This window comes from Lonchura striata, chromosome 5, assembly GCF_046129695.1.
Source record: "Lonchura striata isolate bLonStr1 chromosome 5, bLonStr1.mat, whole genome shotgun sequence".
NCBI classification, from domain to species: domain Eukaryota; kingdom Metazoa; phylum Chordata; class Aves; order Passeriformes; family Estrildidae; genus Lonchura; species Lonchura striata.
In genome coordinates, this window is record NC_134607.1 from 16,541,891 (window position 1) to 16,686,069 (window position 144,179).

The following is a 144,179-nucleotide window of genomic DNA, read 5'->3' on the forward strand; positions in this document are numbered from 1 at the left end:
GAAAATTATATTCTAATCCTTTAAATACTGTGCTTTGTAATGTAAAACTGTGAATTCAGATGGTGTTTCACTATGTCTTCAATGACAAACAGTCATTGACATTCAAACAGACTTGCTTTAGAGATAAATTCAAGGAAAGAAAATAAGAGAAGAATAATCCCATATGGTTTTTCTTCCAAAGTCAGTCCTAAACACATCATCATAAGAAAAAATGGGAAAAGGTACTGCATTGTATAACACTTTGTGGCAGTTACTCTTCAAGGAATGCAGGTCTGTTTTCTTACATGTTCTAATGTAAAAATCTCAAACCCCTGAGCCATTTACCAGTACTATACAGTCCTCATACCTATTAAAATAATTTTGTCTTCTTACATTTAACTTCACAACTTCTATATGACTTACTGCTTACCAAAGAATAGGATTATCTATTTGGATGTTTTCTCTCATTTCTTAGCATGTTAAATTCTTGTTCCAGTCTTTGATTCTGAATAGTTGTTTAGTTATTCCAGAGAGATATTTTGCTTTCTTCCAAAGTTATTTTAAATATAACTTCACTCTCCAAAGGAAATCAGTGTCATATATTGCATTTTATTTCTGTATGAATACAGCAAAAATTAAGCAACCAGCATTGTCCTACTCAATATATTGGATCCCTCTGCAGTTCTTTGAATTTCATTTGGGTTTTTTTTAGTGATAACTGCAATGATGATTTTACTACTGTTATCATTGCAGAGCCAACACAGCCACAGAAGGCTGAGCTGGATTCACTTTTGCTTCACACATCATTAATAAACCTGACAGCCCAGATCTGATTGCAAGACTTCTATTTCTGATGATATAAAAAGAATGCAGTTCAATTTTCCACTGTGGTTTGGATTTTCAACACCAGCATTTAGAAACATTAGGATTGGATATATAAGATATAGAAGACTTTGAAAAAAGAAACACTTATGAAGAACAACACTTTTCAATTTCTTTTGTCCTTCTTAATCAATTTAGACAGTTTTTTAAGAAAGGCTTTGTATAGGTTGGATCACTATTTTTTAGGTAAGAAATGTGACAGAACCGATTGGATGTATCAAACGCAGGAAGATGTAGAGACTACAGCTGACAATTTATGTAATTTCTGGTTTGTGTGGAATCCATGGGAAGCACAGAGTGGCATTACAAGCCACTCTCTTAGATCTCAGATACATTACATTACATATATGGTCTCTTAGAGTCATTACTCTTGCTCTTTCCTTACTAGGTCTGTGAAAGGGTACTGTGAATCAGATAAAAAGGCTCACATTGTATCTTGTTTTAGCTAAGGGACAGAAGGGGCATGGCAGGCAAAAATGAAGAGCAAACTACTGCAGAAGGTAGAAGAATTTACAAAATGTAGATTTGTGATCACAGTGGAGGATACAAAGGGATGAGGAATCAGCACATCAGTAACCCTCTTCATTTAACATGAATTCTTACACAGATGAAAGAGCATTCCCACAGCAGTCTCCTGACACTAAGCAGCACCACATGACATAATAAAGATCCTTACATACAGAGCTCCCAAATATTTCAAAGAAAGGGAGTTTTTCAGCTACGCTTTGAATCTTTCAGGCAGTAAACACTCTTTGGAGAGACCCCCTTTGAGACACCATTCACATTCCCTGATGCCTCTAATGAAATAAGTGTCCAAACAATGAGCTAGGCTTAAGGCAAAGGACAGAGTAAGGACACACTGTCTTGGCAGAGTTGAGTTTTGCTGGGATACACCTCTACCCTAAAGGAGAAATCCATGTCTCTCAACTAAGATTGCAATGAAGTCATAAACAATATGTTTTATGGTTTTATCCCTTCATAATCCATTAATTGCTGTAAATAGGTGCTTAAATCTCAGCTGAACTAATGATCTTATTTATACCCTCTCAGGTAATAATATTGAACTAGTTAAGAACCTGGCTTAAACAAACCTGACTCTGTGGACAGCGTGTCTGCCAAGGCCAGACTGATGTCCTGGGAATTTGGGCTTCAGGTGCCTCAGGGAGGGAGAGCAAACAGGAGATTCCAGACCTTTGCCTTGCTGGAGCCAGGGAAGATACAGCAGTGCTACAGATCATCCTGCACACTACTCACCCTGGCAGGCAACACTCAGTCCCTCTTTGGCAAGCAGTGTGTGGAGCTGGGGATGGTTGATGGTGTGGGCAGAACATGAGCTATAATAAGCACAAGATAGAGAGAGATTATGGGAGGAATTTTCCTGGGGAATTAACCATCCATATTCCAAGCCACCTCACTAATTAATTACTCCCATAACTACAAAATGCTTTAATCCTTTCTCTTCTACCCCCAGACTCCATTTCATTCTGTCAGTCATTTTCCCAAAGCAACCTTGGCAATGCAATTAATTGGTAACAAATTAAAGCAGCTACAGCACAGGGAAAACCTGAGGACCATACAAAGTACATTCAGCTGAATTTTAAACCAGGCAGCAGGACAACTGTTGTACTTCTCTATGCTGTACAACAGACAGCAGTGCAAACTTCAAATGAAAAGTTTAAAAGAAGCTGCTGCAGAATTTGCAATTTGTGGCACTATAAAGACAACTCGGATTTCAGCTGAGGAACTGATGTTGTGCTTGTCACAGAAGGAATTAATTTCTGAAATAAGTAGATACAAATATTTGAATAAACTGAAGATAAACCAGAATTCAGCCACTCCTGCTTAGTATGTGTTTCAGTGCAATGAAACTCACAAATCTCAAATTATCATATGAAAGAAAGTTAGGAATGTACTGGTGGATACAGCTGCATTTCAAGCTCTAGTGTGATGAGCAGAGTTAAACCACAATATTCCAGGTCAATTTTTTGGGTTACTGTTGTAATTCTCAGTAGTCTGGGTCTTAATGAAGCAAAACAATGTGAACAGAAAATCATTGGCCTGCAGCATGGAAAATTCTGGGTATAGCACTACAATTTCACAGAAATAGGTGTGCTTAGTTTCTGAATTGGCTGCTTTAGTGAGTCAAGCTCGTCTGTTTTCACCTTGACTTCAATAATATCTGCAGTTATTGTTGGTATTTCTAAAAGACAAGCTTATTTGTCTCCAGCCCTTAGGGGCTGAGGAAGTGCAGAATCACCAATTAAAGGCTTTTAACAGCTGGATGCTTCCTAACTGCTTAGCAGAAACATTAACTATTTAAAAAGAAAAAAATCCTCACCAGTCTGAAAAGGGCTACATCTCTGCAAAGCAAAGGATGAGAGACCTGTTGAAAGCAAAGGAAAAGAAACAATTTAGATTACACATTGTTCTTCCTTCAGACAGCCCGAGCAATTAACCTTTTCTGGCAAAAATGCATGGCCCTACTTTTCCCAGTGCTGAATACTCCCAGGTGGAGATGGTGAGACTCTGTGCTCATGGCCCATCTCCTTACACTGCTCCACTGCAGCAGATGCTCTCCAGCACACAGAAGGCCTTGGCTGGTGCTCACCTTGATGTCACTGGCTGCTGTGTGACAGAGGTGCCCATCCTGACAAGGGCAGCTCATGGATGGCACCTGCTCTGTTCCTACTGCTCCCCGCAGATGTTCCTGTAACAATCCCCAGCCAGCTGAGATCGTGGCACCTTGCAATCTGCCTGAAACTCTGTTCTTCACATGTTCTTTATAGCTGATTTCTACCCAGAGCTACTACAGGGCAGTCCCACCACAGTGCCTGGCACAACTATGGAGCAGATCTTCCTGGAAACTATCCTAAGGCACATGAAAAATAAAGACACAATTTGTGATAGCCAGTATGGCTTCACTAAGGGCAAGTCATGCCTGAAAAATTTGGTGGCTTTCTTTGATGAGGTTACAACACTGATGGATAAGGGAAGAGCAGCTGACACACTATCTGGGCTGGGACAAATACATCTGACACGTCTGGGTCTCTCAGTTGGCGAGACAAAGATTGGATGGATAAGGAATTGATGGACACACTACAAGACTTGTGTTCAAGGGTTCCATCTCTGGGTGGAGAGCAGTGGTGAGCAGTGTTCCCCTTGGTAGCAGAATAGGTACCAGAAATAATAGTTAGCAGAGAAACAGATGAATTTGCAGCCTGATTTACACTGGGAAACATATTCTAGCTAATCTCTGCTTGACTATTCTGCCTGCATCATTTCTGGTCTGATAATAATGATAAACTCTTTTCTGATTAATATTCTAACATCTTAAATATGTAAAAGCTACCTAATTTTTTGACTGCTGCATACCTAAGCCAATTACCATATGTTAATTAAAGGATTTGTCATCAACTAGCATTTCTAATGTTTCCCCCATAACATGATTGCAAGTACATGTCATAGGAGGGCTTTTTTCCTCTTCTCCATTTTAAATAAATATTTTAAATTATTCCCTGTTTGCTTTTTGAGTAGAACACTCTGATCTCTGTGATCAAAGTTAAATCATTATATGAAAACTCCATGGTTCCTCTTCAGTTGACTTTTTTTTCCAGTCTGCTCTGATCTCCAAAGAGTATTTCCATTTTGCTGTAAGCATAAACATCATCATAGGATCAGGTTGTATGAATGTGAATAAATGTCTGAAGTTGTGCTCCACTGCCTCTAATAAAGTGAATTATGCACAGAGAATGCAACTCACTTTTTTATCTGATGTTATCAGCACTTAATGTTCATTACACAAAACAGAATAAAGTTGTCCGTAGTTTGTATCTGTCTGTTGCCAAATTATCTTGCAATAGACTTAATGTTAGAGAATATGGACTATTTAGACCTTATTTCACTATTGATCCTTAATTTCAAAAGCATAAGACTAATAATAAAGACCAAACAAACCTACAATAACCTTTGCAGAAGGTTCTGTTACATATAAAAGTAATAAAAGTACTGAAAAGACATTGGTGTAGGGTCCAAGTAACTATGTGCAAGAGGTGTGTCCAATTTCAGCTGCATATGCTGAATGAATGCTGTGCTCTCTGGTTTCTGGGCTCCACTAAAGGGCTCATAAGCTCCAAGAAGGACAAAGCATGCTCTGCACCTTGGCTCTGTAGTTGGTTTCATACCTGCAGGGAAGGACAGAGGGAAAAGGTACATGTGGGCTGTAATTAAGGATTTTGGTTAGAGAATTTTGGTAGCCACTGCCACAAGGAGAACACTCAGACTGCCCTCTGTGCCAGCACTGGTACAGGAAGGAGAGTAACTCTTGCTGAAACTGCAGTGTAGAAAGGATTTTTCCATGCTCTTGAACACATCTCACAGGCATTTCCTTATTCTGATTTATATTACTTAAGGTGGGATATCAAGATGCTTCTTACTAAATATTTCATATTCAATTGAAGAGTAAAATATGGCCTATGCAAGATCAAACATATAAAACATCTGAAATGAGTTTTTCTCTTTTCAGACCATGCACTGTGCACCAAGATAATTGGCTTTTTAACCTCTACCTTTCATATGATAGTCTTCTTGGTCATTTTGTTAAGAGCAAACTTTCTGGAATCAGCTCAAGAATTAACGTGTTTTCACTGGAAAGATCAGTATTTGATGAGCAATTGCTATCCAGAGAGGCTGGATTTTTATTTGAATTCAGAAATCTAAATAGATTTTTGAATTCAAATGGCTATAAACCATTGCAACAAGTGCTTAAAAAGGACTTAATAGTCTACACACTCTCTGTATAAAAGGGAAGTTCTGTTCATTAAAAAACAAATTACAGAGATAAATAAATCTCAGAAATAACACTGCTGAGTCAAGACGTAAAAGTAAACCATGACATGGCACTTGAAAACTTTGACTGTTGGTGCCATGGAACACATCACTGTGTCCAAGAGCTACAGCAGCAGAGGAAGCAGACTCTGTGCTGACAACAGAGTAACCACCTCAGAGTTGTGCTGTCTTGACAAATATTTCTTCCTTCCTTCTAAATTTGAATAAATTAATATTTCACTACTTTTTGTATTTAGTCTAAGTTCCCAACCACCTATGTTCATTAAAGAAAATGACAAGAATAATCATACATGACCTTTCTGAAAGGCAGTAAAAATAACTTTTTTAAACAACCAAATAGCTGTGTGACAATAAATTACAGCATAACAAGAACCATATGTTAAGGGGAAAATATTCTCCTAGCAACAGAATGGGAAAGGTGCCTATTAGGGGATCACTCAACTAGAAAAGGGGTCTGGATCTTAATGCCATGGATATAAATGGGAGGTGGAAATATTTTGTGGGCTTCACTTCAAATGAGGAAGAGGAATGGAAAAATAAAGGATAGCAAAAAAAGAGCCACTGAATTTTAAATTTTACTTCCACTCATTCCCCTAAATAGGAAAGTTTATGACTTTCCTTCCAGTTTCCCTCTGCTTCAGACACTTTCAGGACACTTGGGTCCCCTGAGGTCACGGAAATCCTAGAGATGCCCACATCTATCTGGTGGGTAAAGCAATCTCTAGGGACTGACATTGTGGTGAGCAAAAGAGGAGCAACTCAGGAAACAGGGTGATTTAGGGAATTGAGCATAACCTAGGAGATTTTTACTACTTTTTTTTTTTTTATGTTTTGGTTTTGTGTGGTGTTCAAATGTACCTCTTTTAAAAGAAAAGAAATATTACCAACTCAAGTTTCACTTTTTTTCTCTTCTTGTAACTCTCATAGCAATTTGGCCAGCTGGAGGTAAAAATAAAGAGATTTTTCTAACTGTCAGCTCTACAAACAACCTGGGGTTTAAAAGCCCAGCTGCTTTTTGTCTAGTTTGTTCATTATCACAAGTAATAGTCTGTGCGCCATAAAACTTGTATAATCTCAAACTGTCAGTTTGTTATTAAAGGCAGACTCTACCCTCATCACTCAAAATTAGTTAAAAATTTTCTTGAAGGCAGATTTGTTAGGAGAAAATTCAGGTCCTTTCCCCATATTTGGACTGTGTTTGCTGTGTTAACTTTTGGCTCTAAAACACAGCTTAGAATTAACAAAAAGGAATATATTTGTACATTAGCTGTAATTTTGCAGAGCTGAACCATGGCCTTAAGCTAAGTGTAAAGATATATTGCACTGAGATGATCTTCTCTGTTGTACTAACATTACACTGCTTTCATTTTCCTTAGAAAATGAAGTAACGTGTCCTGTCAAGCTGTTTTCTAACACAAATCCATTATTTTTCTATTCATAACTAATGACAGATGCCAGCAATAGAAGCCTGGTTCATTCATCATGTGTATTTTCTTTCTGGCTGTGCACCTGCACATGGGTTATTGTCAGGGCACTCAAGAAGTCCTACTGTGCTTTTGATGCTAAATTATATGTCTCAGCAATGATTCCAGTTTTCAGGGTTCATGGATGTAAAATATCTCTTAATCCAAAAGGAAAATAGATGGCTGAGAATTGCTTCTCTGCTGCACATGGCATAGAACACTCAACAAGGTAGGCATCACAAACAAGGGACTTAAGCTCTGCAGCCCATGGGGTAAAAATTATGCCAAAAAAGTGCATAAAGAGGTTCATAGGAGCAATAGTAACACTGCACACAAGTGTTAATTAAGAAGAAATTGTAATTAAAAAAAAAAACAAAAAAAAAAACCAAACAACAAACCAATCCCCAGAATCTTCAAAATAAAACTCAATGCATCTCTGTTAAAGTTTTCCCTTCAGTATACCATGTCTACCACTCCAGACTAACTACATTTTAAAGAAGAAGCAGGGAATGAGTTTCTATAGCAGATTAGGATTTTAGGACATCTGCAGCAGTTAAAGGTCTCTAGCAGTTATATGTATTAAGTGCTTGAAGCAAAACGCCAGGAATTCTAGAGCTAGTCATGTTAAGATGGAAAAGTTCATGTTAAGCCTTTATAGCAAGGACAAGAGTTTTGATTCTGGTTCATCTGCAAATGTGTATGATTTTTAGTACTTAAGAAGAACAGAGAGAAAATCAAGCCAAAGGCCTATTTAGCCCCTAAAATGTCTCCAGCTATATCTAGCCATGGATGGTGAAGGAAAATCCTAAGAGCAGAGCAAACATATCATATTTCTTTTTTATCTGCTGGCCAGAACCAGTAACATGTACTTCAAAACTATCCTAAGGCAGAATTACTACCTCTGGGTTTAATGACACTTTGTGAACTGAAAGGTGAGAAAAAAAATCTTATCATTTAGGTGGAACTTGCCTTGTGATAATTTCAACTGATGGCCTCTCATCTGTATGTTAACAAAACCCAGTGATAATGGTTCCCCATGTATCATCTCCTCACCACTGATAATTTCACAGCCCCATATTCTGCTCTTGTTAACTATCTCTTCTTTTTATGCAGATGAGCCCTGGTTTATTTCATATCCCTCAAGTGGAAAGCATTAATAACTTTGATCATTCTTATCACTACTCTCTGCACCTTTTTGAATCTTCATCAATTCTTCAAGAGGCTAAAACCAGAAATTCTTTGGCTCTTCTTGATTTGGTTTCACTGTGGATTAATACTGTGACACAAAAGTTTTCTGATATGCTTTCCTGGGTTTTTTGGTAATGACTTATCTTTACTCATGACCGAGTAAAGAAGAAGTGAAGAGCTGACATTTTAGTAGAATTATCAGCTATGGCATTGGGAAGATTTTTTTTTTTATATATAGACATATTTGTATAAATCAGCACATAGTATTTAGAACAGACTTTCTGTGTCTGCATTATCCTACATCCACCTGCACCAATTTTTTTCCTGCCATTTCTTTGCCCAATCATTTAGTACTCTCTGGTGATTCTGCTACTCCACATGGCACATTTATCACCCCACTTAATTTTATGTTATCAGAATTTGCCACCTCATTCTGTACTTGCTTTACCACATAGCTGCAAGTGAGGAGCAGCACTCATTGCTGAGGTAACTTTGCTCCCCCTGTTACCACAGAGCTCAAGAGAGAATTAGACTGTCACAGGATTTTTCCAGTTCATCTGAAATGCAGGTGAGCTTTTTCTCTTTAGAAAGTGAAGGATGGGAGGGATACACCTAATCTACAGATCTCCTCCATTAGCTAACTGGAACTACTAGCTGCATCTGATTATAGTGTTTCATATTTGCATCATAATTTTTACAGTGTTAATTTGCTGCTGATGATGATGTGAGGTTCAGTGCATTTGTTTCCTTCCTATTTGTGAGTTTTGAAAGTGTGCTGCTGGTGTTAAATGTAGTAGTGATCAGAGGGAACTGAGTGGTTACAGCCATTAATTTCTGCAGACAATTTTAGAACAATTTTGATGTGCCCCATAACCATTCCTGGCATGTGTTCAGTACTGCAATACTAATGGAGTGATGCCATTTTGCTCTAAGTACTGGGCATAAATATTATTTGTGTCACACTCAGAATCTGACAGAGCAACCTGACTAGCTGAGGCTGGCTTTCCAAGTGATTCTCACTTGTCCACATTGTTTGTTTTCACTGTGAACCCTCAGCCTGCAGGGCTGCATTCAGAGGAGTGTTCAAGGAACTTGATTCCATCAGCTGATCCATTGTACTCAGAGGAGACACTGCAGACCCTGGCAGAGTCAAGAGTAGCTTGAAGACAGCAGGACCACAGCTGGTACCTGGTTTCCAATTTAGGAATCACCATCTGTCAATACCCTTAAAGTGAAAAAGTAGTTTTTTTGTAGAAGCAGCAGCTCACAAAAAAATATCTTCATTTTATTGCTTTGGTCTTGATAGAAAAAAGGTAATTATTTTCATTTAGCAGGTGAAATGTCCTGTCATTTCTAGCTCTAACACCAAAGATGCATAGCTACTTTGCAGGAATTGTGAGAATTTTTGGATAATTTCAAATATTTAGTATATATTTATTCTTTAGGTCAAAAAATCTTGAATTTTTGGAAGAAAGTTTGACTATGCATTCCATTTCTATTTGTTATAGTCATATGAAATATCACTGTATTATGCTGAGCTGTAAGGCAGTGACCATCAAGGACTTATTTATATTGTTTGACTGCTTTTGTATTCTATCAAATATCAACTTAATACTGCAAAAACCAAGTATACAAACATATTTGGGCCTCCTCTGCACTGCTGTGAGGACTACAACACAATACTGTATGCAAATGCAGTTATTCCATCTACCTCAAAACCTCTATTCAGCTACAATTGGATTAAATACTATTTTTCAGGCTAAGTAATCTCCTGACTTGTTGTATCCAGTGACAGAGGCTGGGGACAGTTGCAGAGAATTAAATAATCTTATTATTTGTTCTTGGCAGGATTTTACTGTCAGAAAACAATGTTGATGTTTCTAATAATTACCTCTATTGTGCTCACACCTAATTGGCTTAAGTTCTGTAGGGTCAAATTAGAAAATTCAACTTCTGAAGAATTTACAATTAAAAAAAAAAGAAAAAAAGAAAAACCAAGGACAGGGCAAGATGAAAAGATTTACAACATATACTTACTACTGCTTCTTATTACACACCTATGTATTTATAAACAGATAGTAGATTATTTAACAGAGATAGAATGGGGCCATATTTCCTGAACGTTTCAGTTTGGTTGTCCAGTTTGAAACTACTCCCAATCAAAACCAAATAAAAACTAAACCAACCAGTGTGATTCCTGGACTGAGAGTGAGGTTACATGGGGATCGACTCTATCCTGAACAGAAGGCTTAGGGAAGATGTAAAAGCAATCTTCTGCCTAGGATTAAATTACCAAGAAGAGGGATTTGTGTCCTCCACTCTCTAAGGTGTATAGATAAAAAGGAAAAACAGGGCTCCTAAATTGAACCAGGACAGATTGACACAATCTGTAGCCAAGGTTTTCATTAAGCAGATAATTAACTATTCTAAAAGCCTGAACACAGTTTGCAGAATTTTCATCCTTGAAAGCTTAAGATCTAACTTAATCAAGCCTTGAAAAAGTTGCTCTGATGACTAAGATCAACTAGAAGCAACGCCACATCCCCTCCCATCTGAATTGTCCTGTGGAAAACTACACAAGACATTTATGAGTTGCAGTTGCACAGATTTGCCATCTGACTTAAGAACTCACGATCAAAATTTGTAGAAACATTTTGAGTCTTTCCTGCTCTGCATGGTTAAGAGTCCCAACTTTAAGACACTAAAAACCCCAACAAATAAACCCTTACTAAAACCCAAACAAAATATCAAGTGTTAAACTCCTATTTAAAGGTCAGGCCTAGAAATCTTGAGTCCTCTTTATCATCTACAAATATTTAGCCTAATGAAATGATAAATAGTTGTAGTTGCACATTAAAGACTTTTTCTAATTGTATCACAGAGATTACAACAGAAAATTATACAGCAATAAGCAGATATCAGTTACTACTGTTGGAAATGTTCCCTTTTTTTTATACCAACATTAAAATATTTCCAGACTGATGAAGAGAGAAGAATTTATTTGTTTTACGTGAAAGTCTTCTGTGAAAATAAGCCCCACTTTTGCATTGTCTAAAAACATAGCAATCCTTTCAGCTTCTTGAAGGAAAAATAACAACAATATTTGGCTTCTTCTCTTACATTAGATCTTTCTCACATACGTTATCATCCCCAAAACTTATCCCTGTTTAATTAAACAATAGCTTGAAGCTTTGCTAAATTGCTACATGGGAAATATCCCTACTTTTTGGGGAGTAGTAAAAAAAGATTGACATCACTAGTAACTCCTTAAAATTATCTCCTCCCAAATTTACTGATGCAAACCTTTTGAGGTAATAGCCTTGGCAAAAATTCTGTCCAACAAAACCAGCTGACATTGCTACCTTCTCTCTCTAAAGCATAAGTCATTTATAAGCCATTTTAAGTAGGAAATAGCAAGAAGAAATCCACCAGACATGAAAAGCAGCAGCCCAAATCTTCAGAGGGTATCCACCACACTCAGTTAAAGATATTGATTTTTTTTTTTTCCCTGATTTATATCAGTTGCAAATCTGGTTCAGCCCCTGTGAACAGCTGCTTCTAATCTGCTTTAATACCATCCACATTGAACTGCTTATTGTTATTGGTTTTAGGGCAATACAAAGAAAGAGAGGGTTTGCATATAGCCATGGCTGTTGTTTATTGCCTGGTTATTAAATTGTGCTGATTTTGGCTGGGGATATTTAGTTACTAGCTGGGGTTAGACCACAACATAAGTTTACAGGGTTTTTCATAGGATTTTTGAGAAGTGGGAGTAGATAAGCTAGAAATGATTTTTTAACTAGCAAGGTGAACCAAATGGTAAACCAAAGTATATAGTGTTTTTAAATCTCAGGGACCAATTAAGAATAGCAGCTGTTGTTCTGATAGGACATAAAAATTTTATTAGGGCTACCAAACTATCAGTAAAGCTACCCACTGGCAGAAACCTAGGTGTATTACACATGCACTCACACATATCCCTCTGGGATAGAGGGCAAGGGTATGAAGTTTTTCTCAAGTTTCATGAGAACATTCCTGGGTTTACAATACCTAATGTTATGATGTCACTGTAGACAGAAGACACAAAAATTGCCATATGATCAACTTCTCTGCACAGGAAGGAGTCTCAAGACTGCTTTCTGAGAAACTTGGATGAGTTATCTTTTGAAAGCTGTCAGGGAAAGTGAGAGGGAAATAAATGACTGTGTGGCCAAAAATTCAGGTAGTAGTATCTTTTCTTCTACCATGCTTAAAAAAATATAGTCCAAAAGTTCAAGTGTCTGATCAAGCTCTTTGACATGTTTTTCAGATGAAGGTAGAGGTAAGCAGGTAGACTCAGTAGCAAACATTTTAAAAGTGTTTAGCTTTGCTTAGAAACTGGCTACAAATCCCAGCACAACTCACAATAAGCACAGACTTCCCTCTTTTCAGTCATGTATAAATATGTATATGAAGTTCCATCCCTCTCTACCTTAACCCTGTGTCAAATTTTCCTTGTAAATACGGCTTGTTCTGGGAGTGCTTACTTATTACAGATTATAAACTGCTGGCTTTGCCTGTGTGTTTTTGCCCACATTATTGAATGACAATTAGAATTTTCTTTCTCTTTGCAAATCAAAAAAACAAAAAAGCCTGGGGTTTATGTGGAAGAACTGCTGCTCTTTCAGCACATTTGTAGAGGAAAGTACTTCTAGAGGCCCAGAGGATGGAAATCTGCTGACTTCACAGCCCATCAGACAGGACTCACTGCAGTAACTCCACCACCACACCTCGGTGTTTCTCCCACGCAGCTCCGCAGCAGCAGTTGCTGCAGACTCAGCCAGATAACACAGGGAGAGTTACACACAGCTCAGTGAGCAGGAGCTCCAAAAAGTTAAAGACTACAGATTGGGTTTGGATTTTTAAGCTGAGGTCTTGTTGTCATTGCATGGCACCACAACCTGCAAGTCAAAACAAAAGACCAGATCTGCTTGCATAAAGCCTGAGAAGGGAACAAGATTTGCATGAAATGATATGAAATAGTAGGGAGTGGATTCTTTTTCTGCTGATGGCAGGTGTCTTTCAGAATTGTGAATTGCCAGTATAAAGGGAGGCATAACTTTATTACTGCTTCTCTTTTGCAAACAAATGTCATCTGCAGAGGAGAAGCTGGACTGAAGGGGCAGACAAGGCATATATGAATAATATCACAGCGCGGGGAGATCTAAACAGTTCAGAGTCATCCTGTGAAGTACATTCCCAAGTGTAAGAACTTTTCACTAATAAAGAGTACATTTTAAGATTAAATATGATTTTTCCATTTATGGCGTTAAGACATTTCATTTCTTTATCCATTGCTCTGAACCATTATCACACCAAAGATGCAAAACCCTTGGATTTCAATTACTGCATATGCTGAAAAATTTTAAAAAATAGTTTGCATATCTAGTTTCCATAAATTTAGGGAGACAGCTAAAAAAGCAGTTAAGTGGTCTGAGTCAGTAGAAATTGCTACAATCTAAATAAAACAGACTCATTCACTTGGGTCCACAGCCAGGAAACATTACCCATATTTTTTTGCTGTTCATATCCAAGCAATGTCTTTTTGTTTTGTTGTTCAAGCACCTTTGATCATCTCTTTTCCACCACAGAAAAAGGAGAGGTTCCTGTGTGCTGGTAGCAATGCCTAGAGAGACACAGACAGAGAAGAATTCACCCAGAAGTTATATTTATCCAGGTTCCACCTGCAGCTAAGCTAGGAGTGTAGGTATATCCTGAAGACAGTGGGTTGTCAGCCCATGATTTTTATCTCCCTCCATTGGTTATATGTGAGGAATTTTGAAGGAATTTGAGACGGGATCTCTGAGTTGCTTTAGATAATGTGATTTGTTTTTCTTATCTTCTACATAGGCAGGAAGGGTCAGTTTGGCTCACATCTTTACTGGATGGCTTATAAGGTCACTAGACCTTTAGTTACAAGGCCTTTTAAGGATTTATTGACCAATAAAACACTGATAACAAGGATATTTATGCTTTTGACACAATCCTTAAATACTTAGTCTTATAGACTCATGCTACAGCGTAAGCTTTCTTAGCCAATCATGTTATGACACACAAACTTCCAGTACTGCATTCTAAACTCCTTGTTTACTTTTGTAACTACTACTATTTTTATGTCTTAAACTCTAGAACTTTTAACTTTCCTCTACTTAGCTTAATGTGTCTCTGCTTTAGACTATAAAACCATATTCTGGCTTCCAGAAATTAAGTTGTCCAAGGTCTCAGATCAAATCCTGTGTTAAATTCTAAGCTTTGACTTACAGGCCCAAAGTTCTGGAAGTTCACTTCATTTCAGATTCCAACTGTTATAGAATGAATTAAACCATCTCAGAAAACTTTCAAATGTCTGAAAGCAGCTGAGGTGAATCCTCATCTCAGATATGCCTTGGATCCATTAGTTCATTTATGATATTAAGGTGTTTCCTGATATGCACAAAAGACTCTTTTTAATTTCTTTTTCACTCTTCCTGTTATCCTGAAAAAATACTTTTCCTCATAGAAGAGCCATTCTTTATGCAAGGAACAAGTGGAATAGCCCTTAGCTTAAAATACAAGTTGAATTTTCTGGAGAAAGCTTGAGGAAACCATTAAAATAGTTTCATTTGCCTACTCACACACACAAAAGCTTTCAGGAAGAATAATTGCTCTCTTTTGAAAAGTTTAGGGCAATTTTTCATTCCATCAGGTTTTTTTTTAATAACCTTTACTCAGGTTTTTTTTTAATAACCTTTACCTGCAGATTTTCTCAGAGAACATTATTAAGAAATCAAGTATAATGGTTATGGATATTTTCCCTCCTGCTAATCACTTTCAATAATAATTTTAAGAATCTTAATTTTTAATGGAGTAACACTTTTCATAAGTCTTGAAAAACAATAGGAATATATTCAACTTTTTTGCTAAATATTTAATTGGAAAAATCAGTGCGCCTTTCAAGATAAAAATGTTTTGTTCAAAAGATCCAGCCAACTCTAGTAAATTATTTTTCTTAAGTTTCATGCCTGCAACACTCAGAATAAATGAGATGTCTTACAGCTTTTTTAATAAAGGAGATGGAATTATTATTGTTAATTTACTGATTTTATTAAGAAGCAGATAAACTTTTATAACTGGAGACAAAATGGTTTTGCAGGAAAACTGAGAGATAAATACACTCCTGGGTATGTAGTGATACTTTTGCTCCATCACTCCCCACTTCACCATACCAACTGAATTACATCACAGTTGCTCCTGCAGCCATTTTATGCATTAAAAATACAGTTGATCAGCAAATGCCATTTCTTCTGAACACACTTTGGATTCTAAGAACACTTTAAAAACTGTAGAGTTAGATTAAGTGTTACCTTTTGGCTTCTTCAGTGGAAGGACTAAGTGACATCTCTTTCACACTTCTTTTTCTCAATTGTTTAAGTAGACTAAATGCTTTGAGGCAAGTTTATGAAGGTTTTGTTGGTTTGGCTTTTGTTCAGTTAGTTGCTTTTATTTGTTTTGTTTTGTTTTGTTTTGTTTTTTTTATATCTAAGGGTAGTAGTTCTAAACCTGCCATTTAGACTTGCATATGAATACCAGTGTGTATTTATTAGGTCTATGGTCCTGAGAGGTGTTTCTTGAGTTTGCAGTATGATTGTTCTGTCACCATTTTATTAAAAAATCTGTAGAATTTTGGGATAATATTTTCTATTCCATCTATATGCTACAGCCTGCCTGGAACAGGAATGGTCTCCTCCAGCAGAGGATGAGATGCAGTGGCCATGGACCCTCTTCTACTGTCACCAGCAATAATAGCAGCTAAAATTAACAGCAACAATAACAATAACATATCACTGCTGTGTAAAAAGTGCAGGCAGGCTGGGTTTTCTTGTACTGCTGTTAATATAAAAATATTTAGATAGATTTGTTTTAGAAACATGGATTTAAATTTCTCAGTCCAAACAAAGTTGTTTGGAACTTGTGTGGGAAGAACACGATGTACAGTCCCTCTTTAGAAGCAAGCAAACAATAAGCCTCTTGCTGTGCTGCCACAAGACATATTTATTATTTATTCGATTTCTTTGCCCAGTTTATTTTTCAACACAAATTAAAAGCTTATTCCTGCATCCGAGTCCAAAATACCTTGGGCTTCAGCCATTCTGGGTATTCATCGTGTTTTGTCTACCTCTTTGTTCTGCAAAAAGTACTATCAGCCCAGGCTGTTCACTGCAAATACTGAATCAAGACATCATCAGGTTATTTATTTCTTTCAATTGTTTCCTTTTTCTGAGAAGGTGAATAAAAGCATTATAAACAGGGAGGCCTTTTTCCCTAATAAAATAAGTCTCTATATATTAAGAAAAAATGAAATGAGGACAGAAGGTTGTAAATTCTCTGATTCACTAGGTTGCTCCAACAATTTTTTGTCAATATACTGTCCTATAATTGCATTTCAGATGCTGGAAATTTGTGACTGGCTTTCTCCAGACACTGTTAATTCTGCTTGGCACTGATGGTTTTATCTTCATCCGGGTATCAGTCTGTCACTAGAAAACACATATTGAGACCTGCACTAGGCATTTCAGTAGTCCACAAAATGTTCATCTCCCTCCAAGTCATGGCTAAACGTGTCAATGAGTCAGAAACCAGAGAGTCAACAGGGCACTGAGTTCAACACTGTTCTCATAAGCCATGAAGGTGCCACTGCAGGGACACCACATGGCACCAGGTGCAAAATGGTGTGCTCTGTCTGGGACACCTGGAGAAAACCACCAAAGCTCCCAAACTGCCTAATTCTGACACATCTCCCATGAGGGCAACCTTCAGGGAGCAGGCTAAAATGGCTGCAGGGACATTCCTGTAGAGCTCTGCAGACCTGTTTTGCCACACCTGTGAAGAGCTTGCTATATTTCTTAGGGAGGGGACCCATCTGGAAATGAGCAAACACTGACCTCCGTGTGTACTTTCAGCGCTCATCCTCTTGCAGCTGGCAATAACTCAGAGATTTGGGAGAAACGAGTTCAAATGTCTTCCTTGCAATGAACTTTCTTTAGCCAGCAGGGACTCACTGCCACAGGGGAGCAGCTGCACTGGTCCCAGCTCCCCATGCTGTTGTGCAAGCCCTGGACATTGCAGACTGTCTGTCCCACTGGCTCCTTCCTCCTGCATGTCACATTCCCTGGAAAAACCTGCTGAGCTCTGCAGGACTTTTGAGGCAATACAGTGGGTACTTCTGTGAGGCTGTGGGTTAGGGACACTGTCCTGTGACCTCAGGTGAATTGACCCTGGCAGAAGTCCGGAGAAAAGGGATACAGGATGGAAGAAAGGCCATCAAGAGGTCCATCAAAAGGTCCATTAATATGTCATGTCACTTAATGTGGGCAGTGTTCCCACCTGACATGACATGACCACCACTAGGCTCTCTTTTACAGCAAATTCTACAACTTTGTCTTTGAGCTCACAAGAATACTGTGATGATCACTAGTCAAGATTGAAACACTTCTCTGCAGAAACAGCAGGAACTATTGACATATTTTAATACAGATACAAAGACAAAAAAAAAAAACAAAACAAAAAAAAACACCCCAAAACACACACACACACAAAAAAAAAGCAACAAAAAAAAAAACAAAAAAACAACAACAACAAAAAAAAACCAAACTGGATCAAAACAGACTGATTATCTTCCTAAGGGGCAAAACTCAGCCCACAGACCCACAGACTAGATTGTGAAGGATAGAGTGCCACAGCTGAATTGTCAGGGAGCTAAAATCTTGGCACAATGTCCTGCAGAAGCATAAAAGCTCTCATATTCATTATATAATTACAATTACTGATTAATACTCATCTAAGGCCCAGCTGCTTCTTCCACAACTGCTATAGGAGTGCTCTCTCTGGAGAGAAAGCTCTCGTGATGCCAAGGTGAGTTCCTTGTATAAATAAAGCAGAAAGCAAAGATTGATGCTGAGAGTGGAACAAGGAAACCTGACAGAGGATTTTCTTTCCATTAAATACAGCATGCAAAAAGCTATTTTTTTTTTCTGTGGCTCCAACTGACTGACAATGCTGGCAGGATGAACCTTGGCAAGAACAGAAAGGGATTTACTTGTGCCACTGGGAGGCTTTCTGTGCTTTTCTAGGGGAGCTATTCTGGATCTGAGCTATGACATCAGAATCTCTCTCTCTAGGGGCAAGAAGAAACTTGCTTTTGGCCATTAACCTCAACAGCTCCCTTGAAGCTGCCCAGCTTGCAAGGCCCTGGCTACTCCAGCATATAATCATGGGTCTGCCCACATCCTCCTGCAAGAGAGCACAGCCTCTTCTGTAGGGAAAGGCAAGGCAGGGGTAGCTGACACAGAGTAAGAGGTATGTAGCCCAAATCTCTTTCCTTTGCTGAATTCTTGTTCTCACTTTTAACTTCCAGTTAATACTTGAAGCCCATCACTTATATGGCATTTCTCTATGACACTTTAACTTGGGGGCAATGGAGTGGAATTGACTATGAAAAGTAGTAAAGGATTTTGAGAATGCAAACGTTTACCAACTCTGCTGAGGAAGAACAAGGCAAGAAAAAAAAAAAGAAGGAAGGTCTACATATAGACATGATTGTAAAATTAAGATTCTATTTGATTTCCTAGCATTTCTAGAAGAAAGGGCACATTGATTACCACTTGGTTTAACTCCTGGTCTATGAGAGCACACAGAATGGAGAACGATTTGTCATGCATTCTTCAAGCTCTTCATTTTCTGCCTAGCAAATATATAGCACACATCTGGATGTAGCCTTTTCTGAATCTCCTTTACTTTGAAACTGAGTATCTATGACATTAGAAGGAGACCAGTACAGTGAAAAGGGCAAGAGGACACAGCAAATGGGAAATGGAACTTTGCAGTTAGAATTGTGCTTTGTGAGCCATTACCTTTTGGTACCTCCTCTGATTTCAGGATAGATTTTTGTTAATAAGTTCTTCTTAATGAGGGTTGCAGACACAGATTTGCAAACTAGCTGCCATGGAAATAATTCATTAAGCTCCCTAGCAAGATTCTGTCCCCTTTTACACTGTTGGTGCTGAGGATGACAGATTCTACATCATGACTTGTTGTTTTCTTCAGTCAGGTTTGTGTGTCTCTCAGGGTCTCAGGACTGTTTACCATTGGAGTTTACAAAGAACCATCTCCTCCTTCCTCACTCCCTTTCAGTCAACATTTGGGCAGCACAAATAAGGTTCCTAGGAGCCCCTGGAATACTGAGAACACAGGGCACCAGGAAAATTGTAAACTGGTGTGACAAGACCCTAGGTAAAATCTCAAACAAATTAAAGAGACATGAAGGCTTTTGAAGGAAAAAAATACAGCAAGCAAACCCAAACACTGTGATTACTTACACTTGCCTGTAAAAAACTGTAACATTATCATTTCTAAGACTGCAAAAATTCATTTGTTTGTGTATTTTCAGAAAGAAGCTAATTTTTTCCTCATACAGAGAAGTGGTAGGGGAAAGATTATTTATGAAATCTTGTGACCCTTAAAGAAACTTTCCCTCAGTCACAGTAGGGGTGCTGTCAACACTTAGACTATCTTTGAGAATCTCTAGGCAAACAGGATACCCAGAGGCTCTTGTCACACTCTTTAATTTGCTGCTCTGTGTAGCCTGGGCTTGCCTGCCCCCATCCCCAGCACAGTCCTACTGTAGGCACATGGACACAAAGCCAACCCAGCAGCACTGATAGCCACGATGAGACCCCATTGTTGTACTCAGGAAGAACAGGAATTCTTATTTCACCACAAAATCCAAATTCTCTTACAGGTGTGCTGGCATAGAAGAGCTGGCATTGCAGCAGTAGGCTCCACTCTTCCTTTCTGCTGAAGGAATTACTCAGCCAATGTCAGCATGCCTGGCAGTGTCTCCTGTTAAAATGCTCTGCTCTGTAATTTCTGTGAAACCTTGTATGGCACTAGGGTCACACAGAGCAACTGGAATCCATAAGACAGGAAAGACACCAGACACAGGTCAGGATCTCAGTTTGCCTCTTGGGAGTTTCTTCATAGATTTTTGTTTGCTACTGTCTTAAGATAAATCTCTCTGAAAGCTCTTCAGTGTCAAAGCAAACTGGGAAAAATGTCAAGAGGAGCTTTGATTCTACTATTCTTTCCATTCAAGTTTGCTTTCCTCACAGCCCTGATTAGTCTGTCATTTTCATTCTCCATATCCTTCTTTCCTGTGAAAAAGCCCTTCTTAAGTGTCCCCAGACAAGTGTTTGACTCATCTATGAGCTCTGCATTAGTCACACACTATTTGCAAGCAGGCTGGTGCATTCACACAGAGGACAAAGCTCAGTTCCAGACATTGCTTTGCTGGTTTGGTGCACTTCACCATTTCAAAGGTTTCTTCCAAACACAGACCTTTCTTAAGCTCATGAAGGACTGTCAAGCTTTTGGCATCACTTGCTCTACTATTCCTGCCATCTTCCCCATACACGTGAAATCCAGTAATTCTGGTTCATGGAAGAAATTAGGAATTGGATGCTAGCTGTTTGTGGTTCAGTGCCTGAGCAATGTCTATAATATCCTCCACAAAATTTCTGGGAAGTGAGAGTGTTAACTTGTGATAAATCTGTAAGTGTTTCAGCAAATTAAAATCTCAGTCATGTGATAATTAAAAAAATTTCTTTGCCCATATGACAGAGAAGGACACCAAGAACGATGATCTATCAGTCCTAAGATATTAGTTGCCACTGTCAGTCCTCCAGACTCCAACAAATAAATGGGAAGAAATCACCTAAAATACTTGACTAGGACTCCTTGCGATCTGCTGTTAATGGTCTGTACCTTTAATTCACTCTCCAACATTGCTTAGGTTTCAGGAATTTTGCAGGAACTTATTTGCCTTGTCCACTGCATCTATCGTCTCTTCCCCAGCTAAAGTGGGGCCACCCTTTCCCATGCAGATACCGTGGTAAAAATAAAGGTGCCTGGACTCTCCACAGCTTTGTGTTAGCATTGTCCCATAGATTTCAGGAATGCTTAAATAATTTTTATGGGCCCAAGTAATTTAAATCATTAAAGAGTGATAGCTGCCACCTAATACCCAGATTTAATACCAAAACCTGCTTTTGCTGGCATTATTAGTTACTGGAGGAAACAATTTTAATTTAAAGCCAAAAAAAGATAATGGAGGAGTATGGCAACAAGAGGAACCTAGAAATAGTAACAAAAAGAGACCATTGATGCAGTTAATGTCATCAGGGCAAGTCAAGTATCAGCTGTCTATGCATGAAGATAACCAGGGTTTATAGTGCAGAAGTGAGTCTGTGTGGGATTAGGTTTGGACTATTTCATCAATTACATAGCCGTAAGCTATAATAAAAAATAATAATACTTTGCACTTGCACAGTGCTTTCATCATCAGATCTCATCTAGAAGTACTTCATAAACAATCATTAAGCTACCTTCCCCTGTGAAGTACATATTAGATTATTATTGTTACTATTATTATTATATCAGTTTTTTAAACAAAAAAAGAAGATAAGTTACTCACTCAAGGTCACCTCCATCATCATGTTTACGAGGTCTGTCAGCTGACAGTCAACTGAGATGCTGCCTCCAGGATGAAATAAGGGATGGGGTGATCTGGGGAGGATAAAGTGATACTGCTTGTCTCATGTTTGTACTATGACTCCATAATTGTAAGAATGGTGTATCCATATCATGATGTAGATTCATTAATGCCTAATTTAAGGTGTCTCCAATATTTTTTTTTCATTCACAAAACCTACAGAAACTGAGTATCTGTGAATTCTTTACGCTCTTGTTAAATTTATTTTGAAACTGGCCAATGGACTCAAATGTCCTAGGAAGGAAGAAGAAGAAACATAATGTTACCACAGGTTTGATTTCCTCTGTCTTTCACTTTTGTGCATATCACCTGAAGTTGATTGGACTATAAAAAATTTACATTTTAGGTGAAACATAAGGGTTTTTTTCTTAAGTGGACTTTCAAGGACTAAGGTTACACAGCAAAGTGATTGTTGTTTGACAAACTATGAATTCCCTGACTCACTCTTTCCTTTCAAGGCAGGCCATGTCATTACAAGCTTTCCTTAGAGGTTAAAAATACTTGCTTTTGTAGAAGTCAGAACACCTAAGGGACATAGGTTACAAAGATATCACTGACACAGAGAATAACAGAGAATGGCATTGTGTCACAGCAGGGTGACCCCTGACATCCTTGGCAAACCCAGTTATTTTAAAGCAGGAGATCTCAAAGTGACCTGAAAAAGGAGTAAGTTTGGTTCTTTTGTCCATGTGGGGAGAGTGGGAAAGCCAAGACACAGAGCAGTGAGGTGAGCTGCCTTTCACTGCTCAGAAGTGGGGTTCCCAGACATCAAGGTGCATTGCAAAAGGTATAAATTCCAGTGTACTTCCCTGTAAAAATGAGTCTCCGTCACTATGCTTCTGAACTTGCTAGAACATGTCAATGTGCCTTTCAAAAGACAGATTTGGAGGAGCTCTTGTATTGTGACAGAATTAAAGAGAATGAAAGTGATATGACACTTGTAAAACCCATATCCTATCTTATTTATCTGTTGTCCCTGTATGCCTAAATCTGTAGCGAGCTGTGCTTCTCCAGGACGGTGTGGGTGAATGAAGACAAGAGATCTCTCAAGGCTGCTCTTGGGGAATGAGGTTCATTGGGGATGCAGGAAGGTCCTGCCTCGTGCTGCCAGACGCAGCACGTGGCGAGGCCTGAGAGGATGGGAGAGGGGAGAGACAAAAGGATGCTCAAGGAGAGGGGAGGAAGTTCCAAGAAGTCATCCAGCCCCTCAGAGCCCCCTTTTCAGGGGGCTTCAAGGTGGGCTGGAACAAGTCTCAGGCCAATGGGGTTACAGGCACTTGATGTTTTAGGGGAGGGACAGGGTGAACCATGCATCTTTTGGGGGTGAGATGGAACAGTCCACCTGACCCCAGGACCCATCTGTAGGCAGGGGCATTGTCCGGCTAGCTGGGAGTGCTGTTCTCATCCTGGCTGTATTATTTATGGATAATCATATTTATCTATCTTCTGCAACATAAATCCAAGAACATCATGTTCAGCTCCCCATTTTGGGGATAAAATGCTCTGTAATGTAAGGCTCTCTCTCTTCTGGAGAGTTCCTCTATGGATTACTCCTGGAGGAGATTTAAAAGCCCACAGAACCTTTAGGGCTTATGGTCTCTCTGCTGGGTCTTTGAAGGAGGGATGGATTCAATATGTTTTCAAAGGAGCTAAGTGGCTATGGCATACATAGCAGTATTGGATATAGGTAAAATGATACTCTGCATCTCTCCACCTCTTTGAGTTGTGTCCAATAAAGCTGCTTGCAATCGGTCTGTACATAGTTCCTTCTTGTCACTGTGAATTTGGAAATTGAAGATAAGGCCTAGCATAAGTAAGAACAGATCTAAATATTTTATGGGTCCTGATGGGTTCTTAAGTATGCATGACACCTGCTCCACAGCACAAAGTGACCTAATGTCTGCAGACAGTGATGAAGAACAAAGACACCTTCTCTCACTGCTTCAGGAGAATGGCAGATATAGTTAAGATGGGCAAAAGCAGAGAAATACTGCCTTGACCACTGCAGCCAACCTGGACTTTGGGCCTGGGCTGACTCCAGACTAAGAGTACTGCTCTTTCCTTATCATCTGGCCTGGTTTAGAGCTCATTTGCTCAAGATTCACTATACTGACCTTTGAAACTATTTTCTCCTTTTCCCCTCTCCCTTGCAACAAATGGATTGCAGCAAAGAGTGAGGAAAAATCTCACAACACTTTGGTCTTTGCAGGAGCCATCAACTCCAAGCAATCTCTGTCCATTTCCTCTGGCCACAGACCTGTTCACTCTCAGTTTCCAGTCCTGCTGCTGGGGAAAGAGTGATTGTAAAATTAGTTTCCTCTGTAGCAAGGGATAAACAAGCTCACAGTCACAAACTGATTGATGGGAGACTTTTAGTGGCCCACACTGAAGAGATTTAAGGCCTCATTTAAAGTTTGAATGCCATTTAAAGTTTTCCATCAATGACACTGAGGGGTTTGTATTAGTTCTCTGACAAGTAAGATATGTGTAGGGTTTTACAGGAAAACTATTGGGTTTTCCCCTCAAATTGAGGAAGTTCCTGTTTTCTTCTTTGCCATACAAAATATCTGTTAGCTGCTTGTTTGTGTGTGGCCAGCCAGCTTTTTACTTGACCTCTGTGATTGTTGCTCGCCCAGATCTGCCTGACACAAAGCACAGATTTATTTTTTAAAATTTTTTCTTCAAATTTCATTAACTTATAACTGCAGTGAGTATCTGCTTAAATAAAAGAAAGATTAAATATATTTGTTAAGTGTGGTTAGTACCCTTGGATGTCAGAATTAATTATGTGCTGAAAATGTAGCTATCTGTTTGAAATTGCACGAATAATAGATATGAGACATTCCTAATAAACTAAAACCCCTTGGGCTTTGAACTCTTCACCTCTACAATAAAAGACAGAGAATTTAGCTGCAAACTTACACAGCCAAAAACCTATTCAGAAGGACCACTTTAGATTAAATAGAGACAGACTTTTCTGATTCCTTGGGTGTAATGAAAAATACTATACATGCATGTGTTTTTACAGATGTTTGAAATGCAGGATAGAGTCCAGGGGAGTTGGATTAGACCTCTCTGACAGGCACATCACAACTACTCAGTATCCCTTGCCTCTGTCTCTGACTCCCCACTGTTCTGCAACTGGGTCAATCCATTTCAGTGATGAAGTAACTCCTGAGTATAAAGCACTTGGAATCCAGAGGATGAAATAGCCTCTGATATATATATATATTTTTTTTTAAATTGTCCTCTTACTACACAAAGCCACTTTCATTTTAATTGAAAATAGCTAAGACACAACAGAACAAAATAGCACAAAATTGTCTATAAAATAGCAGGAACAGTTATTTACTTTCAGGAAATTCTATCTTCACTTAATGATTCACTAAATGCTACAAATATACTCTGGTTAGTATTAAAAAGATATAAAGAAGAAACTGTTTCATAAACAATTTTTTTTCTCGCTCTTAAGCTATTAGATTAATATATATCATTTAAGGAAATCTAACCACTAAATTATATTAGGTAAGATACACTGTCTTGCTTTGCTCCCTTTCTATTCCTTCACATGTTATCCCAGAAAGCAGAAATTTGACTTGTTTCACTTTCCACGTAAATTTAAACAATTCACATGAGATTCAACCAGCATGGCCCCTGCAAGGCAGTATTCTGCTTAGGAAATGCCTCTGCCACGATTATTTGCAGTAGGAAAGGGGATGAAAAGGAACCTGTGTGGGGGCAAAATAAATGTTTTGACCCTCCTGTGCCTGTGGGGTGGGTTGCATTTTATAGACTGAAGGAGGAACTTCTGGATGTGGTCCATTCAAACCAGGCAGCTTGCTTCAAACCCACTCCACTACTCCAAAGAACAATAATAGATGAAGCTATGGTGGATTATCTGAAAATGAGGAGAGAGAACTACTTCTGGATACAGCAACTTTAATCTCCCTATCTCCGTGGATATCACACTTCCATGCAGTTAAATGTCCTTTTGGTGTTAAAGAGCATCTTCCCATCTGGTACTTTTAGCTCAACACCCAAACTGTTGTACTTCCCTTCTCTATCCCTCTTGGATAAAAATCTGGGGTGAATTTTCCTGAGGGGCTTAAATAAAACCCTGAAAGTAGCTGCTGAATAGCTGTGTGATGTAAAAGCCAGGTCTTTTTAGAAATTCCAGGTAGGACTGAAAGCATTTTGGTGAAGGAATTTATTTCTCATTATGTGTTTGCACGGTGCCTGACATGCAGAGAACAGCCCCCCACAAACCTTGTATTAAAAGTTTTTAAAGTACAGTTGAAGAAAATTTCTGCAAAAACAGGAAAAAAAAATCCCTCAAATCAATATTACAGATTATTCAAAAATAGCTTTTTTACAATCTAGTACTTCAAATTCAGCACTGTTTTTCTATCCCAAATTACCTGCTTGCTTTTTTAGTAAAAAAAAAAGACATTTTCAGCTGCAGAGGAATGAGTTCCGAGGAGTTTCAATTCTATGGTTTCCTATAAATTAAAACAGTGTTAGAATAATTTACAGAGAATAAAGTCTGTCTGCAGGTTGTTGTTATTCTGTAGTCTTCCTTAGACAGGCAAGCTGTCAGTTGTTAAACAGTTGTTAAACAGTGACCTAATATTTTGCTCTCACTTTTGCGGCAAAACTGGAATTCTCTGTGCTATTTTACTAGGAAGTAACAACAACACCACCAACAATAATAATAATAATAATAACATGCCTCACAATTTAAACCATTATTAATTCTTGCTCTCTTTTTGAAATAGCAAGAGAAATTGAAGTATTTTCAATTTTTCCTGCAGAACTTAGACCATTCATTAAGTGTTTATCTGTCATAGAGCACTTGCATACACTGTTCCTAGTGAGTGCATGAGTTGGTGAGTGTTTGAATATGCACATGTGCTTGCATACACATTGTTCACATCCATCTGCCCTGTCATGCATGCATAGGTAAATATGTGTATCAGAGCTCTGTACATGAATTTATAATTTCTGTACAGTTATGATTATTGAAAAGGAAAAATTAGGGATTCCTGCAAAAAGTTTTCACATCTCATTGTGGTGGGAGAACTGTCTCTAAATACTAAATCCAAAAAGGTCCTGCAAAGTCAGGCAATGTTATAAAACCCTCAAGTGATTTGAAAAGAAAGATGACTGATAATTCTTACTACTAAAAATTCTTACTACTGGGTTACTTCTTCCAGTCTCACTAATTACTATGAAAGTCACATGTGCATACCAAATTCTTATTGATAGGTATTAAATGCTTTTGTGCTAAGACAAAACTAATCTGAATTTCCTTAAACATATCTTATTATCTAGGTCTCAGATAAAATTGACGTGAAATTCACAGATTCTGAACCTTCCTCATGAGCTTATACCTTCAATACCTTCAGCTTTCATGTAGTTGTTTCAAAATCCTCAAAGCAGTTCCCTCCTCTCTATCAAAAAAGCTGTTATCCTTGGAATTAATCTCACTGCCTGTATAGAATTAATCCTATCTAGTTTCAGTAAGCCTTTGTGTATGTATTTATATGATCATACCTGCTTTTTTCAGGCATCAGAGGATTGCTTGTGGAATCAATTCCCTGGCAGACTTTACAGCAGTGTATAATGTAAAATTGTTTACTAAGCTACAGCGTGATATTCATTTACTGGAGGCTCAAACACAGTGATGCTATGTTACAGAAATGCAACACTGCTATGCTAGAAAAATGACATTGCTCTTACACATATTCTGCATTCTGCTTCCAATTCTTGCAAGCTCCCAAATAAGCTAGTAAGAGAAAATGGTGGCTTGAAGGTATTATGGAAAATTAAATTGAAAAAAGAAAAACCAAAATGAAGCCTCTCTCAGATAAAATAGGACAACATTTTTATGACATTCATTGGTAGTTCTTGAGCCAAAATATATTCAAGCATACTGGGTTGCTTGCCCAGAATCTAGTTGTTAACAAACACATTTGGGAGATAATGACTACAAATCTACCATTGTGCATATGCTGTGTGATTGTCTCATACCTTTTGGGAGAAAAGTTATTAGAGGAATTATACTTACTCTGGGCACTCAATTTTAGAAGGTTTTGTCATGCACAATATTTGCCATTTACATCTATAAGAGCAAATAGAAATAGCTCCAGAGGGTAAAAATTGCAGCCAAAAATATATATACATATAAACAGGAAAAATAAACCAACCACTGAATTGTACATGAACTCAGTGCTTTGTTGGGTATCATCGAATGTTAAAAACCAAACTAAATCAAAAGACACTGACAAACAAAAGTATCCTCTTTTATTAGGAAAGTGGTTTTATAGGCCTTATTTCTACTTCCTTGTTGTGATTCATTATCTCTGGTGGAGGACAGGGACTGCAGTAGCTTTGTTAACCATTTGTCATTTAGACAGTCCTGTGTATTATATAGGAGAGAACCAAAGTCAGACAGTTATATTAATCTTGTGGGGTTGTCTATCTTTAGACAAGTTTTGTTTGTGCTTTGTAGCCTCTTTGTGATGTGTCACCTGACCTCTCATTCTGAAATAACTTTTCATGGGTTTTTATTCAACAGAGTAATTTTACCACTGCCATTTCTTTTCCACTGAGCTACAACTTAAGTGCCACACAGTCAATAATGTCCACTGGGAAAGATCCAAAACAGGAGGCTGGAGCACATCACCAGGCAGGACTGAGCTGCTACTTTGTGTTGAACTTGGAAGAGTAATTACTGCAGTATTTAATTCTACTTGAAGTCAATGTCATGCAGGTGAGGACTTAAGACTCTCTGGGTGCTAAAGCTTTTAGAGTCAGACTTCACATAAGTGTCTGTATTTCTGACCCTTGGGCAAGTTCTTTCCTAGTCCTTTTCCTCTTGCAAGAATATGTAGAATGTATCTCTCACTCAATTTTTCTGTCTTTCAAAAATGCCTCATCCTCATCACTCTTTTTTTTAGTTCTGGAGTATACTACTGAAATCTCTCAAGGAATTACATAGACCAGGGCAGAATCATCAGCTGAGGATGAAGCATGATGTATTTAGAACAGAAATTGCACTTTACATGTACCTTCTTACTCTGTTGTAAAGTCTTGAACTACAGTTGATTGTAAACTTTTGTGACTCTCTATAGAGAGAAGATGGAAGATAGTGCCTTCTGTATAATTAAATAAAAATCCCAAATGTATCACTCTGGTCTATAAAGCCTGACCTGAAATCTCACCAATCTGCTTGAAGCTGCCTGGCATTTCTGGTTTTGATCTGAGCTGGGAATACGAAGAAAATTCATTTTGTCTTGTGAGACTACAAGGCTGTGAGTGTACATTTATAAAGGAGTATGCATATTTATGTATTCATGTAAAAAATAGGATTAAAAGGGGAAAAAAAGTCAGTTACATGTTGCAGTAGCAGTGTGTAAAGGTTTTAGGACAGAGTCCAAGTTTATCCAAAGAAATCCAGTAGTGCTGCATTCAAACCCATTTTAAAGTTGAACTTTTCTGCTCTTTACCATGAAGACATGCATGGATAATAGCTTCTCAGATAATCAAATTCAAACTATCATTATAAATTAACTAAAAATTAATAACGAGAAGGCCCCAGAAGTGAATTATAAGGAGCAACATGTTAAGAACACTGAAATAAAGGGGAGACAGCAGAATTAAGGAATAAAGAGGAGTAAAGGAAATAACAATTTGATGTTTTTTATGCAAAGCTCACAGCAATCTCTATGTTGTGGTTTAAGGCTGAAATCGATTTACCTATATTTGGACATGCCTCACAGTGCCAAGGGGAGCCAGAAGCACAGGGAATCTATAAACACTTGCACAATAATTAACACCAGCCTTGCTAGCACAGCCCAGGCAGCCCTGGTTCAGCATCAGCCCTGGGAAAGATTTGAGACATTAAGGAGAGCACACTGTGATGTGTGAGTCTGCTTGGCAGAGCTGCATCTTTTTCCTTCTGGGATGTGTAGTGTCCCAAGCAAAGTTGGTGTGCTGCTGCAGAAACTTAAAGGAGGTTCCACCAAAGCACCTGGCAGAGGCCAAATACAGACTGGGGAATGAGAAAATAAAGAAGTTGTGTGCTTAAATCCATGCATTTTTAAAGCAGCATTGCTGCCATGAGCTGAATAACCAAGAGGTTTGAAATGGCAAAGTTATGTGGGTTTCTGGCTCCATGATTTAATGGTCTGCCAAGCATTACTAAGGCTCACTGAAAGCCAACAAACCATTAACTGAGTCTTGGGTGGGATATATTCCCAGGTTCCCAGCAGGACTAGAGAAGTGGTAATTCCTCAGTTCTTGGCACTGGTGAGGCCACACCCCTGTGTAAAGTTTTGGGGCCCTAACTACAAGAAAGAAATTGAGGTGCTGGAGCATGTCTAGAGAATGACAACAGAGCAGGTGATGGGCCTGGAGAACAAACAACATGTGAGGAGTGGCTGAGGGAGCTGCGAGTGTTTAGCCTGGAGAAAAGGATACTCAGGGGACCCCTTATCACTCTCTACTACCACCTGAGAGGAAGGTTTAGTGAGGTGGGGGTCAGTCTCTTCTCTCAAGTAACAAGAGACGGGACAACTAAGAACTGAGAAAACCTCCAAAAGGCAATTTTTCCCAAGTTAGAAAATCATTTATGATGACAAAGTTAGCTGAGATAAAGCCCTTATTCAGGAAAGCATCTGGTGACATGCTCGTGTCCTGTTGAAAGTAATAGGGCTTAAGTTAATGTGGAACAATAAGTATATGTTTAAATATTGAAATAAAGACATGCTCAAATATTGAAAAGAATACACATTCCGGGATTTTGGACTTTGATGATTGAGTGGATATTTATTTAAGTAACATAACAGCTTAACATAAGGACAACAGCTTTCTTGATAGAAAAGTCTTACATTCACCGGTTTATGCCATGGAAATTTAACTGCCCACAGTAGAACACCATAATTCAAGCAGGCAGTGAGTTGAATCCCATTCTCCCAAGGGAAAAAAAATTGTCAGACCACAGCTTTCTACTTGTCAGGGACACAAGTTACTATGTTTTCAAACAGCATTTGACTGGCACACTCTTACAAGTTACAAGCCACCTGGGCTAAACTAACACAGATGACCCTTATGACTGAGTACATGCACTAAATAAGGATGTGTCAATACAGTTGTTCTTCAGTAACTTAGTAATTTCTTTTGGCACACAGAGCATAAATACACATCCTGTTATGGGAGGTAATAATTTGTCTCAGACTAAATTTCAAATGTTTCTCTGATGGAAAAAACTCTTTCCTATTGGTTCTGCTGTTTGAAGAATAGACCCTGTTTTCTAGACAGATACTTTGAAATTTGCAGCAGACAAAATTCCAATTAGTATACTAATTTGATAGCTCTATCATTGCTTTTCTTGTACTGGAGGAGACATCGATGATGCATCCTGTCGTATTTGGTTTTTTAAATTTGTTTGGCTTTTTAAGCAAGTTATTTGAAAAATCCTAATATGGAATATATTTAAAAGCATATTTACAAGTTTTGAGTGCATTTTGAAGGAAAATTCCCAAATGTATCTTATTACATGGTAAAGAGGGGAGTATTTGACACATTTGTCACAAAAACACTCCTAACAAGCGCTTAGTCTCACTAACTTCAAGTAGATTTCTATTAACAAAAAAGTATGGAATCATATTCAAGAGGATTAGAATTTTAAGTAAAAACTACTATTATCAGAATAATCTCAGTAAATTTAAAAATTCATATATTACTGTTATTAAAAAGTAACAGCCAGAAAAGAAGATCAAAATGTTGCAAACAAAACCAGCTGCCTCCTATACCATTCAAATAGTGAGTCAAATAGGGAATAGAGCTGTTAACCCTAGTGAGAATATCTATCCCACTGGTCTGTTAAATATATTTCCTGGAAAAGCATGTACTTATTTCATGCTTGGAAAGATACATAAAATCTCATAAAAGTGCAATGAGGGGATAAATAACCAAAAGGGTGTTGTGACAGGAAGTCTGGAGATAAATGATTAACCAAGCAAGATATTTGCTTGTGTAGCAAGGGGAAGAATAGGAAGGTTTGTTTTGTTCAAGGGGTGTTTTGAGAAAGCAAGGGTGGAAAATGAGCTTATGGTGAGGAAAAAAAATCACTGACAGGCAAAAAAAGGAAAGTAAGGGAACAAGGAGTGGTATTTCCAGTACTACTCCTCTGAAGAGCACTTTAGGAAGTGTCACTTGTCCACAGTCAATTCCAGATGTTCAAAGCAGAGAGAGAAAGAAAATGCAAACTAGCTATGCAAAAACTAAGCTCTGGTGGTCTTTTACATTCGCTTTCTTTAGCACAAAGATGTTTCATGATTCAGTTATGTAAATGAGGTTCATGCAGAAAGGATGTATAATATAATCATTTTGGAACTGTAAGCATCCAGCTAACCTCCATTTCAGAAAATCACTTCTTGGTGCTGCCTGTCCCTCCTTCACTTGCCATGATCATTATAGATGTGGATGATCTATTCAGCATCACTTCAAAAATAGGGTAGTTGGAAAAGTTATGGGTTGTTTTCCTTAAAAGTGAAACTCACACAATTTTCCTTTCAAGCATATACACACATCTGGCACTGTCCTTAGGGGGAAGAAGGGGTGAGCATAATTTGGCAATGATCTATCAAAACCAAATTTACAGAGTCCACCAGACATGATTTTTTTCCAATTTTAGGCTGGATTTTTAATCCCAGACCTCTAGGGTCAAATGGGATCTGGAAAGAGGAGAAAGTCCATTTCTTATTTGCTTCAGCACCAGAAGTTACTGCTCTGGCAATAGGAAAAGCTTTTTTTTAACTCTAGTTCCTGAGGGGGATCCACAGTCAAGGAACATTACCTTAGCCCTTGTGAAGCTCATACAGCTCATTTGATCTATAAAGAGCTTTACAAACATAACTCACCCTAACCAGAAGTTGGCAATGAACTGCAATCACTGCTGCACTACCTACAAGAAACTCTGATTCTAAATGTGAGTTTAATGAGAATATCCAGATCTCTCCTGTTAATCTGTGCTAAAACTGAGATAAGGGTCAGAGACCTGATATGCCACCTAAAGTTGCACCAAACTTGTGATAGGTCAGCTACCTCTAATTTCCACTGCATTTAAAATAGGGATAGAAAACCTCAAAACCTATAATCAAGCTTACTTTGATAGTTGGATAGTTGTAATCTAGGCATGATTTGGTCAAAGTTAAGCTATTTCAATATATTTAATAGAAATGAACAATTAACTACTTAAACTAAATTTAATAGTACTAGGAAAAAAGCCCTCCATGGAACTCATAGATTATACCCTGAGGGTACATAAGACTGATTTTTAGGAGAATATTTGATGATACCATCTTCACTTTATTTGTCCCCTGCCTCTCTGGGTATTGGTGCAACTGCTTTCTAACAATTAAACATTTTAAAAACTTGTTATACTTGTGGCAAAGTGATTTCTTCCTTTGATGTTTTAGGTTCTTTGTGTAGTGGAATAATTAAATATATCTGAAGTACATTTAGGACACTTGATGTGTCCTTGATCTAGATAACTCAGAAAAGACCAAGAGGATGCAACTGCCATCCAGGAACAACAAAGCTCCATTCAGTAATCATTGGTCCATCTCTGTGGGAATATTTTAATTCTAGGAGACTCAAGACCAGAAACTCCCAACTATTTAATACATTTCTATCCCATGATGGAACTTTGTGACACAGAGCAGGTGGCTCAATGAAATTCAGAATGCTATCACAGGGCTGTAAGGTACAAAGAGAGGTTTAGTCAATTGAAGAGCACATTAGGCTCAAAAGTCATACCTCTCATTCATATATGCTGGGGCAGTGGGTATTTTGTTATTTATCTGCACCAGAAGATTGTCATATATTGATTGCATATTTTTTGTATGTCCAGTCTCTCCCTTTGTCAAACAAAATCCTATGGGTGAATGTCCATGTACATTGGAAGGATACATACACCTTTAATCAGATTCCTGAACTTCACAAGTGGGGGAAGCTTTCTCAAAGTTACTCTTTGAAATAAATACTCAGATACTCAGTCGCTATAATTTCTGTGGTCAGACCAAGTTTGTGGATCTGAGCTCTGCTTTCAGAAAGCAGGAAGGAATAAGAGGTAACATCCTTTTATTCCTTCCTTGAGTTTATTACAACCATGATATTTTCCTCTAGCACATCAGTCTCTCTTTTTATTCTGACTTGTCTTTGCCTCCTTTAGTACTTTATATTGATCACGTCATTAAGCCCTCAGATCTTCCACAACAAGGAGTATATTCCACTAAAGACAATAATAGAATATCTGCTTATGTAATTGTGCAGATTATTTCCTTATATACCAGACCCTCACCGCCTTTTCTAAATGATTGTATAATTTCCCTTTGTTTCACTCCTATGCTGTGGGACCATGCCTGCCATCATGTTACATGCTGAGGATTTTATGATGGGAGTGAGTGCTGAGAGTCAGCTCCAGAAAAGATGTGGCAATGAGAATCTAAATATACAATGCAGAGTAATTGTTCCCCAAGTGACTGTAAATCTGGGCCAGGGATCATAGTCTACTACTCACGTTTATGGAATAGCAGCTGTAAATTATCATAGTCTCTTTCACTTCAGAAAAGCTATGATAATTCATACCAGCTCTAGGAGTATCCCTGCATTCATGGAGAAAATTCAATACTCATACTTCAACACATTTAATGAAACAAGAGCTAGCACATTTATATAGAAGTGCAATTCAGAAACCCATGTTAAAAGAGAATTGTCTAATGTCTTTAAAAAGGCATGACTGCATACATTTGCATAGAAATATAAATCTGAAGATAAATCTTCCTCCTAGGATTTCATGAGCAAATACAATGTACAAGGCATTTAAATTTGATGTTTAAAATTTCATGGATGGATAACCTGAACTGTACACATCCTAGCTTGTCTGTGGTGGAAACAGGAACTTTAAAATTGGGTGCAGGTTTTGTTCAACCTGGCATACTCTGCTTCAATCTACTTAATTCCACCAGCTTTAATAAACATTGCTCAGTTCCTAGCAGCAGCATGGAGAAACTGGCAGATTAGGCTTGAATTGATATGGTAAACCAATAAATCTGCCAGACCTTTTTCTTCTTCCTTGTAGCTGCTGAATGCCCAGCTCAGGCTGAGGCAGGCACACACATACAGTGCAGACTGCAGTGTGCTGCATGATGCAGGGCTGTGAAGCACGGAAAGGTTGATTGGAGTGAAAGCTCCCATAATCACACTTTCATCTAAACACCCTAGCAGGCCTGAAGAGGAAAGAGGGCTGTGTACAGAAGGTCAAGAGAGGTTAATATTAGGACAAGCTAAATAACACCTCGTAAACAGCTGCTGTTGTGCTTCAGAAAGTGATGCTGCAGACATGGCAGACGCAAAGCATATCTTGGAAAGCAAGATTTTAGTGCTGTAGCAAATGAAGAGAGATGAATAGCCAAAAGAGCCAAACTTTGAAAGCCATACTCAGCATCAAAAACCCAAAAACTAGATGTTTTTTTCAGGAAAACCGTCTAGTAGGGATTATAAGATAAATGCTCAATTCATTTAAGTCAACAAAATTTGTTCTCTGTAAAAATGGAAATGTCACGCTTATGAGTTGAAAGACTAAAACTGGCTGAATGCTGGATCAAGTTTACACAACATTTAGCATGAGAGTTTTCTGATAGCTACAAGCTTTGTTTCAATATTCTTCAGATTTCCACAAGACAGTTTATCCTGATTATGTCCACTTAAGACAAAATATGTTAAAATTCAGTATAGTTTAGCTATGGATAAAAATGTTATTTGAATATATGATAACCAACTGGATGTGTTTTATTTGCTTGTTAATCCCAAAGCAACAAATATGTTTTAATAAATACAGAAGGAAAAAGAGTGAAAACAATCAGCACCTTTTGTTAGACAGGAACAAAGGAAATGTCAGGCCACGGAATTAGTCTTTTCCAGAAATTTATAAACATCTGAAAAGAAGAGCTTATAATGAATGTGCTTCTTCAACCAGAACAAGCACACTGTGACTGCAAAGCTATCATAATGCAACACAGTGTACCAGTGGGAAATAAACACACATCAAGAAATCGTATTATTTCTATGAGTGTGCTTCAACGTGAGCAATTCTAATGAGTAAAACAGCAACTGCCTCCCTCCAGTTGCTCTGCAGGTGTTGTTCTCACAGAGTGTACTGGGACCCAAGCTTTGTCAAACTTCTTTGGGCCCCGAAGACATAAGGAGAAATTTCCTCTGAAATTTCTTTTCTTAGCTTACAAATCTACAGGTCACGTCTGCCACATCCTTTCATCCACTCCAGTAAGGATATACATAGAGCTTCAGTATTAACAATGCTTTTGTATCTCTGCCACACTTTTTGGATAAAGTGCATTGCTTTCTTTTGCTCTTTATTTCCTTGAATGCTGCCAGTAACTCTAGCTTCCCATCCAGCAGTGTAAATCCCATCTAATTCTAATGAAGTCAGTGGTTAGGATTACTACTAAGATAGCCAAATTTTTCTTTCTGGGCCAGTTCAACGTTTTAAACAGTTCGATGTCATTTCTTATGCAATGGGAACAATTTAGACAATCCTGAGGAGAAATAGTTATTTCTAGGGTTACTTTGGCTGCATTTTTTGGACAAGAAACTTCCAAATTCACAAAACTATACCTAGATGCAACCTATCATTTAATTTTGTTTCATAAGCTATACTTAGCTCACTGAAAAAAGTATTAGGAACAGATTGTCAGTTGCAGTAAATAATTATAGTTCAGTTATAGCCAAAGAAGTTTTTGTGATTTATATTCCAAAAGATCTGACCTACAGAAGAGTACAGTGGTTATCTCTCCAATGTAAGAAGATAACTCTTCTCATATCTCATGTATTTTATGTCTTCTAAAGAGTTTTATTTCCACATAGTGAGTATCCTGCTTCCCTGATACTGATGACTTTATTCATTAAGTATTTGCAAATGAATACCTTTCTTGATTTAATTAACTTTTATGGATATTTTCTTTCAACTTCTATGCTTTTCTATTATGAAAAGTACTGAGTGCTTTAATGTTCTGTAATTGCTCAGCAGGTCAAAATTCAAGGAGTGCATAGTAAAATTAAAAATTGTCTCAAAGAGGAGATAGCTAATAAAACCTTTGACATTCCAAATATGCAGTAGATTCTTACTTAAAAGTGACCCATAAAACAAATGGATTTTAGGAGGATCAGAGTTCAGGATCCTTTACAATCTCCTCTGCCATTTGCTTTCCCAAACAAGCCAGTCTTTTGGGCTAAGCCCTGAGATAAATCCCACTTGACTTTATGCCTTGATGCCTGCACCAGAGAATGCAAGTATGCTGTCACAAATACTGAAATAAACAACTTATTTTCTCATAAAGGAGTGTCAAGATCATCTTCTTTCAGTTTTGAGATTTTAACATCTTTTGGACAGGTGCCCTGAAATAAAATCAATAGAAAATTAAGCCACGTGGCTTGTACTCAGCACATGCAGTTGAAACATGTTGTAAGTGGCTCTCAAATACCTGCCACTACTTCAGCTGTGAGGGAGTGTGGGGGACAGGACAGGCTGGAGAGTGCAGCTGTGATTGTGGAGGATATCACTGCTCTCAAATCACCATCACAGAAAGACAGATGACACCAGTATGTCTGCAAAACTCTTGGTTTGGCCTGAAAACTTCTCTGTGCTCCAGAGATAATTTTGATTTGGCTTTGAGTTGGGTTTCAGTCTGCTCAGAATTAAGCTAAGCATTGTGATGGAGTTGAGAGACCATGTAACCTACACTGTTCCAGGTAATTAAAAAAAGAAAAAAAAAAAAAAAAAAAGATGGATTAGTGCACATCATGCACTGTGCAAGTGCTCCCACAAGCTTTGTAAAGTAATGAGTTTGATGCTTGAATAGGCCAGTGGCTCTGAAGGCAAATCATTGTTTGGCTTATCTTCCACTCTTTTAAAAACTTGTCTTGGAATCTTTAATTTCCATGTAGGCAATCAAACAGATCCTTAATTTAACATGTCCTCTGAACAACATGTCTTCCTACAGTGCAGCAGCTACCCCTACCACCCCCAGCACTGCACTGTCGGCACCAGGCACAGACCCTTTCATCTCATCTGGGATGGTTTCAGCAAAAGTGGGAGCACCACAAATCACACAGTGTTTTGTGTGATTTGTGCTATTCTGGTTTCATCTCCATTAGCACTAACAGCAGTACTTGCTCTTTGTAAATTTTCAGTTCAAAAAGAATTGTAGATTAAAACCTTTTGTTCTCCAATTTTTGGTAGTGACAGCTCAGAAGGTCTTCGCAACCACTGTTTGGCAGCTAATGGTCTTAAAGCTCTCCCTCAATATTCAACACAACCTGCTGATTCATCTTTCATCTAGCAATTCTAGTATCAACTTTATCACAGCCCTACTCATACTTTTAATAATATGTACTCAGTTTTATTCTAATTTACTGCATAAAATTTATAATCCTAGGAATGGGAAAGGAAGGGGTTCTGATTTGACCAGGAGAGCTGAAAATTCATTTGTACTATATCCCTGCATACTCTCTCAGAGAATCAAGATATTGTGTCACATTCCACTTTGAACAAGGTCTAGAGTAAGCTTCTTAAATACACAGTTCAGGGGATCTGTGAGAAATTGTAAAGTTTCTCAGTTTCCAGAGCTTTGTCCCAGAAGAAGCACAATAGGGATTTGAAGCAATTTCTCTGAGGTAATTAAACAGCTAAATATCCTTAACTTTTTACTCATATATTGCTGAAAAAATTTCTGTCCTTTTGCACTGTTGTTTAGCTCTGCAACCTCACCAACATAGTTGGCTGCTGATACACAGAGAGTCTCTAGCACTTGGCAAGACCCAGATTTACCAGATTTACCAGCATTTTCCTATTGCTTCACATAAGGAGTCTTACCAGTAGCCACTGTTTCTCTGCCTCATTCAAGCTGGGTTTTGTACACAAAAGTAACACAAGGACCCTGCAACGACTTGGGGGTTTGGTCATCAATGAATGTATAAGCACAGGTAAAACAAGTGCTGATATTACCCCTTCTCATAGATTTCTCTCCACTTTCTCTTTAAAGCCATAAAGCTATCTTGCTTTTTTTTTTGTTTTTTTTTGTTTGTTTGTTTGTTTTTTCCTTTGGTTGCAGGAGGTGGCTCTTCCATTTCTACTAGATATCTTCTAGTACTGCATGGCTCTTATAACTTTATGATAAGCTTTTCCTGAGGTTATATCCTAACTTTATTTTCCACGTATCACCTAGAGGTCAAGATAGTTGTACATGATAAAATAGCAAAAGAAAAGGATTTATTGAAAAACACCCAGTACCTTTGAGGGCAATTAAGAAGTAAAATTATAAGCAGGATGAAAAATGACAGTTGTAGTGATAACAGTAATGTCAGAAAGAGATGGAAGAGCCCCTCTTGACTAAAGATGAATTTGTGTGACTGACAGGTAGATTTATTTATTGTCTTTATTTGTTCATTCCCCTTCAAACTTGCACTTGGAACCAAACAGTGGCAATAAACACAGAGCTCCTGTGGTGCCAGAGACCAGAATCACATTTAAACAATTAACTCTAGATGTGAAAAGTAATATGCATATCAAAAGAAAATGTTGAAAAATTAAATTATTACTCCCCTTTTTCCTCTTGAAGGGCAATTGAGCCTCTGCTGAAACAAGGCTGTCAATGTTCCTTAAGTGGAATTTTCCCTTTTCCCCAACTTTATCAATTATATATTTTGGAAAAGTCCAAGTATCCTCTTATTCAGAGCAGGAAGATTCAGAGGGTTCTCAGTCCTCCTTCCAAGACCTGCTAATTCGTGAAAGCATCTAAGTTAGCTACCAGGAGATGAAACTGAAATTCTTTAAGATTTTATCCATTACACTTTGTCACTTCAATCAATTAGAACAGCAATGCTATTCAGACTCTGACCATTCCCACACTTATTTTCCATGTTCCATACCTGAAAATGAATACAGTGAATCAACTGATGACTTACAAGCACCCAAAGAAGGAATATCTCAGGTGGCTTGTAACATCTACTCATTTTTACATGTTTCTTTCAGTACTTGCCCTTTTTGCAACACTCTTGACTGGTATTAAGGTTGAGTTCTCCATATCCCAGATTAATTAAATATCATTTTCCAATCACTCATTCCCCACTCTGTGTTTTGGCAGACAATTACTTCTAAGTGCAGGTAGTTGTATTTGTCTCTCATGAATCACAATTTTTCTCCAATTATTCAAAAACATTCTGAATTTTCCCCTGTCCTCTGTGCTCACAGGTCTCCCTAATTTGCTGTCTTCCTCCAATTCACACGCTCCATGCCATCAGTGTCAGGTTCAGGAGGGATTTCTGCAGACACTTACTTGGTAATTGCTCTGCAAGTACAATTCCACACAAACTTTCAAGCTTGCCTGCACTCTGATTCTGCCTGAAATCCCCACCTGACAGAAAGGTACCTCTTCCTGCTCCTTTAAACAAAACCCTACCTTGTCATATTAAGTTATGGTTCATTTTCTCCTCACTACTCACTCCTGACAGACATGTGGGCCATCAGCCTTGTTTCTTATGACCTAAAAGCTTTTGAATCCAAGGGCACTTAAATTCAAATGACTCGCCAAGGTCACAGAGAGTCAATGTCAGCACTGGAGAGAAATTTAGGAAAGCCCCGATATTATTCTGCTCTCAGAATAATAATCACAGCTGTCTTAATTCCTTGATTAAAGAGAGGGCTTTCAGGAGTTATATGAGGGATTGAAGACTGCTTGTTATGTGGTTCTAGGCTGAACACAGACTGTATAATGAACAAAGAGAGCCGAACAAATTTACTGAGCTTGGGCATTCAGCCCAGTGCTGAAAGATTAAATGCCAAATTTTGATTTTTTTTTTTTTTTAATATGTATATTCACAAATGAATCAAAGCAAAAACTAACTACACCTGGAAAAAGAGTTTTGTCTTGCAGGATCAAGGTGTATAAGTAATTGGCAAAGGCTTGTACAAGTCAAAAAATAAATCCAGAGAGACCTTTCACAGAAAACTCATTGAGATCAAGAATGATGTGAAAATTCTGTAGGTCAAGACCAGATGTCATAAAAGCATCAGAATGTATTGATCAAGCAAGGTAGGGAGGAAAAAATGAAACATGCCAACCCCTACCCTGGAGGGGATTTTAGTGACAGTTCCTGTCTAGACACCTTGAGAACTATTCTGGTGGCCACACAGGCCTCTCATACCACCTTGGACAGGGCATGCTGCTGGAGACATGTCCACAGGGTTCACAGGCTGCCAAAACCTGTGTGAGACTGAGACTTGCTTTCTGGAGTGGTAACTGGAGCCCAGAGATCCTACTCAGGCACCAAGATCCCCTTCTCTGCTTCAGAATTTATTGTAGCCTGAATTGTTCTGATTAATGCTGGAGCCCATGAGGCTGTTTGCCCAAACCCTGTGAATAAGCAAAACTTAGTAGGTTTGCAAAATAAAAGATGGTTATGAAATTTTGTTTAAAATAACTTTTTGATTTATTGTCTTTCCAGAGGGATTTAAAAGTCCTTGCATTACTTCATCAGGAATCACTAACATAAGGAAAAACAACCAGTAACAAAAGTTTAAAGAAGTATTTGTCTTAATACAGACACACATGAATATTTTATGTTAAAAATTGTGAGGTCTTTATTTTTGGTGAGTTTTAACAATATTCAAATCTCATGTATTTTAGCTTTCATCAAAATCAGATTCAGTTTTGGTTTGTTATGACATAGAAGCCAGCCTGTTCTCTACTTCTTTTCCAAGCCAGTCCTTGTATCTGCAATAAAGGAGCAGACATTGCACTCCAGATTTGAATTTGCTGTAACTACAACAATCTGTAAGAGCAACTGTTAGTACAAAGTATATCTTGCCTTTTGCTGTATAATAGAGGATTAAAAAAAAAAAAAAAAAGAAGGGTGGATATACTTGTACACTGAAGTTGACATGAAAAAGGGAAAGTCAACAGCAATAAAAACATATCCTGTGGAAAAAATGTTGGTCCCTTTCTAGTTGAGCCATATTTTCACTTAGGATGAAAGTGGCCTCACTTCAAGATTTGGCCTCCTTGGAATGAGTGGGATTTTTTTATTCTGCAGCTGCTTTATCTGCCCTCCACTCAATCTATGGTGAAGATGCCCATGTGAGGAAGAGGGAAGAAGTGGCAGTAATTTGTTAATCAGAATTTGCTTGTAGAGCAGTTTCTTATGCCTACATTTGCTACAGAGAGCTGTTAAAATTTTCTATTTTACTCCAAGTTTCCAGGACTAACTTGAGCTAAAACCAAGTACTGCATGCACCAGTGAACTGCATTATGTCATTAGCAAGCATCTGATTTCATGTTGCACAAAATAACCAATTTTTTTCTCTCAGAAGAAAGTACACAATTAGATTATTACTTTGAAATAGGAACCACACCACAAAGCATCCAAAAAAAAGGAGAAGTCCCCATATTTTAGTATAAGCAATTAATAGCTGTATACATTCTTTTAGTGCAATGGGAAATACAAACAAGGGATTATGATTTGTGGACTTCCACCTACAGAATGCCCCTCAGTGCATCAGTCCTCACTTCTGTAACTGGGACATCATTTACAGCAAGCAGCTATTCACATGATTAAAGAACTATTCACTGCTAGGAATATATGTGTGCTCCTAATAAGCTTGAATTCTCTCCTCATTGGAGGTTCCTCTTTGTATTTTAAACAGTGAGTCTACACACAAAGCATAAAAAAAGAAGAAATTATATACCCTTTTAATCACCCTTGCTCATACACTTGTTACTTCCCAGTGATAATTACTAGCTGCAGCATCAAGAAAGGATTGTGATCATACCTGTGAATTAATTTCAAAAGGCAGGTATTAATTAAAAAGCATGATGGTAAGTCTATTTATACATAGTTGCTGGGACTGGACAGTTAGCAATGATGGGAGAGGGAATCATAAACCAATAAAACTAGCAAGTCTAGTTTCTTTCAGATAGTCAGATTTTTAGTGTTACTAAAATGTAAATACAAGATTCTCAGCTGTTGGAAGTCAATGGAATTACTGCAATTTACACTAGTCAAGCATATGGATCTATATATACAGTTAAATACACCCTTCCTGAATAACAATAGTAATTTCCCTGCAAACTCTGCAACGTCTGGCAATTAGAGCAAGAGACCATGAGTCAGACCTCCTGAGAGCTATTCTGAGCTGAGCTAGTGCTGCAATCCCCGGCCTGTGAATTTGGGAGGATGGATTTCAGAAGCTCTGAACACCCACAACCCTAACGGGAGCAAAAAAGGGTTCGGGTGTCAGAGTACCTGTGGGAAAATCAGGTTTTCAGTCACCTACAACTTGTTGCTGTCTGTAAGTCCTACCTCCACTGTTTTCTGCCCCCTGGGGCTCACAGGTTTGTCTGATTAGACATTTTCCATGTAATTTGTTCAAACTTAATGGCTTATTCTAAGAAAACAACAGAAAACAGAAAATGGAACAAACTGCCCAGAAAGGCTGTGGAATACTCTTTACTGAGACCAAAGAACCATCTAGACACAACTCTATGCAGTGTGTTCTAGAATGAATGAATTATACAGAGTAGATATTACTGCAGGAAGAGTTCCCTTAACAGAAGACAACTATTGTGCTCCTGTAAAGAGCAGCAGGAATTTACATTCATAATTTTTTACCAGAGCTTCAGCACTAAATGCTATTTCAAAACTGGCAGTCAAGACTGTGCTCCTTAGAACTGGTCTTGAGAAAGTAACTTCCCCTTAAAAAAGCTTCCATCTAAGCTTTTCTGAACAAACACACAGATGGATCTGTTGGAAAATCACTACATCTTGTCAGTGAGATTCTGTGCTGACATTTCAAGGGCTTAAATCTGTAGCTGGGCTTCATTTCATAAGCAGTAGATGGCAAGCACTTATTTGCTTAGATAATTATTAAACATTTGTCAAGTAGCTCTAAAATGGACTTGTTCAGAGACAGTTTTCTGTGTCTACCTTTGGGGGTCTGCAATGCTGCATCTGGGTCACAAGCTGTTGAGTACCTGTAGAGGGAGGAAAATAGCATGGCTGGCAATTTCAAGAATCTGCTGCAGAAATAATCATAATAAAAAAGTCCTAAACATATTCTGTGACAAAATTTACTCTCTGACCTATTCCCTAATAGCCTAATAACTTTCTCTGCAAGAGCCTTCTTGTTTAAATTGCTAGCTGATGAATATCGTGCAATTGAAGAAATTCCACAGATGCCTTTGAGGGGAATGTTTTTCAGCATGTGAAAATGTAGTGAGATCAAGTAAGGGGGGGCAGCAAGATTTCCCAGACTTGATTTCTACCCCAGGCTCTGCCAACAAGCTATTTTCTGTCTAGCTCAGGATATTTATATTTCTCACCTTATCCAGCTTCTGAAGGGAAAATCCATAGCCCTAATGCTCTCAGAGGTGCTTTGTGGGGTTTAGACAATGTCAGTAAAAGTCAGAGATGCTGATAGGGAAAGACAGATCTTGCAGTTTGCATGCACTCAGATGTGGGGCCTGGGCAGTGACCAGTGTCCAGAGCAAGGCAGTGTGCCAGCACAGCCAGGTGTCACCTTCTCATAGGATAAATGTTGTGAAAGTGTGAACATGAGCATTAAGTCCAGCTTGGCTCACAGGTTTTTCATTTTCAATATCCAGGAGGTTGAAGATAGGTCACTGGAATTTTTATTCTCAGTTGCACCAAATTTCAGCTGAGCCCAAGTTTCTGTGACCTCCAGGTGCTCCCAGGGTACTGTTCCTTTCCCTTTCATCCCCATATGCTGTTGAATTACAGTGGATTAATAAATTGCCATGTGTCAGCTAAAGCAAAGGTCCTGATTTGCCACACAGTGTTAGCCTGGGGCAAATATTAAGTAATCCAATTTACTCTCTAAAAGTAAAGCTATTTTTTTATCAAAATTTGCTACTTTTCTTCATAGCTTACTTCAGTTTCCTGGAAAGATTGAGCTGTAAGCATGACTTTTTTTTTTTTACCATGTAAAAGACACAGGTAACAAGAAAAGCTCTTTACTGCACAGGGGTTTGGGAAAGCCATCTTCCCATTGCTGTGGAAATGAATAGTGTATTTTCCTGTTCCAGGTGCTAGGGGAAGGGTGAAACCACAGAGTCAATGTGTGTCCCTTTCCCTTTCCTCTGCTTGGAGACAGTGCACTCCCACAAAAAAAAAAAAAAAAAAAAAAAAAAAAAAAAAACCACAAATATGATGTTTAACATGTTTTTTATTTTACTGACAACCAAACCATTATGAATTTGCAGCCCTTAGATCAGAGCAAGTAGTTAGTAAAAGCAAAAAAGATACAACGACAGATTCAGAGAACTATGTGGTATCTGACCTTTCAGTGACATCTTTGTAAAACACTGTCTGGTAAAATTCTCTTGGGGAATAATTTTCCAGATTAGCTGCTTTGACTCTGGGCTTGTAGTTCAAGTACAAGCATAAAATATGTTTCAGACAATGGTGGTGGTAGTTGGAGTGTTACTCTGTGCACTGTGCTCACTGTTCTCAGGTTATAGAGAAACAAAAGGAGCAATCCCACATCAGGCAGTCTGGAGGGAGGCTTGAAAAGGTGCTGCAAATGCAGACTTAACTCATAGATATAAAGCAAGTGACCAGGCAATTTCCACTAATCCTTTCTATAATAGTTTCCGAAAAATGATACAAATCCCCAGTTATCTACATGATTGATAGGTCAGTGTCAGGCTTGGTTTTAGTAGTTCTATTTACACGTTAAGCACACCCAGCACACATCCTGTTCAGTCCCTTTGCTCTATCAAGCTGAGCCTTTCTCACCACCTAACTCAGCGACTAGATTGCTTCCAGAAACACAGTTTTGCCAATGAAACCAAGTCTTTCATTTATATTTAAGGGAAAATTCAAAAGGTTATCCTATGGTACCTTATCCCCATAGCCTGTACACCATGAATGGCTCTACAACAGCAGCTCCTACATTTTCCTACCTTTCTGATCATGTGAGATGTGTCAGCCACACTTAGTAGCACTTATAATAAAAGACATAGGGATTGATACAGTCGGCAGTTGGAGTGGAGTTTTAAAAACAGTTGCATCATGTAGTAGATTTCGGCAATAGGGGACGTAGGTCACTCATTTGTAATTTTTTTGAAGCTATAAAGCACCTGCTGTGCCCACAGCCGCTGCTCTGAACACTATCAATATTTAAAGCAGTGCACACAGCTGCAGCCATGAGCTCTCCCATTACAGAGACACCTTTCCCTTATTTAATGCCTGTAAGTTTTAACACGGGTCTCCAAGATAACCAAGATCCACACTAGGTAGCAACAGCAGCTCCCTTCCTTTCAGTATGTCAGATCTCAGCTTTCTTCACATTCCTGCACACCCCCAACAGCAGCCCAAGCAGGCAGCATTAATGAGCCAGGCAACTGTACAAAGGTGCCCATGCCTGTCTGCAAATCCTACCAGCAATTGCCCCTGGAACTGAAGAACAGCAGTGAGCAGAGTTGGAAGGAAGGGAAAAAAAAAATCCCCTGAGCTAGTCATGATATGAAGGATGGAGCTGAATGATGAGAGACCAAAATCATTGAAGGGATTTTCTCCGTGCAGTGAGTGGTTATGTAGTTCAGCTGCTGCTCATTGTATTGGAAACAGCTGTCATAATATTATGTTCACTTCAAAAGTACATAATAATTAAAACATTTTGGCAATTAGGAGATTCAGCTAGAGGCAGTAAACCAGGTGATCTGCACTGCAATTAGAACTGAAAAAGGTAGTGTTCTCTGCTCTTTTTATGCAAAGCAATTATCAGAAATTACTCAGTATTTTGCTTTCCCAGCTAAACAGATTGTACAATAACATTACCTACTGGTGCAGGGGGTTTCTAGCCCCATCAAGGAGGGATTTAGATGTTATTTTTCAAAATGTAAAGGAAATGGTATGGGCATACTCAGCCAATTTAAAACAGAGGATTTTTCTTGCTGAAGCTAATAAAGCATTATAAATATGCCCCAAAAACCAATTTTTTTCAGTGGGTGCAAGCTCAATTAGAATGGGCACATGTAATTTGCAAAGATGTGGAGACTGCAAAAGTGAGAAGCAGTGTAGAATAAACACTTAGTCTAAGGGAAATTTGAAAATAATGCTCTAATATATCTTTTCTCTGTCCACTGCAAAATTATTTACCTGTAACCATTTTTGAGGTCTTAAATAAAATTTTAAGACAATTTCTAAAACCCAGTCGAAGCAAAGCCTCTGAGATACTGACCAATAACAAGATTAATCTTAAAATCTTTTCCAAACAGTTACTTTTTAACTGCTTGATCTCAGAGTATAGGAGTATTAGTGATAACAGAAGCTGCAAGAAATGTTACCTTTATCTTAAATAAAATGTTCCTAGAAATGAGGCTTCAAGAAAATCTCAAATTGATGTATTAGATAATCAAAAATAGTAGAATACTTGCCTTAAAAAATGTAGAAGTCATTTTTTTAAAAAATAAAACACCTCTAAATGCTCTCTCTATGTCAACATTCCAGAGAATATAGAATGGCTTATCAGATGGAGACAGAAAATTTGAAGTCTTAGTATTAGAGCTAACATAAGTGCTTTGCAACCAGCTGGGAAGGCTTGTTACCTGTGAGTTGAAAGTTCATGTTTAAAACTGAATTCCATATTTTTATGAAGCTGCATGACCAAACAGACATCAGGATTCCAGAACTGGAGGTGGATGGCAAGTTGGAAGAGGTTGCTAACATCTGGGGGAATGGAATTCAAATACAGAATTAGCTGGAGATATTAGGTTAAAATTAGCATAAATATTCAAGATGTACTAATGCATGAGTGGAAATGAAGAAAGTCTGTTTAGACAGAAAAAACCAATACAGGACTTATATGGAGTCAACAAATTGATGCTGTGCTAGAGAAAGGAATCATCATCCTGAGATGCACAAATAAAAAGTAAATTATGAGCTCCTGGCAGTGCTGCAGAGATTTCAGCAAGAATATGATGCTCTCTTTGGGGTATTGTAACTGCAAAAGCTGTAGACAAACTGGGGGGAGACTGACAGATCTTAAAAGGAGTTCAGCAGCCATAGCCTGTGAGAAAACCCAGAAGGGTCTCGTGTGTTTGACTCAGGAAACAGCAGAATTCTGGGGCTGGTGGGAAAGAAAAGTTTCTTTAAATCCATAAATGTTGCTATAAAGATGTGTATGATTGATTTGTTGCCTTTATCCACTTGAAAATGTATTTGTTGTAGAGAAGAAAACCTGGAAGCAAACCCTTGCTGAAAACAGATTATTTTTTCATTTGGAACTTTATATGGCAGAAAAGTTGAGGTAGAGCAAGCAGAGAAAGCATTATTAAAAGCATTGCAAAGCAGACAAACAATATAAAAGTTTTTCATATGCATTACTCTTACTCCTTCATATATTTCAGTGAGAATTTTCACTAAAAATCAAAATGTGAAATAAGAATTTAACCCCTCAATTGCCTTTTGTCTTATTAGAGCTCTATGAAGTCAGAATAAAACTAAAAAGATTAACTAGAAATCAAAGTATTCATTGGTCAAAAGACTTTGCAGTGTTGCCCTGTCACACTAAAAATTATAATTTCCCTTCAGTCTCACTGAAGCAGATAAAAATAGAAAGTGTGAGAGTAAGAGAAGCGTAAGGAAATACAACTTTTGCCTCTAGGTTTTGAAAATAAATGAGAGAAGTAGCTCATTTCTATTATTAACTACTCAAGTCTGCCAAAGGCAAAATTTTAACAAACTTTGTATCAATGGAAAATCCATTTATAACTTGCTTTGATTTCTGTTCCATTTCCACACTAGGACAAGAAAATGACAAGGTATGGCTACATCATAAAATCAAAAATTTGTGGGAATTCCTGTAACAAATTGCCACATATTTGAAAACATGCTGTTTTGCTCATTTGGGCTTCTCAGACTTTCAAATACAGTTATGGAATAAATAGAAAACCATTTCTCCAGCCCATTATTTAAGTATCTTAAGACACACACAGAGCTGAGGACGGCAAATTTTAATCTTGCATCCCATTTATGCAAGTAATTGAGGCTTTGCTCTGGCACATTCCCCACCCTGGACTGCTCTGATGTTTCTCTGTGTAAGTGCTTCAGATGAGGGTGGTTATAGGCATGATAGAGGATTGGAACCCAGAGTCAGACACGGAGCAGACAGGCAGGATTTACAGGGAGAAAACCTGTTTTGAACCTTTTTTTACTTGTATAGGGAAGGAACAGTCTTCTTTTTTGTTACATTCTCTAAAAGAAAGATAATATCTTTTCAGGGGTAATGTTTCCTTCAATAATATTTTATTTTCCAGTGAAAATAATTTTTGTGCAGAAGTCTAAACACACAATTATAATAACATTTAGACTGTAAAAAGCATTTTTATCTTGTCAAAACACTGTGCAAACATAAGTAATTAACCTCACCACATGTCTTTAAAACAGGCAAGTGCTGTCAGCTCTGTTTAATAGACAGCACAGTGCAAACACAATATAAGTTGCTTGCTGAAACTTACACAGTGAAATAGTGGCAGAAATAGGGTTACATGTGAAGACTTCTTTTTTCCACTGAGTAAATCACTAGGCAGCAGAGCTTCGAAAGGAAACAGTGTGTTTAACCTTTAGCGACAGCATTCAGGCTCAGCAGTCCCTGCAGTATTCTGCACCAAAAAAATCTTTACTTTTGGGGTTGCTGAGAAGTATAAGGCCCCTCTGCCTGGAAAAGTGGGACATAAGAGTAGAGAGGTTGCTGTGGGAAAAGCATGGGCAATTCCAGCCTGTCATCTCTTGTGTTTAAGCACAGAAAGTCACATTTCCTGCGGGCACCCCCCAAACACTGAGCAATGGGTGCATTTTGAGAGGAGCTGCTGCTATGTTGGTGGCAAAAAGAAGCTCTCCCACGTCCTATCGTGCATGGATGATGTGGCAGTGTCTGAATAAATTATTTATAGGCTATATGATAAACTCAGAGCTTTCTCCAGCATCTGGGCTGAATTCCAGTTCTGCTGTGATGGTAAAGAATTACTTCTGACAGCCCCTGAACCAAACTGCAGGCAGTGCTGGGCTAATCCATGTAAGACATGCCCATTGTACAATATCTACTGTATGCCTCAGGGCTGCACGAGCATCTGCATGGAGGGGGGTGGATGGTGGGCAGAAATTTTCCCTTTTCTAATGTTCATGTAAAACAACACAGCTCTATGGTTGAGAGCAAAGATAGCTTTAACAGCATATTTACTAATGATTTGCACAGAATCACCAGTACTGTGAAGACCATAATATATTTCCAAAGGTTTTATAAAAACTGGAATTTCTGTTCTGCAGTAATTTCTGAAATGTGACTTCTACATAGGACAGAAATACCCTGCTGGGATGAGCAGCCTAGCTATTTATCCTGTCAGGACCAAACTCAGATCTGAAAAGCCAGAGGCTTCAGAGCAGCTCCCTAGAAAGATTTCTGAAGGACATAAACATGAGAGCTCTGTGGCTGCAGGCTCCTCAGGTGTAAGGGGCTGAAGAGCAGAGTCTTAAGAGAAATATAATAATGAATACACTTACAAGAGATAGGTGTCATTAGAAATCTTCCAGACAAATCTAGTAAAGTTTTAAAGTTACTTTGTAATTCTTTTTTCGCTTAACAGTCTTTTCTTGTGTAGAAAATAGTTTTAGTGCAGTATAATGGAAGCACAGGATCCTTTTAGAAAATAGACTTTATAGGTTTCTTTAATGCTAGCAATATTCTTAATTCACCTGACTTCCACTAGAAGTTTAATTTATAGCAGGTTCCTCTTGACAGAAAAGGCTTTAATATCAAACCTAAAAAGTAAATAGTCTCAGTAAAAATGGGTCAGCATTTCCTGACAGACTGCTTCTTGTCAGAAAACTCTGGTATGATTCAATTAAAATCCTGTGTAAGAATGTGACAATTTCAATGAAAGTTTCCCCAGGAAAGGATTGTTCTGTTTGAAGATAATGTTTCTAGTAACAAATCAAAGAGTGAGAGACCTGAGATATAACTGCCAACATTCTACTGTTTAGACTGTTCTCAAATTTTGGTGATTATTTTCAAGACCTGCAATTCTCCTCCCCCCCATACAAAACAAGAATATATAGTCCCCCTTTGGTAACTTTTGGGGAAGCATTTATGTTTTAAAAAATTAACATTCCTTGGTTTGGAGAAAGGCTTGATTTATATCTGAGAGAACGGGGCAGTCAGTAGAACTACTGTGGATCTGGTTTCCTGGTCTGATTCATGGCAGTGAACCTAAAGTTTTCCTTTTAATTTTTTTTCAGAATTTATTTAATTTTGGGGGGGAAAAGCAAATTCTGCCTGCTGCCAGCACTATCAAGGGAGCTGAGGTACAGCTTACCTGATGCACCAACCAGGAGAAAAGGTGACTTTTTTCTGAATTCTATCTCTTTTTTTGCCTTTTCATGCCTAAATATCTTTCTAGCCATATGTCTGTGATGACACCAGTGAGTGGACATAAATGAGGAATGACTACTGAGAGTGGGAACTCTTAATGAAGCACTAGCACTCATACAATTCATTTTGAGACATTAATTGAGTGTCCCTTGCATAACACTAATGAGCCAGAGATAGTTGCTCTTCCACAACTCCATAGCTGAATTTAGCTTCTGAACAGAGTTGGTTTTGCTAGATTGCCTCTGGACTTCTGGGTGATAAAGCACATCAGTGCATATATCTTCCTCAGCTAGGCAATTTTCCCTGCTCCTAGTATCACATGTCACAAAATCTTAGCAGCAGCTATCACTTATGAGATTAAAAGATGGAGCACATATGGATATAACTTCTGCTGACTACAGGAACCTGTATATGGTGTTAAAGCTTCTTTGAATTTAATGATTTTGTAGGTGAACCACCCCTACTGGCAGTGCCTAAATAATGACACAAATGGCTTTCAGTTCTCAGGAAAAAGCTTGCATAGCATTATCTCTTTATCCTACAGACTTTTAAAAGACATCCTGCTACAGCATCCTAACAGAAAGCAGAATAAAGCCTTATTGTAAAAGATATAAATGTGTGGTGGGTTTTTTTGGTACCTTTAGTAAAAGGCACTAAATACAAGCAGAAACCTGTGTCTCTGCAGGGTGCATTAGCACAATATCTGTTTGCTCTCTGACTGCCTTGCCAGTGTGCTGGGTGTGAGGCAGGTTGGCATCACATCTTCAGTGTGAAGGGAGAGAATTGAAGAAGCCATAAGTATAGGAAACCATATAAGAGTTGAAGCCAAAACCCTCTTCTCTGGAAAGGTATGACTCCAGAACAACCTTCACACCTCTTAAATTTGGTCAGTCTGTGCCTACACTGTGCCTGGCAAAGAGAGGTGGTTGTTGCCTCCTTCCCTGGAGAGAGGAGGCAGGCAGGGTAGGAGGGCTGACTGAGCCCCCAGGGAGAGCTTGGGACCACTGACACAGAGGGATCCAGAGGGAATATTTTATCCTTGTTCTTCAGTGACAGAAAGCAGGAAGCTGTGCAGGGCAGCACTAGCTGTCAGAGTTAGGCACATGCAAACTTCCCTCTTGTCCTGGTTGTACAGTGACCAAAAGTTCTGAAGGCCTTGCCCAAGTGTCAAAGCACAGTTTCAGAGCCAGTGATGAGGCTGTCATCACTTGCACCATACAAATGCTTTTCCTACTTTTCTTCCTGTAGCGTAACTGTTGATGCTGAAATTTTTTGAAACCTTTGAACCTTTGGAAATTTGCCATTTCAAATTTTATATGTGTGTTGGTCTTACCCTGGGTTTTGGGTATTTGTGGCTCTAACAAAATGAGATGTAATCTTTAAGGAACTCTGATAGATACATGGATCACTGGGGCCCATCTGAGCATGAGGCCTATGCTGCATCTCTCAGACTGGTCCTGAATGTCAGCACTTTACTCACCCAGCTGTGAGAAATAGCTTTGCCTTAAAACATTTTTTAAATTACTTGAGAGATACAAAGACACTGCTCTTTCTATTCCATTATTTACTTCTCTGTAAGATTTTTGCTGGAATTTATTAGTCTATAGCATGATACATGTATTGCACACTCACACAGCCAAATCATCTGAGTTTTTTTAGCAGCAAGGACTTAGTGGCAATGCCAAGTTTTTTCCAGAGTATATGCTTATGTGGGTTTAATAGATGTCAGGGCCAGGAAAGCAAATCACAATCTGCAAATCTGACCTCCTCCTGAAACAGGTTGTTGGATTGCTCATTATTAATTCCCACTTCACATCCACTTGCTGTCCTTGAGCTAGAATATCTCTTTGAGAGAAAAATCAAATGCTCCTATATACATTGTCAGTGGTGCAGAATGTATTACCTGCCTGGATACATAGCTACAGTAACTAAATGATTCTGTTGTTAAAAATCCCACTTTTGCTCTTGCCTGAATCTTTCTTGTTACACTGTAGAGGAAGAAGATATTCCTTGCTTTTGAATGAAGCATAACACTAAAGGAAAGTAATAGAATTCCCAAATTGCTACTGTTTTGATCTCTTCAGCAAGTATATAGATTGTAAACAACTCACACATAGCTGGTATTTTTTGTGATCAAAATATATTAAACTCCCAAAGACATGCATCTAACTCATTATTTTTCTCAATCTTTTCTGACCTTTCTCCATCTGCTTAAATTCCCATTTTAAAGGACAGGTTATAAAATGTGGTACTCCAATACCAGGCACTTCAGTACTGATTACAAGTGAGAATGTAAATCCTACTACTCAGCAGTTTCTCAGTTGCATATTTAAAAATTATGACCACTCATGTTACATTGGGAACTACAATTCTCCACCATAAACCTCAACTCTTTATCAGTGTTTCCTATAATAAGATCTATTCTTCTGCAATTATGTTTTGTATCCTGCTTTTATGACATGCATGATTTTATAATTAGACATTCTAAGAAATTCTTTCAAGGTTATGACAGAAGATTAACTTATTTAAATATGAGAAAAACATTTAAATGTGCTCAGCTATGAGCCAAACCCTATGGGAACACAGTAGAGACAGCAGCTCAGCAAGATTTCCTGTTTCTAATAATATTTTAGAGCTACTATTTAAGCAGTTTTGGTTCATTTACAATATATCTGTTGATTTCATGTTATTTCAATTATTAATCAGGAAGTCATCAGATACCAAGGTAAAAGTTTTCCTTCTACCTGGGTGTCTATATCAACAATTTTGATTTTTCTGTCTAATTTATAGTCAGTCAGTTTGAATATTTTCTTCTGTAAACTATTTAATTTCTTTACCAATCAGGATCACTTACTAGACATTCCATTATTTATTCTATTGATTCCTATCAGACTGAGGAGATCTATAATTTTTATGTCACACTTCTTCTTTTTCAATAATTGCACACTGTCATCCCACTGCCACACCACTGAAAATACCTCTGTGCTCTAAGGGCTGCTGGAAACCCCTGGCAATGCTGATGACACTGGATCAACACTGGGAACAACAGAAATAAAGGCCATGCATGAGGAAATGGGAGATACAATAAAGTGTGGAAAACTCTTTACTGTTTTTTTTCAGTTTTTCTATGACTGCCTAATGTTTTCTGTTAATTTATGTGTTGTATCGTCTTTCTTTCTTTCTTTCTTTCTTTCTTTCTTTCTTTCTCTTGGTGAGGCAAATTACAATTTTGCTGTCCCAACAGCATTTTATCCTTTTTTTATTTTGTAGGACCTTCATTCTATAGCATTTTTTGCTTTTGTAGGGCCTTCATTCTAGAGCCTGTATTCTCTTGGATTCTTTTCCTCTCTATTTGCTGCATCAGTTTATGTTCTTTCTATTTTCTTCCCTTCTTTGGTGGTTTTATACAAGTCTGTCTGTCTCTAGTCCCTTTATTTTCTTCTTCACATTCCATGCTTTGTTGCCTTGTTTAGTTTTTCATTATCCTTCCAAATAAACAGCTAATTCTGAGGCTTCTATTCAAGGAAAGCTAATAAATTCATTGTCTGATTCTTTCCCTTCCTGATCATTACAATTCTAAGTAGTGCATTTTCATGCTTTTTTCACCCGTTTTCAATAATTTTTTGCACATTTCCTTTTTATGAGGCACTGGTTTGAACTATGCTGAATTTGAAGAGACTCATCAGGATTATTGAGTGCAACACCCCAAGAAAATCCTGCCATGTGTCTGAGAGAATTGTCCAAACATTTGCTGAACTCTGTCATTCTTGGTGTTGTGATCACCTCCCTGAGGAGTCTGTTCCAGTGTCCAGCCACCCTCTGGGTGAAGAACCTTTCCTTGATATCCAACCTGAACCACCTCCAACCCAGCTTGATGCTGTTTCTGAGTCATGACTCAGATCAGGAGAGTGAAGAGGTTGGTTCCTGCCTCTTCTCTCCTCTTCCCATCATGAGGACTTTGCCTCCCCTCCATCTCCTCCAGCTGAACACACCAAGTGACCTCCCCAGCTCCTCATTCCTCTGCAGACCCTTCAGTATCCTCATGCCCTCCTCTGGACACTCTCTAACAGTTTCATGTCTTTCTTATATTGTGGCACCCAGAACTGTCCCCAGCACTCGAGGTGAGGGTGCTCCAGAGCAGAGCAGAACGGGACAATCCCCTCCCTTGCCTGGCTGGCCATGTTTTGCTGTATCTGTTGCAATAATATGAAGACTTAGTGTCCTGGGTTGTAACATATTCTATTTGCCTTCTGTTAAAGGTGGGGCAGTTATCTTCTGTTAACTGGGCAGTTTACTTTTTCTCTTCCACAACCAATCCTCCCTCTGGGAAATATCTGCTGTTAGTGGGCTGTTGAGTGTCACTGCATGACTGATAAAATTACATTATCTGGTTGTGAGATGCTCCACCCAGGGGGAGAAGCCAAACATTCCTACCTGGATATAATCTGAGATTATATCAGATTATAATCTGAGCCTTTTTCTCCCTGAATTCCCAGAGGAAGAGCAGGCCCATCTACTCCACCACTGGACCTTCAGAGGAAAACTCCACCCTTCCACAGGATCCACACCTGACACGCCAGGAGGGCTGAAGCCACCATTTAATGGGACTGCTACCAACACCCTGACCAACAGGGTGTCAGGTCATACTCTGACCCTGTCAGTGGTTTTTTCTGCTTGTACTGTTACATTTGTATTTTTAGTTTTCCTAGTAAGGAACTGCTATTCCTCTTTCCATATCTTTGCCTGAGAACCTTTTAATTTCAAAAATTGTAATAAATCGGAGGGAGGCGTTTACACTTTCCATTTCAGGGGAGGCTCCTGCCTTCCTTAAGCAGATACCTGTCTTTTTCAAGTCACTTAGTCCTTTGAGCCTATTGGTTTATTGCTTTATTTTATTTGTGTATAAATGTGATTATTATATGATTCATCCCTAAGTGCCTTAAATAAATGCAGATATTATCTGACTAACATGGTGAATTATATCTATATCTGCTCATTCATAATAAAATACATTAAAAGATGGACAGACTGTCTTCATCCCATTAAACTGAAGAGAGAGTCATGCGCTCTGTGAGCACACCTAATCTTAAGCAAGTCATCTCCAGCTCAAGTGAGGGTTCTCATAGTCTTAGGTAAGTGATCTGCAAGTCACATAGGTCTCTTTGGAGATTAATCCCCACAAGAGATACTGTAAGCAAATCACCTAATGCTGAGGTCATGGCTGCAAGGACAACAACCCAGTGAAATGCTCATTTTTTCAGATCCTGCTCATAGTCAATTTAGTAATGTTTTTCCTGTTAAAATTACCCTGTCAAGTAACTTGAAATGGTGAAAGATCCAGCCAACCTGAATTGTTAGTCCTGCCTGTAAAATCAGACAGGTTTGTTTTCTGCACTCTTGTGGGTGCACAGATCTGGTGTCATCACCTCCTTCTGCTCCACCATGGCACCGAAAAGCCGAACTGTCATTGTACACCCACAGGAAAAGTGGCAGCCAGATAAACATATGCCCTATTCTCTGCTATTGCTTATGTAAAGTGGATCTGATGGCAAAATGGGAAAAAGCTATTTGCTCCACTGTCTAATCAGGAAACTGCTTTTTTAATGAATGTATTGTTCAGCTCAGAGTGCTTCTATCGAAGTGAATCTGCTATCCCCACTAACATTGTCGCTCATCATGCAAATCAACTGTTTTTTCCTTAACCTCTTCCAGTTATAAAATACCAGTGCTTGTCAAATGCAAAGATAAATTACCTTGCCTTGCCTCTGGTTTTATTTATAGAATAAGGCAGTGAGTTATTGTAGCCCTAAAGACTACTAGCTCTGTGTTGCACAGCACTGACGTATCCCTGTGTGATAGGTTTAATTAGGTCTTTAGATGGCAATAAAGTAAAATGCCAATTTGCTTAAAGATCCTTAAGAATGAGATAGCTCATCTAAAGAAAAGTTTGGAGTACCTGGAAGGACAGGAATCTCTAATGGGATGGAGATTCCCAGCCTGAGTTTAGGTGTTTCAATAAATAGGATAAATCAGTCTGAAGCTGCATCTATCCATTCATTATAATCAAGATTTAGACCTGATTGCTGAACAACACTTACTTTTGGTGCAGCAGAGATTAAGTGGGGCAGACATTTACCCAGCTTTGTGTCTCTCACAGTCTCTTTGAACAAAAGTGCAAGCAAACAAATACTCTCATGAGTGCTATTCTATTCCTCCACAGATAATTGAGGTATGGAAATGGTCAAGTGAAAGGACAGAACTGCAGTAGACAAAACACTATTTTGCTTTTAGGAAATACTCTCCATTGCCACCACAATTAAAAAAAAAAAAAAAAAAATTGATTCAAAGTCCATGAAGTTCTTGAGTGTATTTTTAACTTAATTTAGTGAATTTCAGAACAGTCTCAATGGTAGTTTTCATGCAGCAAATAAAGAACATGAGCTCCTCAATATATAGTGGATTTGCACACTCTCCTGCAGATTATTAAGAACCTCCCATTCTGAATAAAGCAAACATAATTTAAAATGGCATCTTTCTAGAAGGAAAAAAAATATGTATCATCCTTCTTACATTTGTAGGTTGGGACGTTCTTGGAAGAGGCAAAATTATTTTTAAATATTTAACAAGCTCTTGAAACATATTATGTGATGCTGTAAATTAATATTTATCTTTAAATCCCTTTCCTATGGAAGGGGGAACCTACCAGAAATTCAGAAAACACTGACAGCTCCCACAGCAAAGCACTACTCCATCAAAGAATTAATTGAAGGCCAAACAGAGAAACTATCCTAGGAAATGCAGCCTCTGGCTTCAAAGCCAACAGAGAATAAGATGTACAAAAAGAATAAAGTATGTGGGAACAAGTTCTGAGCTGCCTAAAAGCAAGGTGGGTGAAACAAATCAGTCTATGTGCACCATGCAGCTACAGAAATGTGAGATAAGGCTGGTGGGTGATAAAGAGCTTTCATATCATTGAATGATTGCTTGTGCTTAAACTCCTACCATGGGAAATGGCCTGGCAAGAGTTACCACAGACTTTTGTAACCACATACTTTGGTAGCCTGGTTAGGTGCTGCAGAATGGACAGAACCTGATGGTGAAATATTTGTTTTGGCCTAGTCCCATGATAATGTTTTAGATGTAGCTTCATTCTTCATTGGAGGAGATTTGTCAAAGGCATTTCCTTTCCTTCTGTGGGCTGACAGAACCCTTTACATGCCATTGGTTCCCTTTGACTCCAATGGAAAAATGTCATGGAATCACTAAACACCCACACACAGGTCCCCAGACTTACTCCTATGTCTCACTTTCACCTATTGCTCTTGCCCAATAAAATTCCCTGGTGGAAAGAAGCTGTCTTCAAGTTCCTGCATCACAGATGAATGGCAAAACAAGACCCTAGAGAGATGGTCTCTTTGTTGCCAATCGAATGTCACACATGAATAAAACACTCTGAAACACCAAAGCCACTTCCTGGAGAGACACTGAGGTCAGACCATGGCTTGAAAGGCCCCTTGGATAGAGTAGAAATATAATGAAGGACAGAGAGTAGGATTGCAGTTCATTATATCCAGGCTGAATGCCTGATACATACTTTTATAAACTGTTTCTCAGTCCTCTATCCAACCTTTGAGCCAGTGAAAATTTCTGGGTGAAAATTCTGTCAGAGCCAGCAGGTTTCAAAGAAAAATGTCTGCTTTTTGAAAAACTTTAAAGATTAGGACTTCACAGACAAGTAAAAGTAGAGTGTGTATTCAGTCCTGATGCCATGAAAGACTGCACTTACATGACTGATAAGTAATCGAATTAATGCAGCTTTGAAATGCAGAAGAACCATGCAAGAAAAGAAAAGGAAAAGATAGAGATACAAGCACAGAAGATAATTTTAGTATCTTCAAGAATGAACACCAGAAACTTAAAGCTAGAAACAACAGCTGGCTTGAAACTTAAATTTGAGAACTTGGCACCTTGCTTTATTCTGCTGCCTCTAAATTGTCAGGACTAAGTAGCTATCCATTCAAAGGAGATGATGTTTTGTAATAATTATGTCTCCAGATGCCCTGGGTATGTTAGAAGGAGAGCTAACTCAACTGGACATCAGAGCTTACTCTTTCCCAGATATTTTACACTACAGCTTTCAAATCTTATGCCTTTGTCACTTCTTTTGGGCCTGGCATATATATCAGAAGTAGCTGTAATCAAAATATCCCAAAATAAGTGGTGTTTTTCTTCTCTTTACATCTGAATCTGGAGCCACCTGCTTTACAGAAACAGCTCCTTTGACTTTTGAACCAGGAATGGATGATACCCATCTCAACTTCCCTCAGAGGAATTACACAGGCTGAAGGCCAAGTGATTGTAGGAATTTCTCCTAAATTAGACTGAGACCTTTCAAAAGTGAAGTGTACTGAGCCAAACATTTTAAAATGGAGAGAAGACAGATAGGGAATAAAAATTATGTACATTTGTATCATAGAACTTATCATGACCCAGATCATCTATTTTGTGCACTATATTATACTCCAAGTCTACTCAGAGTGCTGTTCCTGATTGTTGAAAACACTGAATGTTTTGAATGTTTTTAAAATACTGAACAACTAATTTCATGGCACCTGCAGATGCCACAGGGTATTCATCAGAAGCACAGAAAATCATGGTCACCAAGTTCTTATCTAATTCCTTCTCTCACATTTTCGTTTTCTTTCTTGTTTACCTATGTTTTCTAATGCAAACTGGGATCTGAAGGAAGTGTGGGAGAGAAGAAGGTAAATCTGGATCACTCCAAAGGGATGTACAAGTACTGGAGTACTTCAGGATATGGATCAGTATCAGGAAAGAGAAAGCAATCCCTCCACCACTTCTTTGAGCTTTAGCAAATCTGACAATATCAGCTGTGAGGCTTCTTTGCATGCCAGTGATACTTTAAGGACACGAATCCTTTCCGTAAAACTTGGAGGTCATTCCAAGGCCTTTCTTCAGACATTATGGACCTGATTTAAACCATATTTAATCCTATGATGAGTTTGCTGTTTATATTAACCATTCTGGAGGAAAAAAAAAAAAAAAAAAAAACCAAACACCACCAAAAAAACGGAGAAAGATAATCTCTGTGACTAAACCATATCCCAGAATAGTATTTGTGAGAGTAATGAGATCACTGTTTTCCTGACTCATCTCAGATAAATGGAGAGAAGAGTCTGTGCTGCACCCCAACCAGTCAAGCGTCATCTGCAGTGATTCAGACTTCAAATAATTAGCTTGGTGTAATTACTTCAGGAATCCCCACACTGGGCTATTAAAGATGACAAGCTAACTACCTGAGCCTGACAGGCAGGATCACCAGAAGCTGCAATCCTCCAGCAGCACATGTAACTCTGTCTTAAGAAAGCTCAACAACAGAGCAGTCAGCACCAGGCTGGGGTTGGAAGCATTCTCACTGCTCCCTCTATTATCCTGCCCTGGAATAACTTTTTTTTAAGCACTTGCATGGACAATATAGAAAGGAAAGTTATAAAATATTTTGTCCGTGCCAGCACTCTAGATTTTGTGGCAGTGTTCAAGCCATGTGGAGCTCAGTGTTCAGTCTCATGAATAAGTCTTTATAATAACATTTTCTGAGCCTCTCCAATGTACTTAGTACATGTTTAAGAGAAGGGACTCAGGAAGATGAGGAAATCTCTATTTCCTCCACTGTTTTTCATCTTGCTTTGCCTGAGTTTATTCACAGGCAAAAAGGAGAGATAATTCTTACATTCTTCCAAAAGCCAGAAATATTTCCAAGGGCATCTAAGCTGCAAAGAAAATGTGGCCATTGAGGGTTAAGTTCTTAGGCTACAAAGGAATTATAAAAATTTATCACATAGAATTAAGTTTATGGTTTTCAAGCCTATCAGTATTTACTGAATAGAAAACCTATGCAGTGCTAAATGGTAATTTACTTTTTTTCCCCTTTGTGAATGATGTTTTCTGTTTACTAGACTGTCATAAGAAAGAGCATCTGTGATTCTGAGAACAGATAATTGTCATTGCATTCTGTCCTATGAGAGGGAGTCCTAAAACCCAGAATTCAGAGGAGCCTTGGGGAGAGATGGAATTGTAGCCTCTGTAGCCTTCAGGTTGGCAAAATTTTTTTGTGTTAATCTAAAGAAAGATGTAGGAGGCACATGGGAAATATAAAATAAAATGTTCTGTGTAAGATTAGAAAGATAAAATCTGATCTCCCTCAAATGATCAGAAAAAGCAGTCAAGGGGCCTTTGCCCTGCACAAAGACAAAAAAGCTGAGAAACAGAAAAATCTGTAATATGTATTTTAAAAGAAGAGGTTAAAGATCTCTCAGATAAAACACCAAGAAATATTTCTTGTACATTCTGAGTCAAATGGAAGGTACAGTTTTCAAGGAGAAGCTGGGCTCATCTCATGTAAGATTAGAAGATTATGAGATTCGTTTCTACAAAATTTTTCCATATTTATTGAGGATAAAATACTTCTACTTTCATGATGTAGCTGAAGGCTCCCTGAAGTAAGATAGATCTGAGGAACACTTGGTGATGCAAAGAGTTTTTCCTGAATTCAGGTATGGTTCAGGTCACTCCTGTGGCAGGTGCAGAACTCATTACAGACAAGAGTTCCTTCAACACTATTCTTGGTTGTGGTCCCAATACCTGGTCCTTGACACTCGAAGCAGGATTTACAGGAGACTGTTTGAATGGCAAGGAGAGCATGGAGAAATGCCTTTGTGGCTGTTGAGAATGAGGGAAAAATAACAAATGTCTTAGCACTACTCCAAGGAAATTTTTCTGTATGGTTGGTTCAGCAAGGTGGCAAAAGAGGAGCTGAGGTACCCACCTAAAATCCTACTATATTTAGGGGAAAATCTGATTATCTGCCTCAGTATCTCTTGATGAACACTAGTAGTGCATACAGACACCTTTTACAGAAATAAAATTCATTATCTAGTAAAGGAGTCCTTTAGCACTCCAGGGTATAAGAGCTTACTGATGTGCCAAAATAAAAAAACTTCTAACCTAGAGGATAGCCTGTAAAAGGATGGTGGCACAGGGTTCAGACTGAGAACAAAAGCCTGGAGCCCAAATACTCGTATAGATCAGCTTGTGAAATCTTCTAGTGACTACAGGAAAACCTTCAAAAAGTGATATTTCATCAGTGCTGTTCAATATTTTTTCCCAGACTGACTTTTATTCAGGACATTTCTCCTCAGCCTTCCACAGATTTGTTGGAGAAAAAAAAAAGTCTGATTATAAATATTCATCAGTCTGTTATCAGTTTAATATGCTTAAAATGTTCATGGAGTACTTTGAGGAGGACAGCTACTGTGCTAGAGTGTTTTTAAGAAAGAAAATGTTGAAGCTCAGGAAGAGGAATAATGCCATGACATTTCTGTGGCTAAATAACTGATCTGGAGGGGGTATGCTTTTATTTTTCTGCTCAGATAGTTAAAGTCAGCTACTCCTAAATGAAGTTTTCAATAGATTTTTTTTTTTTCCCCCAAAGTCTGTGAAAAAATAAAAGCAATTATGTGTTTGAGTACTTTGCAATCTAGAGGTGGAAGAAAAAGTTGGAAGAAACTAATTTCATTAACTGTTCTAAATTAATCTTTCTTTTCCTCCCAATGGGCTGATTCTCTTTTAGTATTTTTTTTTAGCCAATTGTTCATACTGTGGCTCAAGATTAGAAGGAAGAGATAAAGAAACTTCAGGAGACAATAATCTAAAGTGGAAACAAGAATAAGAAAGAAAAGAGATTATATGGCTTTAAATATTTTGAAAACTTCTTCAGGAGAGATAGATACATCTGCAAACAAGAACAGAGTGAAATTAAGCTTTCCTCTCCTTATGCTTTTCCCTGCTCCTGTTTTGTGCCCTGTTTTGTCTGGTCATTATTTTAAGTTCTGCTTTTTGTCAGTTTGTAAGTGTAGGTATTAACATTTTCAGTCCTTTGGATTTCTGGGATGTTCAGAGGAGCCTGAACTGAGCTTGAACTTTGGTTAACTTTTTTCAGAGACGAGAAGTTCCAAAGCTGTGTGGTTTAGTGGTAATACAGTGATTGCATCAGCCAAAGTCCTTCAATATGCCCTCTTTGAAAGTCTGTGTGCATCCTGGCCTTAAGATGCTTATTTATTGAGCAACAAATACTATTACCCTGGCCAAAACATCAGGTTTTACTCTCTTATATGTTTTTTTCTGTGGGTTTTTTTTTTTTTTGGTGGTTTGTTGTTGTTGTTGTTGATTTTGTGTTTTTGTTATTTTTTTCTTGAGATTTGTTTTTGTTGGTTTTTTTTTTTTTTTAATGAAATAGCCACTATATCAAGTTTATCTTCAGCATAAATCAGGGTATTTTTCATAGCCTGACATGAAGTGAAAATTTTGGACCATACATTTTAAACAAAATTACATTTTATTTATACTTAATGTGTAGTGGGTTCCTAAAAAGTGCAAAGAATGATGTTTGTGGAAATGACTTTCATCACCCAAATCATACTAAAGAGTTTTGGCCCTGGGGAAAAAAACAAAACAAAACAAACCCCAAAACTCTTTAAGAAGCAGCTTCAGCATTCCTTTCATTCACATTTGCTTTTTTATCTCAGTAAAGCTGCTCAGGTTACTGAAGCAAAGCAGAACTTTTGATTAACAAATCCAAATAATTACAAAAATAATAAAAATTAAATCTTTAAATTATGCCTTCGGCACAGAGTTTAACATGCTTTTTTAAAAATATATATCATAAAGTGTCAGAGACAGTAGTGCCTGATTGGTCATGACATGAAGCTCCCTGCTGCACAAAACATTTTGGTAGGCTGGCTAGCTCCCTCTGATTAGATCTGACAGATTATTAGAACTGTAGCACTTGATGGACCATGAGAATAGGAACTGACATACAATTTCAGTATCCAGTATTGGTTCTTTCACTAAAGAGCATCACTATCTATTGATGCTTGGTTTTATTAGTAATTTTTTCTATTTTCTAGGCATCTTTTTTTCTTCTTTATTTTTGGTTTTAGTGGGTTTTTTGTTTATTTATTGGGTTTTGAGTAGGTTTTTTTTGTTTGCTTTTGTTGGGGTGGTTTTTTTTTTGGTTGGTTGGTTGGTTGGTTTTGGTTTGGTTTGGTTTGGTTTGGTTTGGTTTGGTTTGGTTTGGTTTGGTTTACTCCTTGGTACTCCCTCTTAGCAAGCTGACAGCTGGCAAGGTAATATCTTGATCATGAGTATCACCATGAGATGTAGAGGAGCATTGAACCCCATCCCATTTTCTGTGCTTCACCTATCAGGTTCATTTTATATCTCCTGCAAAGAACAAAATTAGTTGAAATGCAAAAGGAGATTAATAACAATAACAGCAGAGACTTCTTTTGTTGTCTGTGAGAACACTGGGAGGTCTGACAGGTACTAAGCTTTCATTTCCATTCACTGGTAAGGAAAAAAATGCATGGAGCCTTTGAAACAAATGGTATATTTTTAAAGATGTGAGAAAATGTCAAGTAGAGCGGTGTGAGTGTATCCCTTATGCTCTAACCAGCCTTTTTTCATTTATTCAACATATAGCACAGTCCCCTTGGCAATTAGGGAATTGCTAGCTCTGTGGAATGATGATACTGATACAGGGCACTGAAGAAGTCAAACCACGACATCTGTGCACCTTTCACATTGTTTAACTTTCATCCCTTGCAGACTGCTTATGGATTTTTCTTCCCAGCACTTCCTCTCACAGTGCCAACTTCCAAGTTTGTTCCAAGTGATACACCTTCCTACTGAGTGGGCTGTCAGTGATCATTACTGTAAAAATAGCTTCATACTTCCTATCATCATTCCTATCTCCTTCTTTAACCACAACTTATCTGCTAAAGGGAAACAAAATGCTCTTTTGCATAGCAAAGGGTCGAGCAGTCTGTAGAAAGAAATTGGATGTTACAAGGCAGGGTTTAAACCATAAAACATAGGGACAAAGGGATTCAGGTTAGAGACAACCTGCATTCCACTTTGAGTAGTGAATTTCCTGCTTCAATTAAACTTTTTTGATGTGCTTTTATGTGCTCCATTTCTCTGTGTAGGATGATATGCTCTGGATAGGCATATTCAAATTTTTATCTTATTTTATAGCTATAATAAATGAAATGTAAAATCATTGGAGATAAATGCTTCCTATCTTCCTCTTTTTAAAGAGTAGCACTTTGGCTTTACAAATTCCCAAGTGCAACCATGGCTGCAAAAATACAAGATCCACAAAGAAAATTCATGAGTGGCATAAACATTCTGTGATCTGAGATATTCATGCATAGTGGTGCTACTTATTATTAATAAAACAAATGTGAGGCAAGGGATGGATTGTGACTTCCCTAACCAATTTTCTATTATTTTAAAACCTCACACTATCAAAATCTGTATCATGCACCACAGGTCTGTATATTTTATGCACAAGTATTTTGTCTGTAGGCTTTCTATAGCTCACTGTTGAAGCTCTTCTTCCAGCTTTACCACACCTTAAGAGCTTCATCTGAGAAAAGCTTCATCTTAGAAGAGCTCCAGGGCAAAAATGAGGTATAACAGATTAGAACACTGAGAAAACCTCTCACTAAATTTAATTTTACTTCCAATTTTGAGCAGTGTTCCCATATGTTAAAGTGTTCCTCTGGCTTAAACTAGCACTAAATATGTTTTAGGAAACCAAAGCACAAACATCATAATTAATGATCCACAGTTACATATAAACCAGTTCCCCATTCAAGTTGAAAATTTTCATGGGACAAAAGCCATCAGATAGGTATAAATATGTTCTTTACAAATGCTACTTTCTTGGTGGTTTCACACCTATTGTCTCACATGAGCAATGATGTTGTTTAGTGTCTAATTAAACCATGTACTCTCACCATCTTTTAACTTTAGAGCTGCAACACTGTCTCCTTCAAAGGAAGATTGTGGAATCAAGAGCTGTCACGGTGCAGATCAATGCAAATTTATCTGTATAGCCTGGGGAGGCAACAGTTCAACCTTTAATTTGTGTATCAGTCTTTTCCATGACTGGGTGCATTTCAAAGACAAACCATTTGTCCCTGTCCAAGGAAATCTGCAGAACCTCTTTAGTATTTTTACCAGCCCTGCTAGACAGTCCAGCTCCTTCCAGAGCAGCTGTGCTTGCCTCAGATTGCAGTGGTATTTGTGATGTACCTCAGCTATATCAGTTTTCCTGAGTTGTTTTGCTACATCCAGTCCTAACTGGGAAGGATCAGCAAAGAAGAATCTCATCACTGATAATTAGTGGCACACCAAAGAGAAAAACACATAAAGTGGAAGTAAAAGATAAAAATACAAGCACCAAAGAACAAGGCGCCTTCATGATTGAGAGTATTATCCTAATGGTATTTTTAGTCTGAATTCTGGGCATTGGCTTAGTAGGGGCAAAAAAGACAGAACCATCACTCAAAAGAAAAGCAGTCTATGATGGATCTGGAGATCTGTACCTTGCAGTGCTCAGAGGTCTCAGAAGATCTTTTTTGAAGCCCTTAACACCCTATGACTCCTTCACACGTGCTAAGGGCTGTGGCAGTAAAAGGAGGGATTTTTCTATATCTCCAGGAGGGGACATGCTGCTGCCACTTCCCTCAGTGCCCATCCTTCCTCCTTCTTATCAGAAGCGAGGTGATTTGGGCAGGGGAGAGAGCTGCAGAGTGATGTACATCGCACTGGGAGTGTGCTGGGGGCACTAGCACAACCTGCTGTTGATTTGGTTCCTTGGCTGGGCATGGCTGTTGTCACCTGAGAGCTCAAACACTCTGCAAGGTCTATGGGAGATTCAGAGGAGGTGGACATCCCTAAAATTACTGCATGTACTCAGAAGTTCTGGATTGTTATCATTAAATAGTGAAAATAAGGAGAGAAAAGTGGGAAGTTGTGAGCTCTGATTTTCAAGATATGGAAAGTCACTCTATGTTAATATTCCCATCAGCATAATAACATATTGGCTCAGTGATGTTGCAGTGATTAGTTAATATCTGTGCAGCTCTTAAAAATTGCAAATCCTTATTCATCACTCTGTTCCAGCAGTTTTATGAGTTGGTCCTAAAAATCATTGCCAAGTGCTATAAAAGTGATCGATATCACTATTAAAGCATCTATATTCTTCCTGCTATCACTCACAAAGGATGAATATCCAGAAAAATTTTAGAATCAAAATAGTAATCGGGTGGATAAATTATTCAGAGATGCTGACAATGATGTTCTCCTGTTAATTAATAAGGTACATCTAAGAACTTCCAATTGTCTCCCTGAGTAAGCTCCACTTTCAGCTGGTGCTAAAAGCTTCTTATGGAATGGTTGGTCTTTTGAAATGTGTCATTAAAATAATCCAGTTTTCATAGATGATATGTATTTATCCTTTGGGGAAAAAATAGCAATGCATTTTATGCCTTTTTTTTTTCTTTTAACACAATAGAAAAGAAAAGAAAGAAAAGAAGGATGAGGCAAATAAAGTTCAATGTAAATCAGCTGTCACCGCTCCTTATAACCCCAGCCTAATCTTTGAGGTGCTACTGCAGTTTCACATCTGGATGACTCCAATTCAAATTCCTACTGTTTAAAAAAAGACCAAGGAGACCAAAAGTGTCTGGATCCAGATCCACATCCATGGATGGATGTGTCCATGTCACTTGCACTGGAACATGGATACATCGCACATCACCCAGAGACTTGTCCAGAGGATCGAGGAAGGAGTGCACTTGGAGTCTTGCAGCATTTATTTTCTTCAAGCTTAATGAAGCCTGCTGCAACCAACAAAGAACCAATTCATTTTCTTAAGAGACCTTGCCTCTGGAAGGATGGTGTGCAGAGGCATAGATGAAGAAAATTTCACTGCTGTTAGAAACAAGTAATTCTCTGGAAAAAAAACCTTAATTTTGACTCTGACTCCTGCAATTTTAGTACACAGTTACAGGAGTCATGGAGAAGAAGGAGGAAGAAAGGATAGGCTTTTAATGAGAGCCTACACACAACAGCAACAAAGAAAACTCAGGAGGTGACCATGAGAACCCTCACTTACACCTATCACCACTGAAAGGGTTTTGTTTATGTTCTCCATTTAATTGTGCATCTAAGAGCCACATGGTAAAAAATTAAAATATTTCATATTATTGTTTTGTGCAGTGCATGCTCAACATTTGATACATGTTATTTCTTTGTTGGGAAGTGATAGCACAGTCATTGATTAATGTGAATTATTGCAAATAAAGGGAGAAAGCTTGTATATGTTTCAAAGTGCTATGGAAATGAATGTATTAAAAGTATTTTCCCTTTAGTTTAAGAGAAGCTATGGCAAAGGATATAATATATTATCCTGTAACTCTGAAAGTAATTTTCAACACACCACCTACACTAAAAGTATTAATAACTTCCCTAAGGTGAGTGTCATGCAGAACACAGATAAATGTTATTGCTGTTTTCAATTTTTAAGGCTTTTTAGACTTATTGCCTGAAATGTTTGCTTCTTATTTTCATGTCATTAATTTTGTATGTTTCTCACTGTCAGTGTGTATCAGGTAAAGAGTCCAAAACATTCTGAAGAACTTCTAAAGAATAGAATAGAATTTTCTATTTTAAGTTTATTTGAATCTTCAAATAATATATGCTTTGGTTTTAAATTAAATTTGGATTGTCTTCTTTTGCTAGAGTATGCCCCCAAGCCACAGAGTAAAAAAATGAAGAATTTATAACCTCAGTTAAATGTTGCTGACATCGAACTCTGAAAATTTTGTAGCATTCTTAATAATTAAAATATATTGTTTTATGCATTTTGAATGGATTAGAACAATCACTGCTCTTTTGCCTATAAATAGATATTAATAGATAACTAAAGAGTACAAATTTCTAGTGTAGCAAAACTACCTATCCTCATGATCCCGTGAATCTTAAAACCAGAATTAGATTTCATCTTTGAATCTTCTCACTGTTCTATGAATAAATTTCCCTACCTGGCTATTCTCATGATGACTTTCACTAGGAGAAACTTCCTTTCTGACTGGCATGAATTCTTAGCTTTCTGGTAATTACACTGACAAATTCTCTTTCTGTACATTCTGCTCTGGAATTGGAAGTGGTCTGGTCCTTCATTTACTTCTTTGCTGCCTCAATTAATCCAGCCTTCTGGAAATCTTAAACTTTATCACTGATCTCATCCACTCCTTAACCATCACATTATTGACCAGAGGCTCACTTAAGTGTGGAAGATACAATTTCCATATAAATTACCCTAAAGTGCTTCAGTAGCACTTTTAGGGCTACTTAACTCCAGCAATGTTTAATATGAATATAAAAAAAATAATATTTGTATCCTGCTTATGTGATTCCTTGCCAAGAGGAAAAGAAAGAAAATCTTTTGGATTACCTTACCATCTTAGATGTTGTCACAATTACGCAACATTAAAAACAAAAGAAAAACCCTTGATCAGTAGCACAAATTATGGCATTTCTACTATGGTTTAGATATTGCAAATGAGGTCATGTTCTCTTGTTCTCTTCACAAACTTGAAACATCTGGATGTTGCATAATAGCATGTGCAAGTTCAATCTCACATAGAAGAATGAGAAAAATGTATGCAAAAGTGGAACAGCACAGTGAAAAATGATGTCGTGGCTCACTAGATTAACAATGCTGATGGAACAGAAAACACTTCCCATGTATTTGAGACTCCAAGACCAATTCTACTCCCACTGCTTGTGTGGACCAGCCTTTCTTAGCAAGCCCATTCTTAAGACTTCCAAAAATTCATCACCTGAAGACCAAAGAATCGAAGCCGCTCAGCAGCAGCTTGGCAAAGATTATAAAATAACACTTCATGCTAGGGAATATCAAGCTGATGAATGGAAGCTCACAGACTAGAAGTATAGATGCTAAAGATGCTATAGTTTGCTAAATCAGGTTTCCTCATCACAGTTTGAACATTTTCAGGCTTGTTTTAGGTACCTTTCCTCCCAGGTCAGATAAACTACTCTCAGACAAGCCAGCAGTAGCTGAGGTCCATTTGCTCTATCTGATGAATATCTCTGAACTTTTCTGCAATAACACTTGCCTGTTTTCCTTGTCAAAATTCCTTCCTCTGCACTCTACTCTAGGATGACACATGATATCTACAGTTGCTCTTTGCCAGATTCAGTTGCATTGCAGCTAGGAGCTGCAGTGTGCTGATATCATTAATATAATAAATTATAGAATTACACAATGAAGTGCTTTAATTTCCCCCTTTGATCCCCTTCTCATAACCCTGTCCTATGCTCCACATTTACCCTTTAGCATTTGAAACCCCTTAATGACTTCAAAGAGCAGCATAACAAGGTAGGTTTTTCTCCTTCATAGCATGGTACCACTCTCTGTCCCAGATTAGAGGCCTTATTGGAGATCTCTTTCCATGTCATATGGAAAATGTAAATAGTCTCCTAATACACTTCATTGAGAAGGTCAAAACAGCTCATGTCACAGCAGATGAACTAAGCTGTTAGAATCAGGCTCTCAGAAATCACCCAAAACTGAGGTATTCAAGTGGACTTCATCTATGAAAGATTATCTTCTTTGACCCTCTGAAGCCTCTTCTGCATCCACTGTGCAGAGCACTAGTGTTCCATATCAGCTTTAAAGAGTACATAATTCACACCCATCCAACACTGCCAGGGTGGTGAAAGTGGATCTGGGTGCAAATTAAAACAAAGTTCCTTAGCTTCAGGTAATTTGACACTAGAATTGCTTAAATCAATATTTGAACATTATTTAAGCTTAATTTTGTATTAAGTATCAAGAAATACAGATTCACTTCAGAGGGCATGACACTATTTTCCTAGACATGGCCTCTGAGCCAGTTAAAAAAAATTAATACATACCCCCAGCTGAAATATTTCAGCATCTAAACCATATTTATTCTCTCTTGTACAATATGTAATGTTCCCTTTTAGTCACAGATATTCCCTTGATTTCAGAGGGCTCCAATTGAATGGTTGAAGTGAGGTACAGCAACTTGATGGGAGGTATTTGTTTGGCAGTACTCTCCATTAGACATGGACAGTCTGACCCTTTGGAACATCTGGCTGGAATTGCAAAGGTGATGAATGCCCAAAGTCCACCTGAACACTGTACACAGATCCTCTGTAAAAATCAAACAATTAGTAGATATTTGAAAACTCAGGAACTGCAAGAAATTAGCTGGTACTATATGCGCATACAGTTACAAGGAGAAAGCCCAAGAGCATAACTATTATTTGATGACAACCAAAAAGCTGAAGTTAAATTTCACCTTGCACCTGGCTGAACTTTATTTTGCAAAACCTATTATCTGAAGGGCCTAGTTTTTTCAGTTTTTCAGTTTTTCATTTTTTTTTTTATTCTTGCCAAATGAGAAAACAGCCAGAATTGTCAGCTTTCAGAGCAAGAAGAAAATCTCTTCCATTCTTGTGGGTGTCTGAGGTAGACGTAAGCAGTTATTGTTACTCATATTAATCTTTAACCATGGCTGTGGGCATGAGAGGAGATGTAGATCCTAATCTGTTTTTATGCTGTGTCCATAAATATATTTTAAAATCATACTACTGTTACCCCTTTATTACTTGTTCATAGTAATGCACGTCCAACCATTGATAAAGAATAGCCAGTGGCTTGGACCATTTGTCTACAGAAAAAAATAAAAAACCACCAAGCCTGGTGTGAGATATCTGGCCCTGTCATCTGGAAAACAGGGATGGTTTCTGCTCATGTCTTTGTCCCTTCTTTGACCCTCATGCCAGGCAGACTGAAGCAGTAAAAAACTTTACCTTTTCTCAGCAAGAGTATCAGGGCAACATAGAAGAGCATTGTTTTACTCTCCTCCTATAAGAACAGTTTGATTACATTTCTGTGTATGTGATTACATTTCTGAGCAATAAAAGGAAATTATGGCTCCTATTTTTGATGTCTGTGAAGAAAATCCCAGAGAGAGGACCAGGTTTGTGCCTACGTGTGCAATCTAGCCTGGTAAATATCAGAGGAGAACCCTTAAGGGATGGATGCCAAAAGGGAGGTTTCAGAAAGTATACGTAATTTCATAGAACATTTACGTACATTTAGACTGGGAGAACATTTTCAAAGGAATATACTGGAATAAGGGATAAATTCCACCTTCCATGCACAGTTTCATTTACTTTGAAGACAGCTGCTTCTCCAAATTTCCCAAGGATTGGGTCTGGACCAGTTCCAAGTGATAACTGTTAAAGCAGGAGGCCAGCACTAGACTGAGTATCCTTGTTGTGCTATTATCCAACCCCTCAAAGCCACTGGGATACACAGATAAGAAGCTGGCATGAATGAATCACCAAAGGAAAATTACAAGTCAAAGAAGAAATTGCATTTCAGACTCGTTGACTTTCCTTCTGGCTGAATGAAAAACACTACACCAGCAGGTGTGAGCAGCATGGAAAATGCTGTTAATTGAGCAATAGCAATGTTTGCTTTGCAAAGAGGCCCTGTGGCCTCCCATGCATGGCTGAGCCTCCTCATCTGCCCTTTGCCAAGCTTTGGTTTTGTCCTGTGCTGCAGGCTCTCAGCTTTCACAATAACACAGCACCAGAGTCAGAATTAAACACTGGCTTTGGCTGGATTAAAAGCAAACATACAGATGGCACAGCTTATATCACTTTTTGTAAAAAGACAGGAAAATCCTGCAGTTGACCTGCCTGGGGGAAGAAAGGCTCCTGTTCAAGCCAGAAATTGCTCCAAGCAGTCACACATCTCATTGAACACAGCAAAGGTACAATCCATGTATTTGAGACGATGGGGGATGAGAGATGCTCATGCTAGCTACAAACCTTCCATCTGCTGGGCAAAAAGGCCACGTTGCTGCTTCATTACTATGCTAGCAAGAGGGGACAGTTTAGCCACTTAGCCTGTTGCTGTTGAGATAAAGTCTCTGACTCCAAGACTATTCTGTCATTATTTTTGCACAGCTCCATCTCTTTTCTCTCAGCTAATCCAAACTATTGAAATGGTAAAGATAGATCACTGCTGGCAATAATCATCTCAGCTTGGATTGGTTTTGGTTTGGAGTTTTTTTGTTCTTTCTTTTCTTCCCTCTTTAGGACCACATGCTTGATTCTATTGTTCTCTAATAAAATAGAGTTTTAAAGAAATTGCAGGACTCCTGCATTGCCAGATAATTGCAATTTTCTTCAAATTAATAACCAGGTCCAAAGAGTACAATTAGGAATGAAAATTGTGGCAAAATAAATATTCCTGATTGTGTAGGTTTTTGTTAAATAACTGAGAAGAAATGTTAGAAAAAAAAAATTATTAGAAAGGAGCTGGAGTATTGGTTTTGCTTTGCAAAATCCACTACCACCAGGAAGCATTGCCTGTGCTGTGGGACTTGGAGTGGTATGGCACTATTCTCCTTGGTAATCTGGTCTTTTCTGTTCAAAACAGCTGTAGGATTTCTTTTGAACTGAATAACTTATTGTCCTAGTTTAGGGCAAATTCAGGGAAAACCTGCTGGAAGGAGCCCCCAGAAAACAGACCCCCACGGCCCCTCCCCACCCACCTGGTTTGGGAAAAACAAATTTCTCTGAGAAGTGGGAAAAGAACCTGTTTATTTAACAAACAAAGCACTCCCCAGCACCAAAGCAAATAGCAACACCAGATGACAACAAAACTCTTTCACCACTCTGAAGAGATGAACAAATCCAGAAAGTCTCTCCTGGGGGTGGTTGCCTGGGACTGGGCGCTGGGGATTGCTCTGGGCACTGGGGATGGCTGCTACAGATCACAAAATGCAGGCTCTGGGTGTTCCTCAGTGTTTCCAGGTCCCAGTCCGGAGCTGGTTGGATGGTATTCAGGAAGAGGAAAGGAAAAGAAACAGTCCAGGGAAAGAATTGGACTGCTTAGCTAAACTAACTAGGAAGCTAAGGCAAAAGCAGAAGCAAGCAAAGCAAGCAAGCAAGCACCAGCCTTTTCTAGACAGCAGACCATGGGGGAAGGTGAGCCGGCTGATAACAAGGCAAAACAAACCTTCACTTTCAGAGTCAGTTCTGAAAGCACAGAACATAATATCAAACATAAACAGAACACACGATTGGAGATACAAACACCATAATGTCACCCTAGGACACTTATATTCTGTGTTACAAGGTTGGCACCAAACTGATTCAGCACTCGATTTAGTGACGTGATAAGTACAAGGAAGGAAAGCCTATGTCACCTGTAGGCTGTTATCTACTCATTGCACATGTAGACACAAGGGACTGACTAAGAACAGAAAAATGATCTTTCAAATATATATTTACAGGTATATTATCCTTATTTTCAGGCGGTTTTGTTTGTAACATATACATACTGTATTGTAGTCTGGTTTGTTTGGATGATTGATTTTGTGGTTTTCAGCCACAGAATACCAGTTAACTGAGATGTGCTCACTAAATTCACATCAGAAATACCTGAGATTTTTATCTGTTAAATCTGTTCTTTACCTGCTCAGATGCAGGCAGAGAATGAAATTCACTCCCCTGGGCAGCAAGCTTTTCCATCTCTCCTCAGCTCTGCTATTGACTCCCACCTGACCAGGACACTTGATCAGCCCATGGATAAAACCTCCAGAATATCAGCAACAGGAATTCTCATCACCCCTATGGTGAGAACCCCTCAGAATGCCTGTTTCTGGACTGGCTGCAGACACCTGCCTTGGGTTCAGTTAGGATGGGCATCCTAACAAAATGACAGAGCAGCTTTTGACTCCTTCTACCTGATGTCCAGAGGCAGGAGAAGGATTAAATAGCAAAAAGATCTTGTTTCCCATCTGATATTTCCTGGCTGTAGCAGTTGAAGCACATTATATTCCAAAAGCTTCTCTAATTTAGACTCAATTTGTTATTGCAATGGATGAAAAAGGACACCCATTTGCACTTGACTTACAGTTAGCTACTTCTTCTCATATAGATAGCAATGGCTATTATTTTCTCCCACAAATTGTGATTTTCTATGGGAGACATTAACCCAAACACTTTATCTTTTTATGCTTTTGTATATTTCTTTTTCAAATCTTATCTAGAACTCAAAGAACTTGAAGGACATACTCCAGTAGAGAATATTAGAATTCTCCCAGGGCACTTTATTGTAATTATTGTTAGTACTGAGTATTTGGGTGCTTTATTCTGAATAATATTATATAAATTTAAATTGTTCTGTTATATTCCATACCTTGAACATCAAATAAGAGAAATGAGTTATTAAAAGAAAATATTCACTTCTGTTATTTGAATTGTAAGCCATTTTGTTAGAAAAACACCCTGTGACCAGGTATGTAGACTTTGATCTTTTCTGAAGTATCCAGTTCAGAACCTAGCATGGGTGAACATGTAGTCTATTCAATCAGACTGAATTATTTGGGCTTGTCTGCCTAAGGCAGCAGACTGAGAGTTGCTCTGTACTCGCTTTAGAAATGACCTGGCTTCAAGATGTACTCAAGCCAGAGAGCCAAGACTGAAGAAACTGAGTTGAACAGGTCCACCACTCTCGTTTTCACACTGATCTGATTAACAGAAGAGGGAAAGGAGAAGCAATCCCTGATATTTCTCACTGACTAGGAGATGTAAATCTGTTTTGTAGCTGAAAACATATGTTTTGTTGCTGTGCTTATCTTTTTGTGATACAGGTGAAAAATCAAATGAGGATTTTTTTTCTGTCAGTTTTAGATTCATATGTTTCTCAGCTCTGTGTCTCCTACCAGTTTCCACAGATGAAACCTGATCAGCCTACATGAAATTTCACAAGAGTAAATGCCAGATTCTGCACCTGGAATAGATGGAATAGATGAAATAGATAGATAAATAGATAGATAAATAGATAGATAGATAGATAGATAGATAGATAGATAGATGATAGACAGACAGACAGACAGATAGATAGATAGACAGATTAGATAGATAGATAGATAGATAGATAGATAGATAGATAGATAGATAGATGGATGGATGATAGATATATAGATAGAATAGCAGGCATAAGTATAAACTGGGGGAGGAGTGCCTGGAGAACAGCCCTGCAGAAAGGAATCTGGGGATGCTGGTAGATGGCAAACTTAATCTGAGTTAGCAGTGAGCCCTGGCAGCCAAGAGGCAAAGCTCATCGGGAGTGTCAGACCACATCATGCTTGTCAGTGTCTCAGAGGCATTTGGACAATGCCCTTTAAAATATTCTTTAATTTTTGGTCAGTCCTGAAGTGATCAGGCAGATGGATGAGAGTTGTAGGTCCCTTATGATTGAAATATTCCATTCTATTCCATTCCATTTTACGTCCTGAGTTTAGTATTGATGGACCTGACTGAGTCCAACTCTACTAAAGGCATAATGACTTTCTCTATTGATTTTCAACTGGACTTTATTAGAATATGAATTTAAGAAAAAAAAACAGCCTCTCACATGGTTTTGCTTTTTAAAGTCACTACCATAACTAGTTACTTAATTTAACCTGTCACAATATATACTCATGTCATAAAAAGCCCTTTGGCAGGTTTTTGTTTGTTTCAAAAATAGTTCAAAACCAGATACCATGTAAAGAAAAGTAACTTATTCTACCACATAATTCTTGTGTTTTTTCTACCAAAGGGAAGTAAAATTCAAATCTTGTGGAAAAGATACTATACTATATGTACAAAAAAGAAAAATTTTATTTTGTGAAGCTTAATATGACCAGAAGTTGATTCTGGACATAGAAAGTAAGCACTTCCTTCAAGTTATATATCAGATTTTCTTGATTATTTTGTACTGTCTAATTTAAAATGTCATTCTTCTGGGGAGTGGGAGGAGAAGGGAAGTTTGGACTATTTTATATGTAGCTTTATCATACATGGATTAGTTTGTTAGTTTGATCTAGATTATAGTTTATCCATGTTATCAGCTTTTTGCTAGAGATGTTTGTGCTTTCTCTGTCATGGTGACTTAAACATCCACCATACATTGCAGCAGCACACAGCACAAAATTCTTCACTAGTGATGAATGAAAAGAAGACTTTTTGTGTGGCAAATCAGAGCCATAAAGCAGCCTGACTAGCTCTGATTATCACTCAGCTAGCTGACTGATAAACAGTGTGTCCAAGAAATAAAGGCTTTAGTAAAAATAGTGCAAGTGCAAGCAGATAAAAAAAATAATCTTCCCAATATCCCATGCCCATTTTACTTTTACTACATGTTTTGCATATACACAAAGAAATAATCAAGCCTTTAATAATATATGAGAAAGAAAGAGAAAGACAAAAAGAGGAAGAGGAAGAGGAAGAGGAAGAGGAAGAGGAAGAGGAAGAGGAAGAGGAAGAGGAAGAGGAAGAGGAAGAGGAAGAGGAAGAGGAAGAGAGATTTTTGACAAAGCATTGTACAATCTTTTCCTTTTTTGAATTTCTTTCATGCTTCTGTGGAGAATGTTTACATTCAGTGACATTCAGAAGCTCTCAAGAGACAAAGAATTCAACTGCTTTGATTCAGATTTCACATGAAGCATGTCTATGTTTGTCAGCACAAAGGGGAAGGAATCATCTCCTTACAGCAACACAGTACTCAATTATAAAATAACACAGTAATGCTCCAGCCTGGGACACATTAATGAATAATGAAAAAGCAAATGAAATCCAAGAAATACAGAGTTTTCATACTGGGTTATCTATATGGGATTGCCAATAATCCAGGAAATGTTAAGGAAAATCAATGCTAAATGCCAAATTACATAAAAATTTAATGGCTTCTGCACTACGTTGTTGTCCACTGCAGTAAAACAAATCAGATATGGCAATACATAACCCTATTAACTATACCAGAAGAACTTTGTGTTCAGTTATCTGCAGTGAGATTTATTTTAATGAGGTGTTTCCCTCTTCTGCCTATTAAATGTTTACAGACTCATAAAGATGTAAAGTCAGTAGCAAGAGACATCAGTAGAAGACCAAATTATTCACTAGTTCAATGCCTTGCCTAATAACAGAGACATAAAACACTGAAATGTGACTTCAGCAGGTAGAGGGGGAAATATGGCCCTGTTTCTGCTGTCCTGCTTTCTCCCAACACTATCCGGGGCTGTCTGCACACTATTTCACGGCTCCCCTCAGCATGGATAGTGGCATGCCTGCACTAGAACTTGTTAAAGGGCAACAATTCAGATTAGCAGCTCAAGGACTGCACCTCTGAGATCTGCAAGAGCCAAGCATTCTGACCCATCCATTCATACTGCCCATATTGTCCCATACTTCCATCTTCTCTTTACCAAACCATTTCAGGTCTGCTGAGTAGGACTGAGCCTCATCCTTCAGGGAATCGTCACCTTTCCATCTCAAAATGGCTGTACTCTGCCTTTGGATTGTGGCCACTTCTAAGAGTTGTTTTTCATTGGAACTTAATGACAGGTGCTAAAGCTGTGTTTGCATCAGTGAGAGAAACTCTCACATTCTCATGTGCTTGATTCTTGGGCAGCTGTCAACAGTGGAGAAACCTCAGTGAGGATGTCAGAGGTATCAGGAAGATGTTTTAGCTATTAAGATCTGATTTGTGTCACTGGATGAGTGAGAAGATCCTCAAGGCCATATTTTTAAAGTCAAATAAATTTAAAAAAAATTAACTGAAGAAAGGGAGAGGACCTCTATAGAAATGTAGTATATGCATAATGTATTTTGAAATTAAACAAACCATGTATGAGAGATGTAAATCAATGAGATTAGAGCATTAATTTTTGTTTTACTTTATTGCTGTGAGCAAGAAATCCCACTGGTGTATTGAACTCCATTAAAGAAAAGTTTTCTGAAAAAATCTGGAAGACTGTTCAGTGAATATATCAAGACTAATTATTTATAATTAAGCAGCTAGACAAGAACATGAGTTTGTATACAAACATAGCTAGAGAAATATGTTGCTCTGATGTATGGACTCTGTGCATACAAGATGAGAAAATGTTCAAACTTAATAGGAATTAGGTTGAGAAATTAAGGCTACAGTCAAATACTTAAAATAAACTACATGTAACAGTACAAAATGTGTAGTTGAAGGGCAGCTGGGGTCAGATAACCACAGAATATGTAGATTGTACATATTAAAGCTAGCAAATATTCCAAATTCAGTTACATACATAACAAAATTAGAATCAGTGGGAAAAAGAATGACTAGAAGCATATAGTGTATTTCTGAGGAGACCAGGCAGAAAATGGGAAGAGGAGCAGTGAAAAAGTGTGGGTAGATATGGCAGAAAATGGACATAAAGTGTAAAATCAAACAGACCACAAAGGGGGCTGGACTTTCTGATGGCACAGGTGCCAATATCTGCGGCCAGCTGCTCTTGCAGACCCAAGCCCAGTGGGATGGCAGAGACACCCCCAAGGTACAGTCCCCTGGACTCTCCATCAGGGCCTGTGCCTGGGAGGTTGGGTGTTGGGGATGGAGCAAAGATGGACAGAATTGCATTATAACACTAAATTAAGTGAGGAGAATAGTAGAATTGTATTGTAACAGCAGCTGTGAGCTATTGGAAATATTTAAGAGTGATAAATAAAAGTTTCATAATTGTCTATAATAATGTGCAAAATAACATAATTGTAAATTGTTTACAGCAGTGTTATTCTATTATTTGAATAGGTTATTGGCTTTTTGATTTTTTTCTTCTTAGCAGTTTGCTGCTAAATCAATAAATATTATTGATTCTTGTACCAAGCATTCTGAAGGGGGGTGTTGGACTGTGAGGTACCAGTTACCCCATTATTCTCCTTTGCACAGTGGGTTCCTCAATTTTAGAAGAGGAAAGGAGCAGCCCTTCACACAATCTCACATTCTTCCTATGCTGCAGCTCCAAATTCAGGTGTCTCTTGTGTAACTTAACTGCAGGGAGGAGAAATCTGATTTCAGCATTCAATCTAATTTCAGGAGACCTGCTTTATCTCACTCCCTGGTTCCAGGCTGCTGTGCCTAAACCAAAAGTTTGGCAGTACTCAATGCACTCTCTCTCTTCCCTCAGATATATGTGGTCTGTGACACTCTAGTGAACACAACTTATGAGCTGCTGATAGGAGGAAATCTACCTGCGTGGAACATTGAATAGTTTTGAATTAGCATATTTATTTAAATGGATTTTAAATTCAAAAGAGAAAATAAATTTAGACAAAAAGTTTCTCAAAATGTTATTTCCACTTTGTATTAGCTCATATTTTTGATTTCACAATGACACAGTTACTTCTTCAAACCTGTTTTTAAAGACATCTTTCCAAAGAAATAAGTAATCTTTATTTTCAATAGACTTGTCTCAAAAGTCAGCCAAGATGAGGGGGGAAAGGGGCGTATAATCTTTCTGTGGACATTTTCTGTGTGGGTTCTGTCATTTTGAAAGATGAGAAGAAAATTGATCCAACATTACTCACTCTAATTTTGGCAAATTCTAAATTATAGTTAGTAAATGTAGGAACTATCACTCATAACTAAAACGGACATTTCATCATTTATTTTTCTCACTGAATATTTTTCAAGATATGTAGGAATGATGGGCTTGAGTATCACCTCAGTTATAATCAGAATTTAAAAGTTCTTCAAAGTTAGTGCAAGTAAGAACTTACTGCAAACAAGAACTTACTGCAAAGAAATGTGATTAATAGCATGTAAATTATTATTTAGAAAGAAAGGTTAGTTTCTGAAAAGAAAAATATTAAAACATTCTAAGAGCCATAGAATCGTCTGGCTTTTAAAAAATAGCATCCTTACAAGCTGGAGTTATTTTGTTACCATGTAATTTTAATTTCACTTGTATTTTCAGTCTGGGTCATTGAAATAGATTATAAGAAGTTTCATAATGCTCACCTTGGTTGGCAAAACTACATCTCCCTGACAGGACATCTAAAATGCTCCCTTTCAAAATTTCAACAGCTTCCAGGAGCAAATGTTTTTGAAAGCAGAAAATTGTTTTAAAAGTCTGTAAAGGCGTTACTTCCAGTGTTTCTGAAATTAAAGTGTGAAGACTTCTTTTATGTCTGATTATTGCCATTACTATTTTCACAGACCGCCTCATGATTCCCTACACATTTATTCTCTTTGGATCCAGCCCAATCTGCCATACAGCTTGATATCTGTACTGTCAGAAATAAAAATTCCAAGAGTATAAGTTCAGCGCTAAAAAAGTCACCTTAAGTCCTCATTTAAAAAAAAAAAAAATATTAAATTATTCAATCCCTTTAGAATAAATGTTTAAGTAATTTCTTACATTTATTCACTGCCTCCTCACACCTACATCAAATAGAGATTTACCAAAATTATTTTCACTTCTAGAACTCTGTGGAAGTGCAATCTAACACAAAAGTTTCTGGAGACATTGAGAGAGAATGAGGCACTGACTAAAGGTGAAACAGGCATTTCTTTCCCCATTCAAAGTCTAGGTGTTTTTATCAAATTACAGGAACATTTCACATAATTATCTCGTGCTTCATAGTTTTCTCTTCTGCTTTTTAAGCTACTGGTTTATCTTTTTTATTTCCCCCTCCCACTACCCTTTTAAATTATAACTTTGATTTTCTCTTCCTGATTTATCATGCTTGTTTTCCCTCCTTCTTTGCCCCATTTTTGAACTGTTAGTTAAGGATCTGTATTCTGAGTCTTTGGTTTACAGTTCCGGTGGAATTATTGCTGTTGTGTAAATTTGAGTGCTGTGATATACAAGTAGCAATTCATATTGCTCTTCCTACTGTTGCTGTGCTTTCCTGATAATGAAAAAATCACTTTTGAAGCCCTTGAAGCCCCACTTATCATTTGCTAATGGGAACTCCATAAATGAGAATTGGAAGATTTGTCAGTGTTGAAGCATAAAATAAAATATTTTATTCAGGTAATTAAAATATTCCCACAGCATCTTTCAATATTGCTGTTGCTGATAATGGAAAGAACCCAAATATAATTCAGAGGTTTTTTTACTTAGTCTAGAGCTGGGCTTTCTTGTCAGAGGGATATGTAGTTATGACTACTCATCTGAAATTTAAGAAGAGTTCTTTGAGATTCCTTAAATGGAAAATATCTGTGGCTATGAGTACCTACAACTGAGTAGGATACAGCCCTCTGCTGAAGAGCTGAAATTTGTCATAACTTTAATGTCCTTCATCAGGAAGTTTAGTTTAACTCTCTGCCAAGTGGAAGTCAGACAAGTAGCAAAATATGACCTCATCCTGTTGGAAAAATTTGTCAATAATAGCTGTAGAAAGAAGCAACCTAAAAAAGTAATTTAAAATTGCAATAGGGAGGTGCTGTATGGACCTGTAGAAAATGAAACCTCTTTTCTGCAAGAAGTTGTCGAGAAGTTATTCATGCCAGGTTTTTTTCCACCACGTTTTCTTCTGTCTACAGTTAAAATTTTTAAGCTTCTAGCCAGGCAATTGACATAAGTTTCTAAGGAATTATTTTGGCTGTGTTTACTGCCACCAGCTTCTTTAACTACTTTTTCATTAAACAAACATTACCCTTCTCTCTATAAGTTATTTCATTTGCGAGTTGCTTGACTGCATGGCAAATAATTTTAAACCAGTATTAAACCAGTATTTTAAACAGTCACTAAAACTTACACTTATCATTCCTTTCTCTACTGGTCTAATCACTTCTAAAGTTTCCAGATAATTTCATTCCTTTCTCACTGCCTTATTCTGACTGATTAGCAATCCTTCTATCATTTTGTGTCCTCTGTTTAAACCCTGGTACAAAAAATTTTCCACTGAACTCAGATCTTCAGAGCAATATTTACATTTTTTCACTAACAGCTGCTATTGGTTATACAATTCTTTATCTGCTGTCAGTTCTCCAACCTTGTCAATCTAAAATATTCCCATACACATTCTGATATTCACTGCTAATTTACTGGTGCCACCTTGTCCTTCTGCAAAATCAGATTTCTCCAGCATTGCATCTGACAAACAGTCCCTGATACACCTGACAACACTCTTCAACAACTTGTATGTCTCCTCTTGTTATATAAATGTGTCCAATCACAAAAAACCCCAAACCATATTGACTCTTCTATTCATGGAAATACAATTCTAGACTTTCTTTAGAGTTCCTGACTAACATGTTATTAACATGGTTGGAAACAGCAACAGTTTTGACTTGAATAGCCAACCAGGAAGTGCAAATAAAAAGCAATGAATAATCACGAGTCAAAGTAAACAATAGGTGAAAAACTTGAAGGTTGAAATGTGTTTACATAAACTGAATTGACTGAATTATTACCATTGACAAATTCTTTATCAAAATAGAAAACAGGAATTCATAGAAAGAACTAACTGCATCAAAGAAATTACTCCTAGAAAATAATCCAGCTGTGAAATTTATTGTTGACTAATGCATTATAATGCCCATGGAGAAAATCTTAACTACTCACACCTTCTTGGGTTCTTTGGAAAAAACGTAAAAAACAGAAAATGAATGTAATACCACATCTGATATCCTAGTGAACTTGCTATTCAGTGTACAGCATAAGTAGTAAATAAAATTATTATAATGAATCAAATGTAAATGAAATTGTTAGGATGCATGAAGAATGAATAGGAAATGAATGTTGGGAAGTTCATAACGTCACAGTACAAATTGCCTGTGAGACATCACTTGACATTTTTCATTCAGTTTCATCATATCTCAGAAAAGATATTGCTGAAGGTGAAGGGTGGAAAGAGGACTGACAAAATATTATGCATAATACATAATGAAAACACAGTGATTTCCACAGAAGGAGAGATTTGAAAGATTTGGTCTGTTCTGTTAAGTGAAGACTTGACTGAAAGTGGGCATTTCAGGATACTAGCAGAAATTTCTAGTGAACATGCAGAAAATGTAAAACAGATCTCCAGCACCTACGTTCCTCATATATCAAGAGGAAAGAGAGGGAGTTCAATAAAACAATATACCAGCTGAAGCTGATCAATAAAAATACTTTTTACATAACTATGGCTGAGGTACAGAGCCCACTGACACAAAATAATTGCAAGAATAAACTTAGCAGTGTTTATAAAAGTCAATAGATCTTATGTTGTACAGGTTAGAGAAATACAGGAGGCATATAATCCTCATCCCTCATCATATATGTGAATTACCAGTTGAGAAGTAACAGCAAGACATTACTCAAATAGATCAGTGATTCATTCTATGTTGGAAAAATGGAAAATAACTTGACTTCCACTCTTGCTCTGGCTACCTAGCTCTAGGGAGACAATCCAGAACGAAAGCAGGTGGATTACTGCATGCAAAAAGGGAAGCAAGGGCTCAGGAAGTAATTGATTTCAATGAATCCCCTCCAATCTAATGGCAAGCTAAGCACATTGATATACAGACCCTGGGAAAACCAAATCTCTTTACCAAAAAGAATACCAAATTATGCCTGTGACAAAGGTCCATATTGTATAATTTGAATCAGACATTTTTAGTCATCTCTATTATGCACAGTTACAGGACAAAAGTACAGGACAAGACTATGTTTTTAGCAACACAGCTTTTTATCTAAGGGACAAAATATTTGTTGTCTTTAAAAAGTAACCTCAGATTTGATACATTCTCCTTGAAAAGGCATGTGTGGGATGCCTAATGCTGACAGTTTTTCCAACTTATGTCTTTTGCATATATTTTCCAAATTATCTAGTTATTTTTATATTAGCACTATGACAATCTTTCTACTATATCCATTTCTTTGACAGGAAGAAAATTTTGATTTGACTTTGAAAGGCAATCACTTTCATTTCTTCCTTTTTTTCCCCCCTTATGGGTAGTTGTCTTTTTTCCAGAATTGCTTCTAACATGAAAACATCTATTGCCAGTTGTATAATCTCCAGGTGATGGTTTACCTGGTAATTTATAGGCATCTAACAGATGTTTACATATAATATGAAACTAATATGCATATATTTTTACTTCATTAGTATATATCTAATTTTTAGAAAAAATATATTATCTGAAGAAGGTGGTAGTCTTTCTTTGCATGGACACATAGGGTACACCTTCTGAACTTGACCCAAGACACTGATGTCTATGTAAAAAATTCAGTTTAATACAGTAAGCCCTGACTGACTCATGGTTGTGTTGGCTGAAGAAAAAATGTTTCAAAGATTGAGAGGTGCCAGAGCCCAAATTTTAGTTCACTACCTTAGAAGGAATTTATAGATCTTCTTAACTCTGTGACTGCTCCAAAGGGAGCTGAACCCATTTGATTTTTTATTCACAAGGTTGAATTCTTATATAAAAACAACAGTACTGCAAATTGATAAGGCAGATTTTCAAATGCAGTCAGTGTTTATAGTCCTCTCAAAATATCAGAAATTTGTGGAGACTAATGCTGCCCAGTTAACTGCTGGCCTACACATCTATGAAAGGTTTCTGTGTTCACTGGTCTGTTGCATTTTTTCAAATGAAACAAAAAAGAGAGAACTGCATCTCAAACATTTATTTCAAACTGCATCTGACAGACCAGGGAAAACAGATACATATATATTGGCATCAAAAATGCAAATTAAGCTTCTAAACAAAGGTTTATTTCTAAGATTTCTTTCTCTTTTTAAAAAATGAAAAGATACACAGCACTAGTATTCAAATTCGAAGTGAAATGTCTATGTTCAGGATGAAGAAAGGCTTTTTTGTTCATATTTCTATCTGTAAAACCATTATTTTCTTTTTTCTTCCTTTTTTTTTATTTTGAGTATAGATAAACAACACATTTGAGGTTAACTTGAAACAATTCTTCTTTTCTCCTATTTTTTCAGATTTGACAGTAAGCTGGAAAACCAATAATTTACACAGCTCTCCTCGATGACCTAGACTTCTGTGATTCATCACTCCTTGCTCAAGTTTCATTAGCTGTTGTCTAAGTGCTCATTATCTTTTGGAGATGCATATTTTATTCTTTGCTTCATCTTCCTTAAGGAAAGAAATTATTTGCTCATTTATAGCACAATTGTATTAAAAAGCCTTGCTGCATACCTGGAGCAAATCTTTCAAGAGCTAAGTAAACATGAAAGCAGAAAACAAATTATTCAGAATGATTAAGAGTCTTAGGAGTTCTTAATTCTCATTTAAAATAATGTCTTCAATTATCAATACTATGATTAGAAGTTCTGTCTGTAGTAAAATCTGCAAATTTTGAACACAGTCATTATTTCTTATCTTACAAAAATAACACAAAAGCACACAGCTACAACTTTCAATAGAGTTAATTGGTTATGTTTGTTATTCTCTGTAGTCCAGAAACCTTTGTTTTTATTACAAATACTGTTCTGGGAATTAATTTCCCTCTGACATTGAGTGATTCTTAATAACTAATAATTTGAGATTGCTGTTATTATCAGTCTGAGATATTCCTGTTTAAGGGACTGGAAATTCTGTGCACTTTGCCTTGAAATCTCCCCTGAAATCCAACTGTGGGATGAAAGAGAAAGAAGCAGAGCTTGAAGCCTGCAGGTGTTGAGCAGGAAGCTGGAGGGAGGGTCATAACCAACGTTTTGTTCTGTTTCGTGCATTTTCTCACCAGAATTCCTGCTCCTGCACAGCAGAGCTCAAAGTGTGCTCATTTTACAAATTCCCTGCGGGGAGAGGACAAAATTTTAGGGAGACAGCAGCTTGGATATATTCAGTCCCTTAATTTTAAAGGAGATTAAAGAAAAAGGATCAAAGGGCCTAAATGGTGTTCATAGGGATGTGGCACTAGGGGTGGGGAGCAACTGTACCATAAAATAATTTCCCTCACAAGCATAAGACAAATTGAGCACCAGTTCCACTTTTCCCCGTGTACCATAAGGCACAGGTTGCTTATTAGCACAGGGTAACAAACTGAGTGTTGTAGTCACCTGCTAATCAAAAACTGCTGAGGGAAGAGAGCAAAGAGCTTAAGGGCACTGTCAGTGTTTGATGCACTCCCACCAGCAGAGAACTTGTCAAAGGTCCAGACTCCCTCTGAAACCTTTCAAAAGGGACTGACACCTTTCAAAGCAAAACAGCCACACTGCATTTCAAAATAAAACATCTCTTTCTCCTCTCCAATCCATTTCCTAGAGCTGTGGCTGTCAATCTGCTCTGGTGAAAGAAATCAATCCCACCACCAGGTCACCCAAGGAGCCTGGAAATTGGCAAATTTCAAGTGATGCATTTCATTTTGGCATTATCACAATTGTAACCATGGTATTTGCTACATATTCCCAGGGCCTGCTACCAAAACAGTGCAAAGAACTACAAGCACTGTAGTGCTTGTAGCAGGTATTAAATGTGTGTCTGTGGTATATGCCATGGGAATACATCATCCTTGTAAAACACTATGGATTAAAATTTTACATCTTTGTTTATTTGTGATAATGTGTGGCTGCTTGATGACCTGTAAATGCAGCCAAAGTTTAAAGATGCTTCTTTGGATGGTATTGGAAGATGTATGTGGACTTATAGGAAGATTCTGACACTACAGCTGATTCCAGACAGATGTCTGGAATTACTTGCTTTATATTTCCAGACAGTTTTGTGGGAGGCTTAATATCATAAAGACACCAAGCACTGTGATGACAAAAAAAAAAAAAAAAAAAAAAAAAAAAAAAAGAAGAAAAATAGTCCAAGAATTTTTTCTGATTAAAATAAACTTCCCTCTTTTCTTTGGGACGTTAATGTATTGAAAGTGGTCCTTTTTTGTTTTCCTAAACAGAGTTTCCTTATGCTATGTACAAAACATATGCTATTATATATATTTTATTTTAACGCATTCTTTTAGCTCTCTCCAAAGCTCACTCAGTGATTTTTCTAGATATGTTGTAAGACTACAGCCAATTTCCCCATAGCCCTGATATATGTTTCATGAACTTACATTATTAACTGTGAAAAGCCACAGAAAGATTTACTGATCACATAGACAGTGAGAAATTTGTCTGTGTAAAAAACGTGCTGAGACAAGCAAGCACAGGAACCACCTTTCACAGAAGATGAGATAACAGGTGGGGAAAGACCTGGAAAAACTCAATATTTCTGTTGTCAAGTCTTGGGCCAGTTCCCAGACTTTTCAAAGCCATGCAGAATATTCATAGCAGAATTAAAGGCAGTTGTTTCTTACCCCTTTAAGTGTGGGGTGTTTTGGATGCCTTGAGACTCCTCAAAAATAAAAATCCTTTTCACCAGAGAAGACTAACACTTGTGCACAATTTGATGTTTCTCTGATTGACCATCATCAAAAAAACTCTGTGTATTACTAGGTTTGGTACTTAGTTCATTGAGATTGCTCACAAGGATGCAGGCACTTCTAATTGCTCCTCTTTCCTTGCCTGTCTGAATGTTTTCCATGTACTGTGAGACACAGAGGAGGGAAAGGAAGAACAACTAGGTGAGATCACAATTTCCAGCTGTTTCTTTCTGATACCATTACTGAAACAAGATTCTGTTGCAATTATGTAACTTGGGAATAGAGGATGCTCTCACATTTTAGTTTAAAATGCTTATTTACTTGCTTTATATTTCAACCTCCCAAATACTGGGATTTTATGTGGAGCAAAGATAAAGCTCAACGCTGGCTTTGGTTCACAGAGGACCCTGTCAGGTACCACACATGATACTTGCCAGCCCAAGGACTATTCTGCTGCCACAGCAAAAAGCATCTCCAAGAGAGTGAGGAAAGATACAGTGGGATATAAAGTGTATAGTTCCTTCTCCTAAAAACTCCTGCATTGTTGGCTTTGCTGCAGCCAAAGCTTTTTCCTATCCACAAAAGCTGTTCCCTGACTTGGCTGTCACCTGTAATTTATATTACAGGAAAGTTAACAGCACACTATTGACTCCTTGTCCCTCATCAATATTCAGGAGCCACTGATAAACACTCAGCAGTGCTACCTCAGTTCTAACTCCATTTCTTGTTCCATCTGTACAACTATGTCTTTGCTTTACATTTATTTTCATAAATAACAATTTGCTTTACTTTTATTTTCACTCATGCCTGTCTTCCAACAGCAGCTGCTGTTGAGACTCAGGAAGGCAGAATATTCTCCAAGCCTGTGTAAAGTCTGGTATCTCTAGGTGCCATCCCACTGCAGTCCCCTGCAGCTTAATCCTAACCTGGCAGACAAATTTCCTTTACCTAAGAGAAGTCCTTACTTGCTGAGCCAGCTGATGGGCAGGAAAATAAAATCATCTCCTAAAGAAACTACAGCCACTGCACAGGCACAATGTCAGTGTTACTGACAGAGGGGCAGATATTGCTGCATGGAAAACCAGCTCATCTGTGTTGGACAATACTCTTTTCCTGCCCCAGATATGGGGTAACTGAGAGGTGTTTTAAAAACTTTTATTCCATTTTCAGTCTCATGAGAAGAGTGAGACAATACAGATGTTAGAATTCACACCATCACAATCAGAAGCCGACTATTTCCTAATTACAAAACACTAGAAGCATTTCTTGGCATATCAGCTTTTTGCCATGCCATGCTGTAGATGCCTTAAAGGCAATCATCTAAAACTACCTCTCGTAGGTCAATGCATCTTCCATAGTTCTATTTCTCCAAAATATCTAGTCTTATTTACAAGGTCATCCTTTGAAACTGTTATCTAGCTCCATTTCTCTCTCAACAATATCCGTTCTCTTCCATGGCATTTCTAAGTCAGCATTTTTATCTCAAAGTCTGCATATAGATTCATGCTGTGTGGGCCTTCTGTCAGGCCCTGAGAACTCTCTGCAAATCCATCTCCCACAATCTGCACAGCCCATTGCATCTTCCTGAGAAGCACAGATCCAAGCTAAGGTGCTCGTTTCCCTTTTCTTTGACACTTGGTGCTCCTGCAGTTCCTTCCACAGGGGGCAATCAGGGGCACCCTAGAGGATATGGGATTGTGATCATCTTGGACCTCTTGTGAGGGCAAGGTACCACCTAACTGCAAAGTCTTACAGCTTAGCATAGATTTACTCAGTCCCTGCTGAAAGACTTGACAGAGTGAGACAGGCACATGGCATTCAGAGCAGCATTGATTACAGCTTTACTGCATCCTTCTGTCCAGAGGCATCAGTCACTTCCACAAGACAGCATCATGCAAAGGCCGTGGGTCCTGCTGCTCAGCAGTGCTGTGCCCCGAGTGGTGACACCCTGAGCTCTGTCACTGCAGCCCATGACACATTCACGGTCACTTACCCCTCATCAGTGCCTCTGCAGCCATGGGAGGTGTTGTGCCTGTAATCCCTACAGAATAATAAAGTCTGACAGGCCAGGCACTGCCAGCCTGTTATGGACACCCTGAGCAAGGCACAGGTCACGGGGCTGAAATCCAAATGGCACCAAGCACTCAGAAATCACACTGATTCACTACCTCAAGCAGCCATGGTGAGATGGGGATGGAGATTGCAGATACAAATAAAGAAACCAGTCCAGCACAGACACTTCCTGCCCATTACAGCTGTGGTTTTCACTACAGCTGTGGCTGGCCCTTGGCTGAAAGCTGTGCTTGTGTTGCTTCCCACAGCACTGAGGCTGAAATGGCTGCAGAAGATGAGCATCATTCAGACAGACCCACCTCTGCTGTGGTATTTGCCTTCTTCTTTCAGGGGCTACTGGATTTGTGCTCAGTTTGACCTGTTGCAAAAAATTCCATCCTTCAACTACATACTACCCTGGTTATTCAGAACCACTGGTTAACCTGGAACTCATAGGAAAGGAAGGGTGGCTTTATGCTCCACACATCAAAGGGTAATGTTTTGGATCATAATTCTGAATGTTTAGCATAAGAAACTTAAAAGAGGGGAGATTGTCAGCCCCTTCAAAAAATTGAAAACTATTTTTAAAGTGAATTCAAGCTATCTACCCCAGAAATAGAGACACCTGAAATCCCTCCAGACTCCATCATTAAGTCCCTGAATATATCAAATGCATGTTTTGTTTGCCAGTAATGTTGGTGGGGATTAAGGAAACTATTAAGAAGAGGTTGGAAAAATCCCTTTTTAACATAATGACAACAAACATTTACATAATCAGCACAAAGGAGAATAAGAAACTGTCTTCAAGCTTTACCAAGGTAGCAAGTTAACAGGTTTTTTTGTGTGTGTGATGGCATAGCAGCATTGCAAAATGGGCTCACTAATAATTAAGTACTCTATAATTTGCATGGCTTAAGGCTTTAATTCCAACATAAGTTATGGAAAAGCAGAGATATAACTTTTTATATATAAGATGCCAGACAGATTTTGTGTTAGGGAAGTTTTCATGAGATGAGAGATGCCCCCCTACACCAGGCAGTGAAGGGCACTGACCTGAGCTTTCTGCTGTCCACAAACCACTTGGGAAGATCTCTCACTTGGAAAGCCCTAGAATTTAAAGAGCCTTGGTGCTGGCTTTGTCTCAAGACACCCAGTATAATTTTCTGTCTTACAGCCTCTCCCAGCACCCCTGTGATAGGACTGCTTGTGTTTGCAGCTCCTGCAGGCAGGACACATCAGCTTTGGCAGCCTGGAGCAGCACCTGGGTGACAGCGTGAGCTCCCGAGCTGCAGTTTCAGCTCACCCAGGCTGAAGGACAGGACTGAGCAGTGCAAGCATCTTAGCAAAAGTATCAGTAGGTTTTGCAGAGGTATTTGGAGAAAGTTCTTCCCTTTACTGAAGGACTCAGGGTTAGTGTAAACCCACCTAGGTTCCTTTTTTTTTTCCCCCTAAGCTTAAGTTCTACAGAGTTCTTTGGGTACTACACCAGTGATGTATTTGGAGTCTGGAAAAGATTGTTTCCCTACCTTATCAGCATAGGCTCATGCTGATTAAGTGATTTAACAGGGCAAACAGCTTGTGTTATCCTTTTTACCACTTCCCTACCCTCCTAGAAGAATTCTCCATCTCCTAGCACCAGTCATAGCCGTGAATTCACCTCAGGTGCCACAAGCACATTTTCACACACTTGGGTATTCCCCTAGGACCCCATGGGTCATGGGCCACAAATACCCACCCTTTACACACACAGCTTTCCATTCCGGATCAAACCATGGCTTCATTCAGCTTGTTCTTGGACAAAAGTCACTCACAGCTGGACTGTTTCCATTTAGGTATATATGACACATAAATAAATTACTCTGTACCCTTAGTGATTGCCCTTTTATAAATTTTCATTTGAAGTAAAGCATAAAAATTAGTGGTAAAGCAACACCCTGAAATATGGTTAAAATGGAGTTTCAAAATGTATCTTGATATGTGTGCAGTGATTATTGGTTTCCCATATAATGAAACAATATTTCACCTTTTCCCTATCTTCTGGGAAGGTTTTGTACAATTCACAACAGAAACACTTGGAAGTGGGTAGATTTTTCCTTTTCAGATTAAACACCTTGCTTCAGTTGTCATAATATGCTTCTTTCCTACTTTGTTAACTATCTTTTCACCATCCCTTGTGTTTGAGAAACAAAATGACTTGCTTATAGAGGCAGACAACATTTTTCAGGAAAAAAGACATTTTTTTCCTGTTTGTTTAGCTGAACTTGTAACTTCTTAACTGAATAAGTTAAAGTGAAATAAGATTTCAGATCTACAAAGAGCAGTCTTCTACAAGAACATAACAAAAATAGAGTGTCAATTAGTTGTAGAAAAAACATTATTTTATGGCTGTCTGCTTAGAAAATTTCAGGAAGTAAAAAAATCAGTTACAAGGCTAAAACATGACGCTCAGAAGCTTTTCAAGAAACACAGAATATACAATCATAAGAAAGAAATTCTAAGTGTAATGCAAAGACTGAGAAATTTACAACTTATGTCAGTATTTTCCATGGCTGCTGAGTTCTGTTTTGTGTGGTAATTGCCTGTGCTAGTGCCAGAGCTCATTACCATTTGTGGGAGATGGTTTCTCCAGAGATCAGTGCTCACTTGTTTTTTCCCTGGTGGCACTTCAAGAGCCTGTGGTGTTCCTTCTGGATCTAGCTGGGTCCTTTCTTCTTTGCCTGTCTCAGGTTCTCAAGATCTTGGGAAAGTTTGCCATCCTCCTTCTAGCCCATTTTATTTTGATGAGGAATGCATTCCCTAGACCTTTCTACCTGGTATGTCCCTGCTATCTGTATGGTGCTGCATGGGTAGCAAGAAAGAAAACAAAAAATCACAGAGAACTGGGACTTAGGTGCAGAGGCCAAAAGGATGAGTTCCAAAGGAAGCTGACACCCAGAATTTTCTGGCTGAATTGTTTCTTTTTTTTTGTGTTTTTTGTTTTTTTTTTTTTGCGTTTTTTTCCCAGGCAAAACAGGTTTGAGGGTGTGGACTATTGAAAACTTCAGGTGCAGTGTTTGTTTTGTTTGCTTCTTACAGTAAAGTAGACCATATGTTTACTGAATTTCAGCCATTCCTCTCAATAATCCACACAGTTTATTTGTTGTCTAAACATTTGTCCTAACTTCTCTATGGCAGGAACATAATACTTGATGGGTAACAGTGCTAACCCATCTGCAAGCGCCAGGAAAAAACAATGCATTTCAAAAATGGGGATGTGAAGTCAAAGCATGGCTGCAATGTGATTCTTTATCTCTCAGTAATATTGAATTCTAAGTTCTCAAACACTATAGACAGTGTCCTGATATAAATAAAGACTGAGAACCAGCTATAAGAGAGACAATTTAGAGAGGATTAAATGGATTACAGTCCAGTGGTGGACCTCTAATCTACATCTATTCCAGAATGGGATGGATTTGAAAGTTTGATGAAACAAGACCACATTTTCCAGATTCACAGACAGAAAAAAATGCACTGTATGAAACAGCCAACTATGGCAGACAGAAATTTAGACAGGCTGGTAAGACACTGCCTAACTTTGATGAAAGTGTTCACCACAAAATTTGTCCTTTCTGTGATTCAGTGCAGCTTTTCAGTAGATGCAGCTATTGTTCTTTTCCTCTGATATACATTGACCACATAAGAAACTGAGCAATTCAGCACAGCCTGTGTCCATGTTGGGTTAACAAGAAGAATCTCAGCAAGAATTCTGTGTCCCATTGTGCTATAAATTACATGGTTTGTTACCAAGCTTTTTCAAAACAGATTGCAAAAGATAGGAGTCAATCTGCCTAGAACTTGCTAAGGATCCAACTGAAAATGCAGTGTTATATATTAAGAATTGAAATTAAGTGCACTTAAATTAATTAAATATATGGAAAAGAAAAATCAGAAAGAATAACATGCCAATAAATCCCTGGTAATACAAGGAATTGTATTGGAATTGACAAAGAATATTGATTACTAGGCTGTTTCACATTTGTTATGCACTAATGCACTGAGCACACATAGAAAAGTGACAGTTCTGTAGTAATTACATAGGAATTGTCAGTACTTTCATTTGTGTTTGGGTTATTTAACTGCACTGGCATTTCTATAAATCATAACATGTCACCTTAAATGTACACAGAAGTTAAATCGTCTGTCTTTCAACTTATCATAGAAACAAGAGCAAAAAGGTCCCTTGACAAGAATTTGGATAAAGGCCTTAATAAAAATTGCAATGTTATAAGACTTCTGGCTGATTTTATTTTTTTTTTTAATAATTGAAACTGGATTTAATTGTTCACCAGTCATCTAGAGTGATGAGAAAACAACTGCAATTTTCTCCAAGTGTTAATATTTATGAGATATAAACACTCAAATCTAGCCTGAAATAAACGCAATAATTTTCCAGAGGCCATTAAATAGTCAACTAATACTTGCAACTTGTGCTCATGAAGTTAGATCTCTGCTATCTGAGGCTGAATCTGCTGACCTGGAGAAAGACACATGAGATCCATCAGGTACCTGATTTAAGACCCCTTGATTTATCCTCATCACCAGCCACAGCCTAGAGCACACGCTTTAGTCAAAGAATGTTCTGAGCTAGTTAAGTGACACAGCTAAATGGAGCATTTGCCTGTCAGAGGAGTGCTAATACAGTATTTGAAATTTATGAGTATCCTTATAGCTAAAACAATCTACTCAGATAACAATAATCAGGTCAATGCCTTTTTAGAGAAGTAATTGACATCTCTGTAAAAGATGGCATTTGGGTTTTTTGCTTGTTTGTTTCACTGTCTGGAGTGTGGGGAAAGAAAAAGGGAAAAACCATTATTTACACAAGCCAACAACATTCTCTTGCAGTAAAGAAGGCTAACCCTGTCCCAGGCTGCATTAGAAGGGGGACTGGAGAAGATGACCATCAGATATCCCCTCTAAACTCTATTATTTTGTGCTTCTGTGAAAAAAAAAAGGGAAAGAGGGAGAGAGAGAGAAAAGGAAAGAATTAAAACCACTTACCTGATTCCAGCAGTCAGAAACAGATGTTTGTTTCCCACTAAAATAAAAATACAAAATATATTAGGTAGAATTATTTAACTTTGGTTTTCCTTCTTTATTTGGTTCGCAGTGCATTTTTGTAATATTCTGAAGTTTTATTTTGATCAATGATATGGTTTTTTTTCCCCCCCAAACTAAATTGCTGGACTGCTTAGTTAATGATCTTGAGGTTGACTATGCGGTTTTGCCATTCTTTGTAAACTGCTACTTCAATAAAAGTACAAATATAAAGCACATGCCAATGATCTGGGCTTGAATTAAACATCTCTGACACTGAACCTTTTCCAAATGAGCAGTATAAGAGACTAGAGTGGAAAACATGTTAAGTTTATGAAGACTATGATTCATTAACTTAAAAAGAATGTTCTCAGTGATGCATAAGTTGAAAAAGCTATCCTACATTTTGTGATTCTATTCAGTATTTTATTTTTAACTCAAGATAGGGAAGAGGTTTCTACAAAACTGTCCTTGAGAAATTTAAAACCAGGACTCAAGACACTGCTTTCAAACATTAAACATTTGTCATGGTTGGACAGAGGTGTTAAATATTCACTTTATATAGCAAGTATCCTAAACTGTTGCAAACTTGCATGAAGAAGCTGGATCAGGGTTGTAGAAGCAGTGCTGCAGAAAATCTATATGTCACAGCTTACTCATAGATGGAAAGTAAAAGGACACTTTTCACAGGCTCAGGTTGCTGACAGTAACTGAGAAAGATATTTGAGTGAAGCTGGCACACATGCTAAAAACATTAGTTCATACTAAAAACCCTTGGGTTTTGGTGTTTTTTTTTTTTTTTCTGAATATGAGGTAGGATTTTAATTCAGCAACAGATAAACCTTCAAATGGATCAGTTTGCTGTGAGACTGTGGAGTTTACATGATTATGTAAAATTCTTCCATTTGCAAAATGAAGCTTAGATGTTAAATGGCACTAACAGTACACATCTGCCATGACGACCAATGTATATTTTATATATTGAACTGGTGGCATACCCAGGTTTCTTGATTAGAGAATATTTGGCGTTAGTTACTGTTTCTCTATTCTGGATAGACCTAGAAGCACCAACTGAACACTGTTCATCATGTTTTGGGCTCTCTGACAAAAAAATACAGGCAAAAGTTAGGTATTAAAAGACAGGAAACTTCTGTGTATATTTGATAATAAAGATCATCAGCTACAGCTTTGGACAATGGTTCAGACAACTCTGTAGCTCATTTATTTCCAGCTGGTTCTATACCTGATCCAGTTCACAGTAACTCAAGTGAGAAAATTTAAGACACAAATTGCTGGAGAATTGTGTATAACTTCACCTTTCCTCCTTACTTCCAACTTCAGTATTCTACTGGGAGCACCACAGTGAGATTATGGACCAAAAAGTTGATATATTTATTTCTAAATGCCAATAACAAATCAGACAGCATGACCCAGTGCAACGAAGGGAGGCAATTACTTTTGAAAGGGTGAAGAAAGGCTCTGATTTGTACTTTACCAGTTATGAAATACTTTTAATAACTTCTTTCCCTGATGGCCACCACTCCTCATATGTCACTCTGGGTTATCCCTGGGGTATGTTTATGTAACAGTCAATTAGCTCTAAAGGTCTTTTTTTTCTCCTATTGGGTGAATTTGACAGTCAAATTTGAGAATGGTTTAACTCCCCATTAACTGTTGCTAATTTACAAGAGAACTCCTGCAGAAAACAAACAAATAAGCTCATAATTTGATGCAACATCAGTCTGGAACACCAAACAAAATCATTAGGAACAGCACAGCTATTAGGATTAGCAAACACAGGTGACTGGGGGAAGGGGCAGTCAAGCAAACAGAGCTCTGTCATTCTCTGGGAGAGCTAGCATGATTCCCTTCAGTTATTAATCTTCCTGTGGGGTTCAGAAACAAGTTGTGAAAAACCTCACACACAAAGGCAAATTTAAAGTTCAAGTTCATATTTAAGAATTTTGATGTGCAGTAAATAAAAATACATGGTTCATACTTTTTCTGAACTCATCCATAAGTACAGAATTTGAGAGTAAAATGCATTTCACAGCAAAGCCAGACAAGCTCCTCTACGTTTCCCTTTCTAGAGTCTAACATTTGTAGCCACTCTGCATTACATGTCAAATCCTGCTGCAAAACAGTCTGTGAAGGTTGGTGGACAAGAAATTTGTATTAGATCCATTTTCACTCCTGACCCCCATCTCCAGCCTTTGGTGAGGCCAGCAGTGACTATGCAAATTTCACTAGTCATAGAATGTCCTTTTCCCCTTCTGTTTTTTAGTTAAAAAGAACAAGAATGGAGAATTCCAAGAGACCATTATACCAGCAGAGGTTGGAATTGATGTTCACTTGTTCTGTGGAAAACAGAATTATTTCTTCTATGTCATCATACTTTTTAATGTTACATTTAAAGCCCTAATGACCGATTAACATCTCAATAGTATGAACTCCATTGTACAAACAAGGATGTCTTTATTTCAGTGAACTTAGACTATAAGCAAAATGTGGTTATAACACTTGCATAATTATTTGTAACCATTTAATTCCCCGTGTCTTTGAAAAAAATTAATCAAGCTTAATTCCTAAGGCTGTGCAAAGAACAAAAGGATCAAGATGTTGCACACTTCTTAGGTGGATCAGGACTGGTTGGTATCTGGTAGGTGTCAGGGAGTATTTTATGCTCCAGGGAAACCCTGCCACAACAACAAAAACAAAACAAAAACAAAACAAAACAAAAAAAAACCCAAAAAAAAAACCCAAAAAAAAACCACCAACGAAAAAACCAAACAAACAAAACAAAAACCCCACCCAAGTAAACAAGGGATAGGATGTATTTTAAAAGGATAGGGTCCAATAGTTATGAAATGGAGAACAGAAAAGGCAAGGAAGATGTAGAAAATTTCTGCTTCTCCAGGATGGTGTGGGTGAATGAAGACGAGAGATCTCTCAAGTCTGCTCTTGGGGAATGAGGTTCATTGGGGATGCAGGAAGGTCCTGCCTCGAGCTGCCAGATGCAGCACATGGCGAGGCCTGAGAGGATGGGAGAGGGGAGAGACAAAAGGATGCTCAAGGAGAGGGGAGGAAGCTCCAAGAGAGGGGAAGAAGTTCCAAGAGAACGTGTGGCCCTTCAAAGCCCCCTTTTCAAGGAGCTTTGAGGTGGGCTGGAACAAGTCTCAGGCCAATGGGGTTACAGGCACTTGATGTTTTAGGGGAGGGACAGAGGTGCAAGGTGAACCATACATCTTTTGGGGGTGAGATGGAACAGTCCACCTGACCCCAGGACCCATCCGTAGGCAGGGGTGTTGTCCGGCTAGCTGGGAGAACTGTTCTCATCCTGGCTGTATTATTTATGGATAATCATATTTATCTATCTTTGCAACAGGAAGGGGCTTTAGTGCAATCTACAGAGGCAATAAAAAGTATTGCCACTTGGGAGGATTTTATCACACAACATTGTCAAATATGTTTGAAACATCACTGTGCCACAGGAGCAAGTAAAACCAAAGAAGAAGCAGGAGAATGAAAGCTCTCCTTTAGGATCTTTACTTTCAGTTTATTGGCAGAAACAAACCTGTAAAATTACATTATTTAAAGTAACGTCAAATGTATCTGCCAATCCCAAGCAAAACATTTCTTGTCTTTTTTTTTTTGGGGGGGGTGGGGGTGGGTGTTAGGGTTTTTTAGTTGGGTTTTTTTCTGGTTGAATGTCCTTTTATCTTTTTTTTACCTGTACTTTGAAAGAATCATTAGTTTGAAATGACAATTCAATAGATTTCATTTGCAGCTTTTAACAGAAGGAAATAGTAGCCTTCCTTCAAATATTTCTTTCTTTCTACCCAGAGCTACTCAATACATTTGTTATGATATTTGATTCAATAACTCCTGTTGACCCATTTGTATGGGGTAAGCAATTTCTACATCACAGTCTCACAGCTGAATGGTACCCAGAAGACCCAAAGGACAGGTTTTCAGCTCAGAAAAACAAAAGGCAGAGTTGTGCCTGTGTTTTCTTTGAAGCTCTCCTGCAGCATGATGAACGAGTCAGAGTGGCTCCTTGATCATCCCTTCTATGCAGATAAACCTCTCTGAGGAGCTGGGCTGAGGTAATGCTAAAGGCAGCTCTCTGTCAGATCAGCTCCCTAGGGTCATAATATGACAGGGAAAGAGTTGAAGGACACTTAAAGATGTCCTAACAATGCTTGTCCACAAGAGGGGGGAAAAAAGTGTGTAAAAGTGCTTTAAATTCACCTTTGTTCTCTGTCATTAATGTCGTTTTAGGCACAAATGGACCAAACTACAGAGTGCAGACATCAATCACCGGGCAGACAAATCCCTCTCCCGAGGGATCACATGTTGCATCTATAGTACCTGGAATGCAGTCCTTTGCTTCTGATATGACATTTGTTTCCACAGCAACCAGCTGGGAAATAACTATAGGTGATATAAACTACATAGGCAGGAATGATATGACAAACAATTCCAGCCTGCAAATCAAAACACAAAAGGGAATGAAAAGGAAATATCATTCCATCTGTATAGACAAGCACTGAATAGTCAGATACAGGCAGAACTCAAAGTTTCTAGTGGGCTTCAGCTGCATATTTCCCAGTTATTACTCTATTAAAGCTTGTCTTATCATCTGAGGATGTACTTTTATGTTGAAGCTATAAATAAAGCCATCATGAAATTCTCAGAGCAACCAGATTATTGCAGTAATGATAACCAGGATGCCATTTATTATCAAGTATATTGGCAAAATCTCACACTTCAGTGATAAGGATACTTCAAGAAAGTACTTATTGCCTATTTATTTATGACAGTAACAACCTAAGTGTCCCCAGAGATTATAAAAAAATCAATTATTTGATTATTTAAGAACAGAAGTTCCATGAAAAGATCATCCTAACTGCCTTCCATAATACAATTCTATTACATCAGCCAATCACTCATGGAAGTATGACAGCTTGCACTTGAAGACAGATTTCACTGCTACGGACACAGCTGCTGCTTGACAGTGCTGCACTGCCCCAAATAGGGCTGGAGGTGACACAGGCAGCAAGAGCACCCTGCTCTGCCACCTATGATGCCTGACACACAGCGGTCTGTGCACTCCTGGATGCCAAAGCTTTTCCTTCTTGGAGAAGAAAAAAAAATGTCCAAAGAGAACTAAGCTTTCCTTTCAAGAAAATACTCAAGTCTATCTTTAATTTTATCCATTCTGGGAACAGCATTCATTTAAATTAAAGTGGCATATTTTCCTATCTGGGATTCTTAAGTGTTTAATGGCATGAAAAATATTAAATGCAAACTTTTCCAGAAGTTCACTGATGACATTATAAACTCCCTGTGAAGTTGGATGCTGTGCAGTCACAGTCTCTGCCAGAAACAAGAGTGCTTTGATATAGCTTTGATATAAAATAAACAGTAGTATAGGAGAGAGAGGTGGATAAAAGTCATTGCATTAACCACTGTTTATTTATTTTGGGTATTTCGCTTAAATAATTCCATAAACTTACATTAAAAAACATTGAGAAATGTAAAAGGAAAAAAAAAAAAAAAACAAAAAAAACCACAAAAAAACAGGAACACCATTTGGCATTCCAGCCATTAACATGGGTGATTTGTGAGATATAGCAGATTTGAGGAGGGATGTGGAGGATAGTGGTGCACCATTGTGACATTTCCCAGCTCAGTAAACCTCACTAAAAAAGTAAGCCTCAAAAGCTCCCTGTGAAGAAGGGCAGCACTGTTATTCCATTTTCATTAAGGGAAAATGAGTCACATTGGGTTAAATACAGAGACTGAAGTCATACTAAACCTATGTGGTTCAGCTTCAGCGTGAAGCCCACCTAGGTCCTGCTTCTTTCTTTTAATAGCATGACCATGCTGGCTGCCTAAAGAGCCATGAATATATTACAGAAATTGCCTTTCTTCTGTCACTGCATGGGCTGCCACAACAGCCTGAATGCAGTCAGGGATGATTCCAGGGAACTGATTTCATAACCATACCATTCAGGGCTCAGGGATAGCAGAGATGGATCAATATGTGCTGGAAGGCATTTCCCCCACCTGGTGTCTGCTTTGCCTCACAATTATTCTGATTTCCCTCACAAAGATTAAATATGTGCATAAACACAGGTGAGTGAGGCTTTTAACATTTTTGCTCTTCACCAGCTGTTCTTCCATTCCACTGAATTTTCACTTACTGCTTTTCAGATTGACGATGAAAATGTGGGACATATCAAAAAACCTCACAGAAGGACACAGAAGTATGGAAAGATGAAAAATAGGAAACAATTGAGGGACTGGCAGAGTTCACAAAAAACACTCTCTCTACTTCATAAATTTGATTTGAATTATTATCACCTCAGAACCCTCAGTCAATGCCAGAATACAAAGCTTGGACTATGGCTGATCAAAAAAATTGCATCTAGAAAGCAATTCTCTATATATTTATTTGAATTTTGTGTTCAGCAGATTTACAAAAGGGATGTTCAGAAATAAAATGTTTCCTCCTTGGGCTAATTAAAGGGTAGGGGCCATGGTGGTAACAATGAGAACTGGACTTCTGAGACTCCAGGAGAAACATTTTACACTGGCAAAGAACCTTGAACAGCTTTGAGACTGAAAATTGAGACAGAAATTAATGTCACTTTAGGGGAAAATAAAAGAAAAGCATCTGATGAATATCCTTAAGTCACTCTCACTGCTCCTAAGGCAAGATTGTGAAAGATACCTAATCACATTATTTTCTTTACTTTTTCTTTAGATATAAGGTCTCTTTGGCTCTTGGACAGACTACGAGGGTTATTATTTTTGTTTTGAATCATTAGGGCTAGCCATTCATTTTCTGCATCAAAAAGGAGAACAAAGGGAAAGAAACTAAGTAGAAGCTTAATTTGTAATGTATCTACAAAGAGCAAATCCTCAGCTCATCCACTTGTCTGGGAGATGGAACTAAAGAGAATTTGCCCTTAGGGAAGATTTCCTGCTCCAAGATGCTGAGATTCACATTTTCACCCACTGAGCTGACCAGCACCAGATGCCTTGAGAGTCAGCCAGCCTGCAAACACTCGACCTTCCATGAGCACTGAGCTGTCCCTCCTTTCATCCCTGCCCAAGTACTCAGTGTGAGTGCTGCCATTCTCTCTCTTCCCTTGGATTACATTTTTCTGCATAATGTTGTAAAATCCTTATGTCTATCACTGCACAGAGTGTGTGAGAGTCCTGAAGGAAGGGAAGGTAGTTAGCAGTGCTATTCTAGTGAAGCTGTTAGAAGTTTATATTTGCATAAGGGTGAAAACCCCTCACTTTGAGAAGCGTTGTGTTTAAGCAAGCACAAGAACACACTGAGATGATTTTGCTTACTCCCTGCCCCTACTTCAGCACATTTTCCAGACCAAATAAGAATAAAAGTAGAAAAGGAATTCAAAGCATGAGTGTAATTTCTTGGGACAGATTAATACTATCCCCATGGAGCAGAGCCATGGTGCACATGGCAGATGCACCTTGTGCACTGCTAAAACATCACAGAGCAGATATTTCCACAGCCACCTTAATTCTCAGCACTTTGCATAAACTAAGCACTTCAGAAAAGTTGGAAGGATCAAAATGATGAGGTGGATTTTTACCACCATGCAAGTTATTTCATAAATGCTTATAATTATGTATTTTTTTTAAAAAAGGGGGGGTGAGAAAGGAATAATTAGAATATGACAAATTATTCATCAGTATCTCCCCACACTAATGAGACACTTCACAAGGCAGTTAATTATACCAGAATGATTAGTGCATCCTTACTTATGCTGACACATCTGTAACGTAAAAATCAGGTTGTTCTGAAAAGTCTGATGCTGTTATTAGACTTCACCAAATAGTGTCTCAAAAACATTTCGATGTTTCATCTAAAGGATTTGCACAGCTTACGTTAATTGGAGATAACTTTATTCATCCAGGCTTCTTTAATTTTCCACATTAGTCTTCTAAGGGATATTTAATATTTTTTATTATTTTTAATAAATGATGCAACACTGAAAATTAGTCACTTTCCTTAATCAGAGGAAGAAAGTAGGTTACTGCTCTGCATGCCACAAAACACAAGAAGGACCTCATTAAGGATTTGGTATTTGACATCATTCAGAGGCAATGCTGTATATCACCAGAGTTGGATTTCATATTAAGTATGCCAAAGGATGTTGCAACAGGTGATCTAGGGAATAAGAACTCATGCCCTGGGTCAAAGGAATAATTCTGATTTTTCTTCAGTATCATCCATCATAAATATTTTTCCCCTGAGGCTGGCTCTCAGATCCCTCTGGAGCACATCATCACTGCACTTTGCCTTTCTCCTGTGCAGGGTCCTTGCTGCAATAAGCCCAGTTGTGAAGGACACCTTGGGTGTCCATTCCCTCCGGAGGTCCAAGGTGAACAACTCTTAACCTTTCTCCACTGGCAGTCACTGCTGGTGCTCTGGGCCTTCTCTTTTGCTTCCCTGTCTAGGGGCAGCTGAGACCAAGGGCAGTGTCTTTGGAGTGAACCTGGCATCAGAGTAATAACTGAGAACCCTCAGTTAATAACTGATAACCCTCCACAGCTCCAAACCCCTGCTAACATGCAAATTAATCTCCTACAGACTGTCCTGAGCTTGAGATTTTTTCATTGTAAGATCTTGTACTTCCTGCCATTTGCCACTGAAGCTCACATGATAAAAAATTCAGATGTACCTTGGCCATACAGAAACATAATACAAAAAGAGCCTTCTCCCTATCCTATGGCACAGGATGGAAAATCACAGATACACAAAGGTCTTGTGGCAGCTGAAGTGAGTGGCTGCAGAGCAGCTTTGTGCCTGGAGGGAGGCAGGAGTGGCAATTACACTGAAATCAACAGATATTTTGACAAATTGCCTGCAACAATTCTATAAAACTCTTCAGAGTGTTGTGATTTGTCCAGGTCCATCGTTCCTGGATTGCAGGTGAAGTGAACAAATCAGAATGGTTTCTGTAAGCTGCAGTTAATGGCTGCAGTTAATAGCTTGTGATATTGGTAGCAGGGACAGGAACTGCAATTAGTTTTATTAAAGGGAGAAAAAGCTTAAGGTAACAGGAGTTGGGAACACCAATACTAATTAATTCCACAGAATTAAATGGCAGTATCATTACAGAACCTGTGGTTTGAAATAAAAAGGATGAGGCTTTAGAGGGCTACAAAAGCCTTTTCTCAGTCACCTTAATATATTTTCTTTTTTTTTTTTTTTCTTTTTTCTTTTTTGGGTGTGAGCAATGCATCATGTAGAGAGAAAGAAACTGAACATACCATAAAACACTCAGGCAGGGGTTTTGTATTGCACCTGTGCCGTACCCCAGGAGACAAAGCCAGAAACAGGCTGAAATCTGTGTGCCCTGTGAAGGCTAGACAGAGGTGGGATCTTTCCTAAAGGCAAATGCCCTCAGGGCTGGGTGCCTCATGAGATGGAGCACAAGTTGCACTACAAGAGGTATGAATCCATCAGTCTTGTGGGAGAACACAGATTCTTCTGGTCAGGAAAAGGCTTGTGAGACCTTCGGGCTTGTATGATCCCGTAACCCTGCATTGCTTTTTCTCTTCCTCAATTTTCACAGAATGAGCACCACAGAGGCTTTCTGTATTTTGCCAGGACAGGTGAGGATAGGAGAAATTGATTCCCCACCAGCATTTATGTATTAAAAGCACAGGAAGCTTCAGAGGTTTGGGGGAGAGCTACACCATCCTTATTATAGCTGGAGGAGCATCCTGTGGAGGGGTGCAGGTATGGAAGGCTATTAGAATTCTTTCAAGCAGGCCTTTTTGTCATAGAAAATATTGCAGAGGACTGCCCACATAAAACTGAATCCCTTTGCCTTCACTCGTGTCGCACAGAGTGACAGAGAACATCTTAATTTCATCACTTGAGTAAAGAGCTGCTGCCCAAAGGCAAAACTGGCAGAACTTGGCTGCAAATACTCCCAGAGTATTCACAGGCAGATCCATCTTGCATTTGACATGTCAGGGTGGGAGAGAAGCTGCAGTATCACTGCTTGAGTGTGTGAGTTGCTGATGCCCCACCAGAGGTGTGAAAAGCTGCCAAAGTGCCACTAGAGAGCCCAGGAGGCTTCTCCAGCTGCCACGTGGGCCACAGTAGCCCAGGACACCCTGACCTTGAGATGAGCTGGGTTTCAATGGCAGAGCACACAGTCTTCCCTACAGGCACTAGGATTACATTCTGAATGAAGACTGGAGTATTTCTAAGTGAATTTCAGTTGAGCTGCCTTAGAGGAGATAGGATCTAAAACAGACCAGAAGCCAGGGAGAAGCTGCAGGGAGATAAGACCAGAAAGAGAAATATCTTTATTTCTTTATTATAAACCTGAGTGGCACTTTTGCCTGCTTGATTTGGAAATATCAGCCAGTCTAGGTGATAGAACTAAGGAGCAGAATCAAGTATGTGAGCTTTAGCAGTATAATAGGGAAAATTTAATTCCCAAACTACCTTTACTTTCTCATAAGTGGGCTATATTGTATTTTCAGTTTACAATGATCAAGGATTATCCTCCAAAATAAATAATAAAATAGCATCCCATATCTATAGCAAAAGTTAAAGGCTGAAGCTATAAATTGGAAACAATGACCTTGACTCTTCTTCTCAGAAGTTCAGACAAAAAAATATTAAAAAAAACAGTGAAGCCAATAAAGTTCTCTTAGGAAAGATAAAGTTTGAAGAAGAGAATCAGAGCTGAGATGCTTCCTATTTCTTTTTCAGATATTACACTAGCTTTTTATCTCTCCTTGTCCTTCCCTAGTTAGGATCCCTATTTTGCATGCAAAGCCAGGTCCATGATTAGATTCCTCCATCACATCCACTGACTACAGCCAGCCTCAGCCAGGGGAATGGATTGAAGGATTCAGCAGGACCACAGCATGCTTAAATCCCTGCAAAAGGGAGGAAAAGGAGAGCTGATAGAACAAAATAATGACCACATCCTTCCTGTTAGATAACAACAGTTACCATTAGGGATGAAACACTTTCTTCTAGAATATAAATGCCATGGATATCTTCAAGGCTGTTTTTGTGATTATAATGAAAAAACTAAGAGCATTTTTTCTTCTTTTTGTTCCCCCCACACATATTTTCTTCATGTACTGAGAAAAACAAATCAAATCACCACTTTCTGTGCCTGAAAATATCAGATTTACTTCAACTTAGAAAGGTACTGTCCTTCAAGTAAATGCTGACATTTCAATATGTTCATAGTCCCAGCCACACAGGTTTAAACCTCATCTCAGATGTAGTTCTGCAGGAAATATTAATTTTCCCTCTCTTTCATTGTTTTCCAAACAAATCTTTAATTGATTAGCTGTTTTTTGTTGCCCAGGTATTCTTTGAGTTCCAAAATGCACACAAAGAAATCAACTATTTAAACCAACATCAGGCTTAACAAAATGATCCATTTCTTCCTCTTATAGAAACTAATGAACAATTTTGAATTTATTGTGATGGAAAGACAGTGTCTGCTTGCAATTAGGCTAATAAAGATTTTGTCTCATGGGAAGGTACTTTAAAATAATTGTTTTCATTAGTTATTATAAATAAATAAATAAATAAATGTGCACAATTTAGCTTTGATTACCTGGCATCTAAAAACACATTCTCAGAAGATGTTTCCAACTATTGTCTTACAAGAGGGAAAGAAGGAACTCCTGCTTAGGAGAAAATTGAGTTGACATTTTGGAGCTTAAAATGGGACCTCAGTACTTAAGTATTGTAAAAATATGTAGCATTTAGGAAATCACAATAATTCATCAATAACTCAACACAGAGAAGCACTCTAGCTCAGCCCTGTGGGATTTTAATATCTATCCACAGCTCCAGCCTATTTCACTTCAGACAGCTTTATCCCACCCACAGCCACTAACCTTGATCCTTCTATTTGATTTTTGAGTCCTGCCATATGCAATGGATCCTTAGAGTTTTCTTAATGATGCTTCCTAAGGTGACAGTATCAAACACCCTTCACTCTTGTGAGATCTTTCAGGACTTCCCTGACCTCCAGATGTCCTTTTAATAAAGCTTTCTGCAACAACTCATAATCCTGTAGCCTTTAAATAACAGCCCATCTAGCAGCACTTTGGGTTTAGGGGTGAATAATAGGCTATGCCTCTCACCCTTACCTATCTCTTAATTGCTTTTTTATAGGATTTTATTTTGCAGCTTGGCTGATCACAGCCTACATTTCAAAGGCATCTAGACAGGGTGTTTTTCTAATCAAATACTTGTACACTTCTCTTTATCCACTCCTCTCTTGGGCATGCTTTTCTGCAGATGAAGAGCCACCTGCAAAAGAGTTCAGTATCCTTGTGTGCCATCATAAAGCTTTGATATTTTCCCATAATGTGAAACAGCATTAATGTTGCAAAACAAGGAAATAACCTTGCTGCCATGACCTGCTTTGCTGCTTTGAATATGTGAGGTACCTTTTTGAGAATGACCCTGCCTCACAGGAGATGGAAATTGATTCCATTTTAGTCATATATTTCATTGGCTTGTTTCCTTGCAAAGAAAAAAAAATAAAATATTTTTCTCTCCAGTGAACCCAGAGATTACTGGCTTTGCTGGATCTTCTTTACCATGCCCAAAACAATTATTTCTGAACTGCTCTTGCTTTTGTCTCAACTTTACAGGAACAGAAACTATCCTAAACCCTGACCTGTGGCTGCATTGGGATCTTTGAGTCCCTTTCCTTCAGTAGCTCCAGTATTTTAATTTTAAGAAAATGCTTATTTTCAATAAAAACATGTTTTAACTCTGAAAAGTGTTGTTTTTCATGTCTACTTCATTACCTATTGTTCTAACACAAAAAACTCTTGGAAGTTACATGGTTTTTTACTCAAAGAGTAAGTTTCTATGCTCCCTTCCATAGTAATTAACCATCCATCAAAACTCCAGATCTGGCACCTTTATCTCTGCTGAGCTACACAGTGGGACATACAGAATGCCATAAAGTGAATTCGTTATCCTACATCCCATGAAAAAAATTGTTCTGGCCTAGTGACTATTTTGGTTAAGCAAACACTGATTTTTTTATGAAGAATTAACTCGTATAAAGCTAAAAAATTATCCTAGATATATTTTTCCTCTCAAAATCTACTTTTAGCAGGTCTGTTAAAACTGTCAAATATGCAGACCTTGTGAGAGATCCAATTTCATCGTTTTCATGAGCTCACAGCAATGTTTTATTTTATCTCTGTGAAGAGCAGAGTACTCTAATGCCAATACCACAATTACACATTTAACAACTTCTGCTCAAGTTAACTGAAGGCTGCTTAAGAGCAATTTATCATCAAAAATAAAGGTTGTTTTTTTTTCTTTTTTTCTCCTTGACTGTTACTACTCAAGGTCTGAGATTGAAACACTGGCTTAACCTTTCCCATTTCTCTTCCACACTACAAGAACAGTGTGGAAACTCTGGTGGGAGTTTCAAGCAGATTCATTTAACACCCTGTTCCCCATCACCCATTCAGAGCCAAGTCATCCCACATCCATTGTCTGAGGGCTAATTCATCAGCACCAGCTTCTGCTGTGAACCAGCTGGTTTAAAAAACATCATGCCAGCTCCCTTGAGCAGTGCAACTCTCCATATAGAGGATGAGTCAATATTTTGCTACACATCTTTTTGGTCATTTCAGGGGAAATGTACTTATTTAACCATTATACAATGCATTTGGACTGCAAAATCATTTACAAAATGTGGCTGGAGATGTGTATACATTATCCCTGTTGTAGATAAACCTATCTACAAAAAAACCTCCACAGAGATGGGATGTGTCCTATCTGGGATCACACTTAGCCCTGTACAAGCTGATAGAAAGGAGAAACTGCTTTGTCCCCAGCATTAACCATCACAAGATGCTGTAGTTAGCTTTTACTCTCAGGGCAATGAAATTATCCTACATCCACGATGTGATATATGTATTTGTTTTTCTAGGTTAAATAATCCCTGGATGCTCATCCCAAGCTTTGTACTGCTCAGTTATGTCAGTTTAGGCTCTGTATGAAGTAGACTGGGGAATGGGTCATAAACCATTTTTTTTCCTAGTTTCTTTGTTTCGCTACTCTGCCAAAGTAAAATATTTACACTCTGAGAAATATTTGGACTGGGTAAACACTTTCAGTGCTTGGAGAATATGTAAGGTACCCATTTCTCTGGAAGAAACATTTGTTATAGAATCATTAGTGCTGGAAAAAACATCTAAGATTATTGAGCCCAACCAGGACATTAGACTCAATCACAAAAACACAACCAACACACAAGAAGAAAACCATTACTGAGGTTTACTAGACAAAACTGATTGTGACAATGGACCCCAAATAAGTTCAGCAATATTCACCAATACATAGTGGCATGATCCCAAAAAGGGAGTAGGTGTGCACATGAACAGCACAGCTGCTAGAACACAAACAAGTCTGTAATGCAGCACACAGACAGCATTTTGGGATGACATTTGTGTGAGATTTATGTCTGTGTTGGCCTGATGAAAACAAGCAGCACACTATGGGAATTAAGCAAAAATTTTGAAGAGGAGTGATGGTGTTTTCACGACATCACTTCAAGGGTAAAGAGCAAAAGAGCTTGCTTCTTCCCATAGCCCTTACTCAAGTGCCAGGAGTAGCACCAGGGATGTTATTCTATCCATCACAAAAGCTCTGCACTACTAGGGGATGGAGTACTGCTAAGCATGAATCAGCTGTGCAGGATCTCTGAGAAAGCCAGTGACTGATCCATCAGTTGCCAAAATCTCTATGCAATTTTCTCTTAAGAGAAAGCAAGAGAAAACATTATACTCAGCCCCAGGCAGTAGGTTCCCTCCCTATAACTTACCATAAATCAGATGTGGACTTTTTTTTTTTTCCACCAAGACCACACACATTAAAGCTCCCTCCCTTGCTTATCTTAGACTGCCCAAGACAAAATTTTTTACAGGGAAGGCAAGGAACTTTCTGGTCCTCTCCTTTAAGAACACTATCAGACCATTCAATGGCTTCATGCCAGAAAATGTTAGCACCCCAGTAGGTTTACCCTTGTCAATAGCTGCCAGCACATATTTTATATTTTTCTAAATAGACAAAATTAAGTTGAAAACTAAAAACAAATCAATTTCAATTTTTTTTTCTCCACAGAGAAAAGTTTTCCCTGTTAGGAAAAAAAATCTAATTTTACAAATGGTTCTCATTTATTAATTAACTCATTATGCATAGTCATGTTGAAATTGCAGTAGTCAAGACCTTGCTCTCAAGTCTAAACAACAGCAGAGACAAAAGGATGGCTTTCCCCTGCAATCCATCAGCATCATTACAAGAGCCCCAGTCTCTGCAGGCAAACAGAATAACTACTCAAGCAACTTTTTTTTCTATTTAGATGTTGTCCTAAATCAACACATTCATTTTGGACTCTTGACTCAGCTTATTTCTCAGTATTAACTATCATTGCAGTACACACTAGAAAGTGTGCAATATTATATTCTATTTTGGAAGTTCTATTCCCTATTTTCCTAACTCTGTCAAAACTCTTTTTTTCCATTTTGAGTTGTAAAAAACAAAATTCTTCTTCAGCTGGATACTAATGTAAAAATGCAATTTAGAAGTTCACTTTTCTTTTCCAACCAGCTCATAATAATGGCTCAGCATTCATAGCTTATATCACTCCATGTCTTCTCTCTCACCTAAAATCAATGTATTGCCAAAGTATTCCTGCTTAAAAAGAAAAATAGAAGTCTAATACTCTTAGGTGGCATGCAGTCAATTCTAAAAATTGCCAGATGCCTCCAACTCCACAAGTACACCTATAGTAGCACTGAAGGTATTTTTCACGAGCCAAAGATCAGAAAGAACCATGGCATTATTGTTGAACTTATTGAAGGCATTTCAAGTATCTATGCAGCACAGAAGTTTTCCAACTTAAGTCTTGCATTGGCCCTGATCTACTGGGCTGATTTTTTGTATACTCCTACTGAATTCAGCAGGTGATCATACAGGATTTTGTTTATTTGGGGGCCAAGTGAAGGGTCTCTGGATGCTCTTCGGGAAGCATTTCAGGCATTATGTGGCAGTACAGACAGAACTGTCACACAATGGAGAGGAAGGAATTTTTAATTTCAGCTCTGAATTCACCAGAAAAAATTGTGATGAATGAGATGAGAGCTACTGAATATTGGTGCAACCTATAGAGGAATTGTTGCATGCTTCGTGTGGGATTGTGGATCTCTCTTCCTGCAAAAGCAACAACAAAAGTTCCACATCTCCCAAGCCCCCCACCACCATCCCCCACATACTTTTTAGAGAGCAAATGGACACAACACCACAAAAACAAAAAGTGCTGTGTTGGTAAAGGACATTTGGAAACCCACAGCAGCAGGTGACAGTGTGTTACTGGGGAGATTAATTACTTCTCATGCTTCCAGAAAGTCCATTAAGAAATCTAATCTACAAAACGGGCTCTCCTACACACATTACTTATCCATTAACATTCTGAGAGCAATTAGCAATTAGGCAAAGGAGGTGATAGCATGTGCAATCCCTGTGAAGTAGTGAGAAAGAGATTTCCATAATATTTTTATGTTGAAATAAAATCAGCATAGCAACACGAGGTGCAGCAGCAAGCACTTCATTTGTATATGCTGGCCAGGAGAGCTACATGGCAACAGTTTGAAAAACTTCAACCACTGTATCTAAATAATATCTCAGTTTCACCCCGTTAGGTTTTCCCTCCTTTCCACTCTCCTTTTCCATGATACCAATCTGTATTTTTCCCTATCTCTGGCTTTGTCCTCTTTCTGCCACCATTTCTCCTGTCCTTAACTACTTCTTTTAATCTTTTTGGTGTGTTTAGTGATACTGCATTGACCAGCATTTTATATTACATTGCTCATGTCTATTGTACAGTCATTTGGCACCATTTGTGTTGGGAAGATATTGTACCTTTCTCCTTCTGGAACTTTAATCCTGAATTTTTTCTTATAGGTCTTCCCAAACTTATCTGAATCACACTCTGTTGGTGGTTTTTTCATCCTGTGAAACATCACGGGAGTACAGCGAGACCTTTTATCAGCAGAGGAAGGTAAAATAGTGAAGGAATGTGTTTCTGGCTGAGAATTTTCCTTCAAAGAATTCTCTCTTGCTTCATCCCACTCTATTTTTGGCTCCATCCACCTCCTGTGCAGCATTTCTAAGGTTGTCTGCTCTGACCCTTTTTCCCAAGGTCTAGAGCTTTGGATGGCATCTAACTTGATATGGATAACAATTCCCTGGCACCTCTCTAGCATAATCATACATCATGAAATGCATTAAAGATTTTCATTTGGGGCAGCTGAGTCTCCACTTGTGTACTTGTTCATGATTTGGCATCTCTTTGAAGCTTGTCCACAGGGCCACCAATTAGGGTGATGCTGGGGTTTGTGATGTGTATGTAACAACTGTCCAGCAAAAATTAGAAAGTCACCAGTAAATTTGTCTATAGCAATGAAATCTAAATGGATTTTAGTCAATACATCCACATCATGGACTTGATTTAAAGACATTTAAACGGAAGTTTTGCATCCCATTGTTTATATCCATCAAGTATATCTTCTCTGTTGAGGATTTTTTTCTTCACCCTTATTTAATTTTCCCTCCCCTACCTGTTTCATTTTTAATTCTGTGTTCACCTGATCAACAAACATTGTCATTTCTTTAATATGTCTTTTACTCCATTTTCATTCCTTTCTATCCTCTCTAGCACCCCTTTTCACACCCTGGTGATTTAGTTGAAAATAAGGTAAATGGAATTAAGAGGCAGAATTTACGTAAACTGAGGATATTCAGATCTTGACTATACAATCCATTATTTCAGATGGTTCAGAAATAATACCGTTTATCCTACTACAGTATTTAGTATGAACGAGATGGCCATTAATTCTTAGATAACTACATTACTGAAAAGACAGTAAGTACATGGAACAGGTTATAGTAGGGAATATTAGAGCAAGGTGAGATTAGTCATAGTATAATAGAATCACAGAGGTGGAAAACACCTACATCATTGCCCAGGCCCCTCTACCTTGCCAAGCTTAGGTTGCTTTCCACCAAAACACAGTCTCAAATTCTGTGTTGCATCTAATTTGAAGAGTGCTGGGAGGCATTCACCTCCCAGGTTTCAGGGATTGCTCTTCACCTGGAGAAACCTCCTCTGCTTGTTGCTTCTGATGAACTAAGCATGGAGTCAGACAGCTGCACTTCCTTGAGCAGAAAAACTCCTACTGCATGCCATAATCAAAGTGATGGGCTCCTGAACGAGGAGATGGTGAGTGTGAGAGGAAACCACAGAGAATGGCACTGATTTGAGTGCCCTGGCAAAGAGACCACTGCATTCCAGCCTGCAAACAGCAGACTCTGCAGCCAGCAGAAAGAGCCAGACGAGCTGCTGGAGGTCATGAACAAGATGCAGCTTCCATTAACAGTACACAGCAGCAGAAATAAATGTGCCTGCATTCTCATGACTTAATTAGCAGGAATGCTTCTGAGAATATGAGAGATGCTGAAACAGTAGAATCTCAGAAAAGAATCTGAAATTTTTGCCTCTAGGTGAACTGAAAGAACTATCTGGAAATGAAGAGGTAGTCTAGAAAGCAAAATAAGCAGTACAGATTAAACAGCATGTATCTCCCTGTCTGTAATTTACCTACAGAAGAAAACCAAGAAAGAGGCTTGTTAGAATATGATAAACCTTGTCCTGCATCTAGTTTAGGACAAAAGGAGATAATAACTGATTATTATTACCATTAACCATACATTATTCTCCTTCCTAAAGGCTCCAGTAAGACTTTTTTAATATGGAAAAATGTCATGTGCATTTTTAAATTACACAGGGCCACATCCTGGAGTAATGTTGAGAGAAAGACAAGTAGAAAGAGGGATGAGAGCAGGAAGAAGCTTGTAATAAAGATGATATGTCACATTCTCTAGTCACTCTAGTGAATATTTTGTGCTCAGGTAGATTTCCATTTCTGACAGCACAGTGTGCAAAGCAAACACATCTTGACAAGACAAACTACACCAGAAACTCCACTGCATTATCTGATACAAGTGTCCCAGAAAACTAATTTTCAGACAATAAAACTGCTAAATCATAAATGGTAATGTCCCACCCTGTGGCTTAATTCTGAAATCTCATTGCTTGAGATTAAACAGGGGCTAGCCTTGGTGTCCAAGTGAGACACAATTGTGGAATTACCAGATTGATATACAGTTTGAGGCACAGTGATTCATTTCCATTACTAACATAACTTAGAGACTTAAGTGGTGCTTTACCTGACTTAAAGTCAGTAAGATTGTCTCCTTTCTTGGATATATTCAAAAATTGGGTGGACACAGAGCCACCATTCTGGTAAATGATAGTCTGGGCAAGCATCTTGGGCAAGGGATCTCCTGAGTGCTGTCCCACCTCAGGCATTAAGTGATGAAGACCAGCACCTGCTTTTGGTTGAAGATGTGTTTTTTTGGGGTATATTGAAATTAATGATGGGGATTTACAGTATTAGTGGGTATTAGATACAGAACTAAGAATGCTTTGGCAAGAGGTAAAAGTTATGCATTTAACTCAGGTAGGAGCAGGGTGGGGAGGGCAATCTCTTGGAGGAAAATTAGGATCTCTTAAATTAACTTGCTGGTTGAATTTTATCAGCAGACAAATTTGTTTCAGAAAATAGAGGGGTTGTTTGTTAATTAACGGTGCAAATTTATTTCTATCATTATTATGCGTTATTACTTATATAATTGTTATTTTATTGCTGTTCTATTTAATAATAATTTCATTTCCACATGGCACATTTTATATGCAATTATACATATATTTATATATTCACATATTGTTGTACATAATAGACATTTATAAATTACATTTATACATAATAGATTTAATAAAAGCTAAATAATGTTATTATGTAACTGCTATTATTATGTCTAATTACTATGTGTTGCTGGGACTTGTTGCTTAAGTTTTCCATCAAAACAGTATTCAGGTCAGCTGATATATTCTTGAGAGGACTGTGTAGGAAATTCCCCATAATATGCTGGGGTTTATAATGAGATTTCTGCAATGTCATACTGTTGTTCTACCTGACAAATAGTTGGCTTTTATTTAATTAATTTTGTCCTAGCTACTGTTCTATGCAGAGCATAGAGCAATATCTTTCCATGGAATATCTAAACTCAAAAAATATTTACCCTATGATGTCTGTAAGGTAAATGTTACTTCATAAATTGGAATACTTGTCACTCCATGGAGTTGTTTGGCCTTTCCCAGAAATATTTATGCAGTACAATGAGAGTATTTACCCTTCAATTTAACCAGCAAATATTTGTAGGCCACCATCTTTTATGTCCACCACCTGCTCTCGAGGTATCTATCTCGCTGCCAAATTATTTTATTTCTCAGTTCCTTTTCGTTGTTTTTTACCATACATTGTTTGCTCCATGTTTTTCTGTGCCTGTTCCTGACTCATTCCCATTGATCACCACATTTCTGGGAATGTAGGGCTAAGGAACAGGGCCAGGTTTCCATATGCCCAAGGCAGAGCAACAACAGTGAAGCACAGTCATAGAATGCCTTGGGTTGGAAGGATCCGAAAGATCACCCAGTTCCAGCCCTCCAATCCCGTGGGCAGGGACACCTTGCACTATACCAGGTTGCTCAGAGCTCCATCCAACCTGGCTTTGAACACTTCCAGGGATGGGGCAGTCACAGTTTCTCTGTTCCAGTGTCTCACCACCCCCACAGCAAAGAAATTGCTTCCAACATCTAATCTAAAGCAACTCTCTTCAGTGTGAAGTCATTCCCCCTTGTTCTGTCACTCCAGACCCTTGAAAAAAGTCTCTCTCCATCTTTCTTGTAGCCTCCCTTCAGGTGTAGGAGGGCTCTCATTAGTTCAGCCCTAAGCCTTACCCATTTTCTGGCCACTCATCCTTGCATTTGTAAAGCACAAACCCACAAGCCACAGCTTGTTTTGCAGCACACAAGAGGCTCTGGTACAATTTGGTATTCTTCAATCTCCCTTCCACACTAAGGGCTTTTAGGTCATTCTTCCAACTGAAGAGCTGTTAGAAATTATTTTCCTCTTCAGACAAATTTCCTTTAGTTTTCCTTTTTATAAAAATCTCTCACTTTATTACCTTTATGTAGAGTAGAATCTTATGGTATAAGTTGTTGTGCTTCACTATGGAAACTTTTTTTGTTTCACCTGTATTTTCATAATAATACCCTCTGAGTTTCTCTTTAAATATTTTTAGAGTTCTTAAGCATTACATCCACATCCTAAAAAATGCAGATAATTCAACAAAAATTACAGGGAAGTACAAATCTCCAGAAACTATAACTGATTATTTACAAATTAAGTGAATGAACACATTAAAATTTTGCCAGGCTGGAACCCTAAATCCCTTCGTAGACTCCTTTTTTCCCCCAAAAAATGTTGTTCTGGTCTATCAAAAAAAGAAGGTGACTTACAAACTGATTGATTATTTCCACTTTTCATCTGAACAATCACCTTTGTGCATTTTTTACTTTCTCCTTGCTTGGTGCAAAAGGAAACTCTCTTCTGCAATGTCCACTGTTGATCTGAGTCACATCTGAATGCTTTCATTGAACAGGCAGCATTCTAAGTCTAGATTAAATCAAATTTACACAGAAAAGTCTGACATCAAACCCCATGCTTTCTATTGTTGTCTGACATTACATTTGTCATGAAATTGCTAATTCAGGAAATATTTGCCATGTGGATAAGCAATCCACCAATCACAGAACCATTTGTGCGTGCCATACAAATGGGAAGGATGGATAAATATAATTATTCATAAATAATACAGCCAGGATGAGAATAGTCCTCCCTGCTAGCCAGACAATGCTCTTGCCTACAGATGTGTCCAGGGGTCAAGTGGACTGTTCCATCTCACCCCCCAAAATGTATGGTTCACCCTGCACCTGTATCCCTCCCTAAAACATCAAGTGCCTGTGACCCCATTGGCCCAAGCCTTGTTCCAGCCCACCTTGAAGCCCCCTGATAAGGGGTCTCTGAGGGGCCAGACGCCCTCTTGGAACTTCCCCTCCTCTTGAAAGTTCCCCTCTCTTAGATCTTCCCACCTCATAAGACCTCCACCCTTTCCTAGAGCATCCTTTTGTCTCTCCCCTCCTCCATCTCCTTAAGCCTGGCCACGTGCTGAGTCTGGCAGCTCGAGGCAGGACCTTTCTCCATCCCTAATAAACCTCATACCCCAAGAGCAGCCTTCAGAGATCTCTCATCTTCATTCATCTAAACCGTCCTGGAGCACAGCGCTCCCTACACCATACAGCAGCAGGAGCTACACCTTGTCACAATTCTTTAGATGTACACTCAGACTAAGAACCAACCCAAAATGCTTTACACCCCCTACAGCTGCAGCTGAGCATATTGGACATACTGGATTTATCCTCTGCTCCCTGTTAGGGACATGGATCTGCTCATGGAAGGTTTTAGGTCAGAACTAGGAGAGAATCCAAGGCTGACTCCTGGAGAGAAACTCACAGTGGTGAATGAGGTGCTGGCAGGGAAAGGGGACAGCCATGTGCCAATCCTGTGCAGGTGATGCTTCAGGTGCTGGGGTGGAGATGTGTTTGGGCAGGTAAGGGAGTGAAAAGCAGCATTTCCTAATATAATCAGATGGAGACATTGAAAATAGGTGATCATGGTTATGTGCATGAAAGTGCAGTGATCTGAAAGACTTTTTTCTTCTCTGAGTCATTTGTGGTGGCCAGAGGGACAGGCACTGAGCTGTGCAGTTTACAGAGGGTATAGGGCTAGATGGGAGGTAGCAATTTCCTAAGCAGTGTTCCCAAAGGAAAAAAAAACACAGACAAGCTACACTCACGTTTAGCAGCTCTTATTCCCTTACACAGAAAAACAATTTCCAGATAAGATTGAATTTCTTTCCTTCTGCTCAAAATATTTTCTCCTTTTTCTTCTTTTCATTCCTCTTTTTTATTTCTTTTTTTTTCCTAAAATTTTACCCAGATCCCACTGAATGTAGCACACCTATAGGCATGACAGACCAGAGGGTACCCCTGGTACCCTGCTGCACCATTCAGAGAGGTGTGTGCAGAAGCATATTTCTTAGCTGACAAGCCCTCAAGTGGAAATTCCTGTTCTCCAAGAGAGGAGAAGGGGGGAGACAAGGCTGGGCTCTTTTGGATGTCTTTGGAGCACACTGCAACTTCCAGCTCTCACTGCAAGGAAGCCAAGAAGTCACTTGTGTTCTGTGGCTGGGAGGCTTTTCTAGGAGAGCCACAGCAGAGATTTCTCAGAAGTACTTTACCTCTTCTGCTTAAAAAGTCAAATAGAAAAAAATTCCTAGAACCAAAATTTGGCTAAAACATGGCTAGAGCAAAATAAAACGTGGCAACACCTTTGAGAGGAAATTCAACACAGACATCACAACCATTCTTTTCTGCCTTGCGCAAATAACATAATTTTAACAGGTCCCAAACACTAAGATGGTCTGCAATAGCCTGGGAATCCTCTTCCATCTTGCTTTTCTACCCTGACTATTGATAAACACCTCAGTAGTTCTGGACTGAACAAATACAAATACTTCAAACTACTGTTATCTAATTAAAATGTTCCTCTTTCAGAAATTCTCTAGATTATTTTTTTCCATTTTCCCCTAACCAACCTTAGCAAAACAATCTCCTGACCGAGTTGTGGTCATTTGCACTGGAAGTACAGCATATTTTCTTATTGGAGCTAAGCTTATTTAAAAAAATATAAATAGCACACTCCAAAAAGGCTGCCAATTTTTTTAGCAAAATACATTTGCATGGATTTCTTCCCAGAGTAGAAATTCCTCTTTTGGCAATTGTGTGCAATTTATGACCACTCAGAAAATATGAGCCATGTTCTCTCCTCTTTTATACACCATAAGCTTCAGTGAAATCAAATTACACTGATGTAAAACCATTGTAAATGAGATCAGAATCACAATCTGCCTCACCCAAGACAAAACTGTTTTGTGGCTAAATAATTTCATTTTGTGATTAATTTAATATTAGTGATGGGGTCCAAATGTGTTTTGTAAACTGCTTTATGAATAGAAGTTGATCCTCTGAGGTCAGTGAAACACAAATGAAAAAACATTCTATTATCAAAGGTGCCACATTTTTTGTGAAGTGTTTCCTTTTATAAAAAAAATTCCTATTCTTCCTGAAATCCAAACATTGACACTTAAAGATTCTTTCACTGAAGTTGTTGGATTTTATTTGTTTGGGGTTTTCAATTGTAGAAAGACAGTTTCTTTACTTAGCTGGGTAATTTTGCTGAATATAGTCACTGTTGTTGCTGTCTCTCTCCTAGCTAACATCTAAGTTTGTTTTACCAGGAAACCAGTTCATATCCATAGCTTGATTTGTTACTTTTATAATTAGCCAGCTAAACTAACAGTTTATAAAATTGTATCAGCACAAAGAAAGTCCAGTTGGATTCAGAAGGATATGATGTGCCCTGTGTTTGCAGAATATTAATTGTGACTGGAATAAATATTGGTTATACCCTTTGCAAAATGACCGACAAACATTTCAGTATTCTTTAAACACAAGCTGTCCCTGACAGATTCCTGTACTTTCCCTGAGGATGTGGGAAAAATACTCAACAAATGATCTTGTTAACAGAAAATTGTGCAACCTTTACAAAATTTTAATTAGAGTCCTAATTTTATTCATTCCAAGTCTGCTGGTATGAAAAAAGAGAGCTGTACTGGAGGATGTTTCATAAACTCTAAGTTGAAGATCAGATACTGTTCTACAGGAATTACTTTATCACATAAATTAATATAATGCTTAGATCTGGTATTGAACTGAGAAAACAGTTCTTAACAATGTAACTTCTGCTGTAGTTCATAAAGCTGAGAGAAATAAATAACATCTTGCCTTTTGTTTTGTCCTGGTGCAAATATAAACATAATATATCCCCAGTCTCTTCTGGAAACCCATCATTCATCCAGGTTTTGGGTTCCTGGAAATCATCAAATTCTGGACTTTTTAATGTACAGAGACAAAGCACAGTCTTACAGTAGAATAAAGATACTATCACCTCATATTTTACTTATTTTAAATCTTAATATCTGATATTTTAACTCCTTCTAAGCTGCAAGTCTCCTCAGATCAATGTCACCAAGATTCAAACCTCATTTTCTTCCTCCAGTATGATTCATAAGGATTATGGCATTAAAAAGGAAAAAAAAAAACAAAAACAGCCTCCTCTATTCTCAGTCACTTTTGTTGTCCATCTTTTAAAGTCCTCTGATTTAATTTGATTTGTAGGTACCTTCCTTGCTGGGTTCCCTTAAACTATCATAATTTTTCATTTTAGGGAACAATGTTCAGATCTCAGGATGTTCTCCTACTCATTCAAGCAGCTCATTCACTATTTCCATATCTAAACATTTAGAATTTAGTTCTGGTTGACAAACCCCCAGCCTGAGCACACTTTGTCAGAGACATAAACGTACAGCAGTTCTTCAGGCCTCTCCAGCTGTCTACAGATGTCATTTCCAGGACTTTGGTTACATTCTACCTTCTCATAACTTCTCTTGGATAAATTCAATCTGACACATAGCTTGAGATGAAGAGGTTAATTATGTTTATATAACTGATTCTGAAATTATGTTCACTGCTCAAGAATGCTGGATCTAAATACACATAATTATGTATTCCTGGCCACCTAAGCTGGGGCAAACCTTATAAGCACCACTTAGTCCAGATCATATTGATAGAAATATGCATAAGGACAAATTTTATTTCTTTTTTTACATCCTTACATACTAAAAAGTGGCACCAAATGGAAATCAATATTTTCATTAGCGGTGCTACTCCTCAGGGATATTCTGCTTTACTGAGGAAGGAGAGGTGAGGAAGGAAGGGCAGTCCCCTGGATGTAACCTCCCTCAAGGGTTACAAGTGTTGATTTGGTTAAACTCACTGCAAAGGGACAACTCCCCCTGCAGGAACTCTTTTGGCTGAGGCTGCTCCCATCACTCTACATGATTTCTTTCTCAGCCAGACAACCCAGCCAATATTACATTCATTTCTGTGAGCAAAGATACTTTCTTATTCTGTTATTCATAACCTAAGATTCTGGGTAGCAGATTTACCGAACTCTAGATAAATAAGACAAGACTAAACTGTTGCTTGCTCTTACTTTCCCCAGAACACATCCTGATTATCTGCAGAGACCTCCCACCTGGATTTCCACACAAGCATCAAGAACAATGAGCATTTTTACTCTAAGTGAGAAGACTCATTGCAAGGTGGCCATCCAATACATCCTCCTACATGAGAGAAAGCAAACTCCATTCCACTTTTTACCAGGAGATTCTGTTCCCTGCACACAAATAAACAGAAGCATGGTGCTTTCTAGGCACAAACTACCAGCTACTCTTCCAGTTACACACAACCACCTCTGGTCAAGGAAAACAGACATTGTGCTGCTTCTTGTCTCATAACAGAATCAGGAGAAAAGAAAGCAAGGGAGATGGAAGAAATGAGAACTGCCTTTTGTGTCTCGGCAGGTCCTTGGAGAAATCAGTCCCCAGAAGAATTATTTGTAAAATTAAATGGCTTGGTTTGTATTTAGCTTCAAGGCTCATCGTGCCTTGCTTTGCAGCCATTCTGGGCAGAGCAGAGTAGAAGTCACTTAGATATCCACTTGGATGGAAACTGGCTCATGGCTTCAACTCCACATTTTTGCTCCTTGTAACAGAAGCCTGGAGCAGACCTCCATGGGCAGCTCTCTGTTACAGCTGAGCATGTGCAGCCCTCCCACCTGGCCCTCTCTGGCAGTACCTAATATATTCATCTAAACAGATGACTGAACAAATTAATCTATCAAGGAGGTAATATCTTAGGAGAAAGGGAGAATGTCTCAGAGGGGGACCAATAATTGGGACTACTGCATGCAGGAGCAAAAGCACAGTCTGAAACTAATATTAAAACCCAGGCATTTTTAATCTGACGCTGACATTTAAATCAGAAAATCCAAAATCTGTGTAGTGTCTAGTGAAACAGCAAGCATAAAAATAGCTTTAAGTGACAGAATACCCAATTAGCCAAGAATAATGTAAACTGAGCAAAGCACAAAACCCTGTGTGCTTCCCTAGTGAAGCTGGCTGAGGCCACCTGGGGTAGTTTGCTGTCTCCAATGAGACCTAATGATCCGTTTTTCAAAGGAAGCTCAAAATTTCAGGAAGCTACTAATTACTCCTTGCTGAACCAAGAGCACAGCTGGTACAGATTCTGATCAGTTTATGCTTGGACTAGAAGTACCTGCCTGTTTTTCTTGGTCAGTGTAATTCCATTTTCTATTCATGCTGAATATTTTTCTTTTTAAAAACAAAATCCAAAACTGATAATGGTTGTTTATCATCATCTTGAATTTACATGAAAAAAAGCTATAATCCCACTTCTCTTTGAAAACAACCCTGAAACAACTGTGGTCCAGTGCAACTGTTCTGAGTCACATAAGAGATTTTTTTCACACGCATGAATGAATTCTGCAAACATTAACAGAGCTGTGGACAACTGCCCAAAATATTAAATTTACAGGAAGCCTGGTCATTCTCTTTTTTGACTTTTTTTTTCCCCCAGGGACAAAAAATTACTGGGAAAAAATACCTGGTTGTAGAAGGCTTAGTTTAGAAGAGGGCAGTGCTCAAAATCTTTCAGCTCTGCATCACTGGCTTAGATTAAAGGCAGCCCAGAAAATTTTCCTGCTTGGTTCCTGAATTCAATACATCCTAGGATGAACACTATTAAAAATATATTTCTCTCAATTGATGTTAACTCTCTCATAGACAGAAAAAAGACAACATTTCAAGAAGATTTGTTTTATGACTTCAGTTAATATTTTCAAAAAAAATTTAAAGACAATAGAACTGGAGAGGTAATTTGCTGCTGTCTTCAGCTTGCTGATTGTACAATTCTTGGTTATCACACCTATAAATTGCAAATATGGTTCCCTTCATGCAAGTACTTTATCCAAAATTTCTTGTTGCACTGGGGACTGTGGAAACCTGGCTTTTCCAAGAAAGGCAGTGAGTGAAAAAGGGATCTTCTCATGGGAATATTACTATCTGCATTCATTCCATTTATGCAACAAGGCATAAGGATTTGAAAGATGCAATTGCTCCATAGAACTGCTTTAAAAGGAAGGGGAGACTACCCCTCTGTAGATTTTATCACATCCAGATGAAACTTTATTATACAACAATTTCTAAAGTGGAAAGACAGGTAAAGGGATATCAAAAGGTTCCCTCTCTTCAATAACAATGTTAACAAATGTTTAAGGGTGTTTCACAAGTGTTCAAATGGGATCTGAGTCTGACCATCAGCTGATAACAGTATCAACTTCCAGAAGCACAGCTTTGAAATTTTATTCTGTACAATTGTTTTTGTGGGATAGGGAGAGGAGGAAAAAAGAAATGAGGAATAAAATATTAAAAATCTCTAGGAAAAACATCAAAGAGAAAGAAGAATTTGGCACTGAGATTGCTTCAGTCATGGATCTAAACTATGTTGTGGGAGCAGCATGAAAGAGGGTTTGAGGGCTTTTTTAATTTAGATGTTTCACTGAAAAATAAATGTTCTTTTCAGAGGTTAAAAACTGTTCCCTCAAAAAATATTTCTTACAATCTTAAAATAATTAGGTTATACTTCTGATGGCAAAATAAAGATACAGTGGTTTAAGCAGTTTAAAAGTTTTTCTAATGGGAATACATTTTTTTTGAAACATAAAGTATATAAGAGGAAGATTCGTTTTTTTCTTCTTCTAATAAATCTCAAATATTCTGTTCAAAATTTCTGAAGAACAAAATATTTTTTTTCTCCTTAGAATAGCCATGGAAAATTAAAATCAGTTACAAGAAACTGATGAGGTAGGTTTAATGTGATGTCTGGAATTCTGTCATAAATCTACAGAGGCCAGAGTATTAGAATAAATAATCTGCTGCAAACTTACTAAACTAAATAGAGAATGTACATTTTTTAATGTAGAAATGTTTATTTTTTTGTATAGGGTTTTTTTGCATTGCAATAATAATTTTCAGTTGTCTAAAACCCATGTAAGTCTTGACAACATCTAATGAAAATGCAAAAAATTTGAAAAAAATTGAAGTAACCAAATTAATTATTTTTAATAGACATCTCAGAACACTGTGCAGTAGTCAGGTCTCAACTGCCAGACAACTAGTAAACTTTCTTCTTTTTATATCCTTCCTCCTTAAAAAGTAGTAATGAATCTCAGTATTTTCCATACTGGCCACCAACATCAAAGGGAATAAAACAGCAGAGCTAGGCCAAGGAAGAGACAAGTGATTTGAGGATGCAAAAGGCAATGTGCCTCACTAAGGTCTGTCTGTGGAGGGGCACTCTTTCATTTTTGAATTCTACTTGAAATTATAAATCAAAAGTACCTTAGCAAGGATCTAGAGAATCTGCAAACATTTCATAGTGTTTTTTTCAAAAGAGGTGTTAGCAAAAAAATTAAATAAAATTTCTTCTATAATTTAAGTCTCAAGGCAGAGAATAAAACTTCTCATTTCCATACACTGAGGCAACAGAGGTGCAAATTTATGAACGTTTATGTATAAATATGCATATGAACAACAGAGAACCTTCACATGGTTACAAACAGAAGAGATATCTGAGATGTCTGTTAAAATTCTCTGTGGTCTCAACTGTGCATTCACCAGCAAACACAAAACAGTCACTGCTTTAATTAACTAGGTGAAAGGAGAGAGAGTTGTGGAAAGTTTCAAAAGGGGAGAATGACCTCCAGAAAGAAGTAGGAGGAAATTCTGGAACTGTTGGATAGTGCAAGACACAGTTACACAAAAATTCTAGTAAAAAGGCATTTGAGCTGTGAAGTTACAATAGCAAAAACAAGCCACAGAATGGGAATGTTTCTGAAAGTGAACATGAGAATACAATTGGACTTCAATGTACCAAATGCAGGTAATTTCTTCAAAATAAAAGTATTGTGTTTACAGATGGGAAACATCCATGATTGGATCAAGTGTCCCTTTCAAATTCTGAGTCACTAATATCAAAGAATATATTTATTTTTCCTTTCCAGACTACTAAGCAATAATAATAAATTTGGGGCTCTACAATTTTTTTCCTATGTCCTCAGTTCCCTACATCCAATCTCTTCTCAATATATACTGCTTTCCCCATTCCTCTGCTGTACTTTTTTTCCTTCTTTTCAATTCCCTCCTTCTCTCCTGTCGTTCCTCAATGCAGTCTTTGCTAGACATCACGCTAAAGGCTCCAGGTCCTTTCTCTGGCTCTGCTTTTTGCCCATTTTGTTCAGCTCAATGCAGCTGCTTTGTTTCACGGACTACAGCACATGTTGTGTTTGTACTTTGCTAAATCCACAGGACTCCTGATCCAGTTGAGCTCCCTGATATTTGAGTGTGAATAATAGATAGTGGTGCAGTGGCTGGAAGTGCCAGCTTCAATCCATGTGCACATAGGCAGAATCAAAAAGAAATGCCTCCAATCTGAACGAGCACAATCTCTGGGAGTTCATCCCTGCTCCAGGTGGAGGACTTCAGTGGAGCAGAGCATGGGAGGCAGCAGCACCTCCCCTTCCCCCTTTTTACAACAGTGGGCAGTATTACCACTGGTCACCCTAAGTTTTTATTTTTTTTTTTAACTTTCTCTGATAAGCAATTACTTTTTAACCAAAGGCAGTAATTTCTAAAAGAGCGAAGGAGCAGACAGAAAGTGGTTATGAACCAGGTGTCCTACTGCTTTCCTCCATGCCTCCCTCTCTCCCACTGAACTCCAGCAGACACCTTTTACTGACTGCATCATGCTTCCAGCTGAGATTCATAGGATCCGCTAATTAATGCTGCCTAAGTCTTAATAGCTAACAGATATTTGATGATCCTCAAGCACAAGATGTATTCTCATCAGCATTACTAAAAATCTAGCTTCTATTATTTGTATAAACATTTTTCTTTGCAAATTCTACACTGTAATTTATGATTAAGTTAATAATAAATTATGACTTAGATTATTCACACTCTTGTTAAAGAAATACACAGTAGAAGCATCCTGCAAATAGGATTAACATGCAGACATGGAACTTCATGAAGCTCAAGGAACAGAATAACCTACTAGAATTTCATGTATTAGAAGTTAGAGGATGCTTTTGCACCATCCCATCCTTTGCCTCCCCCCTATAAAAAGTCCCCAACAAAACCACAGATAACAGAAGAAATAAGGGATGAGGGATTAATAGAGTTTCCCTTGAGCCTAGGATTAACTCCACCTAGGAGAGATCAGGTTCAGATTTTTTTTTCCTGAGTTGTACCCGATATCAGAGTTTATTCTTTATTAAATAGATGACATATATTAATATTCTAATCAGCATATGAAGCACATAGAATTAAAAAAAAATTAAACATCTTTGCAATTAATTCAAGGTGGAATTCTTCTGTTATTACAGACACATGTATAAGCATCTATGTTTCATATATATATTTAGCAGACAGGATGAAGCAGCCAGAGTTGGAATGAATGACAAGCAGCCGATTTTCTCCATAGGGGAATATCTCTAAGTCCAACAGTACTCTGTATATGCAAGGCAAAGATGTAGTAGAAACCAAGAGAAAACTTATCTTTAAACTGCATTGAGGCAAGCCTATCTTTGATAATAAACTGGTTTAGAGCTGATTTATGAGTTCTGCTGAAACAGATAACCAGCAGATTACAAATATTCAAAATTTTTACACAGCTTTGTTCAGCTGCATCCCATCTCTTTTAGATTCAGTTCCAGGATGCTTCTAATTTGATAACTGCAGAAGCAACAACACTGATAATAAGTATGTCTGATAAAAATGTATTTCACAGTCACAGGGGAGGCTTATTCCCAAGACACACTGATTCAGTGAGGATATGAAAAACAAGCCAGATTATATTTGTTCTTTTTTTAATCAAACCTAGGTGACATAAATCAAGTGTAAAATTATGATTGTGGAACCATCACAGTGAAATATGTGTAAATGACTTTCAGCAGTCTATTTTAAAAAGTAGAACAGGTTTATGACACATAATTAAAACCCAAAACAAGCAAAAACACTACCAGAAAAAGAAAAGGAAAAACCCCCCACACAACCTGGAAGAATATAGGTTTGAACACATAAAAGAAAGAAAAGTAACACTGAGCAAATTCTTATATATTTAAGGGGTTTTGTAGCCTAGTCAAAAGGTACTGGAACACCCTTGTTTTGTTTAGAGGGACTCAGTTCAAAATTCTTGAAACAAATTTGCAAAACAATTTGAACTAATCAAGATCTGCTTTCCTCAAGTATGTGTGAAATAATAAAAAGAAATTTAAAAAGAAAAATAATAAATATAAATCCTGGTCAGAAAAACAACCCTCTTCTTACCTAGCCCTAAGAAAATTGGTCATTAATAATGACAGAAAGAAAATGTAGCAGAGATGGAGAGGTAGAAACCTCAAAAAGAGCAAAGTGGGAAGGCAAAAATCTCACCAACTTCCCTGGCTCAGACTGGGAAGATTCTGTGCTGGACAAAGGCCTGTATGATGCTGGGCGTACTGTTAATGTGGATTTGTTTTATTTAGGATGGTCTCAATGTCTGTATCTTTGCCATAAAAACACTGTTCCTGTTCTCTACTGAAGTTTCTGCTAAGACAGGATCCCAAAAGAAAATATGTTGGCACTGGCTGCATGATGCCAGACCCACTCACACACCAGTGGGGAGGAGCTCCTTTGGATGTGTTCTTTACAGTTTGTATGATATAAAGCACTTCCAGGTCATGAGATTCCAAATGTTCATGAGAATAAGAGGGGAGGTGCTTGTGCTGAGAGAGGATGATATACTCATTTTGATAGGAGTAACTGAATCATTCAAGGTGCTAAGGCATTATTATTATAAGGCATTACTACTATTCAAGCAGGACTACAGAATGAGCAGTGTGAACTGCTTGCAGCAATAGCACAGCCAAATCTGTCCTTTTTCTCTGCATGAATATCCATAGGTTGTCCAGGATAAGGGAGAGACACTAAAAATGCTGGGGTGTACAAAAATATTCACTTGAAGTAAGCATGCATATGTTCAAATTTTGACATTCCGAGTTCTATGTCATGGGTCTAATTTAATTTTAAAAACATTCATCTAGATGGCCTTGGGAGGTGCACTAGACCATCTGTATGACCGTCAGCACTTGCATGTTCTATTGCATATATTTTTTTCCCAACTTAGGTGCATTTAAACGAATTTTGGAAAAAGACTTTCATATACTTTGTGGTGCCAGTATTGAATAATTATATGCAGTATTTAAATGTTGCAAAACAAAGTGTCAAAATTTGATCTGCCTCAAGGGTGTGTCTTTGAAGGTGTCAGAGGCATTAACAAAGGAGATAGAAGAAGTGATATGCCAGATGCACACATCTGTATCAGTTCAAACCCAATCCCCAGTCCCCAAAGCTGTCAAGCACAATTTGCTGGAGGAAAAAGATTATTTATTTTTTAATCATCTGTCTAAGTACAGAAACCTTGGAAAGGGCTCTGGGGGAAAGCCTCTTGTGGTAGAAGTGTGTTCTACTCTTCCTTACCATACCCCAATCTAATTATTTCCTTTCTGCTTCCTCTAAACCTTTTTCTGAATGGCTGTAGCTCACAAGTTCTTGTGGTTTCAGTTGTTTCCCAGACACAGAGATTCCAAAGGGGCACCACAGTCTGCATGAGGCTGTAGCCCTACCTTTATTCCTGACACACCAGGGAATGAGCATCCTGTGGAAAATACTTTTATTCACCTAAAATCATAGGAAGGATAAGAATTAGGGGGAGGCTGCAGAAACAGCAGGGGATGCCAAGTGGGAATTCCAAGTGGAATTCTGGCTGTTACCAATGTAACAGGAGCTTCACTTGTGAAGTGCTGTCTTTTTAAGCATTGCACTGATGTTGCATAATGCCTGGTCCATACACAACCCATTGAGAGCCCTGGGTTATAGGGGAAAGCCCTGATGGATTTTTTGTAGCACTGCATAAAACAGCACTGGCTTCTCTTCCTGCGAGGACAGATTCACACCAGACACTGCAGAAGAAGTAACTGCCACTTGTTCCATCATAATACATCTGAGTACATACACAGCCAAGAGCTGAGCTAGGGGTCTACAGGAAAGAGAGAGGATCATTTTAGAGAATAGTATCAGTAAACTCCTGGAAAATGCCCTAAATTACTACTACATGGTCTAATGTATTTATATGGTTATGTTTCATTATAGTGCTTCTTTGCAAGATACGTTCATTAGCAGCAAAAATGTCCAATTATCACCCTTTTGCCTTTTCCAGGAATTAACCAGCATTTCTGTGTGGATAGGGAAAAAAATTATTATTATGCAGTTTGATCTTATTTATCACCTAATTCCACTCCATGGCAGCATCTACTGCAATTTGTACATGATCTGCAGAGGAGATGGAACATTTATGTTCTCTGCCAGCCCTCATGCTGTACATGTTAGGCCTGAAGATGTGTTCAAAACAATAGAGTTGCTTAGATAGGGGAACTGGCCCTTTCCCTGTGATGCTTTGTGAGGCCACCTATTGGCAGAAGACTTGAATTTTTAATACCTAATTCCTTACCCAAATAATAAAATCTAATTAACCTGAGTATGTGTGCATAATAAAATCTATTTTATCAATATTCATTTTTATCAAATTCTGAACATTAAATAAACACTGTCAAGGAACCTAGATATATTTAATACTGATGCTTTTACGTATTTCAGAGCTCCTAACTTCAGCAAATTATTTAATGTCTTCCTAAACTTTTTTTTTTTAATTTCATTCCTACAAAATGTTTTCAAAAAGAACTTTGTTTCCTGCCTGCAGGACAGAGAACACAAAAAACACTAAGACTTTCTCTTTGGCTAATAAATAATCTCACTAGACTGACAGGGGACAACCATTTACCTAATGGTCAGAAGGAAATATTTGCGATCACATGGCTCTCCCTAACCCTCTGTTCCCACCCAAAGTCAAATGGAGCCCGTCTCTGCTTAGGGAATATCTTTGTCAAAGTAGCCCACTATCATTGTGGATAGGTATATACAGATATGCAACTATGAAGAGTGTCCAAATAGATATATTTATATATCATTTTACATTATAAAATGTATATAAATACACAAACAGCAGCACATTCCATTATTCAATTAAACATCAGGCAGCATGGAGTTAAGTCCCTACCCTTGCAGGAAATCACACACACTGGGGCCATGGGTGTTTCTCTCCCAGCACAAGAAAAGTTCTCCCTGCCTGAGCAGACTCATTCAGCACTCAGATCATTATTTTACCCACTGACACCTCTGAAATCCTAACAATCAATGCTCTTTAAAAATTAAAACACAAGTTTCAAGCCAAAATATCTCAGCTGCCTCTTTGTGCTGCAATGCTAAGTACAAAGATCAAGCAATGGTTTTATGGTAACACACAGAGCAGCCACAAACAAAGGGCAGCCCAAGTCATAGAGCTGAACATCTTGTTTTAGACAATCAAGGAAAGTTACAGGCAGCTCATGTCAGCTACTCACAGTGCTGGATCACAACCTGAACACTACCTTTACTCTAAGAGCTGACACTTTCTTTCAGAAGCACATGAAGGAATGGAAAGCTACACCATGTTCTTCTGAGCAAGATCTTAATTTCCTGATCCATTTTTCACCAGCCACTCAGGAAATACAAACTTTGGATTTATACAAAAAACAGAGGCTTTAGAACTTTCTAAAGTGAGCATTCTCCAGCAGCAAAATTGTACTGCTATCTCTGAGCTCCATCCAGGCCAGCACTGGGGCATCCTAATAAGGAGATTAGAAAAGATTCTGTATGGAAGTGGATTAGAGCTGCTGGCTCAATTGTATTGCATCAAGCTGTAAGAGGCAGAGCTCAGAAACCCTTCAAGAGCAGGAGTCCTGTATTGTGAGAATGTGTATTTGAGAAGACACAAGGGAGAAGGTTTACAGAGATTAGTGAGAAACAGCAGAGGAAAAGTGGGAAAAGACTCTAAGCATGAGGTAAGAACTCTAAGACAGATCCTGCTGATCTGGAATTTATATGGCAGACAGAACAGCCCATGACACTGTCATGGCCAGCTGCTCTCCTGCTGGGCAGCTGTACTCAGGAGTTGGGAGCTGAAGTAGAAGAATTAAAAAGCAAGGGCACACCTTGTTAGCACAACATTATGGAGATACTGAACTCAAGTGTATGTATCTTCAAAGCTACTCTGAATATATTATTCTTCAAATTATTTAATCCATTTCCCATATTCAGCCCAAACTGCAGTCATGATTTAGAACATTTCCAAAGGATTCCCAGTACCAGTTCCATGATGGAAACCCAGGAAAGAAGACAGGTGCTAACCTACAGAAGTCTCAATAAAACTATGCCCCATGCAGTGGAAAGCAGAATAATAAATCAACAAATGAGTGCTATGAGATGCATCATTTAATAAGTAAGGAAGAAAAAAAAAATCTATGAAGTGACTGTTCTTGGATACTCCCAAGATAAATCAATTTAAACTTTGTACACTGCTCAGCGTAGAGCTACAGAATTAATGTCCTGTGTAGCAACCAATCTAATCTTTTTTAGTAATGCACAGTGAAAAACCTATTATCTTACCTATAATTCTTACTGGCCTGTTTCTATTTATTTCTTCAATGCCAGTCAGCAGGCAACTGTAGTCTGCCATTTAGCAACAGGGGGATATTTTCACCCACTTCAGAAAATGCAATTTCACACGTGGGCCCTCATATGGCAGTTGATGTGGGGTTATTTTGATGGATGATCAGCAAACCAAAGCACTACAGTAAACAGAAGACTGGAGGAAAAACACAAACCAATCATTTCAGGAAAATGCAAGCTCTAAAATGATGGACATTGTTAGGGGACAGCAAAATCATGCACCTCACTCCTCCTTCTATAAATATCCATTACAGTTCACTCTTATTTTGTTACTACCCACTGCGTTGCTTAAACTTTTGGGGGCATTACCCCAAAGTTTTACCCAAGCTGGTTCCAGCACACTCCAAATTTTGGCACATCTTGGGCAGAAATAGCACAGCCACAGAGGCACAGCAGGAGTGGCAGTGGCAGCAGGAACCGGCTCCTTCCCTGTGGAGCAATTGCTGGGGGCACACTCCCTGTGCCAGGGCAGAGTGGTGCTGTGCCAGCAGGCAGGTGCCAAGGGAACACAAAGGCTGCTCAGGTGGATCCTTTGGAATGCATGGGAGGGTGTGCACTCAGCATGCCCACCTGTCACAGCAGCCAGGGAGGATTTTCTAGGAGAGATGCTTCTAGCACCAGAGATGTGGGTTTTTAAAAGTTTTCTGGACTGAAAGTGTGGGTTTCCAAAAAAGGTGCACAAATCCTGGAAGATACCTGGAATTTTTAGAGGGCTTCTGAGAAAGAATTACTGTTAGCTCCAAGGTGAAATTCTTAGGCTGGGGCTCGTTTTCTCTTTTCAGTTGATACAGAACAATGTTCCCCTTGGATAAACTGCATGCAATTTAATGCAAAAACCACCTTCAGCTGCTGGCACTTTGGAAAATCTCTAAGGATGGCCCAAAAACATGATGTTTTTGTCTCTGCCACTTCCTTTTTCCATTGGTAAGGTATTTTGGGTAAATAAATGAGGAGAGTTCATTAGCGTGCACTGGCTAAACAATTGTTACTAAAATACTAGAAGGCTGTGATTTATGGTAATTTTCATTGGAACAACCTAGGGAATCTAATATATAAATCTTTAAGATTGTGCAGCTCACTTTTTTGGGGCTTGGGCAGATTAATAGATAATAGCACTAATACCAAAACAAGTTAATGTCTTAACAGATTTTGCCATGATGCCATTATTTAATCTGAAAAGCTAAGTATGCTGAGATTTATGCCACTGCTGTGCAGAAGAGAAGCAAGGAAAAAGACAGCTGCTTTCTGCTAAAAACACAGCAATATTCAATGAATGTTTCTTTAGGATATGCTGCAATATACCAAAAGGAAAAGTTCTGGGGACAGGGCCAGGTTTGCAAATTGCAGATCTGTTTAAAAAGGGGATCACAATCAGAAAACTCAACCCTTCTCTAAACTAAAACTGGTTATTCTTATATATTTAAAATAACATAAGTTCAAGTCCTCTCCCTAGAGACCTTTCCTCATCCAGTTCAGACACAGATAGCACTCAAGGGTACCTTTTCCATTCTCTGAGATTTTGAAATAATTCCTTGTGAAAGTACACAAGAAAGTGCCAAAGTATTATTTCCCTCTTTCAAAAGTGCTAGAATTGATATTTTCTTACCCTTTTTTTCAACCCCTGCAAGTTGTTTTTACAACAACTTTCTTACAAAAAGATTTTACTGTTTTTTACAATATCTGCAAGTTGTTAGCCAAAAAAATAAGTGTTATTAAATATATGAACATTTTAAAACATAACATAAACAAAATTTATTGCATTTGCTAAAAAAATGTAATGAAGTGTGATGCATGTATTGAGCAAATATTATCAAATTACCAGCCAATACAGGAAAGCACCTGTGCCACAGAAGATTAATTTAAGGCCCTGAGGAATTTCATATGACTTTTCTGGTTAACTTGATTTCCCTTTTTCCACCTTGAACACAGGGAAGTTTTTCATTCTTGGCTTAAAAAAGCCAAAATGAACCTTTTATTCAAACTCAGTTTACTATCAAATGGCCATAGACAAAAATATGAGTTTCTTGATTTGTCCACAGCATCAGACTACTCTTGCAGGCATCTTCTGGTGCCAATTTCAAGTGGAAGAGCAGATGAAAAATCTAGCATGAATTTATCTGGCATATTTACACATCCCATGTGCCTCCAAATTGATGCTAAAAAATCTGATGACATCTTCCCCTGATTGCTCCTACTGTAAAAATTCATTTCTGCTTAAAACAGAGACAGAGGTATGCTGAAATTATCTTATGTCCAAATTCTCAACCCCCAAGCAAAAACATATAAAGGGGATCAAAAGCTTCTGGATCTTCTTTCATCTACATATCTCATTTTTCAATCAAACACACCAAGCTGTCTGAATCTTCTGTGACTTTCCCTGACTAATATATGACTCTGTAGGGTTTGGGGTTTTTTTTTCCTGTTTTCCACTTGCCTTTATATTAATGTGCTTTCAAAAGAAAAAAGATCTGTGAGACTGCTAATTTGAGAGTTGACAAACACAACAGCACCATTAATCTTCTTCACCAAAAATAATCAGAGTCTAAACTTTTAAGATGAAATTGAAAACACACCTCCATCTCCTCCCTGAATGATAAAAAAGCTCTGAATCAGAATGGGGTTGAGGATATACCATGCTACCTGCAGCATGATCCAGTTGAAGTGCTGTAATGCAAACCCAAAGAGAAAGGAGCAGTAACTTGTTTGTTCTTGTCTCAGTTTGTGCTCAAGGGACAATTAGTGCAGGGTGCAGTGTGTCTCAGAGAGCAAAAACTCACTCTGATGCCATTGACACTGGATCCTGAAAGCAGTCTGTGGGAAGCAGGTGGAAGGGCATCTGTGGAAAACTGTTTTTAGTTGAAACTAATGTCCACAAGTCCCCTGCCTGGCCATCAACACAATCACTACCCTCTGCAGCCTCAAGAATTATCTGCATACGTCCCAGAACCACAGACTGGGTCAGGTTGGAGCAGACCACAGTGGATCATCTGGTCCAACCTCCCTGTTCAAGCAGGCTCAACCCAGAGCACATTGCACTGGATTGTGTCCTGATGGTCCTTAAGTATCTCCGGTGAGGAAGACTCCACAACCTCTCTGGCCAACCCCTTTCTGTGCAGGGCCACCCACACAGTAAAGTTCTTCTTCATTGTAGTGGTTCAAGGGAAGCTTCTGGTAATCAGTGTCTACCCCTTGCCTCTCATGCTATTGCTCAGCACTGATCATTGTTCTGTTATAGCTTTGCTTTTCCATCCATTTTACTCTCACCCAGTAAAAATTTCATCAATACCATATCTATGTCTCTTAATTCATGTGAGATTTGCTTTAAGACATGTCATCTTCTGCTTCTCTCTCACCTACAAGTCTTGTAACCACATCTTGGAAGAAAATTAGATTGCTTTGATGTGATTTGCTCTTGACAATTCCATTAATAGTTTCCTCCTATCACTCATATATCCCTATCTGCCTGAATTTAAACTGTGCCTGCATTACACTAATTAATCTAGAATCTCCCTCAAAATTCACTTTTCTTATTTTTTTCCACTTCTGTTCCCTGACACAGTGTCAAGCTAAATGTTTGAGTTATACCAAAGTATCAGATTCCTGTTTCTTTAGAGAAGAGTGATGCCTGCAGATCTGTTATTCACCATCCACTATAAAAAGGAGGACAAACAATCTACTAGCTTTGTTTAAACAGCCTAATAAATAACCATTTCTTCACAGACTGCCTATGGAATTCTTTGCCAGTGGAAGTTGTGAAGGTAGATACAAACAAGGTCTACAAAAAAAGGTCTAGAAAAATGCATTGACCATGGTTTTGCACATAGTGAGGCAAAGTGATGAGGCAAATGATTGTTGGGAATACTGTCAGGAAGAAAACAACAAAAAAAAAGTATTTGAAATTCACAAATGAAAGGAAAGCATCTTTAACATTTCTGGCACAACAGAAGAGCAAAAGGAAAAGAAGTGAGAAAAATTGCAATTCTCCTTTGCTCCATTTCTTATGTTATAAAAATAATACCTACGGTTAAATCATGTCTCCAGCTTAACTAGAAGCTGCGGCCGTCTGGGGCTGAAAGCAGCAGGAGATATCCAGTGATGGGAGGAGAACCGCTTCTGCTCAGAAGTCCAGGCTGTGGCTTCTGCAAACATGGTGTGTCCATGCAACACACACTGAAGTGCAGTGAACCACATGCAGGTGCCAGCAGCCTGTGGGCACCATGAGCCTGCTCTGGTGTGAGGAGACACTGCTGAGAGGAACCACAGCCCTGAAAATGCCTTTTTTAAATTAGAAACACCTGTTACCATTGGCCAGCTATTGCACACACCTGCTGAAGGTGCTCAAGCCAGTCTTCTCTGCCATTAATTTTCTGTTGGTTTCAGCTGTGACTCCTGTGCTTGCTGAGCTACAGCAGGATGTTCAGTACAGAACAAAGCCTAAAGCTGAAGAGTAACCCTCATTTCTAAATTGGTTGCATGCAGCATTCAGGCACCTCAATCTGTTAATTACTATGTCTGGAAAGCCTTGGCATACATATTCATCACCTGCAATTGTCAAGCTGCCAGCTTTTGCAATTTTAATCACTAACTTCATGATATCTGGCATTTTTCTTTAAGTTGAATCCCTCAGAATTGTTTGGTTTCCTGACAGTTTCAGTTTTGCTTCTTCTTAAAAAAGAAAGTCTAAATTTAAGGTCCTGAGATTTCAAAGAAAAAAACTGAAATGTCAATATCTGGGGGAAAAAATGAAGATTTTGGAGAAGAGTTGTAAGAATAAGTGGTCTCCAAAATATAACTTCAAGAAAAGCAAAATTCACTTTAGTTAAAAAAAACAATGGAGGAGTGAGATTATACAGGAAAAAAAGAAGGTGGGCTGTTGCAATAAATATTATAATTAATTACATAAAGTATTACAATAAACGGTGATCATGTGAGCCAATAAGGCTCTTGAAGGATGAACTCAGAGGAATTAATTTTCATTTGTAACAAAATGAGCATTATTAAGAGCTTTATGACTTCTGGAGCTTCAGAACTGGATGACTGCAAAAACTATAGAAATGTTTGCCAGCTGTCTATAAATTATAAGATTAGACAAACAACTGGGAAAGAGCTTCACAGAATACTTCATTGTGCTTTAGACCATCCAGGAAGCCTCTTTCACAGTTTTGCTTCTCTAATTCACCATATCTTGTGTTTCAGCAGCAGCATGATGGTGATGCACAGGAACTTCTATTAGTAGAGAGCAGCAAAGATAACACTACTGTTTTACTCCACATCTTCTTTGCCTGAGAGGAAGATAAAAAAGACTGGCAAAGTTTAATAAGAATTTTCTTTTTTTCCCTAAGTTCTGCTCTGTGTTGAAAAGAAAGTGCTATGGATCAAGGCAAAGTCATGTTTCAGTACTTCATTGTCTTTACAACTGTGTGACATTGCTGTAAGAACCCTCAGAGCAAAGCTGTGTCAAAGGGAGCTGCAGATCAGCGGTGCAGGGCTGCTCCTTCATCCCATTCTCTGTTCCTCAGCTGGCTTTAGGGCATGCTCTCTAAGGAGTGACCTCCTGGCTCTGTACTGCATCTTCCTGCTATTCTTGTAGCAGGGAGTATGGATTTGAAAGCAATCCTATCAAAGCAGCAGTTATCCTTCCTCCTTTGGCCCTTAGACCTTAGAAATTAGTTCAGACTAATTCTTAAGTTTTAAAAAGAAATCTCTCTCTTCCCTAAGTGTTTGCCATCCCATCAAAACTCTATGTCCATGATTTGTTGATTTCAAAATCCTAAACAATTTCAGTTCAGAGTTATGCAACCCAAAAGCACATGTATTTCCCTGCCCAATAAAGTTTGTTTGAAGAGATTAAAAATAATTATGAAATAACTGTCCACAAGACAAAGAGTGTTTAGGGCATTCCACTGAGTTGAATCTAATTCAAGTCAACAATTGCCAGAAGCCAGAAGTGTCTGAGTTCCTTTTGACTGTTAGGACAAGCTTGTTGCTGGTTTATCCTCGAAAAAAATACAGACACATCACATAATCCTTCAGCTTTTTGGCATCCTCAGGACAGAGGATGGGAACTGAACAGTCTTGAGGCAGTTTCCCACACATTATTTAACTCATCCCTTCAGACAAAAAGAGCAGGGCATAACAAACACAGGTGTGTCAATAAGTACTGACTTCAACAGCAAACAAACCTGGGGCATCCTTCTCCAGAAGTGTAAGGGTATCATCCTGAAACATTATATCCTCTAGCTGCAAAGGAAGCTTTTTACAGAAAGGTAACTAAACAAAGAAAAATTTAATTTATATATTATTTCATTGGAGTTTGCCTTGCTTCAAGTTGTGTCATACCTGCCCAGAAGGAGGAGTTCTGAATTAACCAATTAATCAATGCAGCCCTACTTCACTATGAGCAACTTCAGTTTAAATCAGAATTTTGTATGTCCATAATTTGTAATTAGTAATCATGAGATACTGCTGCTGCTTGAAATATTTCACAGAACTGCAGGAATCACTAATGTGTTTGATTCTGTTCTATTTAGGTTAATCTGGGGTCTTTTGCTACTACCAATACTACCTTTAAGTATAATCTTACTCATTGTTAGTGAGAATGAGTACAGCTCCCTCAATTGCTTCATTTCAGTAGTTTCTGTCAGACTTACTTTTCCTGACTGGCATCCAAAACAGCAACTTATTTTAAGTGAGATCTGAAAGTCCTGACTTTCTCCCAGCTCTTACTTATTTAATAATGAGGATAAAAATCAGAGATCTGTATCTACTTTGATTTTTCTCTTTCCAAAATTCCACAGTCACACTCATAAAGCTAAGGTCATAAAGGGATTCCTACTCTCTTAGGTAGGATAACAAGTCATACTTCATAGGAAATTAATGCAATGCAGATCTGCAGCCCACAGACAACAAAGTCTGCTGGGGGAAAGGAAACAAGGAAGCTATGTGACCCTTTCCTATGTGTGCAGTAACCCCCCAGTATGATATTCTGCTCATATGTGTTTCATGGCTTTTGAGGCAACAACTTTTAAAATGTTTATTTATCAGGCTTCAGTGTTGCTCTATTTCTCCACTGGAAACAAGAGGCTCTGTATTGTATAGTCGCCTGTAGTCCCTTTTTCAATGTCCTGCATCCTAAAGGAATGCATCCTGGAAGTATCTCAGATCTCTGTAGAGAGGAGAAACTGGAATACCAATTTCTAAGTTAGAATATTCATCATAGCTGCAACAGCAATAGCATTTTCAGTCCTATCTTCCAAACAATTTTGCACTGCATTGCTTTTGGCTCCTGGACATGATCAGACTTTGGCTGTATCTGAAGAAATAAGAGTGAAGCAGAATGGGGATGAGCATCCTCAACATCTTTTCTCCTTCCTTTTCTGTCTAGGGAAGCTCAGGCAATTTTCATTGTCCCAGTGAGACAGCAAATAATGACAATCATAGAGAAAACTAAATAACTTCAGTGTAGTCTTATACCAATGAAAAAAGAAAGAAACTCAGGCCATTTATCATTTAGTGGTGCAGAAGATCGTGCCACTCAGGCTGCTGCATGGGTGCTCTGCAGCTCTGACACATTCTGCCTAAACCCCATAGCTGAGACATCAGACCTTCCAGCAGTGGCAGCTGTGTTGGGCTGTGTCCCTTCTGCCCTGCTGGAGGGTCAGGAGGATGAGCAAGGCTGGCTGGGGACTGGACAGGCTCAGAATGTGGCCATCAAAGCATGAACCCAACAGCACCAACCAAGAAAACTCTCCAAAGAACTTTATTCAGATTACCTACAATATTAGAGTAAAAATTTATACATGCTTTTCTTTTCCCTATGGAGTAGAAAGGGTGTCCAAAAAGTGGTTTTCTCCTTATCTTTAAGAAAAGGAATCTTACTTCTGAGGAAACCTTTTTTTTCCTCCATATTAGATAAACATTAATGTCCTGAGAAAAGTGTTAGACTTTACTATTTCGTAAACAGTGCTAAATAATAAAACCCCCATCTCAGAGTTTGGGACATTCGCGTGTACTAGCTGATATTAAGTGTTTCTTCATCACTAATCCAGAGACACAACTGCAGCCTTTGATAACTTTAACTTGCAAGTCATTCTAGCAGTGCATGAAGTATGAATATAATTACAGTCTCAGAATATTAGTATTTCTATTGTACTGAAACTCTGTTCCACACACCTCCTTCAGATAAGATAGAAGTGTTTGATGTGAATGCGTCTTCAATTAACATTTCTGGAAGATAATGGAAGGCACTGATTGGAAAATCCTTATCAAGGTAAAAGCATTTGAGAACTAAAGAAATAACATGCCTGTCAGACCTCACTACAGCCTTGGCAATGTCTATAATTGAAAAGGGGCTTCATAAAGTCCAGGTGAGCATTTTTTTAGCTGTAAAGTTACACATTAACAGATATATATCTCTACATATGCAGATATATACATAAAAATTGTTATGTCATGCTCTGTTTGTAAGGAAAATAAAGATAAAAATGGTTTATCCAGCATCTGAGTGTTGGGTATCTCAGAGCATGGTTCTCTGAAAATTGAGGATCATGCAGTGCTTACTGGGGTACTTCAGAGGAGGCAAGGTGCAATTGCACCTATATTGTCTGTAAGAACAGAATCCAAGAGTTTTCAAGTTTTTTCTCTTGCAGCTAAGCTTCTTCACTCATGAGGGACAGCAGAAAAGCAGTAGCCAGTGCCTGTGTGTATGTACCTGCAGATAAGCAGTGGCACAGACAGCCACCAGAGAGAAGGATGCCTGTGCCAACTGAGCACTTCAAGAGGATCCTAGACACGCTGCCGTAAGGGTTTGGGTTTTGGTTTTCTGGGAACGAAGTGAATTGATTGGCAGTTTCTCACTAACAGTAAATAATAGTTCCACCCTGAAGGCATATAGAAGATCTTTCTCTGTTTGAGCACTTTGACAAGTTGTGAAGCAGAAGGTGAGTTTGCAGCCCAAAATGAGAATACCTGAAAACAAGCCAGCTTTAGGTTAGCTAGATGAGGGACATTTACATTGCACAGAGACACAGCACTGAGCAGTTCTACTGTGCTGATTCAGGAGGGAGTAGCAAAGTTCAGAGTTCACCTTAGCAGGGCTTCTCATGCTCATATTTATGCTTTTAATACATGTTTAATCTGCTTAGAAATGAAAATTTTATTAAGAAATTACCAAGAATAGGAGAGAGGGAAGAGAAGTTTTTTTTAGTAGGGGAAGAGGTGATGGATTTAAGGAAGGTATAACCCTCAAAAGCACAAACAAATGGAAATCCAGATCTTGGAAAGCATCTTGCTCTCCTCAGGAGAGCCATTCTGACATCCATGGAGAGGACTTAGACAGTCCTCTGCTCTTCTTCCCAAAGACTGTGGATGGCAGATCAGGGTTCTACAATACTGACACAAGCACTGAGGCTGTGTCTCAGAGTAAGCCTTTCGAAAAGCTGTGCAAACCACACATGCCTTTGCTACCAGGCTGTAGTTCAGCATCTGGAAAGAATGGCTATGAAAGATTACCTAGGGCTGCAAGGCAGAGAGTATTGCTAAAGGAAGGTCCTTTTGGCTTGGCCTGAAATTCAGAAGGATGGACTTCTAAAAATACATGTCACATATGTACTCACTGAAACTCAGAATGTCAGGGATAAACTCTCCCCTGTGCTTCACCAGTCCTTTCCAGATGGATAAACAATCTCCTTGATTAATTTATGCAGATTGCACATTTGTCCCCCAGCAATTTTAATATATAGCTAATATATGGGCCACAGTTTGGGAAATCTGCAGTGACTAGGAGGAGATGTGCCCTAAAGTCAGTGCAACAACATCCAGCTGGAATTTAAAACTGCAGTGATCCAAGCAGGGTAACACCTATGCATGGGTTTTTTTGGTTTGTTTTGTTTTCTCAGATGTAGGCTTTTTAGAGGTATCGATTTCTCAAGGTTGGGATTGAAGGCACTTGAGATAGTATTTAATGTTCAGACAAAGGTGTTATCAGTTATTTTTTATCAGTGTTACAGTCTCACAGATGTGAGTTTGGCAGCTTTTTCATAGCAAGGCACAAAATGGCTAACTCTTGTTACAAGGTCTTTTAAAACTAAACTATCCAATTAAGAAAGGACATCTAGATTATTTTCCCTTTTAACTCAATAACTGATACCCCACAATGCAGACTTTTCTGTGCAATCACAAAACAACACCCAAACCCATGAAGAAGAAGGAAGAAGAAGGTAAAGAAGACCTTTACCTAAAGAAGAGGAGGCAAACCTGCCTCCATCTTGCTTCATATTTATTTCTGTATTCTAAAACCTCAAACTCTAAGTTTTCCACACTGTGATTACACACTTCTAACCAACAACACATCTGTAATTTCAGTGCTATTAATCAATTTTAAAAGCCTGTTCCATGACCTCAGGTCAAATAAAGTGTTCTCTTGTGGGTATGTGCCTTTAAGCACAGAAAGTTTTAAATTCTCAGCATGCAGGATTCCAAAATAGAGGTTTAGTTTACAGAAAACCCTCCACATCCCCAACTTCCTTTTAGAGGATGACATAATTTTCAGCTTGCTCACATCACCTCACCCAGCACAGAGCCATTTCTCACATCCATCCAAACCACCCTGTCCCATTAGCAGCAGGGAATGTTTGCTCTCCCTCCTCTGTTCCAATATACCAAATATTGCTATGAAGGGTGACTAGCAATGCTCTCAGTTGCTCCCAAATTGGTGCCATGAAGAATGCAGAAAGACTTTTGTAATCTTTTTCTATTACAGAAAGATTAAAATGGAGCTCTTTCTTGGCACTGTGATCCAGGAACGTTAGATAAGTCTCCTCACAGCAAGTCTCCTGGTTTTATAGCCACCTGGATGGTTTGCTAAGCACCCAGAGAACTATTCATGCTTTAAGAACAAATTAATTATCATTACTCAATTAGCAGTACCCTAGCTACACTAGACTGGATCATCAAGCAAACCTATTCAGAAACTTTATAAATAATATTCTTCCTGGAGTTAGCATAATATGATTTTACAAGCTTTTAATCTTGGTTTGCTTTCTAAGTTTACTTTAGCACTGTCATGGTTTGACACTGGCACAATGCCAGTGCCCCCATGAAAATGCAATCTTTCAAATGAATGCTGTGAAATGGAATTGAGAACAGAGCAAAGCAGGCCCAAGCTTAATAACAGGGGAAAAAAAAAACAACAACTTTATTGAGCTACTACTATAAAAGAAAGAAAGGAAGGAAAAAGAAAAAGAAACACACAAAGATCAAAATGAAAACCTTGCAAAGCATTCCTCCTCCCACCACCCAACTCCAACAAACCACAGTGAGACACAATCTGGACTCCAATCAGGTTTCCACCCTCCAGACAATCAATACTCAGTCCATCATGAGTCTCTCCTGTGCCACAGACCCCCAAAGAAACACAGCTGGAACATCCTGTGTTTCCATGTCACACATGGCACCGCCTGGAGAAAAAAAGTTTGCCATGGTGACCCTTCTCCTTTCCATGCACAGTGCTCTCACCACCAATGCATGGATGGACAGATTGCTTTTAGGATTTTCCCTTTCAAGGATG

At 38.3% G+C, this 144,179-nt stretch overlaps 1 long non-coding RNA gene across 1 annotated transcript; it reads right to left on the bottom strand.

Moving 5' to 3' along the window:
- Positions 1-13,260: 13,260 nt before the first annotated feature.
- LOC144246263 (uncharacterized) lies at positions 13,261-87,044 on the bottom strand. The gene is made up of 3 exons (XR_013339937.1): positions 87,019-87,044; positions 13,962-14,022; positions 13,261-13,297 (listed from the first exon to the last, which is right to left on the bottom strand). It is a non-coding gene; the product is annotated as an uncharacterized LOC144246263 (long non-coding RNA).
- Between the last annotated feature and the right edge of the window lie 57,135 nt (positions 87,045-144,179).